This window comes from Parasteatoda tepidariorum, chromosome X1 (assembly GCF_043381705.1).
Source record: "Parasteatoda tepidariorum isolate YZ-2023 chromosome X1, CAS_Ptep_4.0, whole genome shotgun sequence".
Lineage (NCBI taxonomy): Eukaryota > Metazoa > Arthropoda > Arachnida > Araneae > Theridiidae > Parasteatoda > Parasteatoda tepidariorum.
Window position 1 is genome coordinate 16,034,019 of NC_092214.1, and position 140,308 is coordinate 16,174,326.

Here is a 140,308-nt window from a genome sequence, read left to right on the forward strand (position 1 = left end):
CAGCGTTTTTGTCACAAAATAGCATATTTCATAATAATTCTGACCACTAAACATTCTCTTTGTGATTTTTAATTAAAATTTACTATAACTTTAAACAAAAAAATAATAGAAACGTATCAACGGACGAGCTAAAACGTTTACATGCTATCAGTTTACTTCCGTCACCTGATTCGCGAATCGATGAATCAATTTACTATCCCTGTTAATGAATATTTAACCCCTTCAAGACCGGCGAATGAAGAAAATAGCTCTTCCCTAAGCTCGCAAAATCTGAGTATATACGTACTAATACAAGATATAATATGAGAGTACCATATTAAGATCACGGATCGGAGTCTACCAATACCTCCTAGAAAAGAGAAGGCCTCAGCACGGGTTACCATAAACAAGAAATTTGATCCTTTAGTAGTCCAAACGTAATGACATCTTTCGTTTTAACCACCACTGGGCAGCTTAGTAGTCTGAATGTAGTGACATCTTTCGTATTTATCATCCATTAAGCAGTTTAGATTCATTGCGTCGGACTACTAAATTGATCCAAGCTGAGGCCTTCCATCTTCTAGGTGTTGAGTCGACTCGTTCATATATGATGCTGTGGCACGTGAAGGGAAAATCGTGTAATCACATATTTTTGGCGGTAGAATGGGATTGTTTGAACATATACAGCGTATAGTCACATATTTCTTTTGATGTTGTTTGTCACTCGTAACCTTTACCGGTAAAATTTTGATTTATTAATCTTTGGCTTTTCACACCATACAGCACAATAATGACATATCTTCGTCTTGCAACTAAAGTTACTATTGAATATGATAATAAATTTGGTGTAAAAATTCTAGTAAATTGAATCCGGCAGCACTTTTGAGTATAAATTAAATCAAAATTATGACTATTAAATATTTTTCATCTTTGCTTATTGAATATTTTCTTTCTATAAGTTACTTAAAAAAGTTATATATTAATGCAAATGGAAAAATAGTTTAAAGACAAATCATTATAAATATGGTATTTAAAAGAGAAACTCAGTCATACCTAATAGTCCTTGAATGAAATAATAATATTTTGATAAAATACTCTTACCATTTACTTGGTAAATAAAATGGTAAATCCACAAAGATGAACACAAATTAAATTTTAAAAACATATATATGCAAACATAATAAATAAAAATAATATTGATAAACAACCATTCCGTTTTAACTTACCAAAATGAATTAAAGGCAGACCTTAAATTTTTTAATTTGACTCACCTATCCAAATAGTATTTTCAAGCTAATTAATTACCTAAAATCTTACCTTTACCTTACATTAAAGGAATTCAGAAAAGAGCAGTATGTTAGCAGTCCGCCTTTTAAATTTACCTCTTAAAAGGGCTGTTATGTAACAAAAAATATAACATTCAACTCACTTGTGTTGTTAGGCAATTAAAACCAAACTTCTTTTGGAAAATTCGAACGAAATGAGACACATAAGCACCTTCCCACATGCCCCGTATGATCTCATACGGATTCCCATCTGAAAAAGAAAAAAAATGTTATAGTATGTGTTCAACAATTTTTTGTTTAAAAAATCTCTTAAAAATGACTAGAATAAAAAAATTGTTTCATAACTTAATTTTTTGTTTAAATTCCTAATTGAGTTACCGGGGTGGGGGGGGGACTTTCATGGTAAATTCTATTTAGACTGCTAATTTAGTAATTGCAGGGTAGAAAGAAAAAAAAAGGGGGAAAAAAAGAGTTCAGACCAAACTTTCGTTGGTAAAAAACGTTGGTAAACCAAACTTTCAAATACTGAGAGAGAGAAAAAAGATCATTTCGCTCGGTTGCCATTGCAACATTATATACAATTTTGTGTTTTTTAAATTCCCAATTCTTTAGAAGCAAATAATACTAATTAGTAATTATTCACTATCACTATCAGGGGTCTGTCCAGACATTTTGTGAAAGGTCCGTTTTTTGTGAAATTGTGAAAAAATTACATTCTTTCAATTTGTGCAAATAGGGTCCGTTATTNGTTATTAAAATTATAGTTAACTATCAGATCTTAATTTCACTAACAAAGACGCTCAGTATTATATTTATTTTAGCTTAAAAGTGACTCATCCTGTCACAAGTAATAAATGAGTCATTTGAAGCCATATCAATCACTTTTGGCTCAACACCCTTTGATTAAAGTTAAATTTGGTGTTATGCATATGATAAAGTAATTCTTGAAATACAACTTAGTATACAACAATGTATACAACTTGAACAGTTTTCAAATTAAAAATCTAAAAATTAATGGAATTACTTAATTTATCATGTGTATCCATTACATCAATTTTCATTAAAATCGTAAGGGGGTCGGTCCAAAGAGATCTATCTAAGGTGAACAGATTTTGAGCCTGAGCTGCAATACTTTTTCCATGCCTAATCGTTTTACTAAAAAATATTTGTAAGCTGTTGGTCAATTAATTGTTCCTTTTGTTGATTTTTATTATTAACTTTTATTAAAATTTTCAGTGGCGTGCCAACCAGGGGGTTAAACAATGCTCCACCTGAAATTTAGACACTCGTGAAAATAAAGTCAAGTAAAATTAGTAACTTTAGAAAAACAATTTTTAATTTTTCAAATAGAAACATTTATACTCCTTTGAAATTTAAGTGTAGGGGGAATTATGTGCTTCGCCCCTTCTGATATTCAGATTTTCGCCAAAAGAAAGTCAAGGATAATTGGTAATTTTAGAGAAGAAAAAGCTATTCCTTCTCAATTTTGAAGTTATTCTCAAGTAAGAAAACTTTACTTTGTTTTGAAGTTAAATTGAAGGGGCGAATAATGTGCCTTTTGACAGTTGGGAAAATAAAGTCAAAGTGGAATATATAGATATTCAACGTTGACTCTTATTTTCTAGGCAGAACACCTTATTTTCTTCTGAAATTGTAATGAAGAGGAGCGAACAAAGTGTTTCGCCGCTTCTGAAATTTTGACCCACTGAAAATAAAGTGCAGTAAAGTCCAGTAATCAAAAAAAATGATCAACTTTAAAGCTATTTCCCAAATAGAAAACTTTATTTTTCCCTCAGACCGAAAAATTTAATTCACCCTTTCTGAAATTTAGACATTTGTGAAAATAAAGTAAAGTAAAATTGATAATTTAAAAAAGAAATTTTTTTTTTCAACTTTGAAGCTATTTACCTCATCGAATAGTTTATTTTCTTCTGAATGTAAAGTGAGGGGACAAAAAAATGAGCTTTGCATCTTCTGAAATTTAGACGTTAGAAAATTAAGTAAGTCAAGTAAAATTGGTAATTTTAGAAAGAAAAAAAAAATTTTTAATCCAAGTAAAATTGTCAATCTCAGTAAATTTAGTAATCATAGTAATTTGTGAAAAAAGTCAAGTAAAATTGGCAATTTTAGAGAAGAAAAAAAAAGAACTATATTTTATTCTTCAATTTCGAAACCAAAATTCAGCTTCGCAAGTCCTGAACCCTGCCTGTAGCAGAATTTTTCGAGCTATCTGCGACAAAACTCTCTGGCTCTAATACCTTTCTGCAAGATGATTTTAATAATAGCAAACATATATGTTGTTAATTAAAAATAACAAAAGAGCTAATTTTTTTTTTAAAAAAAAAACAGCGCTTAAAATAAATATATATTTTTTTCATTTGAACATGTAATAATTTTTCATTCTAATATTATGGGTGATATTCTTGCATTTTGATGGAGAGGAAGGGAACTAACAAATCATTTCCTTCTTCGCATTTTGTAAATAATCATCACAATAAAAAAAATAATTAAAGATCATAAAATCCGTAGTAGTAATTGCCGAAAAAAGATCGACGACGAAATAATGCGAATCGGTCTCCTCAAATGCTTGTTTCATTTCGAGATTAGATTGTTGAAATAAACATCGTATAAATAATATTGGACATAAAAACTATGGGGAATTCAATAGCAATAACAGCTAAAAATTCCAAAGAATTATTGCTTTAAAACGTAAATATTCAAATGCACTATTCGAATTTTCCATATTGTTTGAAATATATCGGTATATTTAAAATAATAGTGAAAATCAATATCAATAACTGCCGAAAACACAATCGAAACATTACATCGATGTACGATTCTATCGGAATAAATTTGACGCGTAAAAAAGTGATTATCTAAATGCATGATTTAAATATTACGTGTAAATTTCTGTAGAGAAGAAGAAAAAAAAAATTTCTTTTTTATTTATTTCTTTCTGCAAGAACTCTGCAGCGTTCTGCGAAAATATAGCCGTGTTGCTGCGCTACTGCCACGGGGCTTCTGAAATTTAAATATTCACGAAAATTAAGTAAAAATAGTAATCTTAGGGCGAAAAAAAGATTTCAATATTGAAGCTATTTTGAAAAACAGAATCCAATTTTAAAAAATAGAAAATTTTTTTCTTCTTAAATTGAAGTGAGGGGGCGAAAATTCGCATCTCAGATTTCAAATTCACATCTGAGACTACGCATCTTCTGAAATTCAGGTATTCACGAAAATAAAGGCAAATAAAATTAGTTATTTTAAAAAGAATTCTTTTTTTCTCAATTTTGGTAAATTTAAATTCAAGTGAAATTGGTTATTTTAGAATTTTTTTTTTTAACTTAGAAGCTATTTTCCAAATAGAAAACTATTTTCCTCTGAAATTTAATTGAGGGGGTGGGTGGTTTATGTGCTTCCCCTCTTCGGAAACTTAAAGTAAAATAGAATCTGTAATTTCAGAAAAAGAAACTACTTTTTTTCACCTAGTAGCTGTTTTCCACATAGAAAACTCCCCCCCCCAGACAAAAACTTCTGCTTTGTTTCAATTTCCCTTTCTACAAATTACAACTTTTAAGAAACATTTTTTAAAACCAAAATACATCAGGAAAAAAGAAATAAAGCTGCATAAAATACTAAAACAAGTGTTTAGAAAACTAATAGCCCCTCATTTTCCCTTCCCTGGATAGAGATATAAATTGAATCCCTCACTGATAAATAGATATATTTTAAAGCATCTTTTGACTTACAACCTCTTTCTTCATACCACCCACAGAGACAAACCCACAGTTATCTGAAAAAATAGATACCTCATTTTACATTGCAATTTATATTTATAAAATTATTAAGACCTTTAAATTTTAATGTTTATGTTTTTAAACAACTTTGTTTTCATTCAAAAATGAAATGAAACCTTAAATTTTATTTTAAAAAATCGCATTTAATTTAATAAAAAAACTGGAAACATTGTTTCGTTGAGAATTATTGAAAATATATTATCATTACCACATTTATTATTAAGTATGTTATCACGTTTTAAGAAAGTCTTGGGTAAAAATTCGATTCCTCAGAAACTATTTGATCGATCTTTCTCAAATTTTGTGTTTTGCCATGTAAAATTAGATACTTTAAAATAATGTAAAAATTTGTATACCTCACAATTCAAATATTTTCGGCTATTATTAAATAAAATAAAAAATGATTGAATTCATAGATTGAAATAAATTTTTGTCGAGAAATAGTCTTTGGGGGAACGAACTTTACAATTATATGCAAAAATTTTCAATTTGCTTAAAAAGTTTTCAAGGCGAAATACGCAAAAAATAACCAAACATTAAGGAGTCCAAACTTAGGACTGCTCTCCTAACCTAACTATGGGGACCCACCCTCTTTCCCAGATTTCGGCTATATTGGGAGGGGGGTCAGAAAACCGAATTCGTAAAAAAAAGGGCATGTTCATTCAGAGAAAGTACGTTTTTGTGCCCGATTTCCTAACTTAAAATACCGTCTGCACTAAATGATTGGAATATATTCGAGGTCCCTCCCTCGAACTATTGAGCCCGAGAACGTGATGATCCGATCATTAGGTCAAACGTTATTCAAAGTGGTCAGTTTCTTTCCTTTTTGGGGGAGGGCACACTGTTTACAACTAGTTATAATTTCAAAAAAACGATAAATGTTTGTTTAAATGAGTTAAATTTTTCAACCAATCGATTTAAGGGTTTAATTAAATTACTATAAATGTTTAGTACAGTTATTAAAATAAATTTCTTAGTTACATGTTATTTTATTATGTTATAATAGCTTTAGTACGTCTACTTTCTAGACTATGCAGCTCAGCATCAATCGAAAGAATAGTTTCGAATTTCGGTCTTAATCATACAAAACTGAAAAATGAACTTGGAGTACTGAGGTCTTCATAAATATTTTTCGTAATCGCATGCTTCTAGAATAAAAAAGTTCAAATTAGTATTAAATGAAAATTGATTTTAAGTACTATAATGAATAAAATGACTGTTAAATAATTTTCTATAAATTGTTTTTTATTCTCAATAATTAAACAAATTATCGAATTGGATGAATTTAAATTTTCATTTATAATTATTTAATATTCTCTTCAAAATTTGGGTTTCTTCAAAACAAAAAGAGTTTAATGTAAAAATAAATCAAAAACATGATTGATCACTAGTAATATTTTATGTATGTTTACTTATAAATGCTTCATATTTCATGAGATATGGCAAAATGCACACTAAGTAAAATAAACATTAAGGGATCCAATTTTTTAACCAATTTCCTGAACAAATTATTGGGACTAATATTTGCCTGATTGCAGCTACCTCCTACATAAACGTAAACGTCAGAAATTTGAAATCGTCGGAAAAAAAGTTATGCTTATTTAGAGAAAGTACATTTTTGTGCATGATTTCGTAACTTAAAATATTGTAAGCACTTATTGATTAGCATATTTGAAGCTACCCCCTCAAACCATTAAAATTCAGTCTTAAAATATGAAGATTCGATCATTAAATCAAAAGAAATTCAGGGTAGTCAGTTTTTCTTTGGTCACTGTACTGCTTGCATTCCATAAATGAAGCAGGAGTGCAGAAAATTTTCCCCAATATTTCCTCAAAACAATTTTTTTGTGTCCAAATTTCCACCCATTTTTTATTTTTATTAATATAGCTCAACTTTGTTTTCGGATTTTTTTTTTTCTCTTCTTTTTGTAATTACATGAAGCATGCAATTCCAAAAAAGGAAAGAGGGAAAGGAATGGAATTAAATGAAATGGGATAAAAAAAATTTATTTGAATAATGAATAATATGATTGTTGAGTATTTTTTTATTAAGCTAATCGTTTTTGCATTTTTATTTACAATAATTTAACAAATTTACAGATTGGGTAAAGTTTAATTTTATACATTTTCTTTATATAATTATTTAATATTTTCTACACCAAAATTTGGGTTTTTGACGATTGTCAAAACAAATAAAAAGTTTAATATCAAAATAATTGAAGAACATAAGTGTCACTTGTAATTTTATGTATGTTTATTTATAAATACTTCTTAATTATAATACGCTAATAATTATCCTTACATTGAAATTGTGCGTTTTTGACACCTGTCTAAAACTATGTCAAAAAAGGGGTTTTTAACATAAAGGATAAAACCATAGTTAAAAACGAGTTAAACCGTCAACTGTCAAAAACTTGCTAACTCTGCCTTGGGAACATGGGTGAAATTTGCTTACATAAAATTTCACCCATGCCAACCAATATTTTTTATATAAAAGGGGAGAGTGTTTACTTAAAGCAATGAAAAAGACGATTGATTACATTTCCATCATTGGACCATTAGGAGAATAATTTGCAGTAAATGCAATCTTAAAACTTTCTTTTAGTTTCATCTTATTCAGTCTTAAAGTTTATTAAAAAGATTGAAATCCTTTAAAATACTAAGAACTTGCACTCTTGATGGATATCAGAAATTTTTAGCCGAATCAATTAAAATTTAGAAATTTGGCATAATTATTAGAAATAATTAAAACATACACATTTGATAAGGGTCATTCCACACTATTTTAATTGAGGTGTTGATGTTCAACCAAAAATGGATAATTTAAAAGAAAAAAATTATAATTCCAAAAATGATGCCAGATTAGAGGGTCCTTAAAAATATGACCAGGGGTCTGTTTAGAAAAAATTTGGGTCCATTAACGGACCCTCCACAAAATATCTTTTCATAAAACGGACCCTTCACAAATTCGTTTATCTTATCTTCATTATTGTTTTGTTAATTAAATAAACCATTCCGGGGGGGGGGTTAAAGACTGTTCCAGACAAATGAAGTTTCCTTAAGTTTTAAATTCCAAAATGTAGTATTCTAAGAAAATATTTCTACTTTTACAAACATTGTGTGCGCATTCTTATTAATATTAAATTTAAATTTTTTTGTGAATAAATAATTGATCAATTTATATTCATTCATAAAATTAATTAATAGAATATTATGTAAAATAAAAATTAATTTCTGGCAATTTTTTAAATAAAATATTATAAATTTAAGAATTTTTTAAGTTAACTTAATGCGTAACACATTAAAAGTGATACATTACTAAGTTGTGTTATTTAAAATACGTCAATTGAAATTATTAAAAATGAGAGCGATTTTGTTTCAATTATTCGTCTGAAATGAATATTCTGTGTTGAGCAGTATAGGCTAAATACCAAATATTTGTACGTTGCATCTCTAATGTAGTAGCAGCAACTGTTGAGCAGAATCTATGTACAATTCAAAAACTTGAAAAGGTTTTTAGCAATTTTTGCAATAACAGGACCCTATTTGCACAAATTCACAAAAGCGGACCCTGGTTGAAAGAATGTGACTTAACGCTTATTTTATATTCACAAATTATGAATAGTTTTTTCACAATTTTACAAAAACAGGACCTTTCACAAAATGTCTGGACAGACCCCTGATGACATAATATATTCTAATTATATGACATAATATATTCTAATTATAATATAATAGAAACACTATCCTTTATAAAAAATATATAAATTTTATGTATTAATTAAATTTCACATATGAATATAGGTTTCTGACATTTCCGACATTTTTGACAGTGAGGTTTTTGACGTGACGGTTTAAACCATGGTTTAAACTGTCAAAAACTGTCACATGTCAAAAACCTGCCAACCCTGAGCTTTTAGTTAAATTCATGTTTCTTAAAAAGTCTCTCTTCTTTACTGTTGCTAGCTCAATAGCCAAAATTAAACAATAAAATTTGAACTATGATAAATAATTGTCACTAAATTATACCCCTTTATCAAAAAGCATGACTTTGTGATAAGGGGAGGAAGGAGGTTAAAAATATTCATAAAAATTTAACATCATTTATGGACAGCATTAAATTTAGAGTAATGTGGCTGACAGAGTACAAAATAGGTACTAAAATTTTTTTATTAATTCTAAGTGAGAAAAAAAAGACACATTTCAACATTAAACTATAAAATGTCCACTATTGACATTAACTAAATAAAATTCTTTTAGAAACATGTTTGTGACAAACTATTTAATTGAATGGCAAATTTCATTTGAAATTTAGAGAAAAAACTACATTTGTGAAGGCACTAACGATGTCTGTTACAACAAATCTTTACTAAAAAAATAAAATATGTAAAAAAAAGAAAGGCTTCTAGCTCAAATTAAAAATATTTAGCAAAAGATTTTAATCTTTTAAAGAAAAAACAACATTGAAATAAAAATTTACGAAACACAGTACAATATATATTCTATATACACACACAAATGTGGCAAAATGCTCCATTACTAAAACAGCGAATTGGCCCGCTTTCGAAGCCTTATTTTTCCAGGAAAAATCCAATTGTACTCTAGTATAAGCAATTTTTTCATGAAAAAAAACTGAATTTCACCAAAAGATAGCGTGCTATTTCAAATATATTTTAGATGCAAACTTACTAAATATAAGAATAAGATATAATATATATACTCAAAGAATATTGCTTGATTATTACCAAAAGGATTAATAAAAGATATAGTTAGAATAACTATACTAGTCATTCTCTGTCAATAAAAGTATAATGAATTGCAGAATGATGAATTTACTGAAATTATTCAATGTAAAATGTAAAACATAATGTGATTGGTCTTAAATTATAAATAAACACATAATTTTCTTGAAAGCATTTCTATAAGCATTGAATATATTCACGAAATGAAATGTACTTATCTCTTTGTAGCACACAGTATATTCATTTTTTTTAAATACATGAATTCTTTATACATTTTACATTGTAAAAAAAATTAACAACTTTTATCTTATTGTGCTTCCCACTTTTGAAATCACTGAAAAAAGATAAGTTTGAAACCAAAGTTAGCTTGTTTTTAAAATAGACAGTTTTATCTGGTTTAAACAGTCATGTCAAAAACGCATATTTTGGTGTAAGAATAGCTGTTAGCTATTACAAATATGAAGCATTTTTGAATAAACATACATATAAAATTACAAGCGATCAATCAATTATTTTTATATTTAACTCTCTTTTTGTTTTGAATATTATTGTCAAAATCCCAAATTTAGGCCGAGAAACTATTAAATAGTTATAAATAAAAATATAAAATTTTAACTTATCAAAGTAGTTTCTTTAATTATTGAAAGTAAAAATACAAAATCAATTAACGCTCAATCACCTTATTCATTGTACGTTATTTCGTTTAATCCCATTTTAACTCCTCCTTTGCCAGAAGCATGTGATTTACAAAAAAGCCCTTTGTACTCCATTTTTCAGTTTTGCACGAATAAGATGGAAATTCGAAACTATTATTTCGAGTGATGCTCAGCTGCCTAGACAAGAATGTACACGTATTAAAACTATTATAACATTCTAAATTAACATGCAATTAAGAAATTTATTCTAATAACTGTATTCAATATTGATAGTAACTTACTTAAACCCTTTGAATGGTTTGGAAAAAAAATTAACTCGTTCAAACAAACGGAGTTACCAAATTTGTTTTTGCTTAGACTAGAGGTTTGTTTAAAGACCTATCTACTGCGGTTGATTTTCCGATCAAATGATCAAATGCTTCTTAATGGACTTCAGATGTTCAAACATCTTTAAACAATTCATCAAAGGTCCTCTTCTTTGGCCAAAAGAGTTTCTTCACCTCTTTTCTGAGTCTATGATACTCCTCTGCACTATTTCTTGCGTTTGCTTGTATCATATGTTTATACGCAACATTCTTTTTATCATTAGCAATGGCACAATCAACATCATACCAATCCTTCACTGTTTCTCAGTTACTTTACCAATCAAGGTATTAGCAGCGTTACAGATAGTGTCTTTTATAAGTTCCCATTTATTTTTCACAGTACAGTCACAATTCATTATATTCAACTGTTCCTTTACGTTTCCGTTATATTCAAGTCTTATTCTTTCATTTTCAAGTTTATCACAGTCATACTCTCACAACGTCTCTCGCTTGAACTTTTTTGCGTTAAATAATCTTGATCTGACTTTAGCACTAATCAAAAAGGGATCTGAATCCACATTAGCCCCACGAGAAGTTCTCACGTCCATCAAGTCTTACTAATGTCTTGCGTCAATTAGTACGTGATCAATTTGAGTAGTATAAGTGCCATATGGGGAAGGCCAAGAAGCTTTATGAATATTTATACGTTGAAAGGACGTGCTTCTTATAATCAAATTATGCGAAGTGGCAAAATCAATTAATTTGTGTCCATTATCATTGTATTATGTAAACTAAATCATCCAGTTACATATGTAAATTTCCCTTCTCTACCAATTTCAGCATTTAGATCCTCCAAAAATAATTTTTATTTTTACACAGGGAGCGTAGCCAAATTATTCAACAAAAAATAAGCACCTTTTAAGCACTTTTCAAGCACTCAAAAAATATTTTTAAGCACTTTAAAAAAATAAAACTAGGCATGGTTGGAAAGTTTTTGACAATTGACGGTTTTATCTTGTTTTAACCGTCATGTCAAAAAAAAACCTTTTGGCATTGTTTTTGACAATTATCAAAAATCATTAAATTTAGAATCATGTAAAATGAATGCCGTTTTCATACGCTACGGACTGCCAATACGCCAAAATAGATTGGGGTTGAATTAATTGTGAAAACGTTGAATAGAACAATGTGAACTGTGTCTTTTTGCATAAATCGAAGCGAAAATCAACATAGTAAACAGGGGTCTGTTTAGAAGAAATTTGGGTCCGTTAACGGACCCTTCACAAAATATTTTAACTTGAAAACGGACCCTTCACAAAATGATTTTTCTTTTAATCGGACCCTTCACAAATTTGTTTATCTTCATTATTATTTTGTTAATCGAATAAACCCTTTCCAGGGCAGAAAACAAGAAAGATTGATGTAAACGAATGGAGTTTTGTCTTCGGCAGACGATTCTTCCATTATTCGTCCGAAATTAATATTCTGCGTTCAGCAGTATAGGCTAAATACCAAATATTTGTATACTGCATCTCTAATTTAGAAGCAGCAATTGTTGTTTATTTTTTAAAATTTAATTTTTTTTAATTACAATTTCACAGTGTTGAGATTATCTTGTATGTCTATACAATTTAAAAACTCCTTGAAAAAATTTTATTTTTGCAATAAACGGACCCTATTTGCACAAATTCATAAAAGCGGACCCTGGTTGAAAGAATGTGAGTAATTTTTTCACAATTTCACGAAAAACGGACCTTTCACAAAATGTCTGGACAGACCCCTGGTAAAGGAAAAATCTCATTTTGAAAAAGGGAAAATTAAGCACTTTTTCAAAACACTCAATGAAAGAAGCACCTTTAAAGGTTTTTAAAAAACGAAAATTGAAAATAAGCACCTTTAAGGGCTTCTAAAAAACGGAAATCGAAAATAAGCACCTTTAAGCACTTTTCAAAAAAGCTACGCACCTTGTTACATAATATTTTGGACAACTGTAGAAAATTTTGCCTAAATTTTCACAGAAAATTGCCTTTCTTCCTCTGTTTTCTACAGTATAAGAACAGATAATACTGAAATTAAAAACTTTCCCTTAATTCTAGTCTTATTCTTTTGCTTACGATAAAGACAGTGCCCTCAATAGGTTTTTTGGGCTGACAACTGTAAAGAACACTACCATTCCATTTATTCAATGTTCCATTGCCAATCCATCCAACCTCGCGAATGGCAATCAATTCAATATTACATTGTTCTATCAGTTCTAACAGCAAATGCAAAGCCTTAGCTCTATAGAGAGACAGAATGTTCCAGCTACCAATTCTCATATCCAAATCGTTTCCATGAAGTTACCCAGGATTTTTTTTCAAAGGATTTCGTAATAAGAAGTTTATACAGGAGAGAGGTGTCAACCTTATGCCCAGCCCCAAACCTGCAGCGCCAGTCCCCTGATATAATCCCCCAGGGGCAAGGTGTCCGGTTATACCCCCAGACACTGGGTACCCATTTTAGTCGCCCTTTACGACATGCATGAGCTGCATTGGGACTTTTCACTTTAAAGGAAATTATTAGTAGGTTTTTCGGCGTGATTTCACATATTTTCATTACGATGTTATTAGGACACAAAAATTTCCAAAAGCCCACTTAAATAATCATTTTTAGACGTGCACTGTGTTTTCCAGTTTGATCATAAATCCAAGTGACGTTTAGATAGTTTTTTGTCATTTATAACTATTAATTTTTAAGGGGTTTATAAATTCTCGATTAAATTATTATATTACGACTCGTGAGTTATAAATCGCGCATTTAATTAATCACTTCTTGCCATACTCAGTTTGCGCCGATAGCATTGTAAATTTTAAAACCATTTTTTGGCAGTTTCTACGATGCATTCTCATGTTTTAAAAATTCTGATTTTTATTATGACATGCGAATTTTAAATCAGCGCTCTTTACTAATTTCAACGCAAATTTAATCATTTTTTTACATTTATTGCAATACTTTTTTTCGTGATTTTTACGATCCCGTTACTTTGAGTATGATGTTAATACGACACACAAATTTAAAAAACCACTATTTGATACAATTTACTTGTACATATTTCATGGTAAATATAAGTTATTTCTTCGTTTCGGTAGTTGGTATCATGCATTTGGGTGCGGTATTTAGAGTACCGATATTTAACATATTATTGCACCATGAAAAATTCGAAAACTTGAGGCAAAGGAGTTTTTAAACGGCTTACTGCTTGAAATTTATTGTTTTAGCTTTCTTTTTAGCTTATGTGATTTTTTAGGAAGAAACTAAAAAGAAAACGTTTATTATTTAAACTCTTAAAACTTATAATAATTCAAAAAGTAGAAATAATATCTGAAAAATAATAGTAAATAAATATTGAATTTTATTCTGCACTATAATCGATTTGTTTAAACATTATAAAGTTTCCTTAATAAAAATATTAAATACAAATTTATGTCACTCTATAAAATTAATAATAACGTATAACGCTAAAAACTTTCTTCTTTTTTTTTTGCACTTTCATTCTATAAGCTCAACAGTTTTTTTGGGGGGGTTAGAATTTATACTCCCCCCCCCTCCAATATTTCATATATATAATAAATTATTGCAAAAAACGGAAGGAGTTTTTTTTTTAAAGAAAAAAGGGTAAAATTATTTAATTTTCTGCAAATATGTTAACTGATAAAAAAAAAAAGTTAAGAGTTTAGTACACTAATGTTAGCATAAAAAGTATCATATTTGCCGCCAACATGACTAAATATGCGTGCGGCTCTTTGTTAATCTACTTGCTGTGCAAGTGGCCCTTCACTCAAAAAGGTTGTGCACCCCAAAGCATTATAATAATAATTAATATTACATGGGTAATTGTAACATGAAGTGAAAAAAACCTAAAAATTTTATACGCAAAAACTAGATATCAATCTATATTCCATACATGTTTTATATTTAAATTTTTTAAACTAAGATTTATAATTAAATTACCTACCAATTAAGCATATCACACCTTTATAGTAATTCTTTTAAGAAAAATCTTAGCTCTTAGTCAAGCGATATTTGATTTTAAAATTGCATGAATATGAATCGCGATATTGAATTTTAAAAATGAGAAAATATAAATCACAAAATTAAATTTATAGATCGCGTGCATACGCATCACGATACATCATATTTACATCGCGTGCATACGAATCACGATACATCATATTTACATCGCGTGAATACGAATCACGGTGCATCATTTTTAGAACACGTGAATACGAATAAGGAAATTGGATTTTAAACTTACGTGAATACAAATCACGTAATTTGGTTCTAAAAAAGCGTGAATACGAATCACGATATTGATTTTAAAAACTCGTAAATACAAATAGCAATATTGGATTTTTAAATTGCGTGAATACGAATTAAAACGAGTAGCTTTTAAATCAGGTAAATACGAAAATCGTAGTAGTAGAATACGATTCGCGATATCAGAGGATTCCGAAGCATTTCCAAATATCCCAAACAGCGAAAATCCGTCAAACCATAGAAATCAAATTGGTAAATCTCCGCCTATAGTCCGACGTCTCGGTAACTGGGCATTTATATTTTATAACCGTCGTTGAACAGCCGACCCAATTTTTGCGTCTCCGACTATGTTCAACGCCGTAGCCTTGTAATCTTGAAACCAATCCAGAAGACAAGGGAATTCCTGGATAAAGTATTGGGAGAAATTCGCCTTCGTGGAGGACTCTATGGAGCTAACCCGCATTTGCGTTACATGGAGAGGAAAATCACGAAAACCTCCCACGGTTAGCCTGGCAGCAAGGGGACTCTAACCCATGTTCCGTCTACCACTGAGGACGTTTCACGTCAGCACTATGGTCGGTGCAAGCCAGATGCTTATCATATCAACCGGTCATCGCTGGCATTCGAGCCCGGTTCACCCCATTGGAAGGCGAACGCTCTATCCCCTGAGCCATAGCGGCTCTGGTAACGGGATTTGGCGAAAATTTAGAAATTGAAATTTTAGATTACAGAATTCCGTGTAAATTTAGACGTATTCCAAGATTTTGAGTCCGCTCACCACTATTGGTCTTTGAGAAGCGGGGAATTTCATGAAATTTGCGGAAAAATCGCATGTTCCTAGACACGGAAGGATGATACAAAAACCCCGGGATTTTGGGTTACACCTGGAACGCAATCACCCCTGATATTATTCAAAAACTGCAGTTATATTTATTTTTTTTTAAAAATCCTTTGTGAAAAAAGAAAGAAGTCTCGCAGAAAGTTAATACAAACAAAATATATTTACTCCTTAATTTAACGTACTGTTTTTTTCCGGCTGACAACATTTAACGCCTTTGGAAAAAATTTCTTCGTGTGTAGGACCGTACAACCTTTTTGAGAGAAGGGCCACTTGCACATCAAATCAAGTAACGAAAAGCAGCACGCGTATTTCAACACGTTGACGGCAAATATAGCAGTATTTATTCTAACATTAGTGTTCAAAGCACTAACTTTTTTACCACTAGACTAAGTAAACTAAGAAAGATATTTGTACAAAAATAAATGCTTTTAATTAATAGAATTCATTCAAGAATGAAAAAACTAATACGGTTTTTATAAAAAAAAATCCATCTTTATCAAATAGATCTATCGAAAATAAATATTAATAAAATAAAAAAATGAATAAATATTGAAGAAAATAATTTTTTTATCATATCACGCAGTACAAAAGTTCAACAAAAAACTGCAATGCTCACAGAATGAAAGTATAAAAAAAACTAACACTTATTAAGTAATACAAATTCAAATTTAATATTTTAATTCAAGAAAATTTATACGGCTTAAACAAGAGCCTAAAATAAAAACAAAATATCTTTCAATAAAAGATTCAATACTTATTAAGAAATATACTCCAGATATATATTCTTTTTTTTTTAAATTATTAGACATTTTATATAGTAAATGTTTTCGTTATTCTCTTTAAAAAAAAACACTTCAGCAGCAAAAAATTGAAATCAAGATTACGAAGTATGAGCAGTTCAAAAATGCCTCCACTTTCTGAATTTCTCACGTTGCAATAATATTGTGCATTAAAATTAGGGATGTCACAAGTATTCGGCCCTTTAGGCAAAAATTCAGTTGGTCGAATGATCGGCAGAATATTTGACATAGTAATTTTCGGATTTTTTTTTTATTATTATGAAGCTTACTTTTTTTTTCGAATTTGTACTAGATGTAATAAAGAATAATTTAATTCTATTATTACTATATTAGATATAGTGTATTATTAGAAATAGTTTTTAAGTATATTTGTTAAGTTCTAAAATTCATGTGCAAATGGAGACAAATGGAAAAAAGAAACTTGAAGAATTGTGAATAATTAGATCAAAACTCTTCAAACTTTGTTATAATAGTTTTATTAATTATAGCCGATTTGTCATTTAGTAAGACACTCTCAGTTCTTAAAATTGAGAACGATTTTTCTTTTTTTTTACCATTTCTATTATTTTTTTGTTTTTATAATGAGTGTTAAGGCAACGTTTCAGATAAAATATTCCTTTTTTGTGATTTTTTTCCTGTAATATAGATAACCGGTAACATAGAAAACTGAATTTCAAAGTTAAAGTTTTATTATAGGAACTAAGAACATTGTGTTTTTTTTTTTTTNTTTTTTTTTTTTTTTTTTTTTTTTTTTGTAATTATCTTTTCTTTAAATCAGTATTTTCATTATCATGACGTAAAAGCGCTTCTATTAGATTTTATTCCTCACTTTTTCTTAAAAATATGGTAATTGGAAAACTACCATGTTCAGCTTTTAAATTATTTTTCGAAAATTAAGATTAGATTTCTATATTCTCTGTTTTGCTTTCGCATATAATCTTTCGTTTTTATGATACAGCGGCATTTTTAAGAGCTTTCTGACAGGCTATATTTTTCAATGTTATGTNCTTCTATTAGACTTTATTCCTCACTTTTTCTTAAAAATATGGTAATTGGAAAACTACCATGTTCAGCTTTTAAATTATTTTTCGAAAATTAAGATTAGATTTCTATATTCTCTGTTTTGCTTTCGTATATAATCTTTCGTTTTTATGATACAGCGGCATTTTTAAGAGCTTTCTGACAGGCTATATTTTTCAATGTTATGTGCTGTTTTAAGCTGCTAAAAAAATGCCGTTATCTGGCTCTGTATATATGGTATTCGGCCGATTTTTCTGCTGAATATCCGGTATTCGACCAAATCACAATTCATCACCACATACGACCAAATCACATTTGTCACCAAAAACAAGATTGAAAAACAACTTCGATATACAATAAAGTTATACCGAAATAAAATTGTATCAAAAAGTAATTATATAAATGCGCAATCAGAAATTTGCGTGCCGTAATAACATTGCAGTTAAAATAAAGGGATCGTCATAATCACGTGGAAAAATATAGAAATAATTACAATTGTTGTTGTTGTTGTTACTTTACGTCGCACTAGAGCTGCACAATGGGCTATTGGCGATGGTCTGGGAAACATCCCGGAGGATGATCCGAAGACATGCCATCACAATTTTGATCCTCTGAGGAAGGGATGGCCACCCCCGCTTCGGTAGCCCGACGACCTGTGCGCGAAGTCGAGCACTTTACGGTAGCACAGTTTAACGAGGACCAATACCGCACACCCTCGGTCCCTACGCAGACTGAGGAAATAATTACAAGAAAAAAAGATGTAAAATTACTTAAATTTACAATGAAATTAGCACAGTTAAAGCGCTTTTAAAATTGGAATTTCCTAATAAACATAACGGAATTATCTATTAAAACTACGTGGAAATAACTGAATAACTGCCGAAAAAAATTTAAAAAGAAAAAATTGCAAAAAAATAATGAAGAAAAAAAATCACTCTAATTTACCACGAAATCAGCATAAATATAGTGCTTCAAAAAGTGATTATTTAATTGGGCGTATTGAAACCCGTCCGTCGTAATAATATCATAATAAAAATACGGGATTTTCGAAATCAGGTAGAAAAGCGAAAGTCACCGCTAAAAAATTGTCTAGATTTACGATAACATCAACTCAAAACGAGTAAAAAAGTGATTTAATGGCGAGATTCAACTTCAAAATTTATAATAATATCGTATTAAAAATATACTTAAATGTGCGATTTGAAACTCACGTGTGGTAATAATAACGTGAAAATACGGGATTTCCAAATCACGTAGATAAGCGTCTAAATAACTGTTTTATAAAATATCATTTAGATTTACGAGAAAAAGAATTTTTAAAAAAAAGCGTGCGAAAAAGTGATTATTTAAGTGTGGGATTCAATTTCGAGATTCATAATATCATATTAAAAATATAAAGATTTTCAAAACTATGTGAAAATACAATCCCTAGCAACAATTTTACCTTGGGCTCAATATGGGCCCTATATGAACATAAACTGAGGAACCAAGATTGGGATGTCAAGATTCTTAAATATTGGTCCTCTATAGATCCAATATCGGTCTATATAGGGGCAATATTGGCTGAATAATGAACCTAAAATATCAGAAGAACCTGACAATACTATTGAAGGCCGATATAGGTTGTAAAATATCGGGGGAAGATGTCACTTCTATATAGGTTCAATATCTGAAAATAACACGTCTTTGATCCTTATTGAGCAAAGATTCGTGAATATTGGTCCCATGAGGACCAAAGTTATTTTGCTGCTAGGGATGTAATAACTGCCACATAATAACCTGGGATTTATGATGAAACCGAAAGATATGAATCACATCAAAATTTCCGGAAGAAAGATCGAAACGCCAATTAGATTTATGATGAAATCAGTAAATACAAACCTAGTTAAAAAATTACCACTGAAATTACTATATAATCTGCAAAAATTTAGCGTGTCCAGGGGTGATTGTGGGCCCAACTCAAAAATCTTGAGTTAAATCATTCAAAAAATTCATATCTTCATAAATTTAAATCATTGAAATATTCAAAACATGATATTTATTCTAAATGTATTATAAGCAGCATAATTTAAATGAATAATTATGTGTAAGTTTATTTTTATCTCTAATCACATTTATTATTCTACCAGAAAAAATATTTACAAATGAATTAAAAATATTGGAAATATTAAAAATATTGAATGAACGAAAAATATTTACAATTTCCAGAGCACCATCACCAGTGCGTGCCAAAGAGTGATGACTCAAAAGTGAGATTTAAAATTTTCAAATTTTTTTTATTTTCATCAGGTTTAGAAACTTCTGCAACAGGTTGCGCACCCCTATTTTAGTGGTATCTAAATTTTTGTTTAATGTATTACTTTTTGTTTTGTAAATTAGATTTAAAGTAAAATACAACACCACAACATGTAAATGATTCAAAAGTTCATATGAAACAGCACTTAGTTCTAGCTCTCATGTGGTAACATTTAAAAAATCCTGGCAAAATCAGCAAAATTTCTGAAATTTTTAATTTTTAAAAGATTCACCACTCAATAAATTGTTTAGCAAAGAACATACTAGCTGACAGACTGGCCGACGGCCTCTGAGGTGACATCAAAAGTCGAAAAATTGCAATTTTTGCAACTTAATATTATTTAACATTTTCTATTATTATTAGTTATAATGTAGCATTATTGCAACATATATATAAAATAAATTAGTACTTACAATAATTAACATAGCATTTCAAAGTACTCAGAGTTCAGAAGATATAAAAAAAAGCGGTAGGAAACATCGTTTTAAAGATTCATTTGAAAGAAACAAATGTGTGTTTTCTCTTTTTCACCATGTAGTGTTTAAGCAAATTTATAATTGCTATTATGCACGGCTATTTTTTAAAAATTTATTCTTAAATTTTCTGCCAACCATGCTGTCAGAATTAACTTTAATCTTTGTTCATGATTTATTCTTTTCAAAAATGCACCTTTTAAACCAGGCAACTAAATACAATTAAATAACATCTTCTTTCACATTCATTTAGAAATACTTATATCTCTCATGTACTTTATCAAATTCTTATAATCCAAATAATTTACGCAATAAGTGTAATGTTCATTCATATTGCACATAATTTGTGTTCAAGGCAGTAATGTAGATTTTATCTTTTTTTTGATCATGCACTTTCTTTTCAGATATATAGTTCACTAAGAAAAATTTTGGTTGCAAAACTGATTATTGAAACATGTTACATTTCAAAATAAATTCCTTTTTAAGATTTACAAATACTAAGTTACATTTCAAAAAAATATACTAATCATTTCAAAGAGCAATTGGTTTGTGAATTAAAGAAAATTGCTACAGCACAAGAAGGCCCCATTTGAACAAAACAAAAATATTTTTTTTGGGGGGGGGATGCCCCTTCGCAAACCCAGTTTTATACTTTATGTGGTGACCTGCCAACTACAAATGAACACTGCCAGTCCGGTATCCCCCAGCAAAGAAAAACACAAAAACTTATGCTTTGTTTTCTCGTTTTGATTATTCGCTGAATTTTACATACATATATTAATGATCTGCTTATGTTATTATCGTTGCTTGTTTAACTATATGATATTTATTATTATTCAAAACTGTTTATTATATAAATTTTATTAAAAGTAGTACATGTTTTTCTCAAAAACCGTACCTCCACAAACAGGTGACCCAGACGTGATATGAACTCGTCTACACCAAAAGTTATGCCCACTTTCATTAATGGTTCTCATTGAACAGTTGACTTGCTATTTCTAACTGCATCATTGCCCTCCTCGCGTTAAAGCTTCTTAGTCTCTCACATAACGGGATCCTGCATACACTCAACTGGAATGCTAAAGCCACACAGAACAGTGAATTTAATACAGCTCTAGCGACAAACGCTCGGAAACTTAAACTTAATACAGCTTCACAAGCACTCAAAATCTAGCAAACTTAATACAGCTCTCCCAATCTTTCGGAAATAAGGCAACCAGTAGCATCCCTTCATCGAATATGATTCCTGATAAAATTCTGGGGGGTGAGTATTGTGTCAAAACTAACACTACAATTATAATCATCATTTCACTAGTACATAAGACATACTATTTCTATTCAATATTAAGGTACCTTTTGAATGATGAAGGTTGACCTCCTCCCAATTTTATATACAAACAAAAATTAATTATCTGTTACTTTCATTGCTTGTCTATATATTATTATCCAAAACTGTTTATTTTATAAATTTTATTAAGAGTAACATGCTTACTTATTTCTCTCAAAAATCGTACTTCCACACTTTAAAATGAATGCATACTGTGAGTATTTAGAGGTCCACTAAACAAACAATTTGCTTTTCTTACACTCTGAAAGTAAAATCACTAATAGGCGAAATAATATAAACATTGTCAGCTCTAAGATAAAAATTACATTTTCTTTCCTTTTTTTTTTACATTGAACCAAATAAAACGCATACTTACACAACAATATAAACATAAATTGTTACTACAAAGCAATGAAAAGCGCTTACGAACCCTTCATTTAAAAAATAAACACTATTGACCGGATGTAAACAAAAGGTGAACAATATTATGTAATCAAATCTTTTAAGAATAACTTTTAAAAATATTATCAGTTTTTAATGCTAATGAAATTTGAGATTATTGTTTCAAAATCTTGTTAAGAAAAAGTGAGATTTCTCCTTATTAATAGTTTCCTCACACATTGCTACAGGGTTAACATAATTCTTTTCAGGACCCCTTTCCCTACCCCCTATCGCCTGAGACAAAAATAAAGCGAGTTTCCAAACATGCTGATATACTAAAGGATAGGATTAGGAAGGTTCAAAGAGAGAAATACACTATTTGTTTTCACTTACCTTGTGATTTTGGCTTCCTTGGCATTTTCTAAATAGTTCACCTCCAAACTTTTGACATTCTTGCCTGCATTTTAGCCAAAGCCTCCATGATGAATATGTCATGTTGAGGCCATGTGATCCGAAATCCAAGCTTGATTGGCCCACTGCGAATCTACACTGAACGGCGGTAAGAATCGTATTCCACTATAGCACCTCAACACACTGATTAGTAAACAAGAAAGAAATAAACACTGGTACGAAAGAAAACTATCATCATTTAGCGAAAAGATAAAGTATCCCTCTAAGACATTGTTAACTAAAGCACAACGAACAAGTTTTGAGAGTTCTCTTCTGCTCGTTTCAGCCTAAGGCTACGACTGTGCCCATTTCAACGGACGGGGGAGAGAGGGAAACGACCTCCGACAGGGTTGCCAGCTCCTTGTTATATTTGTTGCCAAATCCAGCTGATTATCCAAACACAAAGTGATAAAGCGACCTTCACATATGGTATGCTTTCACCAAGCTTTGCGCATGCGCAAAGCTACCACGTCGTCATCGTTGCCAAAAGCTATTTACGCCGCGGACTGACGCCGATTTTTCGGCTAAAAACCGAACTTTCATCTGCTACTTTATGCAAGAGATAGACCAATAGGAGGTTAGGAAGAGGAGTTCGCGTTTTAACCAGATACAATCGAACATGATATGTTTTTTATTTCCTAAACATACTTGTTTACTATTATCTGGTAACTATGATATATTTTCATAAATGCTTTCTTTATTAAAGGATTTTCCTTTGGAAAAATTTTATTATTTTTAAGTTCCATTACTTTTTTGTAACGTTAAACAGGAAGCAAATTTCAGAATTTATTTTCTTTTTTAAAACTTTTTGATTTTGAAAAAGTGTTAAAAAAAATTTTTTTCCAATTCAAATTGTGGGCAAATTTAACAAAAAATTAATAAATAAAATAGAGATATTAAACTGTAAAAGGTTTTAAATCCGCAACCAATTTTCTGCATTTTTCAGCACTTTTTTGGTGCACGTTTTAGCATTAATTATAAATATTTGTTATTTAGTTTCAAATAAAAAAAAAATACATCTTTATTTTCTACACCTTCCTTTCCGCATTTTTTGTGTTTATTTTTTTATTTCGATTATAAATTTTAGTTCACTGATATATTAATCTCGCTCGTTTGGTAATTAATTGAATATAAACTTTGTTCGTCCTCTACTGTAAACTTCAAATATGCATATGATTCTTTTATTTCAAATTTTCATTAAGTTAATAACCAAAATCGTTTGCATTGGTGACTTACATTTAATATTTGTAAAAGCAGATGTTCATTTAAATAAAACAGAAAGTTATGTCCCCATAAGCGATTAACAGTTATTTAATACTTCTGTGTCTGATTGGTTGTTCATTTACAAACGTATACGAATGTCTGAAGGGGCTCGGCCTAGCACAGCTGAAATCTAGTGGAAAAGTTTGCTTTCTACTTCAGTCTGAAGATATATGTGATAGCCGCTTTACAATATTCATTTAGTTCCCTTAATGAAAGTATGTATAAACGAATTCGGAAAGAAAATAGTACATAAAAGCAGATCCCTTAAGAAAATTTAAGATATTTTTGAGCTGTTGAGGTATATCCCAAGTAGCACCTAATATTAGATAACCAGCAGAAAAACAGAAAATCTAACTTGCACAACTTTCTAATATTAGGAAGATACAAAGGGTGGCTTTTTTCTCTGCATTATACAACGTTAGATTCTATACAAACTAATATTATCTAGCATTCACCTTAATATAATTTTTTATTGGTTTTTATGCTATATAATATTAGATTCTACAGTTTCTGTTAATATCTTGCTTCGTTTTCTTATTTTTGGAAAAAGTAAGCGGAAGATTTGGATGTTAGTTGAATAATTGGGTAATATAATTTTATTTAATTTTCTGTATCGTTGTGAAGCAGTAGAACATAGAACAATAGTTTATAATGTCATTCCATGCATTATTTACTTAGCAATACTTCGCGAGCAGGTCGTCGGGCTATTGAAGCGGGGGTGCCATCCCCTCAGCAGAGGATCAAAATTGTGATGGCATGTCGTCGGATCATCCTCCGGGATGTTTCCCAGACAATCGCCAATAGCCCATTATGCAGCTCTAGTGCGACGTAAATTAACAACAACAACTTAGCAATACAGAAATATTAAATAAAATTGTATAAACGAATTCTGCTACCATCCATTTTCCTCCCACTTACTCCAAAGTATATCTGTGTTCAGCTGTTTTAAGCGACAATGAATGAATTTCGGAAAAGTCTGGGTTTTGGATTGTATTATCGATCTTCTTGCTTCGAGTTATCATAGATGGGTACTCTTAGGGAAAAAAAAGAAAAAAAAACTCAATTAGAAAACTGACATGTCATAGAAGGATTGCCGAATCGGGTTTGGTACGAAATGGCCGAAATTCAGAGAACATTGAAATCCGTTAAAATCTCATCACCGATGAAATATCCGACAATGAATGAATTTCGGAAAAGTCTGGGTTTTGGCTTGTATTATCGATTTCTTGCTTCGAATTATCATAGATTTTTGCTCTTGGGAAAATGACCTGAATCGGAAAACTCGTATTTCGCTGCAAAATTTGCCGAGTCGGACCTGAGACAAAATCGCGATATGGACGAAACTCTGATAATGCCGTAATATATTTAAATCTCATCAACGATAAACATCCGGCAAAATAGGAATTTCGGCTTAATCGGGATTTTGGCTCATTTTATCTCTGACGTCTTGTTTCGAATTATTTTAGTTGGTTGCTCATGAAAGAACTACAATGCTGCAATGTTTAAATCTTTCAATATCAAGCTTACAACACAGAGACAAACCCCAACTACGACATTCAGGCTGATTTGGGACTGACTTGACCTACGAATATAAACACACCTTATGCTGTTTTATCTCCTTCTTAAAACGTAATCAAACAATGTTTTCCGTTCGTCTTATACAACTGATACTNGACCTGCACGCGAAGTCGAGCACTTTACGGTAGAACAGTTTAACAAGGACCCATACCGCTCACCCTCGGTCCCTACGCAGACTGATCCAAGTGGTCACCCACCCGCACACTGACCGTACCCAGTGATACTTGACTTCGGTGATCTGCTGGGAACCGTGTCTTAACGATCAGTCCACTGCGGGACCATCTTTCCATCAGACTGTGCAATTTCCTTCTAGCCTTCGCAAAATTGAATCGGCCAGAGAAGAAGTTTCATTTGAGGGGAGATTTGAAAACAAACAGTTTCTTCATAGATCTTCTTGAAGATAAAGAGCTATAGCTGAAGTTATAAAAGAAAATAAATTAAACTTAACATTTTAAAAAACCAAATTTAAAACTATTAAACAATGAATATTTATTTGAAACTTAAATTATTGAATTGGAAAATGTTTTTAAAAAATATATTTTACACTGAAATTCAATGGGTAAATACCAGTATTAATTCCTACGTAAAAAAATCCTAGTAGCACCACACACGAAGCAAAAAGACATCACAGAGGGAAAGATATTAACTTAAATAGTTAAACTCATAAACACTCCCAAGCAAACTATGACATTCTTTTTTTTTAAATTTCTAACTGCAAAAACCTTTAACCCTTTTCGTGAGACCTGAAAATCACAACTCGCTATGTGGTAAGTCAACAAAAAAAGAAGCGATTTAAATAAACAACTGCTTATTTTTTTTTTTCCATTTCTTTTTTTAAAAAATCGTTTGATGTCAATGTAAAAAGATACTGTGGGAATTCAGAATCCATCAATTTGTGGTTGAAAAAATCATTTAGAAGGAGAATTCTTTAATAATTTACATATTTCAAAGATGCAATATGTGCATTAAATATATTTTGCCCCTCACCAAATATTTTTACAAAACGCTCTTTAAAAAACAGTGTGCTTAACTAAATTTTGTCACATATTTATTATTTTTATTGTTCAATTTAATTTTTACAGCTGAACATTTAGGCATATTCTGATACGAAAATATATCAAATTCAATGCTTTTAATTTTAATACATTGCACAAGCTTATATAATGGTGCATATAAATGTGTGCTTTATTTGTGACAATTTTGTCACAAATCTAAGATATTTCGTTATTATCGTCCTCTCAACAGTTATTGCTATGCTTTTTCTAGGGGACTCGAAAATCTTAATATTTATAATTCGGTTTTGCAACGACTCGCAATCTTCGACGTCACTTCGGACGTGCTTTATTTGTGCTGATTTCAAAGTCAATCCATGTTATCTTTCAAGTGTTTTATTCATTTTTTATTTGGGCCGACCAGGTGGCCGAGCGCAGTCAGGCTGCGGTACCGATGGTTGCGGGTTCGAATCCCACTCAGGGCATGGATGTTTCTTTCTCTCTGTGTGTTCTATGTCCTTTATTCTGTATGATTGTGTGAATGTAACCCGCCCTATAAACGGGTTTGTGGTTGTATGACGTGGGTGACGCTACTCCACCGCCGAGGCTTAGTCATAGGTGCTCACTGGGTAACGATAAGAGAGTAGCAATTCTGGCATTTCTAAGGCCAATGGGAAATAGACCCAAGTGCCCACCATTGACCAAAAAAAAAAAAAAAACATTTATTTGGTAGTTGCCAGAATGTATTTCCAAGTGTTTTTGTTTTTTAATCTCTATATTTTTAATATAATATTATTACAAAACGCGAAATTCAAATACCGGTTTTTAAACTGTTTACTGTTTTTAAACTTTGCTACCAATATTTTGTAACTCAAAAAAGTGCTTAAAAACCGTTTTAAGACTTAACATTCATAAAATCTCTTATAAATTATTAAATATATGAATGTTCATGAAATAAAAATATTCTGAACTCAATCCCAACTGAATGCTATATCTTATTTTGAACTATAATGTTTTCTGTTTTATTTCAAATTATTTTTAACCCCATACAATTTCTTAAATTGAAATATTTAATTTGCATTTATTTTGCTCAGTAAAATAATTTTTTTTACTTTTTCGCTTTCGTTCAAAATCATATAGCTAATTTATTTTAATTTATGCTTTCGTGTTACGTGATGTGAAAAAAAAAACACACAATATTTTCCCAATATTTTTCGATGAATCTATTTTTTTTTTTTTTTTAATGAAAGAAGAAATATACTTTTATTCTGAAAAGTATCAGTTTGGTATTCCTTAGTTTTAAACTAATTTTAATATTTAAAAGAATTTAATTTTATGCAAATATGTTCCTAAGTAGACTGATAGAAAGAATTGCGTCTGAAACACTGATGTTTACATTAAAATTATCATAAATGCTGTCAACATGTCTAAGTACTTCGGCAATTCATGAACCCCTACCTATATGAATTACAATAAAAATATTTTTTTCTTCTATAAGAAATTTTTATATCACTTTACAAATAAATTTAATTCACGAATAAACTTTGAATATAATTACTATGAGATAGTGTGATGTTCCTCGGATTAGGATAAATTTCATTTCAATGTGGTAAGTCGGTAAGTGCATACAATGCTCGAATTTAGTACTCAACTTAGTACTTTTTCTGAATTTCGCTTTTCTATTGTAATTATTAATTCCTTAATAATTAATTTTGTACATAATTTAAATTAAAATATATAAATTAATATAATGTAAGATAAATACCCGAAAAATAAACGACATGTATCCAAATTTCTCTTCATAGTATCCTTGTCTCATATTGTAATTTTAAAAAAAATTGTGTTAAGTTTAAGATAGGGAGCATTTTTAAATCTTGGAGGAGGCGCATCTTAGTCTATGCAAGCCGCTGATTTAATTTTACCACTTTTAATTAAATATGTTTCAATTTTCGAACTTAAATTTCATTATTTTTGTTTTGAAGACTCGTCCTGTTCTTAAATAACTAAAGGCGGAGTATTTTCTTAGAAGCTATTGTTGTAGGCTAATATGATTAATACGCGTAAGAGAGAAAAATCGGAATATTTCTCGACACTGTTTAAGGTAACGGCTACTGGTGAATCGTTACAACAGATTACCAAAGTATATTTTATTGTTTGCTATTTATTTAAATATAACTATTCTCTTATTTTGCTTAAATGCATGTGTTTTAACGTAGCAGTATGCAAGCTGATTAACTGTTTATAATATCGCTTATAAATAAATCATTGGAAATTGAAAGATTTTAAAATAGTGATTTTGCTTTGAAATTCTACTGCAACTGCAAGCTGATCGTTTGCTTAGATATCTGTTTGTATATACAAAGTTTATATTGTTGTTTGTGAGGAGTGAAAATATGTATAATAACACTGCATTTTAAATATGATTACCATGCTAATTTTGTTTAAATGCTTGTCAAAAAAGAATAGATGCGAACACTGCCTTTTTACGTTTATAAAAAATAATTTTAAAAAATTTTCAGCGTATAATTTTTATTGTTTTTAATTATTTAATGCTTTAAATTAAAATTGGAATTTAAAAATTTTATAATTTCTGGCATTCCACTGGCACACTTTTTCTGGCAAAACTTTTTCACTAGTATTATTTATTTTTATCTTAGTAATTTTTGAGAAAAGAATGCTTAAATGAACAAAACAAATTTTTAAAGTGATGCTAAATAAAACTTAAGCAATTAATGTTTCGAAAAATTTAAAAATATTACTTTCTTAAGTGTAGACAATTTTATAAATAAGAATGGAGGTTACTAAAAATTTATTATGGGTATCACTAAAATAAATCATTTTTTTTATTTTTTATCTTTGAATCAAGTTTGAATTTTAAAAAAAAATTCACAATATGATTCACAATAAAAAATTCACAATATGAAAAAAATTATATGGTTTTGATAAAGTTCAAAAACTTAAATAGATTGGGAGAAGTAAAATGGAAAATTCTAAGATTGATTTTAGTCATAAAATTAATTACATATTTTCTTTCTTTAAAATTTAAATCTTGGCAAATTTATCATGTTCAGTTCTCATACAAGACATTTAACCCATTGTGCTCACTGAAACATTGTGCCACATTGCGCTCGATACTTAATTTTTCTTACTTAAATTATTTCACAATATTAAACCTATGTATTTTTGCATGTGTAGCACCTTTCAATTTGAATAATATCGGAAGTTAGTTTGTCAAAAGGGAAACAGGTTTATATAAAACATCTTATAATGCAGCAAAAATTTATCATTAGACAGCTTTTCAGTCTCTAAGCAATTGCACAGTTTAAGTTGAACTAATCAAAAGCAAAAAAATTCCGCCGAAAACTGTGGGTTTATTATTAAAACTTTACCTTTAAACATAAATATTTTTGTAAGCGATAAAGCGAAGAGGATAGAAATCAAAATATTAATCTTAAAGGAAATGGACGTTTTACTCTAATCTTTTAATGTACACATCTATCAAACAAACTTTAAAGTGAAAAAATTTTTGCTGCCTACTTTAACAAAAAATATCATATAAAGCGCGTTGTTTATTTTAAAATAAAAATTGATTGTGCATCTTGATAGATAGATATATATATTATGATGCTATTAGATTCATTGATATATTTAAACAAACCCTGAAGAGAGCTAAGTAAATTATGCTATGTGTGTAACGGGTTTGCATATTATACATAATTTGTTTGATAGAATATAAAGTAATGTATTACAATTCAGTAAAACTTTTTTTAATAAAACAGGTAATAAATATTGTCATCCTTAATTATTTTATTTTAAATTTTGTTTCCAGAGATCAGACAATTGAGAAATCTTCTATTTCACGTATTTTTGTTTGTTCAATTATCAATTTTGCCCTTATGAAACAATCGGTTGACAATTTATACGAAAAATTTAGTTTAATAATTGCATGAAAAAATAAAAATAAAACATTGGTAATGATGCAGTTTGAACTGCTAAAATGCAAAGAAGAAAAATGAGTTTAAATCTTAATGTGTATAATTAAATCTTAACACCTGTCTTAAATGTGTTTAAAGATAGGTATTATTTTCAAGTGGTCCCAGGTTGAAAACCTCTGCTAAGTATTAAATTACAATAATAATTAAGGAAAGATTTTTTATTTCATTTTTAAAAATACTGAAATTAAATATTGTGAGGATTTTCATATAAAAATAATTTGTTTGCTAATGAAATAATTTGTACATTTAAGTTCACTGACATCAATTTCCGTGACATCAATTATTGTATAGAATAAATTTGCCAGTAATCTAATTTTATCAAATAAATTAAATATAAAAATCATTTTTGCGAACCTATAAGCATTCTCAAACTGTTAAAAAGTTTAAAGTTATTATTCACTCTCAACAATTAGTGTCGGCCTTATTATTCACTTGTCAAAGTTATTTAAATAGATATTTTAATTTATTCTGAGTTTTGTTATATATATATATATATATATANAAGTTAAAATAATGATAAATATGGAAAATAATAATAAATAATGACAAGAGAGGAATAATTATTAAAATTATTTTTTAAAAGTAATTAAAAAAATATGTTTTATTTATCTAAAAAAATATATATATATATTAAAAATCCGGAAAACAAAATAAAGAAAAGATATAATCTCTTCATCAGCTCACACGATTATATCCGCAAAATGGAGTGCTTTCTATTATTGTATCAATGTAGCCAAAGCAAAATATATGAATACAATAGTGTGAGGAGCACTCAAAAAATATATATACAGAGCTTATACACAAGTAGTACCTTGATATTGCTGAGATCACCAAGGCTGTATATAGCACATATGCAGCAATTAGGAAGAAGTGGCTAACAAGCTACTGCTCAACCTTCCCCTGGGATATAGTTCAGAATTTACAAAAAAAAGGAAAAATTAATCTCACATAATAAACTACTGAATTTATGTAATTGTTGAGAATAGTTCGCTTGATATTTGATTGTTGAAAACTAATAACTGTACTTGTTCACTTTTTCATATTTGATCACAGAACTGTTATTTTTTGCTGCATGTTATTTATTCGCAATCTACCCATGTTAATTATTTACTAATCAGATTATTATTACTTATTAGAATATTAAACAGAGTTAAATAAAATTCGATTTTAGTTGATATGATAATTTGTTTCAAGGTTATGAACATTTTTATGCTGCTGCTTATGATTCACTACTTCAAAAATTAGGAAATTTAGGAAACTTTAAATTTTTTAGAAATAAGTCAGTATTGTTTCTTATTTATTTTTAATGCTGAATCGAATAAAATCAATTGCAAATAGAAGCAGTTAAAAGTTATTTGAAAGTTATATGCAATTTTTTTAAATTTCACCTCATGTTTTTAGATTTAAACAAATGATTGTAGCAACTAAGAATTAGTTTTACTCTGCTCAGTATTATAAGTTACATAATAAATATTTTACTATTTACTGAATTTTCATTTACAAATTGCGGAATAATTATGAACAATTTAATAAATTGGTACACGTGGTTGGTTTATTACTAAACAATTGTGTTACTTATTTTTAGTTTCTTTCATTTTTGAAAGAAATAACAAGTAATTTTCAATTATTTTATTGTCCCGCAGTGGACTGATCGTTAAGACACGGTTCCCAGCAGACCACCGAAGTCAAGCATTATTGGCTGCGGTCAGTGTGCGGGTGGGTGACCACTTGGATCAGTCTGCGTAGGGACCGAGGGTGTGCGGTATTGGTCCTCGTTAAACTGTTCTACCGTAAAGTGCTCGACCTAGCTTTCAGGTCGTCGGGCTACCGAAGCGGGGTGCCATCCCATCTGCAGAGGATCAAAATTGTGATGGCATGTTTTCGGATCATTCTCAGGTATGTTTTCCAGACCGTCGCCAATAGACCACTGTGCAGCTCTAGTGCGACGTAAATGAACTACAACAACTACTCAACCTCTTTTAAAAGCATTAGTTCGAATATATCTCTCTTTGACATTTTCCTCTCATTAAATTGCTCACAACTTTAAAACAAATTGTCATATCAGCTTGTGGTTAGTTTTATACGATTGGGAGTACAAAATGCATAATCGGTACCTAACTTTAACATTTTATGTTATTAAAAAATTGTTGTTTCTTAATTACATTGACTAAAATATTAAAATAACTATTTTTTGCGAATCTCTGATGTGATTGACGATAACGGAAATCCTTTTCAGAATCAGAGCCTCAAATTGATTAAAAAACTATTAGTTTTTATAAAGTCTGACAAAAAGTTTAAAAATATAGACTAGTCTTATTGAGGTTATACAAAGATTTGTTAGAAAATCTAATTATCAAACTTATTAGTACCATAATGAAAGACGTAGGTTCAATTGTCGAAATATAAAAGTGTTGAACTTTCCTAATAAGATTGGTATTATATATTTGAATTTCTGTAAAGGTTGTTAATGGTAATACTTTCTTCGGTGTATTTTATTTTGTGGCTGTGATACCTGTCACACATTTAAACGCTTTTAGCTATGAGGATTGAATAGAAATGACAAGTGGAATTTCTGGAAACATACGATATGCAAGATCTTAAATAATTTGATTAAAATGTGCTAGTTTTGCCAGCATAGATACAGTACTTAATGTATAATATACAGTGTGTTCTCTAAATACCGCTGTATGTATTGTATACCGCTGTATGTATACCGCTGTATGTTTGAAATGTATTTTTATAATCCCTATCGAAAAGGAAAACAAAATGTGTGTATGTTACAATTAGTATTAAGGTACGGAAAAAACACATGCACTATTGAATTCTGACTATTTACAGTTGAAAGTTGTAGATATAATTAACCGCAAAACAGGTTTAATTGGATGCAAAAACTTGAAGGTGTTTTTAATAATCGTTTTCTCAACTCACGTCTGTTTCGTCTTTCAGTCAAATGTGTCTTGTTTTATATTTCTTTTGTCTTCCAGTACTGTGATTTGTCAAATTTCGACAGCGTTTCTTTTCCTTCGTTAAATACTAATTTGCTATCCCCAATGAGTATTTCTTTTTTCATTTTTGATAAGGTATTTAAAAAGACATATTAAGAACAAACCTCATGAAATACCATGTATATAGCCTATATCTCATTGTGCTCATCAAATTCTAGTTTTGTCAAAGTAAATTAAAACTTTTAATGTATGCATTTTGTAAATATTTTTTTAATATTGATGAGAATTTGATACTAATTGTATTACTTGATTGCTAACTTCATCTCCTCAAAAATATACGAATTGGTGTTCATTAATAGGCAATTATTTTTGAGCAATTAAAATAAGTACTTTTTTTTTCTTCAGATTTAGTAAAGTAGTAACTTTGGGCATTTTGAGCATAGCTTAAATTTGTTTATTATTTTTTCAAATGAATGAATAAAGACATTTTAATTTTACGTGGTGCAGACCATTTTGAAACACTACTATTATTTTTAAACAATTAATTTTACTGAAATATCGTAAAAAATTAAGAATATTTTTATGCTTGAAATTGTATTAGAGTTTTGGGTAAATTTTAAAGGGGAGTAGTCGAAAATGTACAAGAAGAAAGTTTAGAGCTATTTTTTAAAGAAGTTGATAGTGTAGCAAATGTTAATCACTAATTCCATAGAAGTCACAAAAGTTGAATTATAATAATGTAATGTAACAGCATAAAAAAATTAAATCAATTATAAAGAAAAATTTTATAAAAATCTTTTAAATGTGCTTTTTTTTTTAAATACTTATAAATAATGTATTTTCATATTTTATAGGTTGACAGAATTTATTTATTGTCTCCTCTTCTGCATTTAAAATAACCTGTATTGTATCCCAGCCTGAAATAATTACAAGTTTTCATTAAGCATGTTCAGAGAAAAATGTTTTGACCTTAGGGAACTTTCATAATCATTTATAACTTTTTATCTTAATGCGCTTAATTATCTTAATTAATCTTATCAGGACTTTTAAAAACTTAATTATTTATTAGTTATTTTTATTCTAAAAATTTTGGGGGGTCATCGTGGAAGCAATTTTTTTAAAAAAATATTTTTTTTACAGTATCTTTTATTGGGTTAATAACATTTTACTGTGGCCTATGCAAAATTGTTGCACTAAACTTTTTAAATATTTTCTAAACTTTTAATCTGAGAAAATTTGCTATCATATATTCTTTGTAGATTAAAATTCAAATTATATTTTTATTATTAAACAGTTCAAGATTCTTTCTTTAAATGTAAACTTCTTCTAATTGTTTTATAGTGTAAAATTTTAATGTTGATACTGCATAACGTATATGCATTTTACATAAAATATTTATAAATCTTTGTTATAGTTTTCTTCCATCAATATTTTTGTTATATTCTTTTCTTTTTAGGTACTTAAAATTAGTCAAAATAGTTTGTGGGGGAGACCTTATAAGTTTGTTCATCGATAGTTTCAGAGTATTTTATTAAAGTTATTTGCTTAAACTGATATGTTCAATTTACTATAAAAATTATTTTTTTCAATTTAACATATTGTTCTTTCCAATTTCAAATGATTTGTAATCCAATGATGCTCTTACCAATAAAATTTTTAAAACTAAGAACTAGTGCTTGTACGTTGCAAGAAAATAAAATTGGATTTCAGTGGAGTTGACTAATAAATTTTATAAATAGTTTATTTTTCTATATTAGATGTAATGGTGATCCCGACGAAAGGCTTCAGCATGCAAAATTTATAAAAATCAATACTCTTTTCTTGATGTAAAAGTTACTCTGTAAATAACTATAATAAACCATGTAGGAATCAAATAGCGACTGCCTTGAGTTATTGAGTATCAAAGAATATTTCTAGAACTTTCTGAAAACTTTCTCTCTCAAGTTGCTAAAATTTCTTAGCAAATTCCAATGAAATCCTAATTTATTTACATTTATTGAAAACAGCCTTTTTGTTTTAACTATTTCAATTCATTATTTAAGATAAACAAGTCCAATGGATTACCAGTAGGACCAGGTTTCACTTTTGATATCTGGTGATTGTTGTCAGAGACGAATGATGAAAAATTAAGGTTTATTTATGCATAGTTTATTTTTAAAAAAGTAATTTTTTAAATCCCTATATCTATTTACAATAGCAGTTGTCAAAAGATTTGGCTTTGAAAGAGCGTGAAATGGCATAAGCTTTTTACATGATGAGCTTAATAATAATTATTACAAAAGAATAGCTTCCATAAGAAATATAAACAGAAAAGCATGTTTGAGTAAATTAACATTCTTTAATGATGATGGCAGCAAGTGATATACATATAACACAAGAAAGACAAAAAAGATAATGAGAATAACAAAGAAAATTATGAAAATAATAGTTTTATTAATTACACAAAAGTCGCAAGTATATAGAGCTACTAAATACGTCAAAAATACAGAGAAAACATGGAAAAAATATAATGGAAATTGATGAAAAAAGAAAAAAAATTATTAAAATGAAATATTTTCTAATGCGTAAAAAAATCATTTTTATTAAGAAAAGAAAAAAAAATTAAAAAGCCGGAAAACAAAAATAATGAAAAGATATAATATATATGATATATTTACATTAGTTTTATTTTCCAGCTTTTTAAAATTTTTTTAAATAATGCTTTTTTAAATATTTAAAACTATTTTTTTTAATAATATTTCTTCTTTTTTCATAAATCTTTGTTATATTTTTTTTCCATATTTATTCTATGTTTTTAAATTATTTCTACATATATTTCCTATTTGTTAAGTATTTTTGGCAAAAATAAAGCTCCGACATCAACGGTTGTTATTATTAATGGTAAATGGGGGAAATAAAAATCCAATAAAGAATTATTGCTGTTAATTGGGTAGTGAAGGATTAACAACAAGAAAACTCAATTATATTTGAATAATTAAAAAAGAAATGATATAAGGTGATTAATAGAAATACCTTCAGTGCTTCAAAAGCAATCAAACGGGTTTTGATATTCTAATTTTTGCATACTTTGTGATTTAAAAATGTGTATTTGTCATTTTAATTTTATTTAAGACATATTTCAAAGTAAAGAGAAAGAATAATACATTGCTCATATGCAAATAAGGATGGTAATTTTTTTTAATTTTCAAAAATTATAATAGCCAAAAAGGTAGACCATTTATTGGATAAAGAAAAGGCACACGGAAGGAAAAATACACTTGTTAATACCAACAAAAGATATTTGGCCTCCTGTATGCCCTTTGCATTGAAAGTGTGCAGAAATATGAGAAGCTACTAGCACAAGTAGATAGGTAGGTACTTTATTTACGTCGCACTAGAGCAGCACAATGGGCTACTGGCGACGGTTTGAGAAACATGCCTGAGGATGATCCGAAGACATGCCATCGAAATTTTGATCCTCTGCAGAGAGGATGGCTCCTCTTCTTTGGTAGCCCGATGATCTGCGCGAAGTCGAGCACTTTACAGTAGAGCAGTTTAACGAGGACCGATACCGCACACCCTGGGTCCCTACGCAAGCTGATCAAAGTGGTCACGCACCCGCTCAATGACCGCAGCCAGCGATGCTTGATTTCGATGTTCTACTGGGAACTGTGTTTTTACGATCAGTCCACTGCGAGACTACTAGCACAAGTATTGTGCAAAATGCTATGGAAATGGTTCCTCAGAGACCGTTAACACAATATTCAAAAATTTCGCTTTATGTGAATCTGACCCTGATTGGATAAAAATATTTTCCGGCAAAAGACTCGCCAATCAGGTTCCTGCTCGCATCTCCAAATTCACCTATGACACTGTTTTACATGCAGCGAGAATGGGCTTGAGTAATAATTTTTCTGAATTTTTCTGATATTAACTTGATTGTAACCGTTAAGGTAGCGTATAAGGATCGAGCTTCCTCACCCCACGAAACTGGAAAAGTTCTAGGTAACGCATCTTTGGAATTGACCCTAAGTAACTTTAGAATTCTCTTAGGGAAATACGTCATAGTTAACAACCTTTTACCGATACCCACAATTGGCGCAATTATCGCTATTTAAATAAAGTTAGGAATTACAGTTATTGGTTATTGCTATTACATAAATTTTCAGGCTTGTGTGCTGAAAATAGGCTTATAAACCTTCGTCAGGGAACTTTTTATATATTTATTTAATTTTAAAAACAACAATTTCCCTCTTTTCTTTAATAGAATCACAGGGATGGTTAAACTGCTTGTATAAATGTCTAATAAAATGTGATTTTATTTCTTAAACTTCATTAAACAGGCCGAGATTATTCATTTGATATATCATATTCTCAACAACAGTGCCTGACTTTTTTTCCCCTTTGCATTTTCCCTTTTCCCAAAAAATTTTGCTTTTCTCAACTTTTTTATTTTTTTTTTATTTACTTTTATGATGAAATTTGAATGCTCGCGCTTACTTTGATAGTGTCAACCCACCATTTGGCACCACTTAGCGCGGTCGAGAATATACGCTTTGAAAACCGCAAATATGGTAATCCTACCTATTAATGCGTCACATCTTATCTTACAGCAGCGTGCAATCCTGTATGGATGGTCTGGGAGGAGAATGGCTGATGTTGATTGAGAAGATATTTTATTTGTGTTAACATTTTATTCCTGTCAGAAAAACAGTTAAAAATTTAATCGAACTTAAAATTTATCAGATTTCTATAAATAGAATCAGAAGACGTAGGTCGTTGAATTTTCTAGAATCGGTAATTTCTTTAGGATCGTAATGAATTTTTTATTTTGAAAAATGCAGCTCTGTTTATAGTGAAAGATGTATTAAGGATTTTGATATTTTTCTTTAATATCTGTATACGACTTCATAATAATACTAAAACAATTTTAAAGATTTCTTAATTGATATCTAGTTTAATTAAGTGGTTATATTTCCAGCGTATTTAATACCTCATTTTTAAATAAGAGAACAAGAGAGAGTAACGACTTAAAAAAAAAAAATTAACCGGTTTTTTAAGAAATTGGAAATATATGGTTTCCTTCAATATTTTATGTAAAATTGCATAGTAGATCTCATTTTTTTATATTTATGCAAAGAATTGTCAAAATATTTCTATCATGTTTTATAGATACAATTAAATGGACAAATTACATATTAATCATAGTCATAACTACAAAGGTCATATTATATTCACAATGCATGTTAATTTTCATTTCATTGCTAAATTCTTTTAAGTATGAATGTTCTAAATAACTTTCAGATAATATGGTGAAAAGATTTTGAAATAAATGTATTTAACATAGATTTAATTATTGCATACTGTTAGTCAATTAACTTTATGAAGTAGACCTAAGAATTCACTAACTGCTGCATATTTTTCACTAATTACTGAATTTTCATTTACAAATTGTGGAATAATTTTGAACAATTTAATAAATTGGTAAACGTGGTTGGTTTATTACTAAGCAATTGTGTTACTTATTTTTAGTTTCTTTCATTTCTGAAAGAAATAACAACCTGTAACCTGAAAGAACCGCAGTGGACTGATCGCTAAGACACGGTTCCCAGCAGATTACCGAAGTCAAGCATCTCTGGCTACTGTCAGTGTGCGGGTGGGTGACCACTTGGATCAGTCTTCGTAGGGACCGAGGGTGTGCTGTATTGGTCCTCGTTAAACTGTTCTACCGTAAAGTGCTCGACTTCGCGTGCAGGTCGTTGGGTTACCGAAGCGGGGGTGCCATCTCCTCTGCAGAGGATCAAAATTGTGAAGGTATGTCTTCGGATCATCCTCAGGGATGTTTCCCAGACCGTCGCCAATAGCCCATTGTGCAGCTCTAGTGCGACAGAAATGAACTATAACAACAACAACTTATTATGAAAATATCTTTAAAACGAAAAATTAAGCTAAGAAAAGAAAACTGGTTTTGATATCGAAAAATTTCAAATTCTCAATTACAGCTTCAAATATGGCATTTATAAGATATTTTTTTTAATATTTTAGAATATACACGGTGTATGTCCAGATTGCTATAAAACTCAGGAGAAATGTTAAACTACAATATTTAAATCAAAAGAATATTGAATAATATGCAATTGTATTTTTTTCTCATGACGATTTTCTTCGGAATATTTAAATATTATTTTATTAAGCTTGTACATAATATTACAATTAATACCGAATAAAACCCAGAGAGCATGTAACATTGTGTGGGAATTTTCGTTTTATTGTAGCGAAAATGTTTGTACTAAAAACCTCTTTTCAATAAAGCAAAAATATTGCAGTTTCAAACCATTCATCCTAAAAGGATTAGAAATTATTTTTTAAAATTTTTTTTAAAAAGTATTGCTACGTAAGTCCATATTGACGTTTTAGCTGATGTCACACAAGCGATAGGATCAAATTGCATTGTCCATTGAAATTTCATGATTTTATCTGAGCATACAAGATTTTATGAAGAAAAACCCCTTAATTACCTAGATTTAAGATTATTTTCACCTTGAGACTAGCTTTATTAAAGTATTTTTTCACGCTTGAAAACCCTAAGTCAACCTCGATTTAAGGTTTTTATATAGAAGGTTGTTTTCAAAGGTTTTGGATTAGGGTAATGTGCGTAGAATAGATCATATTGTCGCTGATCTAGTTTTAAGGTTAAAAGGTTTACACGTAAACCGCATGACAAATCTTTTTACGTTTACATTAAACAGGTTTACATTACTTATGAATGTGTTACCAGAGGTAGAGGGTAGGTCGGGATAGCCTGGTTTGTAGGACACTGGACCTATTTCCAAGAGGTCCTGGGTTCGATCCCCGCCTGCTGAAGGCTCCCCGTATAGTAAATGGTGACTGATGCACGTAAAATTTGTCGAGTCACAAAGTCCTCCATGTTCCCATAACAAATCAATACCCCTGAGGGTACTGATCCAGGAGTTTTCTTATCTTCCGGATTTGTTCAAAATTACAAGGCTACGGAGTTGAATATTAGTAGTTGTAAACCCAAAATTGGGTCGGCTGTTCAACGACGGTTATAAAATTAAATAAAATTAAAAGATTTTTGCTGAGTGAAAATAAACCATATTTTTCTATCTAGGAAATTATCTATACCAGTATACTTTGTAATCTTTTGACAGTTGATGCAAATTGTATATGAATATTTGTGTCTCTAATGTTCATTATCAATAGAGTCTATGCTGGCTACTCTCAGTATTTTATTTCCTATTTATAACCGTCGTTGAACAGCCGACCCAATTTTATGGGTTTACGACTACTAATGTTCAACCTTGTAATTTTGAACTCAATCCAGAAGACAAGTGAGCTCCTGGATCGAATATTGGGAGAAATTTGCCTTCGTGGAGGACTTTTTGATGGAGCTAACCCGCATTTGCGTTACATGGAGAGGAAGACCATGAGAACCTCCTACAGTTCGCTGCTTCAAAACTGAAACGACACATCTGCAGGCATTACACGTTTGCAGATGTGTCGTTTTAGTTTTGAACCAGCGAGTAAGCCTGGCGGCAGGGGACTCTAACTAATGATCCGTCTACCACTGATGATATTTCACGTCAGCACTGTGGTCGGCGCAAGCCGGATGCGGAATTCGTATCGACTGGGATTCGAACCCGGTTCGCCGCATTGGAAGGCAAACGCTCTATTCCCTGAGCCATGGCGACTCTGCTCTTAATATGTATTTGGAAGGAATTAATAACATTTTTCAAAGCGTACAAGATTAGTTTATGTATTTTTATTTACACTTAACATAGAAGCAAGCTAAAACTGCCTCCAAATTTAATTATATAAAAGCATTTGGCTAATCCATGGCTTAAATTATATAAAAAGAATAATATGACCTCAAGATTTCAAATTCTAACACTATTTATAAAAATTTGTTGGAAGTAATTCTGCATTTTTTTCATTCTGAATTCTGCAACACCAAAATAATGTTCATTCAATTCAAATTTTGAGTTACAAATGCTATTTTAATGAGTAATTATATAAATACAAATGAGGCATGAAGACTTAATGAGAGATGAGAAATCCATTTTTTTGAAAAAAATCTGGAATAAGATTAAGCAAAGTAAAAACATAAATCGAAATTCAGGGAATGCGCTAAAATTTTCAATTTAGTTTAACATCTTGTATATACATGTTTCACTTGACATCCAATGTAAAAATCAACGAAAATAAAAACTGAGAGGTTTTATTTTAAAACAATAAAGATAAGTAGATAAATTATGTGCTATTATTCCTTTCCTTCTGTCAAGAACCAAAAATATAATTATGAACATAGTAATATAAAAAACAAACTTCTATACACTTAAGTTCTACACAAGTATATGCTGTGTAAGTTTTTGTCAACACAAATTTATCAACTCATGGCATGCACTTAAATATTTCAGTAACATCTAAACAATCTGCAGGTAATAAACAGGTTATTTATATCTACAATTTTTAATTGCTTTGCTTTTTAATGAAAGAACAATAAATACAAGTTTATTATTATCTTTATTTTACCTCCTTATAAAAAAAGACAATTCTTAAATTTTTCAACTTCATCTTCGGATGATGCATCTGAAAACAATTTCGGATGATGAAGATATTTTTATCTATTAATGTTGATGAAATCGCTGTAACAATATTGGGAGTGCATCCGATGTTTTGTTTTTTATTTATTTATTTTTTTTCTTAAAAAATTACGTTTGCAGCCATTGCTAAAGATGTAAAAACGTTTTAAGTCCTGTTTTCACAAACGCTGTGGAGAGCAACTTGGCGACATTCTGGTCCATCAAGTGGTGCTCAATTCGTGATGAGCCTTTCCTTAAAAGCGACCGGTATATCGTTACTGAGCCGAACTTATGCTACGGTTGCCAGAAGTCGGATAGATAAGTCGGAAGTGGTGATATTTTACCGAAGATCGGTGCAATAGCTTCTGCCATAATAGTTGTTTTACGTTTACTGTATGTTTTGTTTCGTTAACAGGCATACACTTAAAAAAAAAAAGAAAAAAAAAGTTCAATGTTGAAAAGTAATAAAATTTCTTATTTTTTACCATTGTAAATATTGCTGCTTTAAAATTATTCAGGTATTACTCCTATTTGTATATTTTAAAAAGTGCCATGAGAATAAAAATTGCTTGTTTATTGTTGATGTTTATGATAACTTCAACATTTGCAGCTTGCAACATTTATTTTGGGCAAAATAAAAATATCTTTTAATCCCCGTTTAGTGTTTTTTTTAAATTTATTTTTTTTAAACATTTATTATTTGAGAATCGAATGTATGTAATTTTTTTTTAATTATTGTTATTGATACATATGTACGTACCTGGTACCAGAATGAACCGAGTCAATCTGCAGCATAATCCTCACAAATTTTAATTTGTCTCCTTGCAAATTTGTTCTAACATAGTCTCTTGAAAACTATTTTATAAATTTTGATTAGTCTAACTTGTATAAAACTAAATGTGCGTACATAAGGTAAATAAAAATTACACACAATGTTTATTTTATTGAAAATTCATTTAACTTAGAAAAATGGTATTTAATAATTTTTTTAAAAAAACCTTTTTTTTCTCAAACTTATTAATGTCTGCTCCAAAACAATCTTATATCTTTCCGTATTGTGATATTTCCCTCTTACTATATTCGCCTAGGCGCGAAAAGGATTCTAAACTTGAGAATTGAACTAAAATAATCTAAAAGCGTGCCCGAGAGTAGCTACAAGTTATATCCATCTGGTTGGTCTTTTTCCTTGATGTTTTTTTAGTTTCCTACAGGCCACTGCCTTGAAGTCACCAAGATTTGGTGATTTTTTGGTTTTAGATCATGAGATGGAAATCCTCTAATATAATCTCGTAGTTTTTAGTTTCAAGCAGTAGCCAGTGAAAAACTAAAAAAAAGAAACTTTACTGAGAGAGACCAACTCAAAAGGTATAACTTGTCGCCACTCTTTGGCAAACCTCTACATATTTTTATGGAACATTTTGGAAATTTACAATCCTTTTAGTGATTATGGTTTTAGTTTAGTGCGTTTGTAATTGGTGTAAGCATGTTCTGATACTCAAATATCCTCTATTTCTTTCAAATTTTTTCTCTCATTAAATTCCAGTTTAGAAAAAAAAAAGATTTTTTAAAACCAATTAGGTTATTATCAGTCTAGTTTTTCAGTTTCAGATTATAAATTTTTTTTTGCCTAGAAAAATAGAAATCTAAATAGAATCTAAGAATGGAAATCTAAGCATATTCGAAAAGAATAAATAATCCTATTTAGCAGCATTTATGGCTATTTAATTTTGTGTAAGATTTTATAGCTTTCTTATACAAAATATAAAATCGTGATCTCAATTTCATGCATTTATTAAGTATTAAGAGCATGAATTTTTTTGTGATTGTTAAAATGTTTTAACATAATCTTCCGTTTTTTGGAAATCAAATTGGAATAAAAATCTTAAATTGATAATGTCTCTAAATGACAGTGAAAATGCTTCATTTAAAAAATAGTTTACATGTTAAAATAGCCTACTAGTTCTTTTTTTTTATGTTTATTGCTATGATACACTTTTATGTATGGCTTTTATAATAATAATTCATGTTTTTTATTCTTTAGGTGTGTTTTCATCAGTTTTTACTTAATTTATAGTATAACTTATTGATTAAAAGTTTCAATTTTAAATGATTTGAAAATTCATTTTTCTCTCTAATTGTATGATTCATTTTTCAGTATTTAACTTATGCTTTCTACATTTTTATGAAGAAAGAATATGCTTTCCTCATTGTCTTGTTAGTAATACTTGGGAAGATGGAGATTATTTATAACTTTTCTTTAAATTAATTATCAACTTTATTGCAATTGTAAATAAAATATATTGTACTTAATATTTTTTTTCTTTTTCAGTTATAGAGTTCTTCAATTAAGATTTGATGTTTAGTTTTAAAGTAATTTCTCCATCAGAGTTCTCCCTAGGAATAAAAAAAGGCAGGGCGCTTCCTCTCTGAAAAGGGTACTTTGAGTTTTGAAAGGGCACACACTTAACACTGTAGAAATTTATCAAAATGTGTAATATTATGTAATAACTGAATTTTATCTCTAACAATATTTAAATTACTGACCCTATACTATTTTATGTGTACATTTAAAAAAGTAATTCTCGCTCAATATCAAAATAAGAGAAAAATTTGTAAATAAATATTTTAAAATTTTAAATAAATTAAAATTTTTAATGAAAATTTTAAAAATAAAAGCATGCGAAAAGGTAATGAAAAAAGTTGCTTATAAATATTTAACTAGTTGAGAATAATCCTAAAAAAGTAAATATTTGTAATAGTAATCAGAATTAAACCTATAAACACAGATAATTTTAACATTGTGTAATTATTATTTAAGTAGTGAATAAAATTTTTTTTTTCAAAATGGAATATGAATAAAAATGCAATGTTTTTAAGGGATCATGGCTTATTTTTATAAAAAAGGCACATTTATTTGGCTAGCAGGGCGGACCGCCATTAAAAAAACGCTTAGGGAGAACACTGCTGTATTAAAGTGACATTCCAGATAAGTTCTTGCTTTGTATGTATGTTCAGCTCTATGAACAGAACTTAATTTTTGTGTATCAGATCACTTAAAATGTAGTAAGGGAATATATTTCGGAAACATCTTGACTTTGCTAAGTTTTTTTAATTCAGAGAATTTAATTCCAGATTGAAAAGAAAATGGCTAATCATGACAAATTAGTTTCCCGTGTGTTTGATAACATAATCAAATCTCAGTATGACAACCGAACTTATCGGGGATTGGAATTGAGTAATAAAATGAGAGTATTATTAATAAGTGATCCTTCCACTGATAAATCAGCAGCTGCATTGAATGCTCGAGTTGGTAAGTAAAAAATTTATTGACAATTTTTTTATCTAACAAGAAACATACTTCAAGTATCCCTCATCAAATGAACTGAAATAAAAAAGAATCTTATTGTTATGACCGAATTGACAATAAAAATACATTTAGTGGAATTATATTAAGACATTAGATATTTAATGATGCATATTTAATTCATAATTTATTCTATTTAAATATCACAATCTTTTTAGTTTTCTATTAGTTAAAACTGTAGTTTGTTAAATATGTAATACATTAAATAATATTTACACCCAAGTTTGTTTATAATTTCACATGGTGGAATCAAAATATGTTTTTAAATATAAAATTTATAAAATAATTGCAAAGGTTTTTTTTTATATTAGGATTCACTCATCAAATCAACTAATTGTCAAATTTTAAAGTATTTGTAGTTGGTGTATTTTTGGCTCTTAGGTGGAGCTAGCAGAATGAGTGGTGAAAAATACCAAGTTTCAGTTTACTTGAATTATCTATTTTCAAGTTGGACATTTTTAAAAATTGGTTCATGGATCTGGTCTGACTTCGTCAGGCCAGAAGAGGATAGGCAACAACAACCACTAGTATGTCAGTTTTTTTGTTATTAAGAAATGATATATTTGCATTTTTCTTCTTTCTAGGTTTTATGTCAGATGACCCTGATTTACCTGGTCTAGCTCATTTTTGTGAGCATATGTTATTTCTTGGAACAAAAACGGTATGTTTTGTACTTCAAAATATTAATTTTGTTAAATTATTTTTTCCTACAAACCTTTAAATGGAACAGTTTTATTTCTTCACATTTTTATAACATAATTCTTTTTGCTATCTTCTCATTTTTACGTAGCATACTTAGAGTGATAAATTATATATACAGTGCAAAGTAGGGTGGGCATGGTGGCAGTCGCCCGTTACTCCAGGTTAGGGAGACGGTGAGCGAGACCCAGATTTAATGTTCTCTAAATTATTGATTCTCTAAATTATTGACTCTATTGAAATTATTTACACATTGTATTATTTCACATTCTTGAGTTTCCTAGTTCTGAATAAATTGAACAAAATAAAGAAATTTCATATCTGTCGAAAATATATCTCCAATCAATCTCCTGAAGTTGATTCATAGTAAAAATTTAAAGATATTTTTCCTAACTTGTGGATAAGTTTAAGGATTTTGTTAATAATCCCAATATCCGTAACAAGTGGTAAATGTTTTTTTAGAAAATTAAATGCTTTAAAAACCTATTTAAGTGCTACAATGACACAAGACCGATTAAATTCTTTGGCAGTATTTTTGAACTGTAACTGAAAATGAAACCACAAAAGCAATTGATTTTAAGGAGTCTATAAAATTGTTTGCATCTGCTGAAGCAGAGAGAAATAAGTTTAAATGTTTATACTTGTCAAACTATGTCACAGATCAAACACCATGTCAGAATATCTTAATTTTGTGTAACCACACTTGTTTTTATATTTTGTACGACCTGTCTCTTGTAGCATATGTAGGGTACGGTAAGTGGGCATTTTGCCATGAGCGCATCATTCTAAAAAAGGGCACCAAATTGACTAATTTTTTTCATTTTATTGTTCTTTTACTTAGCCATTATTTATTATTATTATGAATATTAAAATACTTGCTTCTGTTTAGTTTTGACCGTTGAGTAAATTAATTTTAATATTTCCTACCGAAAAAAAAAAAAATTAAATTTGACCAAAAAGCAAGTCCTAAAATGTTTTCTTCCAGATAAACCTCTATCTTCTTTTCCAACACCCTATGCTTAAATTCAAGGCCAAGCATTTTGCTCGCAGTTTAGGCTAAACATTTTGTGCATCTTCATATCCTATTACAAAAGGGGCCTTTTGTTAAAAGTAGTGTAATGGAAGGGAGACTTAAAACCCCCTAACTGGCCAGAAAAGGTTGCATCTTTTTTGAGAAACAAATACTCGAGTGCAAAAGTCATGATGCTACTCCCAGCCCAGCTGTCTTATCTATAGATATGCTTGTCTAACTTAAATTAAATCAGCTGTGAAAATCTGTTTGAAAAAGTGTTTTCCGAATCTGTTTAATAGATATCACCCCTATTGCAATTTGGTGAAAAAGAAGAAAAAAATATGCATCCTTCCACAATAGGATATTTTTACTACCAACGGTGAGGAATCTTAATAAGAGCTGTAATAAATACTAAAAAAGGTGACGTCTCTACCTTGCATGATAACTAATTTAAACCAATCAAATTATTTAAGATTGAATATACCCCCTCTTTTCTGAAAAATAAAAACAGATGAAAGAGGAGTGTTTAAAGAAGTATGTAGTTTCTTTCTTTACATTTCTAAAATGAAAAATTCGATTTTTATTTTCTTTTTGATAATGATAAGCAACAACGACTGCAAGTAATCACTTTCCAAATATCAAAATTAAATGCATTGAATTTTTTTACGTCCGTCAAATATGTTAAACTCATGTTTGTGAAAATTGCAACACCATGAAGGACTTACGCAAGTGAGCTGAAATTTTCAGGAAATGCAAAGTAGAGCATGATATGTAAATGATTAGAATTTCAGACCCGTAGCGCATGCATATGCTGAGCAGAGCCCTCTGAACGGCGGATGGATCCGAATAAATAGACGGCTGTAGCCAGACGAGTATGGTTATTGGTGGTTATCTGCTAGTGGTAAACGTTAGCTTAGTCATTATTTATGCCTATTCGATGAAAGAGCGAGATTTCAACAACTTACGGAGTTTAAACGGGGGAGAATCATCGGCCTTCGTGAAGCTGGATTATCTTATCGTGCAGTAGCCGCTCGTGTGCAGCGTAACAGCAGCACAGTGATGTGTGTTTGAAAGCAGTGGATGGACGAGTGTCGGACGACTCAGAAATCCGGGAGTGGGCTCCGAAATGTCACGTCAGCTCTCGATGATAGACACATGTTCGGCGTTTCGCTAACGGACCGTACGGCTCCCTCTAGACAACTGGCAGCACGGTGGTCAATAGCTACAGGTGTTTCATTGTGTGCTTTATCAATTCGTAGACGCCTGCTGCAGCGTGGAGTGCGCGCAAGGACTCCTTTATACAGGATCTCCCTCACGCTAAACCTTCGCCGCTTGCGGCAGCAATGGGCCAACCAGCATAGGGACTGGCGTGCTGATTGGCAGCGTGTCGTGTTTTCTGACGAATCCCGCTTTAATTTGTGGTACCATGATGGCCGCATTCGTGTCAGACGCTATGCCGGTGAACGACACCTTCCGGAGTGCATTATCAAACGCCACAGTGGACGAACACCCGGAGTTATGGTCTGGGGTGCCATAGCATATCATGGACGATCTCAATTGCTACGAATTGTGGATAATCTGAACAGCAACAGGTTCATCAGTGAAGTTCTACAGCCCCAAGCTGTTCCCTTCCTTCAAGCCTTGCCAGATGCTGTATTTCAGCAGTATAATGCCCGCCCTCATATTGCTAGGACTGATCAATCCTTCCTTGCATCGCGACAGGTACAACTTCTTCCTTAGTCGGCGTATTACCCGGATATGTCGCAGATTGAACATGTGTGGGATTTCGTTGTTCGGCGCTTCGCTCATAATCCTCGTCCTGTTGCTTCTACAGACGAACTTTGGGTACGCATACAAACAGTATGGAATTCTCTTCCTCAGACAGACATTCAAAGCTTGCTTGACTCCATGCCACGTTGTGTAGCAGCACTTATTGCGGAGCGTGGTGGCTACACAAAATACTGATTTCGATCTCTTGTTATTGTTTGTTTGCTTTGAAATTTTAATCATTTGTACCACTACCACTCAACTGTGTATTAAATTTCATTCAATTATGATGATTCCTTCATGGTGTTGCAGTTTTCACAAACAGGAGTTTAGAATTTATTTCTGCTAACTATGGTATGGCACCCTTGGATTAAAAAGAAGCATTTGCAGCCTTCCTTAATATCTTTCAAATTAAAAATTATCTTTTGTAAATTTTAAATATAAATTTTTTTAATTTTAATAGGCAAAATTTTTTTCTTGTGGTAGTGATTTTTAATACTTATTTCATGACAAAAATAAAAAAATAAAAAGCATTTTTAAATTTAATGAATGCTATAATTAGGTTTGCGCTTCTCAAAATATTAACAATATCAAAATATTAATATTAATCTCAAAATATTAATATTTTTTACAATTAAGTTGAAATATTGAAAAACTGAACTTCAAGCTGAAAACTTTTGGTTTAGTGGTATTGAACAAATTGTTGAAATTCTATTTTAAAATTTCTAAAAACACAAGTAAAAGTATTTTTGTAAAATTAAGAAAAAAACCCCATGATTTTTTAAATATTTTGATGAATTTTTTTCTATTATCCCCCTAAATTTTTTTTTGCAGTTTTCCTTGGTTGCTAGTACATCATGAATGTTGAGATTTTAATCATTAATTTGCCTTAAAAATTGTATCTCATTACATAATTATCTTTAAGACATTTTTTTTAAAATATGAGCACTGACAAATCAAAAATGACTATAATTAAATATTAATAATTAAAATGTGACCACTGAAGTCGACGTCTTCAGGGGGTACCGGCTCCGGTAGCCATAACACAAAACCTTTTCTATTGAGGGAGAAGTATTGAGGCCTAAAGTAACTCCCTCAGTACCCCGAAGGTTTTGTATAGAAGTCCAGGAAAAAACATGAAATACAAAGAACCAATTTCTTTTTTCAATCTGCGCATTGTAATAGAGGGCGTTGTTTTCTTTAGTTTTAAGTGTTTCCTTTTCATTCGGTTTGCTTGTGAAATCTTTGTTTGACCTGGTTAAAGTGAGTTTTTTTTTTTGATGACTTTGTTTGAGTTTCTTTGAAAGCGCATTTCTAATGGGGGTGACATGAAGGAAAGAAGGTGTTGATTGGTTTACTCACAACAATCTACACTAAGATTAAGACAAAACTATTCACCCCACACCCCTATTCGAAGTGACCTTACCTCGTAACCATAGTACCAGCCACGACGTGAAATGGGCGCCTAGAGGAGTCCTCCTGAAAATAGCATTTAAATATAAAATATTAAATTTATTTTTTAGAAAGGAAATGAAGTTATGAATGATTAAGTATGCTTATTATTTAAAAAAAAAAAATTCTAATGTCTTAGAAATTGCTTTTTAAATTCTTTTTTACTGACTACTCAATGAATTTCAACATTTTTCATATTCACTTTTTTAACATTGTGTTTTTTATACACATTGTGTTTATTGTATATTACTAATACAGTTAATATTTTGTTTTTAGTATCCTGTTGAGAATGATTACACTAAGGTAAATATGTATGATTTCGGAAATGAAAAATTTTAAACATAGTATTTTTAATTATCCTATATATTATTTAATTATCCTATGTATTATTATTTTTAATTATCCATATGTGTATCTTCTCTTAAAAAGTTATATGAGTTAGTACTATTAAGGGTCCACACTGAAATTCATATTATCTTGTTTTTCTGTTAATATATAAAAATTTTGTAAACATATATATATATATATATATTCTGTTATGTACTATATATAACTTCAGTATGAATGTGCTTTAAAAATATGTAACTACACTCTATTATGCTTTAATTTCATATTTTGTAATCAGGTAACTTACTTATGGAAATATTTATAAATGATTTTTGTATATGTTCATGATATCTTTCTCTCTTCCCTCTCTATATGTTCCTTTTTGTTTTATTTTGTTGTTTTCACTCTATTAAATTGTTAGCGAATTGGCCTCACTTTTTAGCGTTCCTCATATTATTGTTTTGGTATATTTTGCTCTGACTCTATCAATGCAATATCCAGTGTTCACAATTCTCTTCAGAAGAGGCAGGGTGCATTTATTGAAAAGGGCACTTTTTGTCAAGTGAAATAAATTTCCCATTGTATTATTTGTCATAAAATAACCAGTATATATATATTTACAGTAGGGAACCGATTATCCGGAACGATTGGGACCATCGCTATTCCGGATAACTGATTTTTCCGGTTTTCTGAATCGATAAAACACAAAAAACCATTTTTTTTTTAAATTGTTAAACCCAACTAAAAAAAAAAGTATTTGGAAATAATCTTAAAAAGAAGAAAAAACGATGAAGTAATACACTAATGATTATTTCCAAAATGATGGTAAGGTAAACATCTTTCAAAAAAGAAAGAAAAATCCTAAAATCTTATGAGGAAAAAAATATTTTTTTTTTAAATGGCGGGAAAATGTATCGAATTTTGTTCCTGTTTTTTGATTTTCCGGTTTTCTGATTTCCGGATAACGGGTCCTGTACTATATATCTATCTATATGAAAAAATTGGTTATAGTCTGAAGAGTTTTTAATTTTTATTTTATGTGATGGGAACTATCCCTTGGATTTAAAAGCTAGTCATAAATAAAACTTAGGCTAAAAATAAATTAATCATATCATGAAATTTCGGCAATTATCATTTTTCAAATCTTAAATAAATTAAAAGAAAGAAGCCATTAAATGGCAATGAAAATGAATATCTTCATTGTTTGAGTTAGTGTGCAGATGCCACAATACAGTTTCAAAATACCTCTTCCCAACTTCAGAAAAAATATACTTCAGATTCATTTTTATACATCTTATGGAGGATTTGCTCAGTCTTTTACCCACACATACAAAAAAAAGAAGAAAAATTATATACATATAAACTCTAAATTACAATTAGAAAAAAAAATTATATTACTGGGAAACGATAAAGATTCTCTTCTGGATGCATTTTTTTATGTAGGGATATTTCGAAATAAAGAATAATTATCCTAAGATAAAAACTATTCTTTATAATGTATCTATATCACTAAAAAATAAAAATCAATTGAAAGTGGGTTTGAAGTGAAAGAAAAAAGCAGAAAAAAAACTTTCCGATATGGAGTTAAAATTAAAAATATCTTAAAAATAGATATATTAATCTAACGGTTAACAAAATTTCTTAAAAATGAAAAAATAAAAATGTGCTTATAGCTATAGTGAATAAAATAATTGTTATAAAATATATTTGGTAAAAATATGAAGTTATTTATATTTGAGTGCTGCCATCTAGAAAATAAACACTTTAATAATATTAATTGGAAAATTTAAACCACAAAACCCATGATAGAAAGAGAAGTAATTAAAAACAATATGCTTATTGTCTGTTGACACTTAAGCTTATTGTCACGTTACACAATAAAGAATTAGTATTATTACAAGAAGATTGTAATAATTTTAGTAAAATCTAAATTAAGGTAACTTATTTAAAAGGGAAGTTATAGTACAGTACAGAACCCGTTATCCAGAAATCAGAAAACCGGAAAACCAAGAAACCGGAAGGAAATTCGAGAAATTTTCCCGCCATTTTTTTAAAAAATATTTTTTTTCCTCATAAGATTTTAGGATTTTTCTTTCTTTTTTGAAAGATGTTTACCTTACCATCACTTTGGAAATAATCATTAGTGTATTACTTCATCGTTTTTTCTTCTTTTTAAGACTATTTCCATAATTTTTTTTTTAGTTGGGTTTAACAATAAAAAAAACAGCTTTTTGTAGTGATTCAGAACACCGGAAAAATCAGTTATCCGGAATAGCGATGGTCCCGATCGTTCCGGATAATCGGTTCCCTACTGTATATAAATTTTAAAATTAATAAAGTCATTAAGAGAAAAAGATCATGAAACGGCCTAAATACTGTATAAGAGAAAAAAACGTAATTATCGCAAACATAATTAGTAAATGTTATTCAATAAAAGTATTAAAAACAAATTTTAAAAGTTTTAATAAATTTATGATAATAAAACAAAGTGAAATGAAGGAAAAAGTTAGTTTAAAAGTAACCAATAATTTTTTGCATGATTTTGCTTTTTTCTCTTCTTCTTTCATCTTTATTTAATTTCTTCTAATGGTTTGATGAAGGCATATTAACACGTTGAGTCCTACATCAAGTCATCAGTGACTTAATGCTTATAATATGATATGAAAGTAAAAAATTTGCGTTGATTACAGTTATTACTGACAATTCATTTAAAATTTACTTAATTTTTATTTATTAAAAATAAAATTTTTATTGTAATTATATTAATCTGTTAGTAGTGCACTTTGTAATACCACCATGCAAGCACTTCTAAGCAGTATGCGTGGCCTAGACCGGCATTTGCTTAAAAATAAGTGTGGTGCAAGTTAGTGAACAAAATTAGAAATTTTGAAGCTGAAGATTTTCAGCGGTGTGAAATAAACTGTGGAATCTGGAATAAACAATAGGGTGTGGTCACATCTATTTTATTTTATAACCATCTTTGAACTGCCGACCCAAATGTGGGTTTCTGACAACTAATGTTCAACTCCATAGCCTTGTAATTTTGAACCCAATCCAGAATACAAGGGAACTCCTGGATCAAGTATTGGGATAAATTTACCTTTGTGGAAGACTTTTTGATGGAACTAACACGCATTTGTATTACATAGAAAGGAAGACCAGGAGAACCTCCCACGGTTAGCCTGACGTCAAGGGGACTCTTACCCATAATCCGTCTACCACTGAGGATATTACACGTCAGCACTGAGATCGGTGCAAGGCAGATGCAGAATTCATATCTGCCAGCCATCGCTGGAATTCAAACCCGGTTTACCTCATTGGGAGGCTTAGCTGATGAAAAAATAATACAGAATGTTTTTTATTAAATAGAGTTACCCAACCATCAATAATATTATCTTAAAAATATTTGGAAAAGAACAGAATAGTCTATAGACTAATGCTTAACTGAAAAAAAATTCAATTTTTTAACTCTTTCTTTGGAACATTATAATTGAAATTTTTTAAGGATTGGGGGATGAAATTCCCCTTTTTCACTGCTGTTCAAATTTCAGAGCACTAGTGGTATGGGAATTATTTAAGTATCACAAACATTTAAGCATTCTTCTTTTTATTATTTTAGATTAATGTAAAAACTAAATAAAGTATGAAAATAATTAAATTAAAATAATAAAATATGATCAAAATTACCAATGATAAAGTTCTTAAATTTAGTTCTGAACCTTAAAAACTAATGTAATTGGTAGTTTCAAGTCAAATGAAAGAAAAAAGCGCAATTCAAAATTTTTAAACAAAATATTGAGAAATTTTTTTTTGAAACTACAACTTATAAAAAATATTTTACATACACTTATACAACAGCTCGATGACACTATGAAAGGAAATAATAAGAAATACATAAAATAGCCATCAAATGGTTATTTTATACATTGTTTCAAAGTGATATAAAAAATTTAAAACTTTTCATAACAAGTGGTTATTTTATATATCTAACTTAAAACTGAAAATGCTAAAATGGAAAAAAAGGAAATATCTGAAATAAAACAAAATATATTCAGAGAGTTCATAAATAATAAATTTCTTGCTGAACAGCATAAATTAAAATTTGATGGACCTTTTTCTGCACTCTTACAACTTCTCACCCATAGCTGCCAAATCTGATTTTTTTGGGAGATTTTATTTTTACTTTTAAAGTCGTTCAAAAATGTTTTATTTTTATTTAACCAAGTTGATTTATAATGATTCTTGACCACCACTACTTATAAATAATTCAAATAAATATATATAAGTCCTAAGCTATTCTTTAAAAATATTAATTGTTAAAATAATTTCTGCTAGCAATTGTTAACCCCCACCTTCCGATACCACTTTGCGAGAAATTATTGACTTAACAATTATTTTATTATTAATCTATCTTCTGTTATTAATTTATTCTTCTATTGATTTATTATTTAGCTCATGCATTGCATTTAACATATTCTTTTGTCTTTTTAGTTTTTACATGAACATAGTGGTAGTAGTAATGCATATACTGCTGCTGATAATACCTGTTACTACTTTGATGTAGCTCCTAATTCTCTTAGTGATGCTTTACACAGGTATAATCATAGTTATTATAATAAAATGCATATAATATGTGTTTATGATACATAAAATTAAGTTTTCGATATTATATAAACAATGAACATTGTTAATGAAAAAACCATGGAATAAAGAAAGTAAGCTACAGGGCTGCCAATAATAGCACTGTTAATAGCCAACTTCAACATTTATAAATCATGTTATGTGATAACTTAATTAAATATAACAGGGTTCATAGTTGTCCTGATTTTAGTATATTTTCAGAACATCCCATTTTATGAGAATACAACAGAATTCATTGTTAAAACTTTTCGGGAATTCAGTCATCTTTGAAAATGAAACTCAATTATTTTATATTATAAAATTTTCATGGGGATGAAATCAGGGGTCATATGCTTTATTTATTATTTTAAGCAAATGCAGTAACAAATCTTATAAGATATATTTTTGTAGCTAAGCGATTATTGATTTGTCTCTTTCATATAATTTTTATATATTATTGATACTAAAAGATTCCACAGTAATCATATCAAAGAATTTTAAATGATGAATTGAGGGATCATTTACTGAAATTACTTTTGTACGAAAGCGTGAAGTAGTATATTCTCTGTATTTTCATTTCAAAATTAATACTCTACTTTAAAGTAATTTGATTAAGGAAATCTTGAACTCAATTCAAAATTTTAATTATATATTGGTTTAAGGTTTAAGGGAATATTATCTAATTCATACTGGTTATTTTTTTAATGCAGCAGTACTTCAACAAGTTTCTTTGCATTGATTTGAAACTGTTATGAGTTCTTTAGTATTGGTTTATTCTCTATTTACATGAATGCATTTTTTTATATTAAAAATTTTAAATTACTAATGTAGGTAAAACAGAATTTGTGTGGAAAAGTTTCTCCTGCGGTATAGCATCCTCTTAACACTTAATGTCTGTATACCTTTGTCTTAGGGAACTAAATACCATTTGTCAATTGCAACTATAAGATCAAACTCTGTTAGGGGGAATTTATAGAAATTCTGAACAATTAATTCTAGGGAATTTAGAATCCTGCTCCATTAATAAAATTAATCAATACTCCATTAATAAAATTATACTGGAAACTGTTAAAACTTCCTGTTCTAAACAAAGTAATACTGAAATTGAAAATAGCATATTTTATTATTAATTTGCAATAAAATTTTATTATACTTAAGCAGAACTAATTATACTTTTTTTATCTTGCCATTTACTTTTTTAAAAGTGTTCTGGCATATGTATACTGCTTCATTAAATGTGATGTTGATGTTTTGATTTGTTTGAAAAATGTTGTTCTAATATTTTATTTAGCCCTTCTACAAAGCCTTAACACGATATCTAGTTTCATAACTAGTTTTTTCTTTTATATTTTTTGAAACCGTAAAAGTATTGAGTTTCTTATTATTTTTTGTTAAATTTTTGAAAAGAAAAATTAAATTACTTATGATTATAATCTTTGAAAAAGAAAAGAGTTGAAATAAGAAGATAATGAAAGAGTAATTATAATTGATATTACAAAAATATGTTGACTTCAGTTTTAAAACAATTTACTGGTATTTAGTCGGCTTTTCAAATTGTATATTTTGGGACTATATAATCTCATGAAAAATTGGAGATTATTGATTGCCAACCAAAACACTTTGAACCAAGTTTAATATGTATTTAAGGTTTTTTGAGGATGTATTTGTATTTAAGGTTGTTATAAAATTCGTAAAGATAGATATCTTGTTATTATTTATTCTATGAATATATTTTTCTGATTTCATATTTCTTAATAGAATCTTTATATTAACCCATTATTTGAGGGTCATAAATTGAATTGTGCTTGCACACCTACTAAAAGATATCAGACAATGTATTGTGAAAAATAAATTTTTTTAAGAAACTTACAATGTACACAAAATTGAAGTTAAATATTTGATAATCAGTTATCAAGAAGAAAGATTTTTAATTTTCAAATGGAAATTCTTTTCCAAAAATTATAATGAATGAGAATAAATAAGTCTTAAAGTTTTTTTTCTTCAGGCAATGTAAAATTTGATGCCATTCAGGGTAATATGCAACACACTAATCTGCACTATTCTGTGGAAAAGGTATTAATGTCCTTTTTCCAGATAGTGCGTTGATTGAATGATGTAATTGTTCTGAAAATTAAAAGAAAAATTACTTAATTACAATATTATTAGCAGTATTATTAAAGCCATTTTAAAAATTAGTCTTTAATATGCTTTTGCCAGATTTGCCCAGTTCTTTTTGTGTCCTTTATTTACTGAGAGTGCTACTGAACGAGAAGTTAATGCTGTTGATTCTGAACATGAAAAAAATCTACAAAGCGATACTTGGAGGCTGGCTCAGCTAGAAAGAGCTACATGTGATCCTAATCATGATTTTAGTAAATTTGGAACAGGTAAAAATTAAAAATATTTTCAGAAAAGCACATTTTTTCAAATTTAATCTTGCTGATACAAAGTTGTAATTTTGGAACTTTTAGAAATTTGATCATATCGACAACTTTTTTTGAATGTAAATGCTTACCCCAATAAATTAACTAAATTTCATTTTTTTGTTAAAAAGTAAGTCCTTCATATATTTCTTAAGAAAACTTTTTTTTTTATACTGTATTTAATGAAATGAGAAGAAGGGCAAGAATATTTTAAGTTAAGTGAATTAAGGAAAAAAATTTCATGTGAAATAAATGTTCTCTTTGGCACAATGCATCATTACCTTTTTAAAGTATTCTTAAAAGTGTCAATGACAAATCAAAAATGCTGTCATTTTTCATAAATTAGTTAAATATTTAAAGTGTTACCAAGAAATTAAATTATTTGATATACTAAACAGGCATTATGATAGGCTGAACATATTAGACAAATATCAGTCATTGTTAATGATTAAAGATGTTTTTGTTTCAAAAATTTGCAATCATAAATTCAACTAAAAATAAATTTTTGCAATAGTCTATAATTCTTTTTTTTAAGTCTATTTTATTTTCTAAGACTTTTTTTAGCCTAGTTTTTTTTAAGTATGCAACTATATATGTCATAATATTTTTGTTCATAGCACTGTATCACACTTGAAAGAGCACAATTTTTATTGTATTTTTTATTTTTAAATTTTTTTTTTAAAAAAGTGTATTAAAACATACATTTCTAAGATTTTATTTAATTATATCTTTTGTTCAAAGTTATTTTGCAATAAAAAGTCATCCTAATTTCTATAATTTTTCAAAAGTCGTTCTAAACATTAAGTGGTTTTTATAGTTTAAAATATGCTTTATCCAAAAATATTTTACTATGCAATCTTTTTTCAACTGTAACCTTGCAGATTTTTTTTGAGCATTTTGATCCATGAAAATTTTTTGTAACCTTATTGAAAGTTAAAAGAAAAAAAATGCTATCTACTTCTAAAGCTCATTACATTTAGTTTTATTTCCTCTTAACCCTTTAACTATTAAATCCTGAATTTCTTTTCTTCTGACCTGGAAACCTCTTTTAGCCATATACATTACCCTTGGTTTTATGAAATATCTCTCAGCATCAATTTCCCCCCTGATTTCTAAAGAATTCAAAATGCTTTCTTGAATAATTTTATGAATTATGAAACCTAAGAAAGAGATTGCCGTATTTTAGAAGAAATTGCCAGAATCATTCTTTTTCTAAAGAAGTGGACTTACAAGATGTGTGCATAGATAAGAATTTCCATGCATGAAACTGAAAAGAATTTACCAGTTTAATGACTTCATAAGAAACTGATACTTACGAGGAAGTATTTCTTGTGGGCAATATATATTACCAGTGTTGGAAATTGCAATTAAAATCATTAATCTATCACTTAGTTTTGTCTCGTGAGCGCATCATCATCACGCGCTTAACTTTAATCCCGACTCCTCCCACACTCACTGACACTGGCTCGAGAGAAAACTGATTGAAACTCTGATTGGGAAGCATGTTGTTCTTTTTTGTGTGTCCATAAATATTTTTTGTGTAAATAAAATTTAATCTTGATTGTTACACTCTCAACTACAATTATTTAGATGTTTTATAGAAGTTTATGGAATATTACAAAGTGTTCCCACCCTTTTGGTGGAGGTAAGCTATCTCCTTTTTTAATATCTTTTGGTAATACCCAAAAACCATCTTGTGGTGAAAGAGGAAGAATCGGATATGTGGAAAGAAATTATAGCATCTGTAGATACATCAGAAAAGGAAGATTTGAAAAGAGAAGAATTTTAGATAAACATAAAATCAAAAGTATCAAAATTGTTTGAAATAAATACACATTATACAACTTTTAAAGTATCATGTAGTGTATTTACCACAAAATTACAGCTACAATTCACTAGTATATAAGACATGCTAACTCGATTCTTTGATGGGGTACCTATTCAGAGATGAAGGTTGACATTGTCAGTTACTCCTCGCCCCACATTGATTGGTGACCTTCGGACGTGATGTGAATACGCCTACCTTGACAGAAATGCCCACTACGATTTGAGCACGCCTACTTGGATGGAAGGTCTACACTGAACAGTTGATTTTCTACTTGTGACTGCGACATTGTCCTTCTCACACTGTTGCTTCTCAGTCTAGATCACACACAATGTATACACTCCACTGCTAAAGGCAATACAGGAGCGACCGTGAACTTAATACAGCTGTCACAATCAGTGCTCAAAAAGTACGGTGATCTTAATACAGATCTCCCTGCTTCTCACATAACAGCAATGAATCAACTAGTGGTATCCATTCATCAAATTCTCCCACAGATATAATTCTGGCCATGATCTACTGTACCCATCTCAGTTTCTTTGGTCTGGGATGTTGCAGTGCAAAAACAGATTTTTGTGTTGGGTGGTCAGCCGAATGCAGAACCCACAGTGTTTAGTCCCCAAGAATGCTTGGTAATGATTTTATTGACCCATTGAAAAGCTGAGTTAACCTTGCCCAGTCCAAAGGTAGAATCTGGGACATGTGGCGCAAGAGAGCGAAGGACTACCACTTTGCTGCCAGGTGTCATTCAATTTTGGGTATTACAGCATTTTTAATGTCTCCATTCTGCTTTACAGAATTGATATTTGACTGTAGTAATGGAATTATATACATTTAACTGCATTAATAAATGATCATACCCAATAATTCTGATAATTATATAAAAACTGTTATATTAAAGTAATCGAGATAGAATTAAATAATTATTTGAAAAATCAAATGTAATTTCTAAATTTTTTTTTTTATTATTTCAGGCAATAAATTTACATTATTTGAAAATCCAAAATCTCAAGGAATTAACATTCGTGATAAGTTGCTTGAATTCCATAATAAATTTTATTCTTCAAACATTATGTCTCTGATTATCCTCGGCAAAGGTAAGAAATTTTGATATTTTTTCTGCTTAATTAATTTAGGATTGGCTTTTTCTTTCAGGAATTTTACTCTGTTATATTCTTTTTGTGTTAATTTAGCAGAAATATTTAATAATTGTCCTAATTAATGTGTCATTTTAATTGAGTTCAGCTCAAAGTATAACAAAGTAAACTATTTATATAATTACAAAAGAAGTTTTACTGAGCCATGTATATAATTTTTCCCCACCATTTTTGTCCATTCAACATTAGGTCCGAGAAAATTTTATTTTCTGTGCTTTGGAAAGTGAAATGATTAAGACTGAATTTCTTATAAATGACCTCTATTTAAAAGTAGATTTTTTAAGTGATTGAAAATGTTTTATTATTTAGAACTCAAAACTTTTCATATTAAATTAAGTTGCATATTTTTTGAAGCTTAAATAGAATCTGATTTCAATGACTCATGTTAAATTTGTGAAGTAGCCTTGTTAATATAACGTAACTTTTTGTCATACACATTCATAAATGTCTTTCTGTTAAATACTAGTCTTTGAGTCTTGTGTGATTTTGTGGTTTTTATATTTATGGTTGCATTTACTTTTTCTTTCTTTTTTTAATGATATTAATTTTGCCTACTTTAACATGGCTGAATATGGTAGCACTAAAGTTAACATATTATCGAAATTAAACATTTTTCTTTGACAAGGTTGAACTTCAAAAATCAAAAAATCTGATTGTTTTTTAAACTCTTAAGAAAATTTAACCTTTTTAAATCACTCCACAAGATTAAAATTAAAAAAAAAAGAAAGAAACCATTAGCTGCAAATTAGTGATTGTTTTTGTGTACAAAAGTAGGTTTTAAAAAACAAACTTTCAAAAGTAATTGATTTCAAAGTCAAAATAGCAGTGAATACTTGTGATACTTCTCAAAAGCAATTTTTGAAATCTTTAAAGTGTGAGATGTTCAAATCAAAAAAGTCAATAAGATTAATTTCAGAAACGCAGATTATAATTTATGACTTTAAATACATACTTTTGTTTTATTACTGATAATTTTAATCCCTCAATGCCTTTTTGTTGTGGTCTTAATGTGTTTTAAATTTGCTAAAAAGTGTGCATTAGTTGTATTTATGATTTTATGAGCTATTCAAATTTGTACTGCTAATGACATGCATTAGTCAGTGAATGAAGTAAAAATTAGTCATGTAATAAAAAAGACATTATTTGCTTAATAATATTGGTTACGTAATTATTTATATATAAAGTTTTTTTGAAGGGTAATTTTTTTGATCGAATTTCATAAGAAGGAAATAATTTTCCTATAAATTTTGAGGAACTGCCTTTTATTAAGTCAACTATAATGCATTGTTTTATGTTCAGCAGTAGTTTTATGTTTTCTCTCCCCCTTTTTTATCATTATAACTAAAGTATTAAACAATTTTTGAAATTTTAATTTATAAATAAAGCACCATTTTTTTGTGGAAAAAACAAAGAATGCCAGTTTTTTGTCACTGAAAGAAGGTGTTTCATTATAGTACTGAAACAATCATGTGCCTGTTTGTATCTTTACATATTGTTTTAGCTTTATTCATATACAACACAAATCCGACCTGTTCTTCATTTTAATACTAGTTTAATGTTGCATTTTTAGAAACTTTAGAAGAGTTAGAAAATTTTGTTCTTCCTTTGTTTTCGGATGTCTCAAATAAGAATGTTCAAGTTCCTGATTGGCCTAAGCATCCATTTAGTCCTGAATTTTTAAAGGTGTTTATGATTTAATTTCTATGCTGTAGCTCATTTACACTGCATAAAGTACATTATAATTTTATCACTTAAAGTTGTTCTAGATGTAAGAAGACTTAAGTTATTCCTATTCAAAGTGTGATTTAATGTATATTTCAATTTAATTAAAATTGAAATTAAATTATTCAGAAATTAAATTATTCAAAGAATTAAAAATATTTCGTACCATTTCACATGGTAAGCTTTATAACAATTTATTCATTCCCTAAAAAAGTATGACACATAGTGATACAATTTAAACATATAATCTACAAGCTTGAATATATTATAACCTTCTATATATATAATATATATACTCTTCATTCTCTCTCTATAAATACAGTACACATGCTTCTAACTTAGACCTTTAAACATGATATATTGTTTAACTGTTTATATGGAATTTGGTCTTATTTAAATTATTTTACATGTCATTAAACCTGCTTACTAAACACTGCCAATATCAGCTCAAAATTAATGCTTTAAAATGATTTAAAACGCAAAAATATGTTTTTAAGTATTAATTATTTACAGGCAAAAGTTTTAATTTTTGAGAGCATTGGAACTGAAAACCGAGAAATTTATCACTTAGTTTTTTTCTGAAATCTAGAAAAATAAGCATTTTTTTGCAAAATTTAATAATTTATTTATTTATTTAGTAACTGTAATAGAATAACGAAAGAATGACAGAAATTCATTCTTGAAATAATTTTTATAATTTTAGATATTTTAATAAAAAGTTGTTTGAAAGTAATGTGGGCCACCTTACATAAATTTCAAAAACAAAATATCTTAAAACAAAATATCTCAAAAAGATTAAAATCTCTGACTTTGATCAGATACAAATATTTGATAAATATTGATGCATTTCTAAAATACTGTCTGACCTCGATTTAACGAATTCATAGGGACCGAAAATATTATTCACTGAATTGGGGGTAATTGCAATATCAGCAAAATTGAAAAAAAAAATTGACTAACCTTATGGAATATACAAACATTAATAAGGAAATACACAGAATAAATAGAACTATTGCACTATTTATTGAGGAACTTAAAATACAGTGAATGATTACACATTGATTAATTTGAAATTTGAAAGCATTTCGTGAGTAAGGTTTACTTATTTCTTTGAAATTTTAAGGTTTACTTACTTTAAAATGTTTTTTTTTGATGCCATGAACAGAAAAAAAAATACTCTACCATTTACATCTTGTTCCATTAGGTAAGTTTTCACTTTTTCCAAGCTGTGCAAAGCATCAGAAAAAGAAACAGTTTTCACTGGAGATGCATTATCATCGACTTCCGTGTCAGAGTCGCTATTCATTGTTTTCAATTAATCTACCTTATTAACTTAAGTTGCATACATAGATAATCCATCATCACATGTAACATAATCATTAAAATCTATTAATGCAATTTCTTTCCTTATGTCTTCTTCTGAAGGATAATGAAAAGAGGACTTGTGCTCCTGGAAATCTCGCTTTCTGAAAGCATTTTTCAATTGTATTTTCCGAAACTTGATCCCAAGATTGTCTTAAAAAAATAATGCATCCAAAACAGTGATTTTGTATCTTTCCTCCCCATTTTTCTCTAACAATGATAATTTTTCCTCATAAGCAACTTTCTGTAATTAATTTTCAAGGAGTGAACCAAGGTCTAGTAGCTGAAGCACATTTGTGCAATTTTCAGGGAAAAAACACTACTTTTAAGTTTTTTTGATTGAAAATTTGGGGGGACATTGATCAATAAACAAAATAATATTTCTCTTTTGTATCTTCATTGACTTATCTAGTAACATTAAAAAATCTGCAAATAGAAAAGAAATCACCCAGGATTTTTGTTTGCTGCTTACTTTGTCAGTAAAGTCTTTACATTTTTAAAACATTTCGACTTTGCTGCTTTTCCTATCACAAATGGCTTTCATTTGTTTGTTCCATCAGCATTTACTGCATGCAAAACCATAACCCTCAGTTTACTTCTTTTTTTTCGCCAAAGCATTTTTAATTTGTATAACAAAGTGTTTTGTTGTGTTTAAGTCATAAAACAACCATGTTTCATCTGCGTTGTAAGTGTTGTATGGTGAATATCCTTCAATCAGGTTGAGCAACTCTCCTTTTACTTCATTTTCATTTGCATCTGCCTTTTCTCCGCACACTTTCTTTTTGACTATGTTGTATCCTTTTTTAAAGCGGTCGATCTTACACAATGAATGCGGAAATGTCTTTTACATTATGCTTATCAGCTAGTTGAAGGGCTTTTTATGATCAGAGGCCCATTTGTGGCTATATTGTTGGTGCAAACGATGATGAACCATTCTACTAGATCAGACTCAAGAAAGGGGATTGGCTTTCAATGACTTCTTGCGACGATTTTTCACCACCTTCCAAGTTTTTTTCAATTTCTACTCATTGTTTAAAAATTTTAGCTATAGTTGATGTGGAGATTTTGAGACATTCTGCTGAAGCGCTTTGTGGTCTAAGGTTTTTGTCAAACTCAAAAACTCACTCTACTAAAAACGTTTTCATTTTCGCCAATCTGCCATGTTTTATAACCTCTCAAAAATCAAATATTCTACGAAAATGAGCTTCCAACGCACCTTACTTCTAAGGAATATAAATTAGAAAGGAATTTTTTGTCCTCACAAGCATCCTGTACACCTCTCTTCTTTGTTATTGTAGAATGTGAGAAATAAGAAAGGAATTTCCTGTTCTTACTGGTTACACTCAATCGTTATTCTTATGCACCTGTGAGGTCTGAACTGAGATCACCCATGTCTAAAATTGATGAATACAAAAAAAGTAGTTTTATGTACCTGACAGTATGGATACTGTAATCATTTGAAAAGCAATTAATAGTTTTTCTAACCCAAATTAAGAATTTCTTTTTTTAGATTGCCGGAATTACTCGTTATTTTTATTTTTTTTAAAATTTGTTAAATACCCTTTTTTGCCTTCATTTTAATAGAGGAGAAAAACATTCTTTAAATCGTGAAGTTCAGTAAATAGGGGTTCTTTAAACCGAGGTTCGACTGTATTAGTCTTTTTCAGTGGAGAAGTATATACCTCAAAGATGTTAAGCCAATATTCTTCACTTTTTGGTAACAAATGTCTGAAATTATATTCTGACTGCTGTATTTACTATTTTAACTTAACCAATTATGTAATACTACTTTATAAGCTGTATCTAAAGTAAAGTCAAATAAGATAAATAATTTTATGAGCAGGTTTGCTAAGCAAAATATCTTTAATTATGCAAAGTACAAGGTAATCTAGAAAGTAGGTTTTTAGTTGATGATCAGATGCATATTTTTAAATTTTTTTTAATGTTACAGACAAGTAGTTCATTGTAATTTTAAAGCTATGACTTTTTCTATAGTTTTAGTTATGATAATAAAGGTTTGAGTGTTAGAGTTTCTAGTTAGAAAATAAAATTGAGTTTAAATTATTTTCCTTCATGCTGTGTTATTTTTAAAATCAGCCAAAAATTTACATGTTGCTTCTTTCCTAGATTACTCTTCTGACTGGTAGATAAAACTGATTGTCTATTGTTTTGCTATGCAACATGCATAGTCTATGAAAAGCATATAAAAGCATAGTCTATGTGTTTTGCTTAATATCAATAAAAAAAAATGCTAAAAAATATTATGCACTATTACCCATTTCCACCCAACCCTCCCTCTTATCATAAAGTAAGTGAAACCTTTGTATTTAGAATTTTTTTACTTTAGTGAAAATAGATTCTTTTGTATTAAGAGGGAAAATAGATAGCGGTTACAAACAGTTAATAACTTCTGCTCTGCTTTTTTTCTTTCCTGGAAATGAAAGTAACTCCTTCTTCAGAGGTTTTTGTCACTTAAAATTAAAATAAATAGAAAAAAAACTGACTTTTTTTAATCAAAACTGTTACAATTGTTTTTGTGTAGAGTAAATAGATTTCGTTAGCCAAATTTGCTTTGTGGTTATTGAATTATATAATACGTTAACATAATTTATAATTTGAGATAAATAATTTAAAGATAATAGCAATATTTTAATTAAATATTTAATTGTATGAAGTATAAAATCTTATGTACAATAAAAAAAACTGCAAAAACTACTACAATTGAAATTTTAAAAGAAATTTGTTGGGTTATCCATGACATTAAGATACATTTTATCCTCATATTTGTCACAATAGCCAAGGATACGCCAAGGTCTTCTATTAATATTTCCTCAGGACAACCTACTTTTTGACCTGGACTGCCAGTCTTTTACCTCAACTACTCTCAAAATTTGATTCTATAGAATTAAGCCATTGTTGTTTTGGCCTTCCTCTTTTTCAACTAAAAGGCTTTAACACAAAAATGTTCCATTCTGGTCACATGAGCTGCCCAGATCATTCTTTTTATTTCATTACTTTTAATGATATCGGGCTCTTTTGAAAGTTCTATAAATTGCGTTAAAACGTCTTTGACAAAGACCCCTTACCTTTGACACTTCTAATGATGCTTTTAAGAACCTTAGTTAAAATTTTATTTAAAACATGAAGTTTCAAATTTTTAGATTTATGTTATCCTGCCTATTTCTAAAATTTTATGCATTCATGTAATTATTTTTAAATTTTTAATTTCGTATTTACTCATCAAAAAGTTGCAGATTTATAAATAATTCTATCTTTATTTTATACATATTTACTATGCTTAATTTAATGTTGCTTTTATTTATTGTTAATTTTGTAATTTTAGCTTCAAGGACATGTTGTACCTGTGAAGGATATCCAGAACATGAACATCGCTTTTCCTGTCCCAGACCTTCAAAATGAGTATCATTCATGTGTCAGTAGTCTAATAGTTGATATAATGTTTTTTTTTTTTTTTTTTGTGTTGGGCCATTATTAAAATATTTAATTTTATTTTGGGTTGACTGTTATTTTTTTTTGTTGCAGTTTCCTCCAGAATTGATAGTTAAAATGTTTGTCACATTTATAGGGTTCATATTTCTCCTGACATTCTTGGCTTTTCCTGATAAAAAATATTTTGTCCTATTTGTCTTGATTTTTTTTGCTTTGGGTCTGTTAAGTATTATGAAAGCACCTACTAGTAGGAGGGGATGTGATTTGCTTATTTTTGATGTCCAGCAAAAGCAATTGTACGTAAAATACTAAAATCCATTTATTTAAAAAATTTTCTTGAAAAACAGTATAAAATGCAATAAAAAGTTTCACATGAAAAATTTCAAATTTGGAATAAAACTAAACTTGAAGAAAAAATTGGAAAAAAATTTCTTCAAAAAATTTCAGAGATTTAGAGTTTTGAACACAAAAGTTTCCTGAAGAATATTCTATTCAAAATTTTATAAAATAAATTAAAAACTACATTTTGTTTCATGATAAGTTATATCTTTTATAAATTCAGTCCTAAAATTAGATTACTAAAGTGAAAGTAAAACCAGGTAAAGTGAAGTAAAGTGGTAAACCAGGGGTGTGGGGATATGTTGCAATTTAAGCATAAGGGAGGGTTGTGATTTCCTTTTTTGTTGAAAAGGAGGAAGTTCAAAATTTTCTAAAATATATTCATGTAATATTTTAACGGCCCCTTTTTGCCCTGAAACTCCTGATTTTTGATTCTGTTTAGAACATCAAATTTTCTAGGAGTACAAAGTGAATTTTAAATTAATTGTTTTAAGGAATAGCAAACTGTGAATTTTTATCCAACCTTTTTTTATTTGAATTAATAATGCTTGTGAAAATTGCAAACTTCGATAGTTCAAACTTAAGGACTGTCTACTGAAAATATACATAGTTTATACATATAGCCTTACCTGCAATGCATTTTATGAAAACAAAGACTTAATTAAATGTTTTACGTTATGAAATTTTTATGGAGCTGAATTCAGCGGTCATACCTTCATTTATTATTTTTAGCAATACAAATCTTGTGTAGAGTTTTGTAGTTTCCCAATTATTGATTCATATCTTTCATCTGATTTTCAAAATGATTGATATTAATCAACAATGCAATTAAATAGAATTCTTAAATTATATGTCAAGGGATGATCCATTAAATTACTTTTTACAAAAATGTTGTCACTGTGTTTTCAATTCAAGATTATTTAAGTTCTACTTAAAATTATATAATTAAAAGAAGTTTTAACTTGATAGCAAATCTTAATTACATATTAGTGTAAGGGAATTTTAACTTATTAATACTGATTTTCTTTAATGCAGCAGAACTAAAAAAGTTTTTGCATATTGATCTCAAACTATGATGTAGGGTTCTTAGTTATCTCAATGTTCCTGATTTTTAGCATTTTGTCTTGATGTTTTTTTTCTTTTTTTTCTTCTTTTGTTTAGAATGTAGCATTTTGACGAACATGCAATTTTAATCGGAACATTTGAATTGTTTTTTTTTAAAGATTTCTTTCTAGGTAAAAGAATCTTAAAATGACTTATGACTTATTCTAAGTAAAAAAATAAGAAAAATAGACCTAACAATGTCAAAACTAGTATTTTTTTTAATTCAAAATTAACAAATCAATTAACAAAATATGTTATAAAATTAAGGAAATTTTGTTCTGTAATTTTTCATGACCTCTATGAATTAAGATTAAGACTAATATGTATCACAGGATAAAAAGTATAAATTTTTTGTAACTGATACTAAGTTGCATCATCAGCAGTTTGTGACTGATGCTAAAAAATTGGTACTTATCCATCTCTTACTTTTTTACATGCTGAAAAAAGTTGTTTATTTTCAAGTAGTAACTCTTAGTAACAGTTGCTTTTTAGTGCAACCCCATTACAGCAACTTTTCCATTATAATGACCGACACATTAAGTCATGTTTGCTAATCCAACGGCATCACATCATTTTAATGCCCATTTGATTTTTTTTTATTCCCATGAAAATTGCTTCGTAAATAAGTGTGAAACAATTTCAAGCTTTCAAAACAATATTTTTAAATTGGTAATAAGTCATTTTATTAAATAAAATTTTCAAAAGATATTATTAATTAAAGCCACTCTTATTTTTGATGTTAATGTACAGTGTGCAAAAAAAAACTTAATAACTTCTGATTTAATAATCAGATTTTCATGTATTAGCACTCAATCTTAATGGTTTGAGGCAATTACCTGAAATATGCTAATTAGTAAGTGTAGACACTATATCTCGAGAACTGGAAACAGTTTTGCACACAATTATAAATTTTGCTTAGCTAAAGATAGTTTGATGCAAAAAACCACTTTCAATTATTATTATTATTTTTCATTCTTTTATGTAATAATGGTCAAAACATTTTGTATTGTAAGGTATACAAATTTTTACATCATTTTAATGAATGTAATTTTATATGTCTAAATACAAAATTTGAATAAAATTGATTGAATACTTCCTGAGAGGTTGAATTTTAAAAAGTGGAATCATTTGATCAATTTCTTTAAAATTTTGTATTTTGCTGTTTAAAATTACTTTCTTTGAAATGATGCAAAAATTTATATACCTTACAATTCAAAATTTTTCGACTGTATTTTTTAAATGCAATAAAATAATAAAAAAAATTTTTTGTTGCTTTTCTTAGGATAAATGAATTTTATAATTGAATGTAAAAATTTTTTATTAAAATAATTCCTGAGGTATGATGAAGTACTCAGTGATTCTGGAGCTGCTCTGTTGGATATCGTTTCTGACAATAATCCCATAACCCAGGACATATTGCATTGCCGCTATCATCTTAAAAACCTGGCATCACTTGATTAAACTATAGTACTCCTGTGGTTTGCTGTCTTCCTGGCTAACAAGGGTACTTTAGTTATGCAAGTAATTTCTTGTCCCATGCCCTTCTATACTATTAAAAATCTTATTAAAATATCTCTTAAAGCTCGTGCTCAGGAAGACCTCTATAACCGTGTTTCCCGAAAGTCCTGAAAGAATACCATCCCAAATTTGTTTTATGGCCCAAGGCGTAGAACTGTGACTGAATTTCACCTATCTACCAGTCACGACTGCCTAAGAAACCATCTTATTAGACTCTAAATTGTTCCTTCCCCGATATGCACTTTGTACAGCTCTGGAGAGGTCTTGGACTCTGCACATCTATTCAACTGTCCTGCTCTGGTCAAGATTTTTCTCACCGAGCATTATTGGGAGGCTAAAGATATGTTAGAGTAATGAACTGTGTTTCAGCATTTTTTGTTGTACTTTGTGTTCTTTCTTTTTATTGTTTTCTGCTGTAACTGTTCATAATCTGCCATTAGAAGTTTAAAAAAATGTCGAAATACACAAAATGTTAAATTAACATTAAGGAGTCTGAACTTAAGACCATTCTCCTGGCCAAACTATTTAGATCATATTTCTCAGATTGCAGCTACCACTTATAATTTAAGGGTCAGAAATCCAAATGCATCAAAAAATTTATGTTTATTCAAAGAAAATATGTTTTTGTCTGATTTTGTAACTTAGAATATTGTCTGCCCTAGTTAATTTACATATTTTAGGTCACCCTCTCGAACCATTAAAATTGAGTCCTAATACATACAAATCAGAGCATTAGATCAAAACTTATTCAGGGCGATTCTTTTTTTTTCTTCTTTCTATTATACATTAAATACAGAGCATCTTGAATTTCCTTTGAATAAATGAAAAGTAACATGACCCTCTAGATTTGTCTAGGTGGCCGTGATCTCTGATTTGTTGCTGATTGCGTTATTATCAAATAATCTATTAATTACATAATTCTTATTAATGTAAAGTATTGTTTTTTTCATAATTAATCAAGCTTTTTTAATTGCATCTAAACACTTATAGTATTGTTGTATTGTCACAATATAATGCGCTCGTGTTATAATGTTGGTTTTCTATTCAATAACTGAAGTTGTATCAAACATTAATTGTATTTTTTAAATTTTAAAATATGGTTTTTTTTATTGTCTTATTCTGCTTTTAATTCTTCCTGCTCTTCCAAATTATTACAAACATAGTTTTTTTTCTTGTTACATAGAGTTTGTTTTGCTTAATTTTTGGTGTTAATTTTTATAAATTTCTTTGTAAGGGATTCTTAGAGTGAGCTGTTAAGTATTATTCATAAGCTGTAAGAGTTTATTTTTAATAAATTTGGTTTTGTCCTTAATGCTATTTTTGTATCAAACTGTATGATGTTATTTTTAATTCCTATGTGGCATTAACAATTTTTAGTTTTAACTTTTAAATATTTTGTTATGTGTAACATATTTCCTTGAATAAACTGATTAACACCCTGTTGTGAGCGTGTGGTTAGTTAATCGTGCAATTTTTTCCTTTTGAAAATTTTATGTTTCTTTAAAGTTTTTAAATATATTTGTTTGCCTATTTTATAACATATTTTAAAACATTTAAATTTTCAGCATGAATCCTATAAATAAAGTTATAATGTTGCTTTCAATAATCAGGGGTCTGTCCAGGCCGAATTTACTACCGTTTAGCGGTACCTTCACAAATTCAATTTTAGGTGAAACGGTAGTTTCACAAATTCAACTTTAGGAAAAACGGTAGTTTCACAAAATACTTTTTCTTAAAATGTTTTTTTTTTATCCCTTAAGAAACGATAAATCTATATTTTTACCATGTTTTTGTATTGATTTTGTAATATAATTTTTAATTTTTCACAAATTATGTCTAAATTTTCACAAAATAGGTACCTTTCAGAAAAACCTAGACAGACCCCTGATAATAATTATAATAGTTAATTTATTTATTTTATGCCCAGCCTAAGCCAATCAGCCATATGTTGTCTTGTTGTTCAATATAAGTGTGTAATACTAAAATTCAATCTCTAGTGTCAATATATTTTAATTTGGAGCAAATAATGAGATTTTTCTTTTCTTAAAACCATTCCCACATACAGGGCATGATGCAGAGTTTTTTTGCTCTGATTCTATTGAGATCCTGCTCATGCTAATTATAGCCCATCAAGATGCAAAAACAGGATAAACCTAGCTTCCTTGGTTAATCAGGAGGACTACTGTTTGTATCATGTGAAAGGCATTCCCAACTTTTCCCTGCAACAATATCACTATATCAGAGTTTTTTGATCAATAATTTATAGATTTTCAAAGGGGTGGATGAATTATGTTGTGGCAAATACTAGACTATCTTTGCAAGTGTATTTACCTCCTCATTGCCAGGGAGCAAACATAATTTGGAAACAATTGGCGAAATTTTTTTCTTCCAATTTTTAATAAGATGACTAATAGTTTCTTGACACAGAACTTCTTTGATAAAGGAGGAATACTTTATATTTACCAAGGGCTGAACTGCTGTCTAGAAATCAACAAATAACAATTTTTTCCTGCAAGTGAAATTGTGTGATTGTAATTGTACTATGATTGTACTACAGTGTAACGTCCCATATCCGGACGTCCCTTTCCCGGAAGGGTCGATTTCCCGGACACTTTTTAACAATCAAAATAAACAAACATCTCTCCATCTTCCCCTTTCCTTAAAAAAAAAAAAAAGAGAGATCTTTTGACAAAGTTTCTCTTTTTCTAGCTTGCACTGAACCTCTGATTTATGCATCGAACCCATAAATCACCAGAAAGGGGAAGTGAAGATCTACCAAGACCATTGAGTGACCGTTAGTGACGCTCCTCCCTTGGAATGTAGGAAAAAGAGGGAGATTTGTTTTCAAAAGACTGCAACTGAGTCCCCCCCCCTCCTTTCCCTTGCAGGTGGCTAGTAAAAGAGGCATTTCCTGGAACCTTTTTATTGAAAGAAGAAATACTGTGGAAAAGGGTAAACGGGGCAAGCGTTAAGGTGGAGGGGGAGACAGAATGGAAAATTTGAATAGGTCTAAAAGGATACACGTCCTTGAGAAACAAAACATTCGTTCTTCCCCATACCATGTAATATTTAGGAGGCGGGGGAAAAAGGGGGTAACATTCTTTCTTTAGCAAATTTTTTCAGTCATAAAAGAAAAAATAAAGAGAACCCGATCCGCGTGTCCCGCCTTTATGCTTGATTGATAGCCAATGATTGGAGAGAAAACAATAATTTGTTACTTCCCCACCCTCAACTTAAATGATCTCCTCTTTACACTTATTTTCTTTCACAAATAAAAAGGAAATGAATTTTTCTCCTCCATCTACCCACCTTAATGAATGACGGGAATTTCCCTTTCTTGCTTGAATCATTCTAGTTAAAAATGAATATTATTATTTTCATATGTCAATTTTTTTTAGTTTTCTATATTTTTAAGCAATAATAATTTTTTTCTAATATTTCAAATTTTATTGATTAGATATTCTAATACTAAAACATTATTCCCCTTAAAAATAATGTTTATTTATTTTTTGCTTCTTAGATTTAGATCATTTTAAGCTTTATTCCAGAATTTCCCCTTCCTGCTTGAATCATTCTAGTTCAAAATGGCGGATTAATATTTTCGTAACTGTTAAATTTTTTTCGTTTTCTATATTTTCAGTAATAATATTTTTTTTCTAATATTTTATATTTGATTGATTAGATATTTTAATGCTAAAACATTATTCCCCTTAAAAATAGTGTTTATTTATTTTTTGCTTCTTAGATTCAGATCGTTTATTAAATCATTTTAAGCTTTGTTTACCTTGGGGGTGTATTATACGGAAAAATCTATTATGCGGACTTCTGGAAGTCCCACCGATTCCGGATACGCGACTTTACACTGTATTACTAATACAATATATGAAGGAAAACATGATGTAGGAACCCCTAATATAAAACTGCATTTACTCAAATGTAATATGGAAAGTTGTATGACAAAAGGATATAAGCAATTATGTTTTAAAATTATATTTTTACAAATTCTGAACAGTTAATTAAAGGTATTTTTTAAAACTGGGTTTACTTGTTTAAGGAGTTTTTAAAATTTTATTTTAAATCTTTTTTTTATTTCTTTTAATTATTTTGTTTTAAGTTCATAATAGGAAATAAAAGTTTTTTTTTTAAAAATTTATTTTTTGCAAATTTACAAATTATGATGAAATGCTTATGTTTATGATAAATATGTTAAAAAAATTATTTGTAATTTTTTTTTAAAATTATTGTTGTCTTTTATAATGTTTTATTATGCTTCCTTTAATATTTCTGTTATTATTATAGCCAACGTCATATTTAGCACATCTTATTGGTCATGAGGGCCCAGGAAGTCTTTTATCAGAATTGAAATCTTTAGGTATGCATTATTATTTAATTTATTAGTATGTTGTTGTAGTAGAAAAATTTTAACTTTTTAGTTGCTTTGTATATTTTTAGGGCCAGATATATAAAAGAAGTTGATAATTTAAAGCAAATTTTATAATTCTATTTATTCATGATATAATTTTTAATCATATATTAGTATGTTTTTTTTAAAAAATATATTTATTAGAAAACTGTCTGAAGTATTATGTTCTTTGCTTGATATCTATGTTAGCAGATGCTCTTTGACTTCATTTAGATGCCGTTTCTGTTTGAAAAATATTTGGAAATTAGGATACAAATTTGAGTGAAATTGCAAGGGAGCTCTGCTCCTTACACACCACTGCCCCAACCTACAATAATTGCTAATTTATTATTAATCCTTTTTTATTTTGCAAACAAGCTTGATATATTCACACAATTGGATATTTCCTCTCAATTTCTTAAATTTGTATTATCACTATTGAATGAAATCAGTGTGGATTTTATGAGACCTTCTGTTAGTGATGTTTAATATCCACCAACATTTTCAATTAGATGTACAGTGTAAGTTTATCATGATGTTTAAGTGCTATCATATAAGATTAATCAGACAAAAGCAACTTCTCGCAAAATTTATTTTACCCCATTATTTGCATGCTTGGTCTACATTTTTGAAAGATTATGCACCATTAGATTAGATTATGCATAACTAAGTAATATATACAATAACATATAAAAACTTAAAGAAATTTCAAATTGTACAAAAAAGTTTAAGCAATAATATTTTGGTACTGAGTAGCATTATAAAAGTAAATCCCATTATAAGCATCAGTAAAATGAACCATTCTTATAAATTTAAAGAGATTTAATAAACACACTGTTTGTGCTAGCATTTCAATCTTCTTAGTACCAATTACTATTAAGTTATTCATTATTTTAATAATTTCACTTGCTTTTTATCTTGATTGCTGATTTCATCTGAGTTAATCATTTACACTATGACCATTTTGATTTCTTTTAGAGCTTTTTTGAATTTAAGTAACTGATCAGAGTATCAAAACTTAAAATACTGTGATTATTTGAATTAATTGGTCAGTAGCCTACAAATTTCTGATTAGCTATTTGGGCATTGACCTCATGATATATTTGTTTCACATTGGCTTAAAAAAGCTTATCAGATTGTAAGATATTGGTTTTATGATATATTTAGTTATGCAGAATTTTAATTCAAACTAATTTTTAAATTAGATTTTATTAATAAATTTTTCCTACTATGATATGTGATTGCTTGTAATTAACTCTTGTACTGAAAGATTTAATTATTTTATTGAACTGCTGGACTCCATACCCTGTTTGCTAACCTTTCCAACGCCCTAAGATTGTGATGCAATCTTATAAGGTTTGCTTTGCAAACCATTCTTGTTTCTCTTACTACTAAGTTAAACTCATTTAAAATGTGTTCTAGCATAAAATCTTAAAAAAATTTAAATGAATTATTAATATCTTTAAATTAATTACTCATATATATTAAATTAATTCCTCTTTAAAAAATTAAAATTTTATTCAAAAATAAGTTATTAAAATAAAATTTTTTAAAATGAAATAAATGACTTACTATAAAAAAACTTTTCAGAAACAAAACAATAATTATGATTTTTAAAATAACATATATGAAGTGACATTTCATACACATTTTTTCAATGTTTCATCTTCATAACTGTCATCAACCTTTTCTTCTGCTCTTCAAGCATGCTTTTTTTTAGTATGCTTGAAAGCATAACAATATGACTAATACTCATTTTTCAATGAATAAAATTATTATTATTGAGCCCGCATAAGTATAATTAAAACATAATACAGAACGCTGTGTTTGTTGATATGAACTATTCGCTTTTAACCTTTCAATTCCTCTCAACTTTGGTCAGTTTATTTTAACTTTTTGTTGTTTTTGTGAGAAAAGATTTTACATTTAGAAATTTGTATACATCTATTTTACACCTTCATGCTTATGAAAGCTTACTTTGTTGCTAATGCAAGGCTGATTGTGCTCCGAAAAAAAAACCGGATTTCCGGATTTTTTGCTAACAGTGATCTGGAAGTTTCCGGAGATCGAAGGTCCAGATGTTTAAAAAAATCATTGATTACAGAAGTTTCAGGAAATAAAATTTTCAAAGGTGAAACTTAAAAACACAGTTTACTTTATTTGTTTGTAAGGGAGAGCCAGATACTTTTTTAAGCTTATATTCAGGATTAATATTCATTTTTTATCAGTAAATAGTTATTATAATCATAAACTCAAGAAAGAAAGACATATTTATAAATTTTAATTACTTTTCCAGGTCATCATAGGTATGTGTAAATGGTATAGGTATGTGTAAAATTTTAAATATATTTTAAGTAAGATTAGAAATATTGAGAAGAAGAAAAAAAAAATCTTGTTTAAATTTTTTTCTAATTTTTCAATTTAAACTGTTTTTTTTTTTAACACAAGAAATTTTCCGGAATTTTGACTTGGACTCACAATCACCCCTGCTAATGCAAAAAGTGAGAACTTTTTTTTGTTGCTGTGTAAGAAAAATATATATATATGTGTCTGTGCGTTCTATGTATACATATGAGGGCAATTGAAAGAAATATAACAAAATAATTTAAGGCTCATTTATTAATCATAACATGTTTAATAGGTTGGGCTAATAGTATAGTTTCTGGTTATAAACCTGGTGCTAAAGGGTTTGCATTCTTTATTGTGGATCTGGAACTAACTGAAGAAGGCATTGGTATGAAATTTTTTTATTAATAAAATGATCATTTTCTATTAAAATGAAATTTGTTACACTCAGTTTATTTCTGAGGATAAAAAAAAAGAATTCTAAATACCTAGGATTATAGCATTCATTGCCAGCTATTAACTAACTGAATTAACTATCAGCTACTATTAAGACAGTATGCAAAACAAAAAACAGAACAAATGAATAACTTTAGATTTGTGATTGGATGTTCAGGAACTAAGATGTATGAAGTGTAACCTTAAATATGCTAATTAATTTTTGTAAAAGTATTTTAAGTTACAAAATCAAAATGAAAAATTTAATTTCTCTAGCTCAGGTTTTTTTCTGACAGGTTCATCTTCTAGACCAGGGGTGGCGAGCCTTTATGCACCAACGTGCCATTTTTTGTAATTTTTTTTTATGAGGTCATAGACGTGCCGACAAATAGTTTTCACTACGTGATTATTGGGTAAATAATAATACTAAATACTATCAACTCAAAACTCTTTATTTACTACGAATTTTTTTTTTTTTGCAATGTCTCAGTTATACGCGTAATTCAACTTAAAGTAACATCAGTGTGACTTCTGTTGTTGCAGATTAGATGACAAATAACTTATATTAGGTTTATAAGATGTTAGTTTAAACAGAACTGTTATTTTTTTTTTGCAAGTTATTCATTGTTAGCTTGTTTTTTTATGGTTATTAATTGCTTTTTTGGCATTGATTGTTCATTTTTAGTGAATTTTAATTTAACTGTTAATAGCTTCATAGTGAACTTTGTGATCGGCGGCGTTCCCAAAATATTGTGTCGAGTGCCATAAATGGCACGCGTGCCATTGGCTCACCATCTCTGTTCTGGACAATCCAAATATGGTCGAATATAAAACTTTTGCTCATAATTTTAAAATTTGCTTATGTAATGATAAATTCAGGCAAAATATAGTTTTTCAAGATTACTTATTATTTTTAATATTTATTTTAATAATGAGTGGAAAGAAGTTAGTTGTAAGGTATATAAAATTTTTACACGTCTTTAATTTATGTAATTTTGAATGGTGAAATCCAAAATTTTAGTAGGGTTGGTGGAACAGTTTTTGAGGAATCTAAATTTAGCAATAACTTTTGAAATTATATTGTATCAGAAACTATGTAATCTATTCTGCTTAAACTTTTTTTGTCATCTTTAATTATATAGTTTAAAATGAAGTAAAATTTGATATGCAAAATGACTTAAATTTTTTGATTCTTATTATAGGAAATAAAAATCTTTCAAAAAATTTTATTTTGCAAGAATTTTTTTTTTTTAATTTGAAATACTTCTGTAAAGATAGTGAAATTGCAAAAAAGTAAATGTACTATAAAAAAAGACCAAACTGTCGAATATTCTCCTGATTTAACTATTGAGACTGTATTGTCCAGAATCTGAATTTTTTTGAAAAAAGCAATCCTGGTGAATGCCAGTGATTTGGTTGAGAATTGGTTAGCTCAAGGCAGGTGTGGAAAGCTTATGAACATGGGAAGCCTTTCCTGACTAAACTTTGGTTCCCTTTTGGGTTCCTAGATATATGGTGCCCAGAGCATAAATTATTGGGCCAAATATGGTTGTTAATAATATTTTCAGTGACATATAAAATGCTTCAGGCCCACCTCTTTTTTGTCTTATACAAGCCTTAATGAGAATCACATGACTAAATACGCAATCAATACTTTCATGAGTGACCCAACTAGTTTCTGTTTACTGACTGCAACTGTATCCAACAGCTCTTTGATTTGACTTTTATTATTTGTACGTCATATCACGCCGTACATGAGTAATTTGATGTTTATTATTTTAATTTAAAGGAAAACCTGTCAAAAAAACCTTGATGTCTTAGGTAAAACAGGGATAAACTTTAAATCAACAAGTAATCACCGAATGCTTCAATCCGTGAGCAGCGCTTCGTTAAGATTGATACAAACAAAGTGTCCTAAAGTTTCAGTCATTTCAGCAGTAATTCATAATTTTTTTGGTGATTTTTCCTAAAATTTTTCATATTCCGATGTATTTAATATGTTATTACACCATGCGAATTTGAGCCATCAATTTTTTTTAAAAGCGTTCGATTTGTGACCATTTGGTCGTAATTTCTCATCTTTTGACGATAGTTTTCAGAAGTATTTATTATTTTGAACCCTTTTCACGTGGCTTTTCAGATTCCGGTATTTTTTATACAATGTTATTAAGATGTGCCAATTTCAAATTTGAGTATTCAGTTTTTGACTCATTCGATTTGTGACAATTCCATCATAATTTCACGTCGTTATATGATAGATTTTCAGCAGTTTTTAATAGTTTTTTCCCCTCTTTTTACATAGTTTTTCAAATTATAATATTTTAAGTACTATGTTGTTATGACATGTGAATTTAGAATTTGCTTGATCACTTTTTGAAGAGTTTGCTTGGCGCGTTTGATTCATAATGATTCCATTGTAATTTCACATTGTTTGATGATTGTTCTTTTGCAGTTATTTACCATTTGATCCCTTTCATATGGTTTTACAAAGCCAGATATTTTTAATACGATATCATTATGACGTGAGAATTTCGAATTAGAGTTATCACTTAAGTTTACCCCTTTAGTTACCCCTTAATGTTAATTTCATTTTTTGTGTATTTTGCCATATTTTCCGAACTGTTAAAGGCCAAGAAATTCTTGCACACACATAATTATAAAACTTGCTTGTCCAAAGATAATTCAATGTAATAAATAATTTATATTAATTATTTTTCTATGATTTTATTTAATTATAGTTCAACAAATTTGAATTCTTTGGTAGTTTAATTATAAGCAATAAATGAAATATGCGAGAAAAATAAGTGAAAATATTTTTATTGAGAAAGAAATGCATATAAGACGTCAACAGTGTTCTAGGTAAAGAGAATTAAGTATTTATCTATATAAAAAAATAAATATTAACTATTTACAAAATTATAATGGATTATGCCTATGAGGTATAGACTTAATGAAACCTTACATCTTACCTTAAGTAAAAAAAGCATTTTTCTAGTTTAAATCTTATTGGTTCAGTTCATACAATAACATATTTTGATGCGGGACACCAAACAACTGAAGTGCCTAATGGGAATTCCTGTAAAAGTCAAAATGTGTAATAAATAATTCTTCATATTTTTTCAAGATGACCTGTCTTTAGAGTACTTCAATGATGAATTACTCCACTTTTCAATATTAGCATGAATTAAAAAAAAAAAAGGATATTGTTCTTCATTTAACAGCCTGTAATTTATTTGGAATTAAGTTTATTAAGTTAAAAAATATTTCTAAACCTTCATTTTTTAGTTTTAAACTGACACATAGTTTGTGTTAAACTATTTACTATGAAATTTCTTTCATCTGGTCAGCTTTACCGGAAAATTGGTTCAGATTTGGTACTTTAATCATTAGAAGCTATTTCATTGCCCATGGTAAATAAATGTCATATCCAAGGCTAGCTTCTCAAACAATTAAGGTTACATGTTAGTAAGTGTAATCCGATTATTGTATCAAAGGTTATTAAAGTGTTTCATTTTTTAATTTCTACACTGTGCATTCCTAGTTTATTTTTTGTTGATTTCCTTTCCTTTTGAATTTAATATTTCTTCCTTTAGATCACACTGATGAGATTGTCACACTTTTATTTCAATATCTTGCATTGCTGAAGAAAGAGGGTCCTCAGGAATGGATATTTAATGAACGCAAGAATTTAAATGATATCACATTTAGATTTAAGGATCGAGAAAAACCTCAATCTTATGTTTGTTCTTTAGCTAGTGCTTCTTTTGTAAGTAATCTTTGATTTTATTATTCAGTATTTTTTATGGGACTTAATGCAGCAAGAAAAATTATTAAAAAATATTTAATTTGAAAAGTTATGAACTAAATTTATAATTTTCTTTAAAAATATTGAAAAACACACTGTTAGTACAAAGTATGATTGCTTCTTTTAGTGTGCATAATAGTAAAGGCAGTATTAAAATTGTTTAGTTCTTGGTTTTTTTATATTAATCATACAAGACAACTATGTTGACCACAATATTTATAAATAAATCTTATTACTTGATTATAGATTTATTTTGTGACCAAATCCCTACACTCATGATTTTTAAATTTTTTATGCAACTTACTTTGGTGATGACCTTGTTAGATTTGAATTTTTAATAATATTTTTTTTTGCAAGCATTTCTGTTAAATATTTTTTATATTGGGAACCATTTGAACTTTTATCTTGAAGTTAAAACTTTTATCTTAAAGTGTTTTTCTCATAAAATTTAAAACTAAAAACACTAACTTAGTATGAGTTTCAGCAGAAAAAAATGTCCATAATATTCCTTTTCGATAAACTTTTTTTAAACATTAATTAAAAAAACAAAAATGCTTTAAAAAATGCTTACTCGTTGTTTGATATCTATTTGCTATTTAACAGCTTGCTATATTTGATGTAAGTATTGAAGAATGATTACAGTGGAATTTATCTCTTACTTTTAGTTTTAATTGAAGCAAGAATTAATTAAAATTACAATTAATTCTAAAATAGTGAAGAAAATTACAAGCATCTTCAGTAGAATACTAAAGTATTGTACTTTCATACTTTGAAATGTTAACCTTTATTTGAGTCACTCATTCAGATTAGTCATTAAATCACATAGGTTTATGTAAAGTTTACTTTAAAAACTTGCTTTCATTTACACTTTCAATGTTTGCAGTATAGTTAAATTAAAATAAATTAGACGAAACAACTTCAAATTCTTTTTATTAGGATTATGAGATGGAGGACATTTTATGTGGTTCTTATATACAAACCAAGTACAAACCAGAGCTGATTACCAAGGTCTTAGATTTGCTGATTCCCGATACCATAAGGTAAATTTAATAAAGTTCATGTAATTTATGATTAATGATCTATTTGTTTATAAAAGTAGATAAATTTTTCGCTGTGGATTCTGTTTTTTTTTAATGAAATTTTTTTTCGATGATATAACTAATTAATACATATTGTTTAACAGTTTTTTTTTCAGTTTCAGTTTTATTTTAGCAGATTACAAATGTCCAGCCTATAAAAAAGAACTAAGTTAAATTTGTTAAATAAAAATATTTTATTATTTTGCAGTTCTATTTTGAAGCTGCAATGCCAAACAATTAATACATTAGAAGATCTTTATAATGCAAAACTTGAAACATAAGACTTTGTATTATATAGAATTTTGTGTTATATAGATCATTATACTTATACCATATTAATTATACTATAATTAATGTGGTTTATGAAGAAGAATTGCGATTTATAAAATTCTGTTATATAGATCTACTGTATTTGCATATGCATAACAAATAATAATTTAAAAAAGTAATGCTCATTATTTTTTTAAATTTCAACTAAAGTAGACAATGATTTATGCATATCAGGATGACTTTAAAAAAGTAATACTCTTTAAAAAAGAAGTGGTGATGTTTGTTAATATAAATATTTACTCATTATGTGAAGAAATGTTTTATTAATAGGATTAAAATGACAGCAGCATCAATGAAAATTTAATTAAGTTAGGCAAAATTTCTTATGCTGGAGTACAAGAGAATGTGGCTCACAAATAATAAACAAGCACTGAATACTGAAACAAAAATAGTAAATAGAACCATTAAGTACTGAATGCTTTTTTTTAAAACTTAGATTTGGTTTACATAAGGTTAAATTCTATATTTCTTAAAAAGAAAATTTAAGTTATTTTTTTCAGTTTCCTTTTTCTGTTTTGTTGATAATTGAATTGTGAAAGTATTGTATGGAATTTACTTGTTTATTCTTTATTATTTTTGTGTAGTTATTTTAGTTTGTATCTTTATTTTGATTACATTGTTAATGATATTTGATTTCTTATTTACTCTAGATTGATTTAGTGAGTTTTTCTTCATAAATCTGAGGTATTTACTTCTTGATATTGTCAAATCATTTGGCTTGCACTTATGAAAGAATCAGGAGAAACATGTAAACTACAGTTTAATAGTATGTACATACATCCCTTAATAACAGAAATTAGTGATACACTGATGTCAGCATTAGGATACAGTCTGGAATTGAACTCCTACTGCAAGTCAAAAAGAGTTGAGTTCCAAAAGGCACATAACAGTTTACTCATAAATCCAACTATACCATGTTGCCATTGCATTTCGGAAGTCTCAAATTTTCATCTGTGCTAATTCCCTATACCCAAGAGGCACTTGGATTCTAGCTTTTGGCCTTTGGAATTCAAAATAATAGTCATTATTTAAGATAATAGACTGTTGATTAATATACTTCAGCTTCAGAACACACTTTATTTCAAGAAAGGACAGCATGGTAATCGAACAATTTCCATTCTTTTCCTATTTCATTAGAAAGATCTGCCTGCAGAATTGAAATAAAAGACAGCATAATTTCTACTTGCTACAGGAAAAAGTAGAAGAGGAAGAACACTGCCAATGTGAACACCTGGCCTTTCCTCTCAACCTATTTCGCATTAACTCAATTTCATCAACTAACACCTAACGAAAATTAATAAAATTTATCTAGGAATAAAAATGTATGCTAGTTCTCTTTCTAATGTACATTGTCACAGCTCTGCCACCTGGTTAATCATTGCACAAATAAACATAAGACTCTAACATAAACAAGCCCAAAATTTTATCAAGTTATGTCAGTTGATTAACGCATTTTGAGTACTTTGATTATCAGAATATTATAGTCATAGCACTGTTAATATATTTTAACTATGCTGTTATATCTTTTTAATTGTTCTGCTATATTTTCATTTTTTTGTTAAAATTCTGTGTATATGTAATTAAGTTTTATGCATCAAACTGCCTACATCCATAACTTTTTATCAGAACGCTATAAAATTCATAATGCTGTTAAATGAAATAAATTATCGAACATTTATCTGAAGAGAAAATTAGGTTTAGCAGAATATTAATTTACACCCATACTTTCAAGCTTTGATAAACATTCACAGGGGGTCAAGTGGCTTTTAATAAACTCTGAATAAAATGATCAAAAATTTTACAGATTAAAGTCATTTGGCTGTTTATCTTATCTAGTAGAGGTAGATATCCTGTTTCTTCTTAGGATTCTAAAAGTAGTGTCTTATGGTAAAAGAGGACTTCGGTTTCTTACTTAATGGGTAGAAGAAACATTTAAAACACTTGAACAACATGAAAGATTTTTTTTAGTTTAATGCCTGTCATATTCCTTTGTTTAAAGTATTACAAATGACTTACATTATTAAAAAATGTTATACTGAATTCTAAGTGTTATATATATGAGCATATTACTAGAATCTCATTACTAAGTTTGATTCTTTGCTTTCATTTCTGTTGAAAATCTAAAATTATTGTCAACCAGCTTCCTTGTCTATCCCCTTTTCCCTAGACATAATTTTTTGGCTTATGCTGTTTCCTAGTATCAGATGCTGATATATTCTCTTGTGAGCTAAAAAAAAAAGAAAAAGAATTTAACACCTGAAGAAGGTGAAACAGATATAATATTCTTAATTTGAGTGGTTTAAAGAATCCTTCATTCAAATGATTACATGCTATGTAAAAGTTTTTGTAGTCTTTTATTCCTTCACCAAAAATTGCTGCTATTAAAATTAGTAAAGTTCTTTTAGAAAACTAAGTATGAAGGTTTGTGCTAGTGAGGTGCTTTCTATAAACTATAGCTCTGTAAACTATAGATCTGTTAACAAAGCTTCAATAATTTCCATTTAATCATTTCGAGGCAAACATAATCAGCACCGGATAACCATTTTGAAAAATAAATTTTAATGTCTGAAAATTATCTCTCCATTTTTGACATGTAATGACGCTTCAAATGACAGCTAAGTTCTAATGCTTAATGTGCGTTTAGGGCGTAAAAATTTTTTGATGCAAATTTTATGTTATTTGCATTGTTTGTATTTTTTTTAAATTTAATTTTTTATTTCATTTAGATTTTTTTAATTATTTATTAATGCACCTTTTTTTTATTTATTTACATCATAGAACTTCAGCTATTAAATTTTTTTGTTTCTAAATATTCTGTTAACGGAATACTTCTGCTAAGAGAAGTCTGTTTCATTCTTTTTCTTTGCATAGGCACTTAGTTTTTTTTTTCCAGTCCTTTTCTAAGTGTCAATAATACACTATCAGATTTCAGCTTTTTTGTCTTATACAAATATTTATTCTTTATTTTCTTCATTTTTTGTTTAACCTTCATGCATAATTCCACCATTAAAATATCACCGGTTTTGTTTTGTTGTCTTCATTTTTTGTGATTGTTGTAGTAATTTTTTTAAAACTACAAAACTGCTGAAACATTAATTTTAAACATATGATAATTTCATTATCAATTCATATATACCATATTATCATTGTATTGATTTCATCTAAATTTAATTATCTACTGTTAAATGTTATCTTATTTAAATTGTTTTCTTCTTTTTAAGGATTGCTGTGGTGGGAAAAAAATTTAGTGACATTTGTATCAAAACTGAAAAGTGGTATGGAACCAAATATCATTTGGATCCCATTAAAGAAAAAGTAATTCAGGTTAGAAGAGAATCAGCTTTTATGTAAAATTTCTTGTATTATATTTATTAAATCAGTGCAGAGCTTTGTTTTCTTCTTAATATAATTTTTTTAAATGCAAAATATGTATTCTGTTGTTAAGGTTCTTATTTTTTATCTTTAACTGTTAAATTTTACATACGTTTAGTTTTATAATTTAGACCATTATCTATTGTAACTAAATACAGAGTGACACAAAATTATACATATTCTGCCAAATTCTATTATTTTTAATTTTTTATGTGATCTTTATTAAAACCATTTATTGCATTTAAGAAGTATTTAATGGGATAATTTTTAAATAAAACTATTAAGTATAAACTGGATAAGTCTTGAAATAAGAAATGATTTCATAATTAGCTGACACAAAATTATACGTATTTTTCATGAAAAATGATTTTAATTCCACAAATTTCAACAAATGCATATACACCATTTTGATTAATATATTGAAATGAAGTAAAGTTCTTTTATTTATTTTTCTATTTCATTTCAAGCATTCTGTATTGCTAGTTGCAATTTATTCTTATTGTATTGACTACTGTTCACATAAATTGTTTTGCTAAAACCCTCAAATGGTTCTCTATTGTATTTGGATCAAAGAAGAAAGCTGGCTAATTCATAACTTCAATTTTATTTTGTTTGCGCCAACGTCTAGAATGCACTAGAGTGTATGGATGTGTTGTTTTGTTGAAAAACAAGTTTAGATTACCTATGTGTCTTTTAAAACAGAATGTGTTGATAGTCCTTGTAATCCATTTTAAGTGAAATAAAATCTAAATTAAGTTTGTCTCATTTACTTTAGGTTTCCCATACCATGATGCTTCGTCTGGAAATTCCCTTTCAAAAATATTTTTTATTTCCCAAATCCTTCTAGTAATATGAATACTCACCCGGGCCATCTTAATTAAACTTTTTCATCACCAATAAATTATATTAAATATTTACAGAATTATATTATTAGTAAACACTCAGTATTCAATGTTTCTTTTTTGTTTTTGTTTTTTTGTACAAAAGTTTAATCTTGCTGTTGTATGATAGGGTTTCAGAGCACTCTCCATTTTAGAAAATAGAGTGTTAGAATTCTGCTCTATTTTCTGAAAATTAGATTGTACAAGGCATCTAGGTTGAGCATTTGCAGATGCCGACTTATTTGACACTATTTGAGGAAATTTTTTTCCAAATAGGAAGGTTACGAGTTTCTCCTGTATGTTTATTTGATCCATAATTGTCCTGTTTGGTAAAGTAAAACAAATTTGATTTGTGAACCAACTGAACAGTTTATTACTTTAGAAATGCAACTTATTTTCTTTATCCATGCTCCAATTTGCTGTTATTATACTTTTCTCAAGGTCAGACTTCAGGAGACATGATGTAAAATTGAAATTTCGACTATAAATTTGGCTTGTATTTGATTTGAATATCAAAATAAGTGCTGGAATATGCATAGTTTTGAAACTACATTTCTTTTAAAATTTGATTACTATAGCTATAGTCGAAATAAATAATTTGTAAGCTCATATAAAGACTTAGTGAATCCTTTTTAGTAAAATATCATTATAGATTATGCAGAACTACATATTGGTTAGATTTACATTATTTCAGTAGTGTATGTGTATTATTGAGTCACTCTGTAGTAATATTAATGATATCTTTATCTTCGATTTTAAAAGTATTTCATTACTGTTAACCTTTTAAGTTATATTTTTAATCCTCTGGTTGTTAATCCCAGCTTTTTCCAAACTTTCTGATGTAGGCTTTCCTTTAACAAAAAACCAGTTTATATATGTTATTGAAAGTATTGTATAGTAGGAAACTTTCTGAATAGTTTTACCCAAGACTCAATGCTTGAAGGGTTAATTAATGTGTTTGATTGTTGCTGAATTGTGATATTTTGAAAAAGAATTGCACAATGAAATAACAAAGTGCCATATAGAATCAAACTATGCAATGAGTTAATGAAAAATGTGTTACATGTATAAACTTGTTGTCTCATAACATAATGTTATAGCTTCCAATTAAAGTCTTAACTAAACACAATATTGAGTCATTATTACTCTCATATGGTAATTTTTTAAAAATCATTTCTCTATGATAAAATATTTTGTAGGATGTCTAAATATTATTATATTTTTATTATTGTTTCTGTATAGTAACTATTAACAAGGTCTTGTTTTGTATTTTTTCAGAGCTGGAAAAATGTGACTATTCATCCAAGATTGAAATTACCACTTCCTAATGAATTTATACCTACCAACTTTGAGTTAATTCCCCAAGAAAATGAAGTAAATAATGTGTGTTATGTTAGAATGAAAAATTTTCATTTATTCAGATTACAATTTATATTTTAAGTTATTTCTTTTCCAGATGCCTAAATTTCCTTATTTGCTAAGAGTAAGTATTTTTGTTTATTCAATACAGTATTTTTATATTAAAGTATTTTTTTTCAATATTTGTGTTTTATGCTAATCACAATTTTATTTTATTGTAACACTACAAAAATTTTCTCTAACTGTAAAGTAGGAATCCACAACATTTTTGAGTGAAGGGCCACTTGTTGAACAGGTTGAACAACAAAGGGCCACATGCCCAGACATTTATGCATGTTTATGTCAATTATGGTAATTTTTATATAAACAGTATGCTGTAATAATATTGCGTTAAAATTTTTTTTCTCTCAATACCACATACAAATGTGTAGCAAAAACGAAAAATAACTTGGATTGATGGTGAAATAGGCATAAATAAAGCAATTATCAAGCATGGTTATTAAAATGGGAGATTCAAAACCTGCAAATCGTAACAATGTATTAAAATTTAAAACCACATCAAAAAGCGTAGGAATAACTGCCAAATTAAGGTTAAAAAAAATCCCTTAGATTTGTCGTGAAATTGACATGAATTAAGTGCACATTTTTATGTGCAATTTGAGTGTTGTACTAATATATATTAAAAATATTGGGATTTTTCAAAACCCAATGTGCAGGGCTCAATTATTAGCCAGTAAATTAGCCATTTATCAAAAGTATTAACCAAATTTCAAAATTCTTAGCTGAAGGCAAATCTTAAAAATTTCTTATGATTGATTTTTTCATATAGAAAATTTCATATCAAAATACAAATATACTATACATTGAATTATTTTATCAAATGCAAATTCATATCAAGATCAAATTCAGATCAAGAATTTGATAACTTCTTAGATAGAGTAGTAGTATAAGGATAAACCTTCAGAAACATTATGTTATTGTCCTGTTATTGTATATGTTATTGTCATGAGAAAAGATATTTTCTGCAAAAATATTTGTATCAAATAATATGTATCTTGCTATCACTTAATCTGTTTTATTAGCACAAACTGTAAGAAAAAATTTGCGTGCTATCGTGCTATCTGGCAACTAACATGGTAATCTACATTTTACGGTAGTTTGTCTCATGCTTACATAATCTCTCCTGTTACTTACATTATGTGGACTTAATATAATTCTTATTGATTATGCGACATATCTAACAATCAGTTAGTTCCAGACGTAATCAAACAAAAAATACAGGATTTGTTCAGAAAAATTTCCTTTGACCTTTTTCTCCAAGATTGAGGGGAATGTAAATTTTTCTTTTCTGTAGAAAAAATCATTCCCAAATACTTTTCCAAAACTCAATTTTTTTAAGCTGAATTTATGATATTATTGCATTTGGCGAGGTGGTAATGCTTAGCATGGGCCTTGCATGTGGAATTGCAAAGCAATAACTGTCGAAAAATTGGAAAAAAAAGTAGCTTGGATTTACGGTGAAATTGATGAAAAGCCTTTTTTTTTGGTCTTTGTTTTTCAATTGTTTTGCATTTCAAATAAAGCTATCTCAACATTCCTTTATAAAAAATAGCTTTTCTTATTTTTTTTCCTCATGAATCTATTTAAGTTTCTGCCATTCAGATGTAGTTTCTTAATGTTTCTGTTACTTTTGTTTAATATTTTGTGGTCTTAATCTTTCTCTGCCTGCTGAAAAAGTAGAAAAATAATAATTTTATCGGGTTGGGCCTGTTACATATTTATATATATATAAAATCAGACTTTATAATGAATAATATAAGGTGCACAACCTGCGGGCACACCAGCTGTTGAAGTGCGTTCAGCAGTGGCAACTGAATATAGTAAAATAATTCTGATTCTTTCCTTTTTAAAAGGAAAAAAAAAGTAAAATTTTGTATTGCGCTTTCAAGTCATCAATTATAAACACGCTCAAATTGCTAATATACTGTACATCTGTTGTTTTTCAAATGCATTTTCTTCGATTATTGTTATGGATTTCCACAGTTTTAAAACTCTTAATATTTTTAATATGTTATTCTGTTACACATATTTTGAAATGAAGGTATAATTTCATATGTGCTTTATTTGTGTCCATTTCAAATCCGAGTGACTTTTCGATCATGTTTTTAAAGACCATGTTGGATTTTCATGTAAATTTTAAAATCTGAATATTTTTAATACCATATTATTATGACTCACGAGTTTGGAATCGCATATTTTCATTCTAACTTTTAATGTGCTTCATTTGTGCCAATTTCGCTGTAAATCCAAACTATTTTTATTTATTTTTTTGGCAGTTATTGCTCTGTATTTCCTTATGGTTTTGTAAATCCGGAATTTTTTAACATGTATTATTACAATACTTGAATCAAGTATTAAAATTGGTGATTTATTTGTGCCATCTTAATCTCGAATTTAAGTTTTTTTTTTAAAAATCCTTTTCGTAGTCATTGCGACCCTTTTCTATGCGGTTTTGAAAATCCAGATATTTTTTTAAAAGGATATTTGTACGACTTTTGAGTTTCAAATTGCGCATTTTTATAGTAAATTTTGAAGTGCTTTATTTGTACCGATTTTGTCCAATCAAACTATTTTTAGATTGTTTTTTTTTTTTTTTTTTTTTTTTTTTTTTTTTTTTTTTTTTTTTTTTTTTTTTTTNTTTTGTTATTGTTATGCTTTTTCGCGTCTTTTTTTACTTTTTAATATCTTGATATTTTTAATACAGTTCTTTAGAACATGCAAAATTTGATAGTTGGCGAAATTTTTTTTTTTTTTAAAAAAAGAAACTTTATTTTTAACTTTTATAGCTTTAAAAACTATTTAAGATTTAGTTTTCTGAAAATCTCTAATAATTCACTAAATATGAATCTCCTAATGTCATAAATATATCCCCAACTTATTTTGAGCTATAATGTGTTTGTTTTATTTTTAAATAATTTCAGACAACCATGTAAGTTCTTTAAGTAAAATATGTTATTTGCATTTGTATTGCTCAATAAAATATTCATTTTACTTTTATTCTACAAACCTTACAGTTTTTCTTTATTTGTAAATAAGCCTTTGTATTATGTGATATGATAAAAAAAATTACTTTCTCCCAATTTTTTTTCCTTCCTACTTCTTTTTTTTCTAAATCTATTTTTGATTTGAAGGAAATATCTTTAGAAAAAAGTATCAATTTAATATTCTTCAGGTTTGAATGAATTTTAATATTAAAAAGCATTACTTTTTGGCAAATATGTTACTAAGTTAAATGATAAAAAGAATTTAATATCGAAAACAATGATGTTTATATAAAAATTGCCATAATTGCAGTCAACATTTATAAATATTGGCACGTGGCCCGTCATTGGTCAACCTGCTGTACTCAAAAAGGTTGTGCACAGTATAACACAATTACTCTGAAAAGCACAAGCTATGAATTTAAATTGTAAAAGTGGTTCTCTTTTTAAATTTTTTGCTTATTTATAACCATTTTAATTTTTTTTTCTTTTAGAATACCAAAATGAGTCGGTTATGGTATAAACAAGATGATTATTTTCTTCTACCAAAAGCATGTCTGAATTTCATGCTTGAAAGGCAAGTATTGTTTCTAATATCTTCAATTATATATTCTGATAAGAGTGCAGATTGTAAGTGTTAAATTCTTTCAGTATGGAAAAATAATTTGCATTATATAATCAAAGGTGCTATTATCACTTCAACCCAGTATGAAGGATTGTTACTACTATTGTTATTTTACTTAAGGATTGTTATTGTACTAAAGATAACTAATTAAAAATTTAAAAATATTGGAAAAAAGGTATGCCATGTTACTGATTTTATTTCTTTTATTTTGTTAACTCTAATGTAAGTTTTTTTTTTCAAATATAACCGACTGAATGATTTATTTTAATAGTATAATATAAATAGTTGTAAAGCTCCGTCAAGCAACAACATAAAATGCCCCGATCTACTGATATTACTAACCTAACTCTTATGTTTCTTTACGCAGTTTGTATTAGGGAGTGGAATCATCAAATGCTGCATCATTTAACATCATCAATTAGAATTTGTGTTTCTTTTAAGTTTCAAATTCTTTTTTAGTTTACTTTTGTTCAAAATGTTTTGGCATCAACTTGACTCAAATCATGAAGGTGTATAAATAGGCTTTTTATTTGTACTTCTGTAGCCATATTGTTTTTTTTTAATCACTTTTTGCTACTGTTATTGTGTTTTTTTGTAAGTATTTTATTTTTTATCACTCATTGTAATGTTTATATATCTACAGTAATTTCCTGTAGATAGGCTGCCGCTTATCTGTGTTTAAAAGTTCGACTGTCGTGATGTGCGTCCTATGCGAAGAATTAATTTACCTCTAGCTACGCGTGATAATTTTGTGATCACAGTAAATTTATTCAAAAATAGATTTTTGCAGAAAATTTCTGAACTAACAAACATATTTTGTAATGTTTTTTAAAATTTATTATTAAATTTTTGATTGTCGAGAAACTGCATGACGTTATCTACAAATGGGTTGCAAATTCAGATTTGTAACTTAAGAATAAACTAGTGTGCTATATATTTTACCCTCTTCTCATCTATATGTTTTTTGTAAATATTTTATTTTTAAATAGTCATAAAACTAGAAAAAGAATCTTTTTATTCTATGCATCGATTCAATTTCTGCAGATACTTTTAGTTGAAATTCCTTTTTATTTATTTTTCAATGCTGATTAAAAATTTCTGCCACTTTTGCTAACCAATGTTTATAATATATAAGAAATTAAAATTTAAAAAAACAACGCTTTTGCATTAAATAAACATTCCTAAGAAAATTAAGAGGCAGGAGTATGTAAATTGCTACCGACAGCCGATTAACTGATGTAAGAACTGTCTGAGTGCAGCTGAAAAAAAAGATATAATTTCAAGGAAGGAAAAAAATTCAAAGATCAAAAAAAAAAAAAAACTGAAGTTCTGCAAAACAAATCACCCAACTGAGTTTAGTGAAAATACCAAATATAAATTGGAGCAAGACTTCCAACTATTAATAACTTTTAATCGGGACATTAGCTTCAGTCTCAGAAATTAAATTCATTTATTCGTCTTTGAAATTTATAATTTATTTTATTTTCTCTTTAAAGTATGTTTTCTTTTATATTTTGCATTGTCTATCCTTTGAATCAATTTTTGTAATATTTTTTTCCTTTGCATTTACATCAGCATTTCTTATATCTTAAAAAATAAAAGAAAAGAAAAACTGTTTAAATATTTCATTATTTTTTATTATCTCTAAACTTATTTATCACTGATATATATGTTTCATAATAAATAATTGAAGTTTAAGATTTGGGGAAGAAAGATTTTGTCTTATCTGAAATATGTTTCTTTTTTAAATTAAGTGCAATCATAGTTTCTTTTTTTCTTCAATGAGTTTTTTTACAAAGCCGTGTTTTACGATTTTTTTATATTTAAGTGTTTTAGTTTGAAAAGATTTAAATTTTTTAGTGATAAGCAAAAAGAACTTTATTTTGAATATATTTCTTTAGAACTCTGATCTTTTAATTGTGAGAAAACTTGTTCTTTTCAGTATCTTTTCCTATCTATGTAGCTAGAACGAACCCAGTTTATAGAACCGTTTTGTAATAAATCAAATTTTTGAAATGAAACGGAAAACAAACAAAAAATTAAAATCGCCTGTCTGCAACTGGTGAACAAATGAATAATTAATTATTTTATAATTTTTGTTATGTTCTGCTGACATTCCCGGCCCTTCCTAACACAGGCCATAGTGCTAGTAGTAACAGAGGTTGAGGGAGAAACAAACATTTTATTTCCCCCTTTTGAATTTGAAACGTTTCTCAGTCGGAAGAGGAGAAGGAATTTTCTCTGTCATAGTTTTGCGCACACTAAATTTATGTTGTGCTGACAATGTCATAAATATTTTTGACATCACGGAATATGTGCAAGTTTCGCCCTTCCTATGACTGCCGTAATCATTAATTTTCTTTTTAGCCATTAATTTTCTTTACTGAAGGTTGAAAGTCACTGAAGAATACGCATTTTGTAGGCTGTGGTTGGTTACATTTGATCATTTTCATTGTAACTAGTGAATAAAATAGTTATTCCTCCTGATAGCACTTGGAATTAGGTGATCTAGCTTGTGAAGAGGGGGCAGCATGTATTTCAACATATTACACTGCTTTCTTCGAATTCTTTAGCTCATCTCCCTTATTAATTCCGCAGAATTCCATTTTTATATATATATGTATGTATATATATATTTATTATCTTACCATTACATGGGAGATGATCCTTGTTAATTGTTCCTTGCCTGATGTCAGATAACAGAGATGATGCAGGAAATTAATTGGATAAATTACATAATTTGTTTTGTTATGTTATGTTTATTGTTTTGTTGTTGTTAAATATGTTATGTTTGTCGCGGAATATTTCATCTGGGCCACTGCACTGACCTATGTACTACCATTACTGTTTGCATTGTTTACTTCCAAATTTTAAAGCTTTGTTATGCTGATTTATCTTTTTAATCTTTTTGGCCATTTAATATGAAATTTTTCTCAGTAAATGTTTTCAATAATTTATTCTTCTCACTTCAATTTTAATCATGGATAAATCCTTTTCTGTTTTTCTGCCAAATTGTAGCAGCTGGACCTATTGCAGATATAAATATCACTCCTGAATTTCTGTCTCCTTGCCAGATAATTGAATAGCTGTAGCATAGAAATCAAAACATTGTTTCTTAGCTTCCACTTTACCCACATTCTATCTTCGGTTATATTAAGTTCCTTCGATAAACGTGCAAAACTTGAAGCACTAGAGTTGCCTGAAACCATGTAATTTTATTTGTTAACTATAATAATCCTTGTAGCAATAATTAGACACTAAGTATGCTAAAACACAAGCATCTTTATTGACGACGATAGACAAACAACTTCAATTCACAGACTGGGAGTTAACTTTCTAAGTGTTGCTAAAACACAATAAGGAATAATGATGTTCAAGTTGTCGCATGACAGCACTCATGTATTCAATGTTTATTTGTTATCCCTTATTTCAATAGTCAAGCTTTTACTATGTTGATAAAATTGAAAATCTTATATTTTAAAGTTTTATATTGTTAGCTGGGAGTATTTTAACCTTTTAAACATATATACTTTTTATAGTGCTATGGCATATGTTGACCCTCTGCATTTCAATATGACTCGACTTTTTGTACAACTAGTAAGAGACTCATTAAATGAGTATACATATGCTGCAGATTTAGCTGGAATCCAATATTTTCTTAGATGCTCTAAAGCTGGAATATTTGTAAGTCTCATTTTTTGCTTTTACTTGTATTTTATGTGACCTAACTTATGATTTTTTAACTAGTGAAGTTAGTATAAGCATTTATACATAGCTTTCATTTATCTGTTTTTTCCAATGGACTAATAATATTGCTACAATAGTTCCTCTTAGTTTAACAAAAATATGTTCTGAATTTTGCAAAAAATCCAGAACAAACCAAAAAGTTTCTGAAAAAAAAAATCCCTTTTAAAAATTTTTTTCTGCAGTTTATTTCTTGCTGTTTTTTTAAAAATATTACTACTGAACAATCATGTAATCAGTGTAAAGCTTTTCTTTTTTTAAATATTTTAAAACTTGCAATTTTATTTATTCATAACTTTATATTTTTAGTAGTCAAATAATATGTCACCACTATTTAAAATGAATTATATATCTATTATTGTTCAAAATTATGAACCCAAACATTTTATATTAAGTCCAATTAATGATTACATAAATTATAAATATTACAGTAAATAGTGTAATATAATTTTTCTATTTTATTGACTATTAAATTCCTAGAATTTCTTGTGTCTGATTTGCAAGAAATTTGTATTATTTCTTGGTAAATTTTAATGAATCTTTCCTTTAGTAGTAGCTATGTTTCCCTAAAACTTGTTATATATGTTTTTTTTCCCTTAGTATAATTTTATCTATTTTCTTTTGTAGCTAAATATCAAGGGATATACTGATAAACAGCATATTCTTCTTCAAAAAGTTATGGATAAATTGACGGATTTGAATTTTGATCAAAAGCGTTTTGATATTTTGAAAGAAAGGGCAAGTTTCACTTAATATATTAATAATTAATATATGAATTATTATTATATAAATAGCTCAGTTTTTTGCTGAAAATTGTTTTGTTTTGAATGATATTCATCTATTATTGAGTTGCGCTTGTAATGTCAGGTTTATAAAAAAAATATGAGAGTATCTTTGTGATGTATGATTTTTTTTATTTTTTTTATTTTTTATTTTTTTATTTTTTATTTTAGTAAATGTTTTTAAATCTTTTATTCCTGCTTGGGATCTTTATTGTTACAGGCAAGCTTGAGCAACAAAATTCAATTGTATTTCATTTCAAATAATTACTGTTAAATTCTATGTTATATGCTATTTAAAGTCTGCATTGAAATTTTCAAAGTTGTTATTAGAATCTTGGTTTTGCAATTCAACTAATTCAACAAGGATGAAAGGTGTTGTTTCTGGACCTTCCACTTTATTAAATATTACTAAAACTGGCTTACTGGATGTTAGAAGCTAGCCTCAAACACCACTCATATTTCATATTTATGAATTTGTAGGTTGACANGGATGTTAGAAGCTAGCCTCAAACACCACTCATATTTCATATTTTTTCAGTCTTCTCAGTTCCCTGCAGTTTATCAAATTCCGGTGTATTTAATACGTTATTATGCCATGCAAATTTCGAATTTTAACTATCACTTTTTTAAAGTGTTAAGTTCATGACAATTTGGTCATGATTTCCCGTTTTTTGATGATAGTTTCATGCAAATTGTTTACTATCTTTTCAGCCCCTTTGAGTTTTCAAATTGCAATATTTTTTATACAGTGTGATTAAGACATGCAAATTTTGAATTTGAGTAATTATTTATTGATGCCTCCTATTCAAGATTATTCAATCACTATCAGATTTTTGGCAGTTGATTAACACATGACTTTTCAAATTGTGATATTTTAAATGTCTTGTTATACCCTCGAATTTCAAATTTGAGTTATCACTTCTTGAGGCGTTTAATTTGTGAAGCTCCGTAATTTCACATCTTTTGATTATTGTTGTTTCACAAGTCATTTACTATTTTTGTAGACTTTTTCATATGATTTTTTAAATTCTGATATATTTTTAATACAATGCTATTATGATGTGAGAATTTCAAATTCTGATATATTTTTAATACAATGCTATTATGATGTGAGAATTTCAAATTTGAGTTATGATTTTCTGACACGTTCCATTCATGATGATTCCATCACTACTTCACATCGTTGAATGATAGGTTTTTGGCTGTTATTTAATTTTTCTTCCCTTTTACATGGTTCTTCAAACTCCGATTTTTAAATATCTTATTATGACATATGAATTTTGAATTTGAGTTGTTACTTTTTGATGTGTTTGGTTCTGGATGATTCAGTTGTATGTATTTTTTTAAATCGTTTTTCTGGCCATATCCACTTATTTTTTTCTAATTCTGATATTCTTTATACAAATTTTTACAACAAGCGTGTCTGCCACCCCCCTTTTAGTATAGCCGTGACTACATCACATGAAAATTACATGCATAATTTTCTTAAATTGTCATATTAGAAATGTTTGTTACTTTCTCACGGAAATTCTACTGTTTCTAAATTTCTTATAAAGTTAACTTGTATACGGGGTAACTATTAACTTGTAAAAATTCATTTATAAAAAAAAGTCATATATCTGTCTTTTTGAGAATCATGTATTGTGAGGGTGCGCAGCATTTTTGAACAGTGCTTAAAGGTGCTTTTTTCATTGGGTGTTTTTAAAAAATGCTTAATTCTCCCTTTTCCAAATTGAGATATTATTTCTTTACCATGTTGGTTTTCGCCACGAATCATGCCAACCAATTTAAAGATGTTCAAATTTTTCTATTCAACGTTTTCACTATTCATACAACCCTAATCTATTTTGGCATGCAAACGGTTCATAGCGTATGAAAACATGCTTGATGAAATTCTTGCAGATCCACATGTGTTTATTCTGAGCTGGATTCGGTAGGAAAGGATTCTTGCAATCTCATTTGCAAGTCTACTGTATTTAAAATATTATCAATTTCAGGCTTCATTTTTAGCCGTCTGAAATTGAGCCGAAAAATCTCTCGAATTTTCGCTGTTTGCGGAGACTAACTAATCATTGTTAAATCTTTTTCCATAATAGAGATAGAAAGTTTTCTTTTTAATTTCATCGTTGGTGAAGTGCCATCGTCTTTGTCTCAGGCTAATGGCCTTCTCGAGATATTCTATTTATAGATCAGTACCATAATGTTTGAACTTGATTTGAGGATCATTCACTAAATCTGTCTTTTCATGTAGGTCCCCAGAGCAGTCAAGAATCCCAAAGCTTCATCACCTCAAAATTTCCATCACCCTTTTAATCATTAAATTTAAGATATAATTGAAAATTTTAAGCATAATATTTTTATCTTAGGGACCGTACACCAATTGCATAAAATTTTTGTAAACATATAATTACTTTTTTTACTCATTACTTTTTATTAGTTATTATTTTTAAAATTTTCAGTGCTCTTAAGTGGTTTTATGAGATAGCTCAATAATATTTAGAGGCAAGAGTTTAAAAAAGTATGAAGAGGGATGCTTTCAATATTTTAAATGGAGCAAAAAATATTATGATTAGTTATGTAGAAAAATTCAGATTTGTCATTCCAAAAAACTTCAATTCATCTGTTAATGATTTTATTTAAAACAATTGAAATAAAAAATTAAATTACCTCAAATTTGTTTGATATTAGTGTAGGGACCATATAATGATTTACTTTTGACAAAAATGTTTAGCTTCAATACTCATTATATTTACATCGTATTTCAAAATTATTTAATTTTTTTAACCATTTCATTAAAGTAACAAATAATAATAAATATTGTTAGAGGTCATTTACTAATTAAAATTTGTAATATGAATTTATTTGAGCTTTCATAGTTTGCTTAATTCTTTACATATTTTTATTAATTCAGTATTATCAATTCAGTATTATCAATAATATTAATTTTGTTAATGTTTTGTTGAACATCCTTTTTATAAATAACTTTTATTTAAATCTAAAAAATACACCTCGAGAATATTTTCAAATGATAATTAAATTAGTTATAATTATTTTGAATTAAAAAAAATTTACATATTAAATAAAGTAGTTATTAATTTAAAAATGGAATGAGTTACTAAATATTGAATATATTTAAAATCGTGTATAAATTGTTTCGAAGGTGGCTAATGTAAAAGAATTCTTTGAAAGAAACTAGTTATTTTATCATGATCATGTAAAGTCTTTAGAAATTATTTTGCATTTTGTTAATGCATTTATGAAGAACTTTCAACAATAGGAAGGAAAAGAAATTTTTATGAGTGCTCATATGCTAATTACAGGGTTGGGATTTTGACGTCAAATAGCTATCGAAAATTGTCTATAACTGTCAAAAACCTGGGACGAGTTTCTGTATTAATATTGGGGACATTTTATTAGATATTAAATCATGCACGTACTTTCATTATATACTACTATAATTAAAATTTATGTCATGTATCATTTATAAAACATATAGCCAAAATCATTAAAATTATCAATTGATTTTTCTAAAAACATACCACTCTTAACATATTAAAAACAATAACTATGAGTTGTTAATTATTATCAAATCAAATATGAATTTAATTATTTTATGTTACAATTTAGGCAGATTCTTTTGATTAAGTTGAACTGAAGAGGTCACCGATAATTGAATGATCTCAACTTATAATTTGTTTTATATATTCTTAATGTTTGTCATTATTACATATATATGCAGGTAAGCAGAATGTGTCTAATCATGCAAACAAAGTTTTATGGGTAAATTCAGGCAGCTATAGAAAAAGTTTTGGTCTAAATAAGTTCCTACAAAATTTTTTATTGCTAAAAAATGTGTTACTTTGCAAAATTTTTCTTTGTTTCAAAAAATTAATTATCAATTTGTGAATTTGGTAGTTTGAGTTCTTAAAATTTATAAGTGAGACCTTTAATTTAATAAATTATTACTATTTCAGTATATTTTCATTTCTAATAATTTTTAATTATCGCTAATTTATTCAAGAATTGTGTAAAATCAAGCAAATTTATTTTCTTGTATAAACTTTAATTTCCGAAAAAATATTAAGAAAAAGTTATTGTACTTAAAGAAAAAGAAAGAAAAACATTAATATTTTTGAGGAAATTTAAATAAATAAATAAAAAACTTTGTTTTGAGGAAATATTAGAAACTGAGAATTTTCTACACTACTGCTTCTATGTTCATGAATATTTTCAATAAATTGTGACTATAATATATTCCCTGATAAATAAACTAATTATAATTTACAAAAAATATGAATGTTTGTTTAAATGAGTGAATAATTTTTTAATTCAATCAATTCAAGGGTTTAATTAATTTACTATCTATAATTTGGACAGTTATTAGAACAAATTTCCTAATTATATGTTATTTTATTTTGTTATATAAGTTTTAGTATGTCAACATTCTAGTCTATACGCCTGTGCATCAATCGAAAGAACAGTTTCAAATTCTGTTCATATTCATACAAAACTGAAAAATGAACTTGCAGTACAGAGGGCTTCAAAATTATTTTTTTTGTAATTGCTTGCTTCGGGGAAAAGAGTACTTAAAATGAAAGTAAATTAAAACTGATTTTACATATAAAGAATAAGATGATTGAAGATAAATTTTGTTTGTATTTTAATTTTCAATAATTTTCATTTAATTATTTAATATTTTCTACACCAAAATTTGGGTTTTTGTCAGTAGTATTCAAAACAAAAAGAGTTATATGTTGTAATAAGAACGTAATTGATGAAGCTTTTATAATTTTACATGTATGTTAATTTAAAAATACTTCATATTTATAATGGCTAATAATTTTCCCTACACCAAAATTTTGTGTTTTCAACAATTGTCAAAAAGTTTTTTTTTTTGTCATGACGGTAAAAATCCGATAATTGTCAAAAACTTGCCAACCCTGCCTAATTAGGATATTTTTCAAGTGCTTAAAAATATTTTTTGAGTGCTTGAAAAGTGCTTGAAAGATGCTTAATTTTTGCTAAAATTATGCTACATGCCCTAATTGTACATAACTAAGCAATAAATATAGTGATTTTTCTATTGCCTACATTTGAAAGACTGAGTGAGAAACAGTCAAACAACATATAATGTTTTTTAGTTTAAAAATTAATCCATTGTATTAGTTGACCTTCAATTTTTTTACATAAAAATATCAGGTTTTTATGTATTAGTGTATAATTCAGTCCTTATAATCATACTTGTTGAAAATGAAAGTTTCATTTTTAAATAGAAAAAAAAGTACTAAATTCAAAACTTCTTCATTTATATGATCTGAATTTGAGTTTTCTTCAAAGCATGTTGGCAATTTATTTGTGTTATTTTTCATAATTTTATTTAAAACATGTTGAGTAAAATATCCATGTAACGTAATTCTTTAAATTGCAATTCTCCATACACTGCATTAACCAGAAAATGTCAATGACAAACCAAAATAGATAAATTTGCTGGATTCACTTAAGTGCTAATTTTTGTGTTTTTAAATATTTGTATTTAAAAACTTTTTTAAAGCATTCTTATCGATCCATTCCATATATATATATATATATATATATATATTTCAATGTTTAGTAGATAGGTTTCATGAATTTTAAAATGATCTATATAACTTAGAATTCTATAAAATGCAAAGCTTCATCTTTCAAGGTTTGTGCTATAGAAGTCTTTTACTGTATATCAGGCTGCGTAGCGTTTTAAAAAAGTGCTTAAAGGTGCTTATTTTTTATTTGCATTTTTTAAAAGCCCTTAATGGTGCTTTTTTATTTGGTGTTTGTAAAAAGTGCTCAATTTTTTTATCTTTTAAGAAGAGATTTTTTCTTTGCTGTATCGATTGTCATCCTAAATTTAAAGAAATTCATGATTTTTATAATTTTCTCTGCAATATTTATCAGAAACTAGTTATTTTATCATGATTATGTAATAAAGGTTCTGAAAATGTTTTTGACTTTTATTGATTTTCTTAAGAACTTTAAAAGGATAGAAAAATTTTTTTTGGTTACTGCACGGATCCTAGTTATGATTTTTTTTTTGGAAAGTCATTAAAAATATTTTTTCAGTGCTTAAAAAGTACTTAAAAGGTTTGTTTTTTTTATGAAAAATCTGGCTATGTACCCTGTATATGTAAGTTAATAATATTAGTGTATCATAAAAACTGATAATTAATTTTTTATTTAGTTAAGAAGAGAGCTTAAAAATTTTGATGCGCAGCAACCTCACCAACATGCAATGTTTTATACATCACTCATTATTTCTGAGAAAATATGGAGCAATGAGGAACTTCTCAATTGCTTAGATGGTATGTGAAATTTAAGGATGCACAAAATATTTGCATCCTCAAATGCTTCTATTTTTTCCTGTTTGCTGAATTTCAAACTGTTTATCAAAACCCAATAATAATTATATGACTGGCCAAACTTCCTTTTTTTGACTTATTGAAAAATTCATAGATGCTATAAAATGTTCTTGTTGTACATTTTTTAACCTTTCATTTTTAGATATTACTATTGACAAAGTAAAGTTGATGGTTCCTGGTCTGTTAGGAAGAGTTCATATTGAAGCTTTACTTTATGGCAATATTTCAAAGCAGGTAAGAGGAAATGTATCCCTCTGCTTTTAATTATTAAAATAATAAAAAAACTTTGCACCAAATATATATGTAATTTATATGTATAATATATGTTTTTATATGTATAATATATGTTATATGTTTTAAGGAATTATTAAAATTGTTGATAATTTAGAAAACAAAAATACAAGTACACAATAAGCTTTTTTTTAAATCAGAATATTAGAAAAATTTAACTCAAAACTATTGGTGACAGAAATATTTAGAAGAGAATTGTTCTAAATATTTTGTAACATCTTAGTAGCTTTGATTTGCTCCATAGCCATCCATCCTGAATGAAATAAACATATTTTTAGCAGTTAAAATGTGAAATTTATTTTAGCTATGGAACATTTGATGAACCTACCATCTGCACCGTTGTATTAATGATTTATTTAAGCTTTTTATGCGATATTCATCATAACTTGGTTGGTTGTTGGATTATGATCTAAGATCATTTTGTTGATTTATAAAGTTCTAATCAAATCGGTTTCTTTTCAGCTGTTCATTTAATGTTTTTAAAATTTTTTATTCTTTAAATTTTATTTTACTCTTTCACTAAGTCCCAAAAGGCCAACTTCTCTAGTAAACCCCTTAATTATTAATCATTTCCAAACCCTGATCTTTAATTATCCCTGTTCATTTTGTGTGGTATTGAGACTTTTTGAAGTATTTTTTGAGGCATTTTAATTATCTTGTTTCTCACTATCCAGCTTATCAAACCAACACGTTATTATTTAGAAATGGGTACAAACGTTGCTAAGGAACTAGTGACATCTTTACGGTAGGACAATCATTGTAAATTTTCAGTTTCATATCACACATGTAATTATAGTGTTCAATTTCGTTATGCTTATCATTTTTAGTCTGTTTTTTATTATTATTTTGTATGATTTACATGTAATGTGTCTCAGGATTTGTAATTATCATTTTTGTTAAGTTAGTAAAATATAAAACTGTTAAGATTAATTGTCTGTTAATAACATTCAAGAAAATATAATTATTTACCTTAAATATAGTATATAATTTGAAGAGCACTAATGTTTGATTTAATTTTTTTTCTTAAAGATTAGGGTTTAAATGTAATTTATATTAAAGATTGCTTTTGGATTAATTCCTAAGAATTCACACACCTAGGGATTAATTTGATAGCCAATCTATATTAAACATAATCTTAGTCATTCTTTTATTACATTATATAATTTTCAAATTTTTACTCTTTCATGTTATTAATTCACTTTGGATATTTTATAATTTTAAATTATTCAATGTAATTAACCATTCTGTCATGGATTTTAGCAAACATTTAATTTTATATTATTCTGCATATTGCACCATGTTTTTGTTTTGGAATGCTGATTCTTTGGGAAGACTGATAATTTTTTTTAGTAAAATTCTTTTCACAATTTATTTTAAATTTTATTTAAATTATTTTGTGAAGCATTAATGTTTCAAATATCCATGTGGCAAGAATACCATGTAGAATGGCGATTTTCAAAGAGGTATTGTCATACACAGAAATTCACCAGTTGATGTCATGGAGCTGAATGATCATTGGTCATAAGGATGACATCACTGTTGATGAATAAATATATATAGAGAAATTTTTTTGAGAGGTGGTTGGAACTTTTTGAAAAATTCTTTTGAAGAATTTTCTTTTTCAAGAAAAAAGAAAATGGCTATAAAAGGGTGCCTCAGTTACCCTTGGGCTCATCGCCACTGGGACACCACTCATGAAAGGAAGAGGCTCTCCTCAAAAACTCTAGGCATCGTGAGTTTACAAGATTATCATCATTAGAGTTCTACCGCAAAATCCAATGTTCATGAAAACAGGTCTCTGTAGGTTGTCGGGCATCCAGGTTGTTTAGCTGAAAGTCCGGAAAAATAAGGATGACGCCAATATTGCAGAGATCGGAACTGCTGAAGTCTCTTGCGGTGGTTGTGGGGATGACTGCCAAATTTGTATGGGTCAGGAGACCAAGAAATGATAGAAGTTAAGCATGAAGATCACTCGAATGAGATATTGAGAGAATTCATCAATAGTATCAAACTATTAGTTGTACCCAAGATAGAAGATAAAGACATCTAAATCACCATTCTAGTGAAGCATGGCTATATATCGAAGCTTCTTAAATAGATAACGAAACTAGTAGATGATACAAATAAACTGAGTCATGAAGTACATAAAAATAGAAAAGCCAGGGCAGGTAACAACTGAAGTCGTGTCAGGAATGTTAGGAGGAATGCAAAAAACTACAAACTGCCTTTTCCTACAATCATAAATGGAAAAGGAAAATATTGTGAGGGAAAAAGAAATTCATGTGAAAAACATCTTTAATTCCCTAGAAATTGAAAACTGAGACATAGAAAACAATGATTATATCATAGTAGAGCAAGAAAAACAAATCATCAATAAATCTAAGTGAACGAGAAAAGCTTCACCTAAAAAGGGGAAAGAAAATGCGAGTAAAAGTTCCACCACTAGAGATGAACAACTGACTAAAGGAAATAAAATCAAAGATACCTATAATGAAATTCATTTCAGTGAGAATGAGTTCTCTGTGCCCAAAAAGTTTGCAAAGAACCCAACAATACACTAAAGATGAAAACTTTGATTATAAAATGTTCAAAAAATTATGAATCAAATAAATATCACTGAATTCGATTTTAAAAATAGTAATAACAGAATGATAGTGAAACCCAAAACTGACAATTCAAGTCAGGCCATTTTATATTATGTACAAAATAACAGAATTCCTTTTTACACTTATCTGTTTTCTTAAGATAGGCACACAAGACTCATAAGTAAGCAAATTCCGAAGATTTATGAGCCTGAGGATATACTTGGGCTCTTAGCTACTGAAGAATTTTCTGTTGTTGGAAGTTAAACGAATGACAAAGAGATACAGGGGCAAAATATCAGAACTTAGCATGTACCTAATCTTACTTAAAAAAAAGGAAATTTTAAAAGAAATATGCAGCCTGACTATGTTGAATAGTATGCATGTCAAGGAACTGTAAGAACAGGCCAGGCTTGCCTCAATGTCATAGGTGCCAAGGATTCTACTATTTAGCCACTGTATGTGAACTACCACCCACAGTCGTTGAGTGTGAAAATTCCATTTGGCTTCCGCATGTACTAAAACTAAGAAAGAAAGGCCACACTGCTGTAATTGTGGCCTGAAACACCCTGCAAATTGTCAAGGATGTGCTAAATTCTCCACCGCCTCAAATTCTAAGCTAGGAAATTAAATGATTCAGCAAAGAATTTTTCCAAATAAAAGCTATGTAGTAAATCCCATATAAACAACCTGATATTTTATACTTTTTTTTATCATGAACAACAACACTCCAATAGGAAGCACTGGAATCTCTTTTTCAAATATCCTATTGCAAAATAATACCAGCCTCTAAATACACTTGAAGACATTAAAAATGCACTAAACATTGACGTAGCAAATACAAGCTGCAAAAGTCAAGGTTAATAAGTATAATTATATTCACTCTCTCAGAAGCTAAAAGAAATAATTTGTTATAAAAATTACATTAGAAAAAATTGCAAAAGGATTAAAACCCAACATTTACAAAAAAAAAAAAAACTGAGTTTTTGAGGTAGAAATGAAGTAAATTTGCTGAGGTTGAAATGAGATTTATTTTCTGAGGTTGTTATATGAGTTAATTTTACCTCATATTTACCTGAAGTGTTTTATTTTTATACCCATTGGGAGTTGTTAATTTTCTACCTTAGGTTAAAATAAAGTTAGTTTTAATCTAAGTTAGTCTAATTAATTTTAATTTAAGTTAATTTTCTACCTTAGGTTGAAAATTAACAACTAAGTAATTTTTTACCTTAATATTTATGGTTGGTTTAATGTACTTACATTAAAGATGGCAAAATTAGTTTTTATATATTGAATTTTGAAGATTTTACTTTGAATTTTAAGTGAAGGAATTGCATAGCTAGTAGCATGCAATAATGTGTGTGGATTTTAAAATTTTGTAAGATTTACACACAATCAAAACCAAAAATGACACACTGGTTTTCATATGCAGGCCGTTAATTGGAGATTTCTGCATGGGATCATACTTGAAATCAATTATATTATTTCCAAAAATGCTTTAAATTAGAGGTGTATTGTTCTCTTTTATTTAATGTGCTAAGTAACTTTGGCATTAAGTTATATTATAATATGTTTATTGGATAGTAATCTAGTAAAAGGACAATTGTTTTTAAATTTAAAAACATTTTTAGAAAGCTATTGATTTAATGAGCATTGTTGAAAATGGATTGCAATTGAAAATGGGATCTAAATATGTAATGCCTGGGGAGTTACTTAGAGATCGTGAAATACAACTACTTGACGGTAAGTAATCATTTATTTATAAAAAATGTTTTATGTGTAAATGTAAACTAATGTTTTTAAACTATAATTCTTAAATTAATTTCTATCAACTAAAACTAATGTTTCCTCTTTTTTAGCACTTTTTATTATTTTTATTTGCTTAATGTATTCTTTTACTGTTCAATATTTTTTGTTAGTTAGTGAAAATAGTGCTATATTTTCCTGACTGTTTATTGTACTTTTATTTACTAGATTCCAGCAAAAATTTGCATTAAAACTTGGTAAGGTTTAAAAGAAAAATACAGTATTCTTATACTAACTTTTTTTTCTTACTCTTGTTGAAAATAAACACTGAAATGTTTTATTTTTTTTAATATAACAGTGTATTTTATTTATTTTCCAATTTCTCAATTGATGTTTCCCGAATTGCGACTACCTCCTATATTTTGGGGTAGCCGCAATCCAAATCCATAAAAAAAGGCATGTTTATTCTAAGAAAGTATGTTTTTGTGTCTGATTTTGTACATTAAAATATCTGCCATAGAGTAGCGTGAAAGAAATTTTTTCAGGGGGAGGGCACTAGACTTTTTTTATAAGGAGATAGTTTTATATCTATAATTATCTATGTATATATATATATGAAATACCGGCATATAATTAGATGATTGTTAGGAAACACGAGTTTCAAATTAATGTACCCGACTTTCACCTGATCATTTCGTAACATATCTGTGTTAAATACGTATCATTTTTCAATCTTTTTTTGCTGGTTTCTACGATTTTTTTAATAGGATGTTATAAGACACCCAAGTTTTGAATTTGATAACTAGTTTTTTGACATGCTTGGTTCACGAATATTCAATCGTTAATCCACATAATTTTCCGACTATTTCCTCGGCAGTTATTTTTCGTTTTTGCAGTATATATATAAAATATAACGAATAATATTTTTTCACTATCTGCAATAATCTGGTAATTTTTAATATTGTTAGACATTTTTGTAATCTAATTTCCTAAATTCGTGCTAAATTTTCGAAAATTGTTAGATAATGAAGTGAAATTGTTTAGAGCACATTTGAATGAAATGTGTAAAAAAATTTAACTGAACTTATCTCAAATTAAATAGTAAAAAAAATATTTTGTATGAAAAAGATTTTATTGGTTAATAATTATAGAAATATTTAAAAAAATCTCTCAAATGTTACATAAGCATTTATACTTTGAACAAATCAGAATATAAACTATGAGTTTAAAATGGGTTAAAATGGTTTGCTGTTATGAAAAAAAAAACAATTTCGATATCAAAAATTTGTGAGAGTCGCCTCAGTTTTGTTTGTTAACTTGAAATCATGAAGATGTTTGCTGAAAATTGTAAAAGGATTTCCATGAAATAAAAAAAAATATGGTTAGTTAGAGAATTATAAACCCCTAAACTTAAAGTAAAAAAAAACAAAACATGCAGGTTACTCTCCAGGCTGCGGGAATTAAACTACAGGGTTTAAATTTGATTTTCTAGATAGAAAGTCCATTTTTGATTATGAACTTAATGCAAGTTTTTTAAAAAATTGTTTTAAGTGCTTTTATTGTGATTTTATCTGTTTTACATTACATTTAGTTTTCCTGCCAAAGAACTTCAAGGGGTAAAAAATTTTAGTTACAAAGATATATAAAAAGTGTTCAAATAGTTGGATACAATAAAAAATGAATTCAGTTATTTAGTTCAATAATTATCAACTGTCAAATTAGAAAGTGTAGAAACGCACACAATCGGAATACAGATTTGAAATTTGATGTGTTGAAAGGTTAATTTTCGACTATGAATTAAATGAAAATTTTTTGAAATTCAAATTTGCTTGAATGTTGTTGCAATTTTAAATACTCTTTTGCCAAAATATACATAAATAATGACTATTTACGCATTGTGGAAAAAAAACCCAACTTATTTATGTTTCTTGAGATCTACATTTCATCAACTCAAATTTGACTTTAAATAAAAACCATTTCCAATTTAAACTGTATTGTAATGTAGGTTATTGTTATATATATTTAACAATCAAAATTACATAACACTTATTTCTTCTTGTTGTGTCACACGTTCTATACTCTTAAGTTAAAAGTTTTTTTTTTTTCAAGTATAGTTGAATATTTTTCAAAGCCAAGTAATCAATCATTTTTTTGCATTTAATGTATAAACAATGTGTTCATTAACAAATGATCTCTTTTTTTTAAAAAAAAAAGTCAGCTTTTAAAAAAAACAAAAAACAGATGATCGAAAGGCAACAATGGGGGCTTCATTCTAGTAAATTAGAATACTAAAAAACTTTTAACATTATTTAAAAGTGTTGATGAAGAATCATTAAAACTAAGCTAAACATCTCCTAACTACAAGCAGAACTTCTGTTTTATTGAACTCCTTGAGTTCAAATTGTAACAAATTTAAAAAATATGTCTATAACAGGTTTTTTAAATAGCGTTTACGTAAAAATAACTGTCATAAAATTATTTCATTAAATTAAATATAAACTGTCGAAAATATTTGTTTTTTTTAAAGGCTTTTATACTTTTAAATTAAACAATTGCTGTTGGGGTTTTTAAGGTTCTAAAATAATAATAAAAAAATTCTGCAGTTTTGAAAAATTATTGGGAGGGGCACATGTTTGGGGGTTCCCTGTGCCTCCCAACGTGACATTTGCGTCTTCTGCGCTAATAAATTAGCAAATTTGATGTCACCCGCTTGTACTATTAAGATTAAATCCTTGTTTGTGAAAATCTTAGATCAAAATTTATTCAAGATGAATTTTTTTTTTGTCACACTAAAATTGAATTCATTGGAATAAAAGTATTAATATTGTATAAAATGAAAGGAAAATTTTTTTGTCAGCTTTTTTCTGCGTTTATTTATTATTTGTACCATGTCCATGTCTTTCTGTGCACATATCGTAAATTTTTTTGTATTTGCGTTCTCAAGAAATTTCTTACTCATCTACCCCGAATCCTGATCCTGCCACAAAATTCTAACCTTATAATATATTATAGGGTTGTAATATTTATAATAAGTAATAGAATGAATATTTATAACCTTATAATAGAATAAATATTTATAACCTTTTTTGCACTTATGATATAGTCTTATGATGCACTTTATAACTTTTGTCTTTGTTTAAACTGTATATTATATTAAGCATTGACTTTATTCCTGGCACAATTTTCTATTGTAAGTATGTTTAAAAAAAATATATTTTCAAAAAAATATTCTTAAAAATATATTTTTAATATATGTTCTGTTTTTTGTCTAATTATCTTAAACTAATTAACCAATTTTTATTGAGAAATTATTATCTTGTAATTTTTTTAGGAGTTCACTTAGTATATGAAGTAAAAAATGAAGTTCACAATAGCTCGGCGGTTGAAACATACTATCAGTGTGGTGTTCAAGAAACAAGAAACAATATGCTTTTGGAACTATTAGTTTCCGTTGTTGCTGAGCCATGTTACAATTTTCTACGCACTCAAGAGCAGTTAGGTATACCTACAGCTTCTAATTTTCTAAGTTTACCCATCAAATTTATCATCATTGCTTTTAACCTTTTTCTTCTCTTTTAAGGCTATATCGTATGCAGTGGCACAAGGCGTTCTAATGGAGCACAAGGGCTAAGAATTCTAGTTCAATCTGAAAAGTCACCATCTTTTATCGATGGAAAAATAGAGTCTTTTATTCAGTATTTTGAAGTAAATATTTGTTTTTTTTAATGTTTTTTTTTATGGTACCTTAAAAAGTGAGTTAGATTTCTCTTGGAGACTGAGATTTATAGTGTAGTCATGAAATAACCTTGTTTTACTGTTATTCTTTTTCAGTGTTAGTTTTACTCAGTGTCAATACTAAAAGGCTTTAACATAACTGGATATTTCTTTATCCATACTTGCAATTTCCAAATTTGCACTATGTTATTCAACTAAAAAGTGCAATTACAAATTCTGATTTTAATGTACGAAAAACAGATACTTTGAATTAAAAAAATTTCAAATTTGTAAAGAAATACTAAACAGATTGTTAAAAACATGTTATTTTTACCTTGCCTCTAAATGAATTATTCCCTATGAAAATTTAAGTAATTAGTATAATGTTAAATGCATAAATATTTTTGAACACCATATATCATAAGAATAAGAGCTGGTCCGCAATTTTAACTAATATTATCGTTTAATATTTTCAATATGTCCTCGCTAATTTATAAACCTTACCTATATTAATGTATAGGTTGTATATGCATATGTTTGCACATGTATAAACGGTGCACAAAATTAAAATAGAGCCATCTTAATAATTTTTGATCTAGTGATCAAATTATTGCGCACTTAAATGCAATGATAATGATTCAATGGGATAATTTTAACGTTCTAATTAGTTACCTCAATTGATACCTTAACTTGCAACCTCAGATACAAAAATCTACTTTTTTAATGAACATAATTTTGTTAGACCATTAAAATATGGGATAAAGAAGGTGTGTAAACCTGAAGAATTTGGTCTGAATAGTTTAGAAGAGCAATCTAAAAATTAAGGGTTTACATAATATTAATTTTACTTTTTACATATTTTGCCTTATTTACTGACAGAACATTTAAAAGTGAATGGAAAACTTTTTGCTTACAACTATAAAATTTGTTTTACCAAAGCTTATTTTAATACATAATTTTAACCATATTCTTGATAACAAAATTTGAAATTTAAGTGAAATTTTGCTAATACTAGTTTCTGTGTAATAAAAATAGGTCATTATTTTAAATTTTTAATTTCAAGAACTATTTGACAGGCTCTTGGGGTGCATAGCATTTTTAAAAAGCACTTAAAGATGCTTATTTTCGTTTTTTAAAAGCTTTTAAAGGTGCTATTTTCATTTGGTTTTTTGAAAAGTGCTTAATTTTTCCCTTTTCCAAAATGAGATTTTTTTATCTTTACGATGCCGATTTTCGCTGCAAATTATGCAAAAAGTGTGGCTTTCTCGCTGTTCTATTCATTGTTTTTACAATTCATTTTGCAGTATCGTCGGTTCATAGCATATGAAACAGGGATGAAAGATTTCCTTGAAAAAGCGAAAATTCGCTGTTTTCTCCCAATTTTTAAAGTTTCCGACCATGTTCCAAGAACTTAAATTTTTGATGAGTCCTATTAAAGAAACCCAAGCCGCTCGAAAGATAGTCGGACTCGGAACAAACTTTTCCCCCCTGCAGTAGCCTCGTGAGAACATGATATTCAGAAGAAAATGGGTGGAGCTTTGGCAGGTACGCCGTTTCCTTGATAACCATGACTTCCTCTATAGAGCAGAAAGGAGTTGTAAGCAGTTTCATTTCGACCGCTGATATTTGATTTCTTTTGTTTGGCTGAGCCAGAATGCCTTACCACTCAAAATGTTTCTCCCCATTATGAAAAAAAAAAATGTAAAAGAATTATATTTTGCTTAAATAATCTTTGGATAAAAGAGTTTTCTAATTGTGTACAAAATAATTTGATTCACTTAAGTAAGTACCACTGTATGTGATTTTTTCCGCAAATATAAAGACCATTGATTCATGGACTTCTCCTATGACAAGATTTTTGTTGAGTTCAGAATATCTAAAATTTAAATTTCAAAATCTTCACAAAATTCCATTAACGAGATACTTATTCCTCCCTTACCAGCAATCCCTTTTTCCTTTGCCAGAATTCTCATTTACATATCGTGGTAAGTTTTTTCCCCAGATGTGTATGTGCATATCACTGTTTACTGCTTCTTTTTTTATAGAATTTACAGAGTAATTATTGGAACTTTTAATAGAATTAAAAGTTCCAATAATTTCAGCTTTTCAAAAATAAAGAGCAAAATATTAAAATTTGAAATAAATGCGATTAAGATTTTATTAGAAATGACTATTTAACTTAAGTAATTTATAAATCTAATCTAAATAGAACCAGGTAAACTTTGTTGCACATAACTATTAAAACAATGTAAAATGGTTCGAATAAAATTACATAAAACAGACATGATTTAGTTTTATAATGAAGCACTGTTCTCAGTATTAAAGCACAAATGGAAAAGTGGTGAGAAATACAGAGATTTGAAACTAACAATACATTAACAACAGAAAAAAAAATTGTTCAGCTGGGTGAAGAAAACAAGCTAGCTACCAACTTTTAGGAGATGACAGAAAAATGTGTGTGTGGTGGGGTGAAGGGATTGTAAAAGTTAAAAGAATATTTATTTTTCTACATTTGGAAAAAAATTGGATGCCGTAAAGATCAATTTTCCCAATTATTGATTCATTAACAAACTTTTAAATATAGAATGATTTCAGAAATCTAGTTCAATCTGTAACGAACAATGTTGAATGGTTTCAGTTGTAGATAGTTCAAACTTATGATTGAAGTTCCAATGATGGTTGAGTGATGAAAGAGGATTTAGTTTCTTGGTTTTAAAGTCATGATTATTTTAACTATGCCTTGTTATAATTCATAATAGAATATTGTAATTGCTTGTCTTATTTTTAATTGCTGTTACGTTTGATTTGATTGTTATTGATTCATTTCAGAAATATCTTCTAGAGCTAACTGAAGAGGAATATAAAAACCATATGGATTCCCTGTCTTTATTACGTTTAGAAAAACCAAAAAAGTTAAGCATTCAAAACACAAAGTATTGGATGGAAATATCAACGAAGCAGTATCATTTTGAGAGAGGTAATAATTAGTTTTGCAGACTACTCTGGATTCTCTAAAATATCTCCAGTAAAATAAATAAAATTACATGTTCCAGTCGAATTTGTATTTTATTTGGAAAATGAACAACTAGTCAAATTTTCTTTGTGAGGTAGCTAAGTAACTAAATTTTCTTTTTGTGAGGTAGGTAAGTAGCTAAATTTTCTTTTAGTGAGGTAACCAATCTTAAGACCAAAATGTAAATATTTTCCTCATAATGCTAATTCATCATTGCTTTGAATATAAAGAAACACTGGTTCTGAAATATGCAAAGAGGTTTTCCTTTTCTCAAACATGCACAGAGCAGAGCTTGTTAAAAGTGGTTGAGCCTCTTTCCTTGCTTTGGCGATCACCTTAGTTATGAGGCTAACATAAACATTCAAACCCAAACAGTTAAGAGGCCTTGTCCCATTCATGTTCTGAATTTTAATTTTTCTAATTAAAATTAACAAAAATCACTATTTATAAAACGCAAGTGCAAGCAGAGGTTTGTTTTATTTACAAGTTTTTTAATCGATCATAATTATCCCTTTGCTTTGGACCATGCTGGTCCTTTATTCTTCAAAATGATTCTAGACTATAAAATTGCAGCAAAATATGGCTCTGTAAAAATTAAAACAAATGGAATTGAGAGTTTCTTGAAATCTACCAATGAAAAATTTGTGATAATGTTAAAAACAACCAAGTTTACAGTCGCTACTGATAGGAGTAATAAAAGAGACATTTAAAAAATATTTCCTATTGATATATTTGGATTCTACGATTGAAAGAGCAGTGACTATAATGCTGTTACTTCCAAAGTTTACTAAGGAAGTCACAGTTGAAAACATCTTCAAGTTTCTGAAATTATGGAATTCCATAGGAAAACTGCATTTCATTCTGCTGTGTTAAGTATATAGATGAAAATACTCCTAAGATGTTCTTCAGTGGTTGTACATACCATTTGATTCATTTGTCTGTATAACACTGAGCTAGGGAGCTAAATTTTCCTTTTGAAGACTTTCTAATTGATATTTATTATTAGTTGAAGAAAAGTTCAAAACGGTTAAATTCTTTAAAGCTTTGTCAACAACATTGTGAAGTAAAGCTTCATAAAATTGTAAATTGTCATAAAATTATTAAAGTATAGAGTAATAAGGTGGTTATCAATGGAAAAAGTAATAGAGTCCTACAGCAGTGGGAAGATTTGAACATGTTTTTTGTGCAAAAGAAATTCATGAATATGAAGCTTTGATGAAATTTAGGAAAAATTTTGAGAATCCTTTAACACAATTGTATTTGCTCTTTTTTGCAAGCATTCTACCACATTTCGTAAGACTGAATTTGTGCAAAATTAAATTGATCAACTCAAAGGTATGATACTATTAATCTTGTTCTTTTTATATTAATTTCAGTCAGTTATAATTTGCTTGCAATTTAATAATATTAATTACAATTAAAATCATCTTGCAAACCTTTGTTCTTTGTCTTATTTTCGTGAGTAAATTTTTTAATAGTAAATTTTTTAATGTTTCTTTAAATGCAAGAAATATTTAAATATATGCATTCAATTTTAAAACTATCAATAACTTAAAGAATGGAGTATTGTTTCATGTTATGGTTTGTTTATCAGTGTCGATCATGATTACTGCTCCAGATGGGTATTTCTAAAAAGTGACATGTCTGGTTTCAATTTTTAAGACTTTTTAAATCTTAGAATGTTTATATTTTTCACTAACTATTTATTTTCCTTAGATCCACTAGAAGTTGCTGTTCTTGCTACAATTACCAAAGATGAATTGATTTTATTTTTCAAGGTATATAGTTTTCCTTCTTTTGTTGCCTGATATGATAAAATTGATTTGAATTATTGATTTGTTTAACTAGTTTCAACCCTTTTTTTGCCACCTAATTCTGACAAAATTTGTTTGAAAATCTCTGTATTTATTAGAAGTTTTTATTTTATAAAATATTTAAATGTTTCTTTTTTAAAAAAAAGCTTTTTCTCCAGATGAAAAGTATTCTAATTAAACCACGATTAAACAAGTCAGGCCAAGAGCTTATGCATATGAATCTTATTTGTCATGTAATAAATTTGTCTTTTGATTTGCATGGTAATAACAATTTTTGTTCAGGATTAAATAGGAAAAGTATATGTTTATAATCAGCAAGAGCATGATTTTAGAATTAATATTGAATTTGTAATTCAATAAGAGCTGAACTAAGCTTTTTTGAACGTAGAGTCTAATACAACACTGAATTATTTATCCTGTATCCAAAAAAGCCAAAAAAAGAACGAAAAGAAAGAAAATTGGGAAATATTTTGTTTGGTTTTCCTACCATTCTGAACTAGAATGATTGATTCAAGATACGAAAATTCCAGTCATCCTTGAAGCTAATTACAGGAAAAGGTGTAGAGGGCTTTGATTTATGAGGAGGAAATATCTTATACATGCTTAACAGGGAACAAACTGTGGAAGAGTTTTAAAAAATACATGACTTAGCTTTTTTATGTAATAAAGTAAAAAATGTGAAGTGGAAATATGAATTTTTAATTAGAATACTAAAAGTGCTGAAATAGGCTATTTAATAATTTAGTAAGAATATAGTTAATGGTACAGTATTAAACCTTTTATCCTGTTTCCAGAAAACCAGGAAAAACTTAGCTCGCTTTTCCTGTCATTTTAATTAGAATGACTGAGTCATCCTCAAACCTGAGTAGATGGAAAGTTGTGGGATTCTTTTTCTCCCTGTTCAATCAAACATAAAGGAGCGGCAAACTTTAGAATGAAATGAACCTAAAATCTCAATTGAAAAACTTTCTGTGAGCAAATTACTGACCCAAGTAACTAGTTCCAAACCTTTTGTCACCACCTAAATCTGACAAAATTTGTTTGAACATCACTGAAAATAAGTTTTTATTTAAAGTGTTTTTTATTTTTGTTAAAAAAAATTGCTGAACTTCGGATTAAACATACTCTAATTAAACCATCATTTAACAAGAGACGCCGAGAGCTTATGCGTAAAATCACTTGATGAAACTTAAAAGTGGTAGTATGCATATTGGTGCTAAATGTTGTAAAACATCACTCTCAGCCTGGTAGAAAAATTAATGCTGTCTGTTCAATTCTTGATGACTGCCATTGGAATGACTTAATCGCGGGTAGAATAGGGCTGCGCAAAACAAGAAAAATTCTTCTCAAACCAGTCTCTGCCATATTGATTGCGGGATAGAATAGAGATATTTTGACCCTTTATTTTTCAACAGTGTGCAAAAAAAATAGAACGAAATGCAAAAAATCGCTGATTTTAGAAGTCTTGTTTATGGAATCGTGGACAATTTTTTAAGTAAAAATAGAAGTAAAGTTACTGCTTGCCTGAACTAATTAAAATTTCCATATATAATTTTGTTTGAATTTACATTTCAAATTTTTAAATCCAAATGATATTGAAAAAAAGTATAAGGACATTGTTTTTTCTTCCATAATTATTGAAAGATTTGCATATTTAGAAACAGAAAATGACAACCCCAGGTTAAAGGAGTGGTTTGTGAAAGAAATTTTGTACTTATCAAACTTTCTTTGAGACTTTTCAATGATGCCCAAAGAAACTCATTTTTCTGGCTCTGAATGATGGAAAATTTATGCTTTTTTAAAATGCAGATTAAATGTTTGAGATATTTAAAAAAGGAAGCGATCTGAAATGGTAGTTTATAATTCTCCAAAACTCCTAGTATGAATGGCATAAGAAAACGAACTGGGAGATCCAAAATTTGCACTCGTTGACAAACAAATAATGATTGTAAGAATAATTTTTGACGGAAAAAGAAACTGCAAATGAAGTTTGATAAAATTTGAATTTACCATGTTCATCAAGGACTGTTCAAAATGTTTTAAATAAACATCCTCTTCTTTTTTGTGGAAAATTAGTATCACGTCCAATCATCATAAGAAAAGAAGAGTTGACTGTGCCAAAAAATTCATTTCTCTCAGTCAAAAATGAACTGATGTAATTTTTCTGACAAATAGAAGTTCAACCTTGATAGACTTGATGGTATTTGTTACTTTTGGTATGGTTTGCAGAAGACCAAAGAAGTGTTTTCCAAACATCAATATGGTGGTGGCATAGTGATGGTTTGGAGTGTTTTTGCGGCATATGAATCCACTCCACTAGTATTTATCAACAGTAAAATAAATTTGAATAGATATGTTGACATGTTAGGAGAAACCTGAAGTGCCATAGATTACTTCAGAGCTCTACACTTTTGCCAGGATAAAGCTTCCATACACATTTATAAGAGCGCAAAACTTCGGTTTAAAGCTAATTCTGTAGATTTATTTGATTGGCCGGTGAGGAGTCTCGATCTTAATTTAATCCTCAAGGAGCCGAGAAGTTTATAAAAATGCTACTCAATATCAATGCGCACAGGATTTTATCTTTGATGACTCCTATCAAAGACTCTTGAGAAAAAATTTCTTCGGACTTTTAAAAATATCCTTTATGATCCGGGACCTTACGACTTATTCAAGTGATTGAAATTTTTTTTTTTTTTTTATTATTGAAAAAAATGTTAAGTATTTTTGAACATCTTCTTATGCTTTTTTTCTCCATTATTCTTTAGTGTAAATATTTTTAAAATCCATGTTTTATTATATCCGTATTGTTAAGCCAAATTTTTTTTCCATGCGCTTTAAGTGTTATTACAAAATTATGTAACAGAAGTCAAACATAACGAAATTTCATTTAGGTGAAATGAAAATAAAGCATATTTTCATGCAATTAAATATTGTCCCTATACTTTTTTCACACACTGTATCTCGTAAACAAAATCAGATGACACAAATTATTTCCTTTTTTGCTTCTATTTAGGAGGAGGAAATATCAGTAAATAGAAGATTGTAGGGAAATAATAAGAAAAATACATTGCTGTGTTTTACTATATCAATATAATAAAGTCAATAGAGTGAAGTGAAAATATTAATTTTAATTAGAATAATAAATCGGCTATTTTTCTATTTATTCAATAAAGTAGGGATATTAAGCTGTATTGAATCGTTTTTAGTGATCCATAAAAACGAGAAATTCGGACATTCAGGATACTTGATGATCCCAACATTCCAGATTATTGGTAGATACAGAAGAATCTTTATTTGCTATGAAACTATATTATAAAATAGAGATAATAAATGAGTGACATTTTTATGAACAACTTGGTTGACGTTACTAATTCTAATCATATTTAATTGTAAGTTATAAGGATATTTTATTATTTTTAGACTTAAGCATCTCAAAGACTAAATAATCATCATTTTAGCTCAAAACATCGTTCATAAATTTCTTTTTTTTTACATTTGCATTTTTAATGTAAGTTACATTTTTAAATGTAATTCAGTTTTTAAAGAAGTTTTTCATAGGGATACTATAGTAATGCAGGTGGAATTTGACTATGGCTTTCTGTGTATAGTTTATTTATTTTGAAGTTATGACATATAGAAATAAGCTAAATTTCAATGAGAGCATAATATTTTCTACCTGTTTGCATAAATATGCCGAAAAGAAGTAGGGTGTATAACTTGTGATAAGGTGCAGGATTTTTTTTATCAGTGAATCCACAGATTCGACCTTTTCTTAATTATCCTTCTCTGAAGATATTAAATTTAAAGGAAACCAGAATGCACAATATGGGATGAAAGAATGTTATTATTGTCATACAATGTCTGATTTTTAATAACAAATTGATGTTTTTTAAAAGTTTACTAATTAGCAAAGACTACAAATAATTACATATAACTATTTGGTGACAAACCTCTTGGCATCAATAACGGTATAGCTGACTACAATTGTATTTTTAAGGAAGATTTTTCTTAGAAGTAGTAAAATAAAATTGCTCTGGTTTAATACAAGTAGAAATTTTTTAAAATTCATCCACATCTGAAGTTTGAATCAAATGAGTATCAGACCTTCTATATACATGTTAAATGATTTATGTGTAATAGTGGTCAAATAAATCAGGACATAATTTAAAATCAAATTTTTCTACCAATTTAAACATAAAAAGAAAATCCTCTCGGAAAAGCATAAGAGCTGACACCTAGGTAACAGCTTGGCACCTGCATGACGTAAAGTCAAGATGATTTGGATGAAGGAAAAAGGGATCTTCTCCAGCTCAGCCCATATCTTCTCATTATGAAGTTTAGTATTTGGCTTGGCCAGTCAAGGAAGATCATATAACTAGGAAAACATCTGTGTGTTTTCAAAAAAGAAAGAAAATTTGATTTAGAATAAGGCTATCTAGACTTACGAGGCTTCAGCACTCTTATGATTTTTTCATTTCTTTAAGAACTTTGATGCACTGTTCTCCAAGGTATTGAATTGTTTTCCATATTGGAGAAGTGTTTAGCCTTAAGTGTTCTTATTAAGATTCTTGTTACAGGATACTAAAATTACAGCTGTTACTGCTAGAATTATCTGCAAAATCTGAATCAAATGAAGCAAAATCTTTAAGTAGAGACTTCCTAAAGTAAAGCTGGTACATATAGGACATCACACTCAAATGTGATGAAACTTCAGAATTTTTGAAACATAGTTAATTATATCTGTAGTTCCTTGTATTTACAGTACTTCTAAAAATGTGAAATTGTCACTTAAATTATTTGACTCAAAAGTTAAAATTGTTTCTAATAACACTGTAAAAAATTTTTTTTGAACTTATCCCACTTTTTTGACCTGTACTGTATACCTTTAAATATAATTGGCAACCTACTAATTCTTCTTCAGTTATGTTTAATTTTGTGGAATTGTAATCTAAGGAGTAAGTATGTGATTAAAATATGTATGAAGAATATTTTTGTTAACATAACTGCTAGTTTTGTTAATATATGTTATTCAAATCTCAATATATTTTCACTGTGATTACGGAAAATAAATTCTTTTTTTAACATTTAGGAGCTAGTTTCTTGTGATGCACCAAAACGCAAAAAGTTATCTGTTCATATATTATCAACGAATTGTAAATCTGCAAATGATTACATCGATGGAGAATTTCCTTGTGTGCCTGACTTGGATCCAACAAATGATGGCTTGATTCCCCCTCCTCCTGGATTCAGGGTAACTTCTGCGTTCTTTAATAAATTTTATTTCCCGTGTAACAGTTTGTATAACAAATGCTAATTCTAAAAATTCTTTTTCTCCACAGCGACCAATCAAAATCGAAAATGTTAACGAATTCAAGAATTCCTCTCCGTTGTATCCTTTAGTGCCTCCATACATACATATTCCTTGCCCACTATTGAAACCTGAGAAAGCAAAACTCTAATCGAACTTTAATTAGATTTCAATTAGTCAAATTAATTGCATTGTATATTTTTACATACTAAACTCAATTATTTTACAAGATACCATTTTTCATGTATCTTTTTTTATGTACGTTTTAATAAGTCTTACATTTTTTACTTAGTGTATTCCACTGAGCTGTATTTAGAAAGAAAAAGTACTGTGATTGTTTTGGTATGATTTTTGTGACTATGTTTTCATCTCACATTGAGAGAAAAAAAGTAAAGCGATGGAATATTCTGTTTTGTTCACTTATTTATAACAGCAATATCAATTTCAGATCACTCAATACAAGTAATTAATGTCAACAAAGCTTAATGCTCTTTGAGAACGTAATTTCAAAATGAAATGCAGCTACCTTAGTTCAAGCATTTGCCTAAAGAGACTCCATGAAAAAAGATAATGTAGTACAAATGATTGAGAAAGTTGGATTCTATGCAATTTTTATTATATGTATGATTGTATATCAAAAGTATTAAATTTATTTTAACTTGCTTTTATCTGATAAAAGTATTACAGCTTTTTAACATAATTTATGTATCATTGTTGCGAATTGCAACTTTATTTTCCATGAGTAATTTTCAAAGATGTAAACACTTTCAAAATTCAGCAAATGTCTTCAAATTATACTATAAAAATAAACAAACTTCATACTTAGAAGATTTAGTCAGATTTCTTAAAAAATTAGTATATTAAAAATATATCAGTCAGTTCACAACTTTCTTCAGGCATTTATGCTGCTATTTACATTACTCCTCATAAAGTTATCATTAGTGGTAACAAGCAAAATGATAAGTTACCAATTCTCTTACAAAAAAATGTGCTGGAGTAGACTAAATAACCTAGTTTTAATAGATTAAGAAATTATACTGAAGTAGACTAAAAGCCTAAATTAGACTGAAAAAACACTGTGCCTTGAACTAATTCTCAGAAAACTGGAAATGATTTTATTTCACTTGAGTCATCTCGGTTAGGAATTATAGGAGTTGGAGACGTTTTCTGTTGTGAGCTAAACACTTGAAAATTGCGAATTTTTAAGCATTTTTCAGTTTTTGGCTCATAACATCTAAACGATGCTTCGGACACAAAATTTTGTATTCACCAAAATTAAAAAGCAGTAAATTCTGCATTGAGTTGTAGATTTAAATTGACTGATTGATTTGGCCAGAATTAAGAGTCACTAAATGAGTCAAATTTTTCTCTTCTGATGAGAAAAAACATTACACTCACTTTCAAATGACTGTGGCCAAAAAAAATCTCTTCTAATAAAAGGGGTGAAAGTTATAAGAGCTTCCAACTCTGCTTTTTTCTATAATCCTCAGAATTTTATATCCCCAATTAATTTTAATTAAAATAACGTCTTTTAATTAACAATAAGATTTTTGTTCTATAATTATGGTAAAACACGATTTAAATGAAATTACAGGGAAATTACAGTTTTAAAAAAAATTATATATTTTTTTAAATTAGATTTTTTATGTTTTAACATTTACTCACCAGAGCATCTGATAAAATGCATTAATAATATTTATGTAACATAAATAATCATGTAAAATAGTAGCTGAAGTAGTTAATACTTCTCACTAAAATTTTTAAAATTATTTAATTATTTCAAATCCCTGAATAATTAAAATTTTGATCAAGCTCAACAGCCTAATTAGTCCTTAATTAAATATTCAATGGAAAATATCCAAGGATGTTAAGATCAAAAAACGTAAAGGAAAAGAAAATATTTTCAGTTACTCAGAGCAGAATAAGTTTTAAAAGCATTTTTGTTTAAGTAAACAAAACTAAATGTGTTCAATTGAAATATGTTTATTATAACAATCAAATTATTTTTCATTCATCTAATAGAAATTATGATTTAAAAAATTTAAGTTACTTTTATACATTTTTTCTTTCATTATTAATTAGTCCATTTTAAAATAATTTACATACATCCTCCTTTTATTATTTCTTAGGATAATCTTGCATTATCAATGAAATCGAACTTCGAAAATAAATCACAACCTAAAGAATATATTTATTATCTATTTTTTTTTTTTTTTTTNTTTTTTTTTTTTTTTTTTTTTTTTTTTTTTTTTTTTTTTTTTTTTTTTTTTGTATTTACGACATGAGATTTTTTTTTAAAATTACAATCACAGTTGATTGATATATATTAAAACTAACATCACTAATTCCCTGTGGCAAAATTTTTTTGGGTTTTCTGCGACAGACCTGTCTACCACTAATATAGTTCTGCAAGATACTTCTAACAATAAAAAATGTACATGTTACTAATTTAAAGTAACAGATACGTTGTGTTTGCGAGAAAAAAAAACAATTTTATAAAATAAAATTGTGTGTATATATATATATTTAAATGAATATATAATATTTTTTTTTATTACTCTAATATCATGTGTGATATTCTCAAATATTGTTGGAGGAAAACACACTAATTATTTCCTTTTTCGTACTTCGCAAATTATCGTCATATAAAAATTTTAAAAAATTAATAATCGTCAAATCTGTAGCTGTTGTTGTAGTTAATTTACGTCGCACTAGAGCTGCACAATGGACTATTGGCGACGGTCTGGGAAACATCCCTGAGGATGATCCGATGACAAGCCATCACAATTTTGATCCTCTGCAGAGGGGATGGCACCCCTGCTTCGACCTACACATGAAGTCGAGCACTTTACAGTAGAACAGTTTAACGAGGACCAATACCGCGCACCCTCGGTCCCTACGCAGACTGATCCAAGTGGTCACCCACCCGCACGCTGACCGCAGTCAGTGATGCTTGACTTCGTGTGATCAGCTGGGAACCGTGTCTTAACGATCAGTCCACTGCGGGACGGGAAATCTGTAGCAGTAACTACCGAAAAAAAGATCGACGGCGAATTCGCGAGAATCGGACTCTCCAAAAAGGAGGTATTAAATGCGTGCTTTGTTTCGAGATTCGGTTGTTGTAATAAATAATATCGTATTAAAAATGTGGGATTTAATTAAAGCTGGGAAAATAAATGCCCCCCCCCCAAAAAAAGCGATATAATCATTGCTTTAAAAATTAAATATTCACACGCGCTATTCGAATTTCCCATATTGTCAGAAATATATCGGGATATTTAAAAGCTACGTGAAAATCAATAACGATTGAAAATATAATTTTAACACTACATGGATTCGCGATAGTATCGGCATAGAATGAGCGCGTCAAAAAGTGATTATTTAAATGCGCAATTTAAATTTTACGTGTAGCAATAATATTAACAATAAAAAGCAATAAAAAGTCGAAAAAAAACGATGAAATCGCCACAATTAAAAGTAAATAACTTATTTGAGTTTCGCGTATAATTGAATTTTATAAAAACAATGTGAAAATTCCTAGCAATGACTGTCGAAAGAACGATTGAAATACTACATGGATTAACGAGAATATCGGCACAAAACGATCGTGTCAAAGAATGATTTCTTAAATCCGCGATTCGAATTTCGCGTGCCGTAATAATATCTTCATATTTCAAAAATTCGCGAGAATGAGCTATGAAGGACATCGGGATTACGAAAATAAAAAGCAAAAGTTCGTAGAAATTATTGCAAAAAAAAATCAAAACTCTACATATATTTACGATGGAATCAGCGCGAGTTGTGAGCGAAAAAGTAAAAACTCAAATGCGTGATTTAAAATTTTCATGTGGTAATTTTTTAAAAAAAATATTGGATCTATTTATTTTTAACCAAACTAAAAAAACGTAAGTAGGAAATACGTTGTAACAAACTTCTCACTTGTAATCAAATTTTATTAAAATGTAAAATAGTGTACTTTACGTACTGTACTGTAGGGAAGAAAAATATGAATGAAAGAACATGATTTCTAGAACGGAACTATCTTTTCAACTTTCGTTATTTCACTTCTCCCCCCCCACCTTATATTTTCGAATTGAAATTTTAGCTGAAACCAGTCATTATAGAAATTTTGTATTCTAAAATAAGAATCGAAAAATTACGAGCATTTCTTTTCTTTCTTGAAAGGAATTTTTTTGAAAAATGAAGTAAAAGTTTCGTTATATAATAGACGGTGTTATATAATAATTCAGGAGAAAAAAAAATCTTTTGAAAATCTCGGTAGAAAGGAAAAGCAAAATTTTTTTTACTTCATTATTCTTTATTTTTCATTAATTCCTAATATGAATAGAAAAATCACGAGCATTTCTTTCCCCTCTGATGCGCTTAAGAGGCATGTTTTGAATATAATTATGGAGAAAAAAAATATTTCGAACATTTCTGCAGAAAAGAAATATTTCACTTCATTATTCTTTATTTTTCATTTTTCTCAAATAAGAATAAAAAAAATCTCGGACATTTCTTTTCCCTTCGATGAGTGAAAAAAAATAATTTTCGTGGGAAAAAATTTTTTCAAAAATTTCTACAGAAAAGAAAACCAAAATTTTTTACCTCCTAACGGAAATTTTTTCTGCTAGAATTCTGTAACATTCTGCGTCAATGTCGCCGCGATTCTGCCACGGGGTTACTAATATAGAATTACCTCACGAAACGATAAAGATACAGCCATTTAAGTTTATTTCAAAGCTATAAAACATTCATCACAATGGCGTCAGGAACAGCTTACAAAAAGAGATACTCCAAAATATAGTAAGAAAAAGTATCTGCGCACACAATCCAAAAGTATCTGCAACCTCATAATATTTTTGATAATAGAATAATTTTATTAAATATGCGAAAACAGTTATTTATTTAATATTTTTATTTATTTCAGACAATATATATATACATGCACATCACCATTAAGAACATTAGAGAAAGATTAATATTTATTGTTATACATAAGAACTACATTCATAAAAAGTAATTATCATATTACGTAATATTAGTAATTTCGCTTCAAACGAAAATATATGAAAAGATATTCTACTGTCACCGCAATCGTCTATTTTCATTGCAAAGCGATAGTCGCGTCAAGTTGAGTTGGAAAAAATCAGCTGATTGCAGGCTCGACCACTAGCGATGGGATCGCTAATCTTTGGGCAGCATGCATACAATTCTTTCTTCTACCTTGCAGGGCCTGACTTTACCTGATTGGGGCACCATTTGTTTCACTACTTCAGAGATGAGAAACCGAACTTTAAATTTTCCACCTCATTATAGATATATAACAAGAAAATTGATTAGACCCTAAAATAGTTATAAAGCCCCCTCCCCTTCAATGGTCAGGCGAAATATCGTTCTGTCTATTTTATTGATTTTCTGTCAATTTTGTCCATCATTAAAAGGATATAGCACATCTGAAGAGCTAAAATTTGACAAAAATGCTATTTAAATTTATAATTAGGAAAAGTAAAGCAATGTTATTTTAACGGAGTTATTATTTTCTTTAAATTAACTAAATTAAAGCAGTATAAAACGATCAACAAAGGGATAACTGATTTTTAACTTTGTCTTCTAGTTGCGAAAAATGCATATCCTTACTGACTTTAGGGCGGAATTCAGCTAAATTTTCGCAATTATGATAGCTCGATTATGCCAATCAGAAGCCCGTACTTTTGACAACGCATCGCATTTTGCGATACGTAAAAAAATAGGCTTTTTGGCCAAATTTGTCAATCGTAATTGCGAAAATTTAGCTGAATTCCGCCCTAGAAAGCCATGGATTTACGAAATATAACTTTTTGTGTTCATACGATAGATTAATGAAGAATCTAACATAAAATGGATTTCATACTGTACTGGTATTTTGTTTTAAAAAAAAGTTCATTAAAGAAGTAAACGTAAAATAAACTTATTTACCCCCCTCCCTTTCTGTTGTGAGTGCCCGGGGCAACTGCCCCGTATGCCCCTGCCTTAGTCAGACTGCTACCTTGCCTATATTATGATTACGATATCTGCTTCGTATTTTCTTCCCCCCACTGCAATACTTTATTTTTGCTTGCGCGGATATTTTTTTTTATTTACAATAAATGTTAAAAAAGTATCTGCAGAATTCGAGAATCACCACCAATGTATCCGCGGCTTCCATATTATCTAACTATGCTCCGGAATTTCTAAAATTCATCTTCTGAAAATGTATATGAAGGTTGTAATGATCTACAACAAAATTAAAAGCAAAAAATCTAGAAAGATAACTCTGTTCCAATTTTTCCTACCAAATTAAAATGATTCAAAGCACTTAGAGAAAGTCAATGAAAGGAAACACTGCCATGCAATATATTAACTCTGTAATTAACCTAAGTATTATTATCCATATCATTAAGACAAATATCAGTGTTTTAAGCATAATTATATTCAATATTACTCACAAGCAATAGAAATACATACCAATCCAACATTTCCGTCTCATTAAATCAGGACGACACCGAATAAACAAACCAAGAATTGCTAGAAAAATCTTTACAGTACTGAAGGATCCAGAACGGTATTTCCAACAAGCACTGGCCTGGCAACCATGACAATTCTCAGGTCAGAGTCGTGAAAAATACAGTACGGACACTGAAGCAGATGAAGAAACTCTTAGAAGATACATTCCATAAACCACAATGGCAAGAAAGTCATAACCTGCAACAAAACTAAAATCAACACAGCTGGATATACACAACATGAAGAATCACAATTTGCATTACAATTCTTATATATTTAACACAATGTGTGCTTCTTCTCAACTATTTAATTACTAGTCACTTCATATAAACTATAATATTAATTTTAAAAATGTCATTTATAATAATATTTTCTTAGCAATATCTCACAAATAATAAGTGTAAACACGAAATCTAAAACTTTTAACGAATGTAAAGTAATTGAAATTTAATGAAGGTAATAAAATAATACATAAGAACATTCACTAGCAATTGATCATTTGCGTTATTAGAAACTAAACAAAGGAATAATTTGCTGCATGAACAAAAAAATAAAAATACTATAAATAAAAACGATTCCACTATAATGCTACTTAAATTAATGAAAATAAGATATATAAAGAATAAAAATAATGAGTAAACCAAACAAGCCTATCTAATTAGAAGAAAATGAAAATTTACTTTCTTATGTATTTAATGCTTTATTTCATCCATACGAGGCAGTCAGAGCCTGACTAAGGCAGGGGCATACGGGGCAGTTGCCCCGGGCCCCACATCAGAGGGGGCCCCCAATTCGAATAAAAAGTTCATTTTAGGTTTCCTTCTGTAATGAACTTTTTCTTTAAACAAAATAAAATCCGTCAGTTTTATGTTGGCTTCTTCATTAATGTATTGTATGAACACAAAAAATCTATAATGCGTAAGTAAATCCATGACTTTCTAGGGCGGAATTCAGCTAAACTTTCGAAATTACGATGGGCACGTTTGGCCAATCAAAAGCCTGTATTTTTACATATCGCAAAATGCGGTATGTTTACAAAATACATGCTTCTGATTGGCCTAAATGAGCCACCATAATTGCGAAAGTTTAGCTAAATTTCGCCATAATGTCAGCAAGGATATAATTGGATATGGGTTTTTCACAGCTAGGTGACAAAATTAACAATCAGAAAATTACCTTCGGCATGACGGAAAATAAATTGTCAGAAAATTAATAAAATGGACCGGACGATATTTCAACTGACCATTGGGGGGGGGGATTTATAGCTATTTTAGGTTCTAGTTAATTTTCTTGTTATATATGTATTATGAGGTGAAAAATTTAAATACCTCTATAAGGTTTAGTTCTTCATTACTGAAGTAGTGAAGCAGAGGGGGCCCCCCAAAGAAGTTTTTGCCCCGGGCTCCAATTAGGCTAAGTCGGGCCCTGGAGGCAGTATGTATATATATTAAAACTAATTAATATAGAATTATCCAAAGAAATTACAAAAGAACAGACATTCAAATTTATTTCAAAGCTATGAAACATCCATTACAATGGTTTCAGGAACATTACAGCTTACAAAAGAGATACTCCAGAAATTCTAAAATTCATCATTTGAAAAGTTGTAATTATCTGTAAAATAAAATTAAAAGCAACACATCTGGAAAGATGACTTTGAACCAATTTTCCCTACTAAATCGAAATGATGCATGCAGAACGCATTTAGGGAAAAACAATAATAATAATAAAAACACTGACATGTAATATATTAACTTAAATATTATCTAGTACCAAAATTGTATTTTCAAGAAGCACATACCTGACAATCAGGACAATTTTCTGGTCAGTACTCGTATAGACACTAAAGCTGATGGAGCTTTTAGAGGATACATTCCATAAATCGATGACGAAAAAGTCATAATTTGTAACAAAACTAAAAGCAATCAGTGATGTACCGTGCTAGCTGTAAGGCTGACTTTAGCCTGGGACGCAAATATTGCTTGAGCAATAAAGTAGAAATTTAAAATTCGTCGGGAAAAAAAATTGACTGTCAAAGAATCTAATAATCTTCAATAGTTTGCATCCAAACATTTTCCTTGCTTTTCTAAGTGGTCAATGGTCAATTTAACTCATTTGTGTTTTTTTACGTTTCCAACATGAAGTAACTTTTCACGACTCAAAATGAAAAGGTATGCAATGTTATAAAATATATTACGATATCACTTGAATAATTATATTAATTTTTATTATTTAATTTAGTAATGATGGAAGATAAAAACTGTTTGAAATATAAGGTATAAAAAAAGTTTATATTATGTTAAACGAAACTCAATTTTTCAATGAAATCGAATAAAACCTTCCAAGAAATAAAAATTTAAAAATACAACTTTATTTTTCATGAACTATTCAACTGGTTTGATTGGGATCAAATTTTGTACATTACTATTTAAAATTGCGCAACATGACTTGAAAATTAAGACATAATTCAAACAAAATTAAATAAAAAATACAATTATTAAATATTCTTGTGCACAAAATTTTTAAATAATGATTAATAAGTTGGGTCATTCTCACAAAAAGGTGATTTTTTAAGTCCCTGAGTAATAAATATTAGGAAANCGGCATAGCGTCTGACACGAATGCGGCCATCATGGTACCACAAATTAAAGCGGGATTCGTCAGAAAGCACGACATGCTGCCAATCAGCACGCCAGTCCTTATGCTGATTGACCCATTGTAGCCGCAGGCGGCTATGGTTTAGCGTGATGGTGAACCTGTATAAAGGAGTCTTTGCGCGCAGTCCACGCTGAAGTTGACGTCTACGAATTAATGAAGCACACAATGAAACACCTGTAGCTATTGACAACTGTGCTGCCAGTTGTCTAGAGGGAGCCGTATGGCCTGTCAGCGCCTTGCGGACCAAGTGTCTATCATCGCAAGCTGACGTGACGTTTCGGGGTCCACTCCCGGATTTCCGAGTTGTCTGACACTCGTCTGTCCACTGCTTCCAAACACGCATCACTGTGCTGCTGTTACGCTGCACACGAGCGGCTACTGCACAATGAGACAATCCAGCTTCACGAAGGCTGAAGATTCTCCCCCTTTCAAACTCCGTAAGTTGTTGAAATCTGGCTCTCTTTCGTCGAAGAGGCATAAGTAACGTCTGAGCTAACGTTTACCACTAGCAGATAACCACCAATAACCATACACGCCTCGCTACAGCCGTCTATTTATTCGGATCCATCCGCCGTTCAGAGGGCGCTGCTCAGCATACGCATGCGCTACGGGTCTGAAATTCTAACCATTTGCATATTATGCTTTACTTTGCATTTCCTGAAAATTTCAGCTCACTTGCATAAGTCCTTCATGGTGTTGCAATTTTCACAAACATGAGTTTAGTACCAAAATTGTATTTTCAAGGAGCACATACCTGGCAATCGGGACAATTTTCTGGTCAGTACTCGTATAGACACTAAAGCTGATGGAGCTTTTAGAGGATACATTCCATAAATCGATGACGAAAAAGTCATAATTAGTAACAAAACTAAAAGCAATCAGTGATGTACCGTTCTAGCTGCAAGGTTGACTTCAGCCAGGGACGCAAATATTGCTTGAGCAATGAAGTAGAAATTTAAAGATCGTCGAGAAAAAAAAATTGTCGGTCAAGGAATCTAATAATCTTCAATAGTTTGCAAAAGCTCTCTCCTCTCATCTTCGCTATATACATTTAGGGGCCCACTGTGACCCCCCTAATTGGCCTTTAAAAATTATCTTCAGCAGCCTTGCTTGGACCATAGACCCCTACTTAGGGTCCGAGTCTGAAAATTATACCTTGATATTAAAGGGAGCTAGGGGGTCTTGAAATTTGAACCGTTCTCGAGCCATTTTATTTTTTTATTCTTTTTTTTTTTATATTATTCCATTACGCTTTCTTTGCTGGACTTTTGGATGTTACAAAAGAAGTCGAAAAAGAGCAAATAAACTGATTCTCCTGGATTTTTCCAGTTTTTTCTCATTTTCAGAATAAAAAAAATTATTTCTTACACGCAGGACCCTCCAGAATATCGCAAAACACATTAATAAAAGTAATATAATTTGAAAAAAAAAGAAAGAAAATATTTTGAAAATGTGTCCGTCCCTGGGATTCGAACACATGACTCCTCCCTCCAGCAGCGAACTTACTTGTCTAGAGGCCTACCATCCTGTCCACGGTGATACGTGAAGCCTACCACAGTTTCGCTTCAAAAGCTCTCTCCTCTCATCTTCGCAATATACCTTTAGGGGCCCACTGTGATCCCCCTAATTGGCCTATAAAAATTCTCTTCAGCAGCCATGTTTGGACCATAGACCGGTACTTAGGATCCGAGTTTATACCTTGATATTAAAGGGAGCTAGGGGGTCTCGAAATTTGAACCTTTCTCGAGCCATTTAACTTTTTTATTCTTTTTTTTCTATTATTCCATTACGCTTTCTTTGCTGGATTTCACCCACAGAAAACACCCCATGCATGCTAGAATATCCAAAATGTTACAAAAGAAGTCGAAAAAGAGCAAATAAACTGATTTTCCTGGATTTTTCTAGTTTTTTCCCATTTTCCCGATAAAAAAAAATTATTTCCTACATGCAGGACCCTCCAGAATATCGAAAAACACATTATAAGAATAATATAATTTTAAAAAAAAAGAAAATTTTTTGAAAATGTGTCCGTCCCTGGGATTCGAACCCAGGACCCCTCCCTCCAGCAGCAAACTTGCTTGTCTGGAGGCTACACTTTGAAGTAACTGTTAGATTTTATAAAAGGTGCACATTTTAACTATGCCAAAGGGAACACATTTGACTAGTTACACCACTGAAAGCAACAAAACATGAAGAAGCACAATTTGCATTACACGTGTTACATATTTAACGCAATCTGTGCTTCTTCGCCTCCCTTTCCCCAACTATTGAAATTATTAAATAATATTAAGATCGCTTTTCTCTTTTGTTCACTCATTTTTCATTAAGTGAATAAAATATTCACATGATTATTTAATAAAAAATTCATAAGAAAGATTTCATGAAAATAATAAAATGCAACCCAAGTATACACCTGACGCAATTANTATACAAATTATAAATCTCAAACTACCATTTAAAAGCAGGGAAAAACGATAAGAAAGTAGTAAGAATCACTATTAAGATAAACGGAATTAAAACTTTAAAACCAGTTTGATTACCGAATTTAGTTTGAAGTGTCTTTCAATTACACTATATTTTTTTCGGCAAATAAACATACATTTTTGCTCTCACCTTTTCAATTGATGATTGATCATGATTTGATTTTCTTTTTCTCCCCTAATGTGTTAATTTTTGATCATTTTTTTTTTTTTTTTTTTTTTTTTTTTTTAACTTTTTGTGACAAGAATTCTAGAATGGAAATTTATCCAAGCAGTAGTCTTTACGGAACATCCTGAAAACAATTCTATGAAAAAATACTATTAAGTGCACAGAAAATTACTAATCAATTGTAGTATGTCTAATGGAATACAACATAAAGTACCGTCTGAGTGGAAACTTTCAGACTAGTAAAAACATTTAAGAAAATCGAAAAATACAATTTAAATCCCTTTTAATTAATTCTTAAAGTATATTATTAAGAAATAACGCTTCCATTACGCTTTCTTTGCTGGATTTCACACGCAGAAAACACCCCATGCATGATATAATATCCAAAATGTTTCAAAAGAAGTCGAAAAAGAGCAAATAATCTGATTTTCCTGGATTTTTCCTATTTTCCCAGTAAAAAATAATTATTTCCTTCATGCTGGATACCCCAGAATATCGAAAAACACATTATAAAAATAATATAATTTAAAAAAAAAAATTTTTTTTTGAAAATTTGTCCGTTCCTGGGATTGGAACCCAGAACCCCTCACTCCAGCAGCAAACTTGCTTGTCTGGAGGCTACACTTTGAAATAACTCTTAGCTTTTAAAAAAGGTGCACATTTTAACTATGCCAAAGGGATCACTATAGACTAGTTACACCACTGAAAGCAACAAATCTGGTTATACAAAACATGAAGAAGCACAATTTGCATTACAAGTGTTACATATTTAACACAATCTGTGCTTCTTCGCCTCCCTTTCCCCAGCTATTGAAATTATTAATTAATATTAAGATCGCTTTTCTCTTTTGTTCACTCATTTTTCATTAACTGAGTAAAATATTCACATGATTATTTAATAAAAAATTCATAAGAAAGGTTTCATGAAAACAATAAAATGCTACCCAAGCATACACCTGACGCAATTAGTGTGCCCAATATAAAGAATACGACCCAATTAGTTAAAGAAATTATAAAAGATCTGAGACACTATTTATTTAGTGACGGAAAATTTTCCGTCATAATTAAGCTTCGTCATATGAGCTTATGTCTGGTGAATTCAAAAGCTTTAAAAATTTTAGGTCTATATTTTTAACTTTAATGCGAAATAGACTTGATCAAAATCATCAACAAAAGGAGGGTTTTTCTGCCTGAAATTTACTAACATAATACGAATTATTTTAAATATATCCTTTTTGCATTCGTTTTCCTAGTTCAATGCACTCAGTTTCAAATTTACACAAAGGAAGTACTTAACATTTTTAAAATTCTTATATTTTAATAACACTTCTGTAGATGGCGCCACCACAATCTATCCAATCTTTTTTTTTTTTTAAAACTGAAGCTTCCCTTCCCTCCTCCGCCTTTGAGAAAAAACAAAGATACAAATGAACAAAAGATACAGTGAACTAAAGAACGAGTGAACAAGAGATACGAATGAACAAAAAACTTAAAAACAGGCTCTTAACTTAGTAACAATAAATTAGTAAAAATGGATGAGATTATTCTAAATCTTGCAGATATGAGTTAAACGAAATAAATTTATAACCAATTAAAAATGAAAAAATACTGTGGTGCACATAAAAAAAAAGAAAGAAAGAAAAAGCACACACACACTAATAAAGGCATATAAAAAGGCGAAAAAAAGCAATCACACTAATAAAATAATTTATGTAGTTTCATTATAAATATGTTTTGTGATAAAAATTGCATTAGATTTTTGCATTGTAGTTTAAGTAAACAACAGTTTGAAAATTGAAATGAAGTACATGAACAGTAAAAATAGTTTATAAGTTCGAAAATGGGTACAACACATTTTCATGGGTACGAAAATGGGTACACTTACACAGTTGAAAATTAAGATACGACTTAAGCTTTAAAAAATTTTTTTCTTTCTTAAATACAAATTTTACAATTTATTTTCAACCTCAGAAATTCTATTTACATTTATTCTGTACACATGCCACATTTATGTAATAAATATCTTTTCCATTAAATTTTAATTTTCAGCTAAAAAAATCCTTGTTCTTCTCTTCCTCTTTTTCAGTTATATTCTTTTAATCATTATTTTAAAGTTTTGATGTGAAAAAAGCAAAATTTATATACTTTTCTAATTAATATATATTTTTTAAACTGTATATATTTATACCCTGGTCTAAAGACTGAAAATTAATAATTTTTTTATGTTTAAATTTTGAAGTAAAAATTTGCAAGTGAAAAAAATATTGCACGTATGAAAGAATTGGTAAATTTAAACTAAATAAATTGTACTATTGAAGTTTTTGTTATTGCAATTATACCAAATTTTATGAAGTCTGCGAGATTAACCAGTCTTAACGAATTCCGTGGTCTAAACATTAAAGATTTATGATGTTTGATGAAGATTTATGATGAATGAAAGTTATGAAACGGAATGTTTTTTTTAGAAAACTGCTGGCAATAACAAGTAAAAAAAAATAAGCAGGTAGAAAGCAAATATCTTGTTAATGTGCAGTTATAGGTCAGTTTCAATTGTTACGTAGATTAACGTCCCATTTCCGAGATTTTTATCTCTGTCTTAAAGAAGTTACTTTCAAGTTGGAAAGCATTGGAAACCATCCTACTTAGCTTAATATTTTTACTCAACTGAGATGAGAGGATAGGTCAGTATTTGAGGGATGTTGTTTAGGATTGTAGGAAAACTAAAGGAATCATTTCTTCTTTGAAAACAATTTTTTATTTCCATGGGGAGGGGTGCTAAACTTCCCACAAAAAGAACAAAATAGCATCCTTGAGAAGATGCAATAAGAACTTCCATGAGGGAGAAGGGGTAAACAAGAAGAATTGAAGAATTCATTGATGAAGACGAAATTAAAAAAAAAAGGGAAGTTGGGAGTTACTCAATTCAAATTTCTAAGGTAGATCTTGGTTTGTGTTTTTGGCCTAGGGAAATAACAAGTGGAAAAAAACCGTTGCAAAAGAGTGTTTTTCTTGATAAATGAAGGTCACTAATAGAAAGAAAAGATATTAAAAAATATTAGTCTTTTACCATTGTTTTTCTTTTTGACTAGTTAAAACAAGCAATTTTTGCATCCCAACTCAAGCTGGCACCCCTGGCTAAAGCCAGACCTGTAATTAGCACGGTACACCAATGTGATCCTTTCTGACTGATAAGTTTTTTTACTGATGAGTAAATAGCAAAAAGTTTGAAGTCAGAGGTGGACCAATTTTTAAGAGACATGTTTAGTTTACACGAATGGAATGCTATCGGTTTCCATTGATTGTTTGCCAGCGGCATAAGGGTATCAACCCATGGACTAAATTTAGCACCGGGTGTCGTGTTGCTTCTTTGGATGCATTTGAAGGAAAGCTTCCTCACTCCATTCTATTTGCTCAGTAGAAACTGTTAGTTTTGGAAGCTTTTTGTTTTACTAAGGGTGCTTAGAAGTTTAGGAAATACAACATCAATAAAAAATTAAAAAAACTAAAAATTGGCACAATCAAGTAAGGATTGTCGGTTAAGGAAATTCTAGAACGCATTTGACAAAATCAGGGAGGGGTTAAATTTCTTCCTCTGATAACATAAAGCCTAGAATTCAATAATGGATTTACCAAATTGATATTTCTCAGCATTTGAAAAAGTCGTATTTTAAAATTCGATTTCTTTGGAACAATTCGACCGATTTCGCTCAAATCCTGTATTTTTAAAACTTATATACCTTTCAATTCAAAAGTTTTTCAAGTATAACTAAATAAAATAATAATAAATCATAAATATTTACTGAAAGTTATTTTTTCGCAAAAAATTATCTTTGCATAAATGAATTCTACAATAGCGTGCAAAAATGTTTCAATTCACTTAAACAATTCTCGAAATATTTCGAAATACACAAAAATTTAAATTTAACATTAAGGGGTTCAAACTTTAGACAGTTCTCTCCCCCATATTTTTCCATTAATTTAAAAATTTTTCAATGTCCTTCCTTTTATTTAAAAAAGAAAAAAAAAACTATTTTTTATTAATTAAAAAGTTTTTTTTTTTTACTGATTATTGGACAAAATATTTCTTATTTATTAAATTTTTTTTCTTTCGATTGTTTATTCTATGTTCGATTAAATTATTTCATGTTTATCACTTTCACGTCTATTCTGCGATTAATCATCCAGATAAAACTTAAAAATAAAATATGTTTTTAATTAATGTTTTTTACGTTTTCTTTACGTACTCTGTGCTAATTTTGAGTTTAAGGGTCCTGCTTAAATAATCATATCATGTTTAAATCTTATTTATTAATTTTATAATGCGGAAATTAATGTCTTCTTTTCTATTTCATCTATAATAGCTTAAAAAAAAAAAAAAAAAAAAAAAAATGGGAGAACGTACTGCAGCCTCTGTTAAAATATGCTGTACTGTGTTCGAAAATAAATAAATAAATAAATAACTAAATAAGTTAATTAAAAATAAATACATTTTTAAAGTTCGACATTAAGACGCAAATTCAGTAAATTCAATGAAGTTTAAAATGTTTATTGCACAACTATAAAATGTTATGGTTCAGTTTAACTATTAGCCACTACATAATAATTTTAATCCGCATTTAGCTAATGATCATTGACATTTTTTAAAATTAAAAACTAGATTTTTCAAATGAAATTTAATTAAGACTCGAAATATAGAAACCCAAAGGCTTCAAATTCAAAGGTAATTATTAGGAATTATTTTGATTAAAATGCAAAATAAAGCTTGCGAAAATGTAAAAAGCTTAGAAAAATTCATTTAATAAAGAGTTATCTACTAGTAACTAATTAAACTCACATTTAATTTGCAAAAAGTAGTGACAGTCTTACATACTAGATGGCGCAACTGATTCTGATTTACGTTTCTGGAATTTGACTAGCGAAAGATGAGGATTGCATTTTCGTGATTTTTCGTGCTATGATGTTCACGTATTTCTTAATAACGTTTAAATAAAAAAGTAATTTTAAATAAAATTTTTTTCATAAATCTATTAATTTCATTTATCGATATAGTTCCCTTAAAAATAATTTGAAAAAATGTAAATTTCGATCACAAAATCAACATTTATTTTGCTAGAAAAAAATAATTGAAAATCATATATTTTTTTAAATATACGTTAGTATATGGTGAAATTATTGAAACTCTAGTTTTTATTTTAATAAGCAACAACTATTCCCTTTTTTGTTACTCGTTTGAAATATCGATACTAAATACTTTCTTCAAAAAAATTTTCCTGCATTCATTTATTTTTTTTTGAAATTGAACTAAAATTTAAAATTTTTTAAATTTTAGTTTATGAGAAAAGGGAGAGGTGTCAAACAGAGGGAGCTTTTTTCAGTATTAAATATCTCATGAGTGTTATTCCATGGTTAAAACATATAGAAATTAACGGAGAGAAAATAAATAAAAAATGGAAAAGTCCCCAATAATTATGATTCTGGATATGGTTGATGAAAAACTAAGATTATTTGTGGGGGAGGTAAAATACCTCTCAAAAGATGAAAAATATTTTGGTTTTTATTACTAGATCTCAGAAAAGTTTAAAACCTTCAATAATTAATCTATTCTAACTCTTTTTTTTTTTCTTTCGCCGAAGTGCTGAATGAGACATCATTCCACTGTTACTTCTATTTTTCTTGTACTCGTAATTCTTTGACCCTACGATCAAATTATAGGTGCAAATTTTGCAGCACATTTTCTCTCAGTCAAAAAATATGCCATCAGAAATTTTTTATCGTAAACCAAAAAAAAGTATAGGAAAAAAAACTAGATTTCCCATTTTTTTTCCAAGGAAAAAAAGAAAGATCACAAAATGCAGATTTGTGTTAAGCACCCCTATAAACATTGATGCGCAAAACATGAAAACTTACGCCAATTTTTCAAGCTAACGTCTATTTTTGAGTTAACATCGAAGTTAGAGTTTTGAGCAAGGGGATGCTTTGTTATCAATTTTCATGATAACAAAGGAACCTGAAGGAGTTTTATTGCTCTTTTGAACAAAGTTGGCCTAAAGGAGTTTTATTTTTTTCAAAGCATTTTTTTTCATGCACTACATTTTTTTTTTAAATAAAGAAAATATTGCCATTTTATGTAAAAAAAAATTTTTTTTATGAGAAATAAAACTGAAATAATTTTTTCTCAAAATAATGATTCCTGACTTCCCGATTATTACAAGATTTTTGACCCCCAAGAGGGGAGGGAGTTGAACCCCAAACAATCCCTTTGCGTTCGCCACTGCATTTCAACAATTATATCTTCTAAATCTTATCAACAATTTAATCAACATACTAAATCTTATAAATTATCTAAAGAAAAATAAGCACAACATCGAAAATAAGTATTATAGGTTTCATTAAAATGAAAAGAAATTTTGCTTAAAGGATGTTGTACGAGTTTTCCTTACTATTAAGAGGAAAAGCTTATTAAAGGTTTTATATTAAACTGCAAGGAACAGGGTATCACATGTGTAACAGCATATTTTTAATTTACCTTGATCTTTTTAAATTTTGTTTAATAGCTGCTCATTTTTCTCGGTTACCTTTAAGAATCCATTTGAAAATTTAATAACACTGTTAGCAATTACGCTCCAGTGATTTTCCTTTTCAAAAAAATAATTTTATTGCTTAACATTAACATTGGTTGTTAACATTGGTCAATAACAATAATACTTGCATGTTATTCAATTTTTTATTGCGAACAACAATTATACCGATTCTTTTTTTACTAAGAATAATCATAGATGTATGATTATCGATAGTACAATTATAGATATTCATCGTGATAGCTGTGATTATAAACTTCAATATTATAATTATGGATTATTATAATAAAGGAGAAATCGAAGATTTTACAGTTATTTTTGCAAGCTGTGTGTAAGTTTGCGTAACTTAAACTTGATGGATACTTTCTGCTCAATTAAAAATTTAAGGTGGAGAGGGCTTATGTATTGTTCCCTAAGGTTTAAATATAATGGCTCATATAAATTATATTTTACATGGTTCACTATCACAAAAGCTGTCAAAATCAAAATGTCAAAGGTCACAAAACACACATTAAATCAATTTTAGGGTAATAATTGTTGTAAAAGCAGTTTTAAAGACCGAATAACATGATTTGAATGTTGGATTTTTACATGCTTATCTTTATGGTTTAAAAGATTTATCTTTAAGATTTGTTAGTTATTTTGCACAGAATATAAATGAAGTATATATTTTGGATGCATTTAAAGGA

The 140,308-nt window shown here is 28.7% G+C and overlaps 2 protein-coding genes across 11 annotated transcripts in view; one reads left to right on the top strand and one right to left on the bottom strand.

Annotated features, from left to right (window-relative positions):
• Nucleotides 1-23,171, bottom strand: part of LOC107436381 (BCL9 domain-containing protein legless) — a 131,972-nt gene extending 108,801 nt beyond the window's left edge. The window contains exons 1-2 of one of the 5 annotated variants that reach the window (XM_043038870.2): nt 22,593-23,171; nt 1,409-1,515 (exon numbers count right to left, since the gene is read on the bottom strand). In XM_043038870.2, coding sequence (XP_042894804.1) covers nt 1,409-1,515; nt 22,593-22,617 — 132 coding nt within the window. In that variant the 5' untranslated portion in view covers nt 22,618-23,171. Of the gene's footprint in view, nt 1-1,408; nt 1,516-22,194; nt 22,441-22,592 lie in introns of those variants that run through there. The other 4 variants (XM_071187697.1, XM_071187698.1, XM_043038871.2 and 1 more) reach the window with 4 other exon arrangements.
• A 19,089-nt stretch (nt 23,172-42,260) lies between these two features.
• Nucleotides 42,261-121,617, top strand: LOC107436385 (Insulin degrading metalloproteinase). 6 transcript variants are annotated; one of them, XM_071187736.1, is made up of 28 exons: nt 42,261-42,465; nt 45,137-45,314; nt 45,953-46,029; nt 50,575-50,601; nt 55,117-55,220; nt 57,463-57,632; nt 60,468-60,590; nt 62,221-62,333; nt 67,078-67,167; nt 74,445-74,517; nt 77,189-77,281; nt 80,922-81,094; nt 82,070-82,173; nt 85,764-85,866; nt 88,074-88,169; nt 88,252-88,278; nt 91,690-91,772; nt 95,360-95,504; nt 96,192-96,302; nt 102,561-102,681; nt 102,881-102,972; nt 107,243-107,354; nt 110,689-110,856; nt 110,938-111,062; nt 113,901-114,048; nt 115,801-115,862; nt 120,991-121,152; nt 121,241-121,617. In XM_071187736.1, the coding sequence occupies exons 2-28, from the start codon at nt 45,149-45,151 to the stop codon at nt 121,358-121,360; spliced, it is 2,988 nt and encodes a 995-aa protein (XP_071043837.1). In that variant the 5' UTR covers nt 42,261-42,465; nt 45,137-45,148; the 3' UTR covers nt 121,361-121,617. The 6 variants fall into 6 exon arrangements, with proteins under 6 accessions (XP_071043837.1, XP_015903569.1, XP_071043838.1 ...); XM_016048083.4 differs by having other exon boundaries at nt 42,274-42,465; nt 88,237-88,278; XM_071187737.1 differs by having other exon boundaries at nt 42,311-42,522.
• The last annotated feature ends 18,691 nt before the right edge of the window (nt 121,618-140,308 follow it).

Bases quoted from the DNA above. Each gene is read 5' to 3' on its own strand.
- LOC107436385 (XM_043038868.2), top strand. The intron at 50,602-55,116 runs GTAAATATGTAT...TTGTCTTTTTAG, and splicing joins TTGAGAATGATTACACTAAG to TTTTTACATGAACATAGTGG. The intron at 67,168-74,444 runs GTCAGTAGTCTA...TTATTATTATAG, and splicing joins AAAATGAGTATCATTCATGT to CCAACGTCATATTTAGCACA.